This window comes from Hippopotamus amphibius, chromosome 7 (assembly GCF_030028045.1).
Source record: "Hippopotamus amphibius kiboko isolate mHipAmp2 chromosome 7, mHipAmp2.hap2, whole genome shotgun sequence".
In the NCBI taxonomy this organism is placed as follows: Eukaryota; Metazoa; Chordata; class Mammalia; order Artiodactyla; family Hippopotamidae; genus Hippopotamus; species Hippopotamus amphibius.
The window spans coordinates 74,586,338-74,726,571 of NC_080192.1; the positions used below are offsets into that span (position 1 = coordinate 74,586,338).

At 50.6% G+C, this 140,234-nt stretch overlaps 4 protein-coding genes across 12 annotated transcripts; 3 read left to right on the plus strand and 1 right to left on the minus strand.

Moving 5' to 3' along the window:
• The first annotated feature begins 9,595 nt into the window (after nt 1-9,595).
• On the plus strand, nt 9,596-98,304 carry KCNIP3 (potassium voltage-gated channel interacting protein 3). Of its 2 annotated transcripts, none has more exons than XM_057742669.1 (8): nt 9,596-9,892; nt 90,033-90,157; nt 90,599-90,668; nt 90,939-91,009; nt 95,866-95,973; nt 96,714-96,818; nt 97,487-97,549; nt 98,136-98,304. In XM_057742669.1, the coding sequence occupies exons 1-8, from the start codon at nt 9,739-9,741 to the stop codon at nt 98,181-98,183; spliced, it is 744 nt and encodes a 247-aa protein (XP_057598652.1). In that variant the 5' UTR covers nt 9,596-9,738; the 3' UTR covers nt 98,184-98,304. The 2 variants fall into 2 exon arrangements, with proteins under 2 accessions (XP_057598652.1, XP_057598654.1); XM_057742671.1 differs by lacking the exon at nt 9,596-9,892 and adding an exon at nt 59,901-60,025.
• Nucleotides 78,897-79,513, plus strand: LOC130857209 (60S ribosomal protein L17-like). The gene has a single exon (XM_057742672.1). The coding sequence runs from the start codon at nt 78,927-78,929 to the stop codon at nt 79,479-79,481; it is 555 nt and encodes a 184-aa protein (XP_057598655.1). The 5' UTR covers nt 78,897-78,926; the 3' UTR covers nt 79,482-79,513.
• A 19,565-nt stretch (nt 98,305-117,869) lies between the features above and the next one.
• LOC130857716 (fumarylacetoacetate hydrolase domain-containing protein 2A) lies at nt 117,870-127,852 on the plus strand. Of its 5 annotated transcripts, none has more exons than XM_057743429.1 (9): nt 117,878-118,028; nt 118,275-118,401; nt 120,364-120,635; nt 121,912-122,128; nt 125,725-125,784; nt 125,992-126,154; nt 127,212-127,320; nt 127,432-127,519; nt 127,641-127,852. In XM_057743429.1, exons 3-9 carry the CDS (start codon nt 120,391-120,393, stop codon nt 127,701-127,703), a joined length of 945 nt encoding a protein of 314 aa, XP_057599412.1. In that variant the 5' UTR covers nt 117,878-118,028; nt 118,275-118,401; nt 120,364-120,390; the 3' UTR covers nt 127,704-127,852. The 5 variants fall into 5 exon arrangements, with proteins under 5 accessions (XP_057599409.1, XP_057599410.1, XP_057599412.1 ...); XM_057743428.1 differs by having other exon boundaries at nt 118,324-118,401; XM_057743426.1 differs by lacking the exon at nt 118,275-118,401 and having other exon boundaries at nt 117,870-118,028.
• Nucleotides 127,853-128,159: 307 nt separating this feature from the next.
• Nucleotides 128,160-138,310, minus strand: GPAT2 (glycerol-3-phosphate acyltransferase 2, mitochondrial). Of its 4 annotated transcripts, none has more exons than XM_057741985.1 (21): nt 138,248-138,310; nt 138,000-138,113; nt 137,216-137,289; nt 136,705-136,809; nt 136,338-136,466; nt 133,822-133,921; nt 133,289-133,422; nt 132,885-132,984; nt 132,569-132,781; nt 132,108-132,227; nt 131,865-131,947; nt 131,408-131,526; nt 130,728-130,798; nt 130,392-130,632; nt 130,155-130,303; nt 129,902-129,979; nt 129,271-129,402; nt 129,068-129,188; nt 128,902-128,967; nt 128,619-128,674; nt 128,160-128,276 (listed from the first exon to the last, which is right to left on the minus strand). In XM_057741985.1, the coding sequence occupies exons 1-21, from the start codon at nt 138,308-138,310 to the stop codon at nt 128,160-128,162; spliced, it is 2,385 nt and encodes a 794-aa protein (XP_057597968.1). The 4 variants fall into 4 exon arrangements, with proteins under 4 accessions (XP_057597968.1, XP_057597969.1, XP_057597970.1 ...); XM_057741986.1 differs by having other exon boundaries at nt 130,392-130,650; XM_057741987.1 differs by lacking the exon at nt 132,569-132,781.
• Nucleotides 138,311-140,234: the final 1,924 nt, after the last annotated feature.

Genomic DNA, 140,234 nt, shown 5'->3' on the forward strand with positions numbered 1-140,234 from the left:
CCCGTCCCCAGCTGACTGATGCTTCCCTGCAACAGGTGCCTCCGTCAGCTGTGATCAGGCCCACATCCTGGAGTGCCCCAGAGCAGCCATGGGACAGGCAGGGAACCAAGGGGACCTGCAGGCGCCAGAGTGGGGTGGGGGTGCGCCAAGCCGAGCTGAGCGGGACAGCGGAGGGGGGCCTGTCCCACCTCCCAGTTGGCCCAGCCTCCCACTCTGGTCTGTTGCCTGAGGGCTCGGCCCTCCCTCCGCGCCCAGGCTGGCACCTGTGCCGTGCTCAGCCAGGCAGAGCAGCTGCTGGCCTTTGCCCACCTCATCTCCAGCTCTGAGGCCCCCCACTGCCCTCCCCGCCTCCAGCACATGCCTCCGGAGCAGGCAAGGGGTGAATCCGAGTCCCCGCTGCTGGTTCTATGCCCTGTGCCCAGCCCACCCTGGTCTTGTTTCAATCCTCTCTCGGAACTTCCCTGGTGGTCCAGGGGTTAAGACTCCAGGCTTCCATTGCAGGGGGTGCCGTTTCGATCCCTGGTTGGGGAACTAAGATCCCGCGTGCCCCAAGATGCAGCCGAAAAAAAAAAAAATCCTCTCTCAAGATGGGCACTCTAGGCAGTGACCCCAGAGAGCCAAGTTCTAGCCCCGACTCTGGCCAGGTGACTCTGTGAGCTTGGGCAGGTCTTCCCTGGGCCTCAGCCTCCCCATCTGGGCCTCACAGCCTCTGCTGGGCCCCCATCTGAGGCTGGGCCCTGTGCTGAGCAGTGGGGGTGGGGGTCGAGGTGGGGGCCCCCACCAAAAGCGCCGTGATGCTGGGATGCCGGTCATCCGCCCCACGTATGTGCCCCCGGCCTATCGCAGAGCCCACCCCCGCCATTCGAAATTGACTAGCTGGGCCAGGAGCAAAGGTGGCTGCATCTCGTCGGCTGTTAGCCTAGCCCTGCACCTGCCCACCTGGGCTCAGTCCCGGTCCCCTCACGCTACAGCTGTGTGTCCTCAGACAAGTTATGTAGCGCCTCTGCTCCATGGTCTCCTCGTTTTCCTGGAGGAAATATCATCCACCTCCTAGAAAAATAAGATCCTACACCAACTCGCTTAGCGCAGCCCCTGGCGCATAGCGAGAGCTCCTTACATGGTGGGAGTGTCGATGTTATGGTTTTTTGGCTTACTGAGTAGAGCCTGGGAAGGGCACCCCAGCGGGAGAATGTTGTCAGGGAGCAGCTCGGGTCCACCCCTGGGTGGACTGCCAGGACAGGTGAGGAGCTGGTGTGCTGGCCAAGGTGACAGCGCCAGAGGCAGGGCAGGGACAACCCAGTTCTCTCCTCCCTGCCCCAGTGCTCTGGGAGGGGCAGCACCCAGGCGTGCCTGCGTGCGTGCGTGCATGTGTGTGTGTACACGTGCGCACACCTGTGAGTTCTGCAGGGACTCATGACAGTCTCAGCACCCCCTCAGGAGGCAGCCTCCCTGGCCTGCATCTGTCAGTTCCCGGGGGTGGGAGGAGAATTGAGGCTCCCCAAAGCATCCCCATCCCAAATCCTCAGAGCCCGCACGACGCGACGCCCACTGCCACTTCCTGCCATCTGTCCCAAGTGATGGAAATAGAGTGAGCGAAGACGCGTGGGCGCTCGGTGAGCTTGCCTGCGGCAGTGCCTGTGGACGGGGTCAGGGTGCCAGGCGGCCCCACCGCGGAGGCCTGCACATCCCCGCTGGCCCAGGCTCTGGCCTTGAGGCAGCCCCCCACCTCCCCACCGTCCCCGGGAAGGAGGGAGATTGGGAACCGGAGACCCCTGCCTCCCACAGACGAGGCCCAGAATTTCCTATCTGGTGGAATACGTACTCTAAACCTTATCTGCACTTTCAGATGGACTGAGAAGCTCTATAAAAATAGAGCAACACAGGCCGCACGGAATTAGCCATGCAGCCCCCGGGGCCGGCAGAGGTGGGGAGATCCCCCAGGTGATTCTGGTGCCGCCCGCTGAGCAGGGCGAGCTGGGTGTCCCTGCTGAGGTCACTGGGCTGTGGGCTTGGCCCTGTCCCTTGTGCTGAGCAGCCAGACCCCCACTCAGCATCCGAAGGGTGAGGAATAGTGCCGATCACGCCTGCTTGGGGTGGGGGGAGGTGTATATGTCGCCTCGTTTAACCTTCCGCATAGTCCTGTGAAGGCCTGTTATGATCCCCATTTTACAGATGACCAAACGGAGGCTAAGGGTGGTCAAGTACTTTGTCCAAGTTCACCCAGCCAGGAGGTGAAGGCCCGGGCTTCAAGTCCCTGTCTGGCTGACCACAGACCTCGTCCCACTGTACTTGACTGACTGAAATAACATCAACGAGCTTGAAATTTCCCCTCCCCAGCTAGAGGTGTCTTCTGAACCAGCTTCCAGTGAGTCCTGGTGGCCCCTAGGAAGCTGTTCCTTCTGTTGCTCATGTATAAATGCCTGTAAACATTTGGGAGAAATTAGCTGTGCCTTTTGAATATGCATTAACTCAATAATATTACCTCGGGGGAAGGGAGCCTGGATGTTTTCACCCCAAAGCCTGCCACGTGCCCACAGGTCACCTCTGCCAAGCTTTCTCTGAGATGCTCTTTGGGGGTTCTCTGGAGCCCAGCTGATGGGAAGCACAGAGACTGAGCCAGCTGCTCAAAGGTCTGGCCTCGGTGTGCCCCTAACGGCCTGACCAGATGGGCCTCCACAGGATGGAGCTCTGCCCACTAGGCATGGGGCAGTGAGCGGTGTCAGGCGCCCTGTGGACGCCTGGCCTTTCTGGGGGCCTGTGGGGGGTGGGGAGCCACAAGATGGGATGTCCCGGTCCAGGTCCCAGTGGTTTATTTAAAATGATCTAGCCTCTTTCTATGGGGTAGCGAAAACTCTCAGATGATGGATGAGAATGGAGTGTCCTCGTAGAGAATCTGGACCACATTTGGGGGGGGGAGCTGGAAGGTATGAGGGGGTGTTCTGCTTCCTGTACCATCTCCATGGTGACGATGTCACCATTACTGAGAAGTCACCTTGACCCCTCCATCACTACCTACACCTACAGCGGATCCTAAATGCCCATCACACTAATATTTCCACCACCCATCCCACTGTCTGGGCTTGTGCAGCCCCCACCGTAGTCCCCTCAACTTGGATAGCCCCCCAAGTTGGCCTCCTGCCTCCTTGTCCCCCTCCACACTCCACCAGACACCTTTCTGAAACAACTCGGACTGACCCGAGCCTGGACTTGGGTGGGAGAGAGGAGTTGGGGTCAGGGTGTGCCCTGGCAGCAGGAGGCTGTCCCAGACCCCCCACCTGGCAGGTCTGAGAACCATCTAGAACAGTGCTGGCCAACAGAAATGCACTACGAGGCACAGGTGTCATTTTAAATGGTCAGGCAGCCACATTAAAGAAAGTGAAAAAAATTATTTTTAATAATATATTTAACCCAATGTAAAGATTGTTTCAATGTGTAATCAATATAAAATTATTCATGAGCTGTTTTACATTCTACTGAGAAGGATTCGCAATCCGGTGTGTATTTGTACTGTTGGCACATCTCGACTTGAACAAGGCCCGTTTCAAGCGTTCAGCAGTCACGTGCAAGCAGTGGCCGCTGTATGGGACACCTGGGTCCCAGAGGGTTCAGCTTTCTGAGCTGAGCGGAGGGGGCGGGGTGCTCAGACTCCAGATTTCCTAGCTGTTTGTACTCTGCCTTCACCGACTTCATCTGTCACAACCTGTGCTGTTGTTTCTTATTTTTCCTTTAAATGTAACTCACGTTATAGATTTCAATAAGTTCATTGAAAAGGGAATCTGTAAATCGTTATTGTAAAAGGGGAGCTGGTAGCAGGCACTGAGGTAACCATGACAACACCATGAAAACAAAACGACAGCATTACATTCCAGCCCCTCCCACCCTTCCCTGCTGTGTGGCCTGCTGAGGCTCAGAGCTGGAGCTAGAGGGATGCTATGGCAACCCAGAGTCTAAGTCATCCCCGGTACCAGGCACGACATTCTCCCAGGTGCCCCACTCCCTGGAGCTCATGACCTCCTACGAAAGCCCAGCAGGACACACCTGAAGTTGGGTTGCCTTGGGTGAGAGAGAACACACATCACAGGGAACGTGGTGAGCTTGGTGAGAGGGTGCAAGAAAGACCTGTTACAGAATCTTGGCTTCAGCTGGGTGATTTGGAGGAGGGCCTAAGGACCCTCAAGAGATTGGGTGAGTGTTAAATAAAGCACCTCTCCAGGCACCCAGCTCGGTGCTGGAAAGTCGGTGTGTCGCCAGTGCAATGCCCTTCCTTGCCCTCCCCTGCTCCCCACAGAGCTGGGGACTTGGAAGGAAGCTGAGACCTGCCCCTGGACCCCCACTGGCCGGGCTGGAGCTGCAAGTCTGGGGTGAGTGGCTGGAAATAGCTCAGCCCACCTGCAGCCCCTGCCCTTGAGGGAACCTCGTGAGCCTCCTCGGAGGAGGCTGCAGGTCCCCAGGGCCAGCCTAGGGCCACTTCTGGGACCTGGCCCAGAATGCTCACATGGCCACATGTGCCGCTGGGAACTCTGTGTGGCCTCCAGACCCAGATCTCTGGCTTCACTGGTCTCTGCCACCCAACTCTGGCCATTCCCTGAGGCCCATGGAGGATGGAGGGATGGCTCCAGCCCCTGTTAAAATGCATCAGGCTAGAGCAGGAGGGGAGAAGGGCTCAGGTGAATTAGGGAGAGAGCGATAGGGGGCTTTCACCGGGGCATTTTAGGGTATTTTTTTATTGAGGGTTTTGTGTGTGTTTGTATTTTTTAAATATTCTTTTTTTTTGTATATATGAGAGTATTTTTTAATGGAAACTTTGAGATCATTGTAGACTCATTTGCAGGTGTAAGATATAAAACAGACCCTGAGTATCCTTTACCTAGTTTCATAATGTATGCACTCGTATATGTGTGTGTGTGTGTGTGTGTAGCGCTGCTCACCTCTACCACTTGTGTCATTTTGTGTTTCCACCACTACAGTCAAGGCACAGAAAGTTCCATACAGACCCCTGGCCCACTAATCTGTTCCATTTCTAAAATGTTGTCATTTTGAAATGTTATATAAATAGAACCATATAGTATGTAAGCTTTGAGATTTTAACCATTCCAATGAAGTGATATCTCCTTGTGGTTTTATTTGCGTTTCCCTGGTGGCTAATGATATGGAACAATTTTCACAGGCTCATCTGCCACCTGTATGTCTCCCTCAGTGAAGTGTCTGTGCTTGTCTTTTGCCCATTTTCTACCTGGGTACTTTGTTCTTGTACTGTTGAGACTGGGAAGTGAGGGTCTCCTGGGTGTCAGGTGCTGTGATGGGGAGGAGCGGTTTACACACCAGGCCAGCGCGGGCTCTCAGGGCTGACATTCCGGGAGAAATGCACCAGGGTAAGCAAATAACTAGTGTAAGTTCAAAAGCAGTGTGTGCTGGGAAGCACAGCAGGTGCTGATATGAACGGCAAATGGCAGCCTGCGGGGGGGAGGGGTGGGTCTCCCAGCACTTGATCTCAACGGGGCCTGACAGGGAGGAGTCAGCCTTGAGTGCACAAGAGAAGTGAGCAGGGGGAAGGGGGAGGAGTGGGGAGGGGGAGGAGGGTGCAGGGGGAGGGGGAGGAGTGGGGAGGGGGAGGAGGGTGCAGGGGGATGGGGAGGAGTGGGGAGGGGGAGGAGGGTGCAGGTGTGGCGGGGAGGAGTGTGTGGTGGGGGAGCGGCAGGTGCAAAGCTGTAAGGTGGGTCCAGCCGGGCACGCGCAGAGCAGATGAGGCGGGTGGTGGAGGTGAGGTGGGCTCACAGAGTCAGGCAGGATGACTGAGGGCGTTGCAGGCCCACACGGGGCCCTGGGTTTTACTGACGTGGAGCAGAAGCCACTGGGGCCTCAGAGCAGGCTGGCCGGGGGTTTCATTTGTACCACAGTCTCCTCACTGACTGGGCCCTCCTCCGCTCTCACCTCCCTGCACGGAGCATCAGGGAGTGAGGTGGTGTCTCCTCCTGGGGCTCCCTCCTTGGATGCCCCAGAGGCCCCCTAGTCAGGAGGAGGCAGCCCGGAGTGGCCGTTAACGTTCCCTGACAGCCCCGGCAGACCCTCGCCCAGACAGACGAGTGGCAGCTAGTCACGAGGATGACCCGGTGGTCACTCTTCCCCCTCCCCCTTCCCCCCGTCTGATGGGCCAAGTACACGGCCCCGCCTGGCACTCGCGTGGCCCTGCTCGGGCCCAGCCACTGTGGGCCCTTCCTCTTCTCGCTGTCAGGACACCCTCACCCGTTTCAGAGGGGAGCCATCCCAGTCCCCGCCTGAGAGGCTTACAGCGGGGTCCTGGCCCTCAGTCAGCTGAAGGACCTGGCCCAGGGCTCCTGCCACTCCCCCCCCACCCCATCCAGGTCCAACTCTCACCCCCAGGAGAGGTGCTCCTTAGCCCAGGAGGGCAGCAGGACGTTAGCAAGCCACCACTCTGACACGGCCGGGGGGCTTGGGAGCCCCTCCCCGTCTTCCACCGCCTCTCAGGGGCCTGGCCCGGGAACGCCAAGCAGCACAGCCCGTGGCCAAGACCGCCTGAACTTCGGAACCGGGAGGCTATGGGTACACGGTGGCCCTGGCACGTCCCCAAGCTTCTCTGAGACTTGTTTTCCTCATCTTTAAAATAGCCGTGGTGGTGTTGACCTCCTGGGGTTGTCGTGACAACGAGGTGACCTTAAGGCCCCAAATAGACATGGCTGAGGGGGGCTCTCAGCCCCACCTGCCCCAGGGGGACAGAACCCCAGGCCCCCGGCTGGGTCTCCCCGCCTCGGCCCGCGCCTGGCTGCAAGACGAACCCCCGGGGCCAGCCGTGGGCTCCGTGAGGGTGGCCCCTGCCGGCGGCGCCAGCACTGTGCTGAGGGGGGGGCTGGGGGGTCCCCCACAGACAGCTGCTTCCCGGCTCCTGTCTGCGGCCCGCCTCAGTGTCCCCCTCCGACATTTTCCGCGAACCCCACGCGCACAGCCTACAGCAAAGAATTCGTGAAAGAATGAAGCAGCAGCTGCCCATCGTCCCCCTACCCGCCCCCTGGACCAAAATAGACTTTATTCATTGAGGCCGTTTCTCCCCTGAACAAGATCATTAATAATGGAGAAGGTCTCTCTCTGACAGGCTGGGCAGGGCCTGCGCGCACGTGTGAGTGTGTATGGGGGGGTGTGTGTGTCGGGCACCTCCCCCTCGGCCTCCCTGGCGCACCGGCCACCCCTGCTCACCCCCTCTTTCTGCCCCATCGGGATGGTGAGTGCCCACCCTATAGCGGCAGCTCCGGGCACCACGGACCCCGCCCCCACTGCCAAGCTGAGCCTTGGAGGAGGGGAGGAACACAGCGAGGGCTGCTGAGGGCGCGTCGGGGAGGGGGCCTGGAGGGGTGAGGGCTACAGGAGGGGGAACCGGCAGCTGGGACCTGGCCTGGAAGGTCCTGAAAGTCAGGATAAGGGGTTTGGATGTTGTCCTGTCTAGGCGGCCCCTGCACCAAAAGCTGACCGGGAGGCCAACCGCCCAGCCCCAAGTGTGCACCGCCCTCATGGGGCCATGACCCAGCTCAGCGCCTGGAGGCTTCTCTCGCCTAACCAGAGCCTGCGGAAGGCAACGCACCAGCCTCCCCTCACCGGGGCGTTAGCACAAACTCCATGATTTAGGGGACATTTGCAGGGTTTTCCTTACTCCCCATGTTCAGGAAGGCCCCCACAGAGGGCATGAAAGAACCTAAAAGGCCAGAAGCGTGCTTTCCCAGCTCTACTTGCAGTCAGAGATGAGGCATATCACCTGGGCTGGGACAATCTGACTCCTCTGCTCTTGACCTTGAACCTGGAGCTAGTGGTTCAAGCAAGACGCCCTCAGCAGCAGCCTCCAGGTTCCAGCGGCAGCGGGGCCGTGACGCCAGTGGGGGTCCCAGGCCCAGTGCCCCTGGGATGGGACGGCAGCTCCAGCGGCAGGGCCGTGTTCTTCAGCAGCGGCAGAGGTGCCCTTGCTGGCCCCGCTCTGGGTGACCATGGCTGAAGTCTGGCTGTCCAGCCGCCTGCTCTTCGCTCTGGTCTGTCTTCCAAGCTGGGCTCTCTGTCCTGGGGAGGCCGTGACTGGCGTGGGCTCCCCACTGCTGATGCCTTTCCAGTTACCATCAGCCTGGGTCCATCTCTCTGCTCCTCGCACCCGAGAACCTGACCAGCGCAGGGCCTGCAGAACCCCTGGCTGCTCAAGTGTACAGCCATTTGTGACTTATTTTGGACATGCATATACTCTTCAGGACCGGGCAAACGTAGCACACGTGAAACCCCACAACCCTGGAAGGACATCATCAACCCATCAGCCCATGGGCCATCATCCTGGCCAGTCAACCCACCCACTCAGAACCGGGCCCGTGTGGGGGCACGGCTTCCTCTCATGCCTGGAACTCAGGCATCCCGGGTGCAATGAACCTGGCGGCTGCCCGTGGCAGTGACCCAGCCGGCCAGCCCACACCTATGGCACAGCCGTGCTGAGCAGGAGGCGTGGTACAAGGGCAGCAAACCAGACTCAGCAGATGCCCAGAGGGGCCACCCTGCTGCCAGGCTGGGCACTAAGGGCGGTGGGCTGTTGGCGGGCCAGGTGAGGGTACTCAAAATACCGATGTAGGAAAACAGATCTCGCCACTCCGGGCCTCCTCTGTGACCCCGGGCTGACTTTTTCCTGTCTACGCTGAATGGGGCGCACAGCCCAGCATCTTAACAACCCACCCACAGCTCCTTTCTCCAAGATGCCTCTTGACAGTTGTTTGAGTTGTTTCTTCAGATGGTTGCACAGCCCAGAGTAGAGGGTTCCATCCGTGTGCCCCCTCCTGGGGAGGTCCTCAGGCCTTTGATGAGGCCTCGGTGGGGAGGTTCTCAGGCCTTTGATGAGGCCTCGGTTTGCCTCAAGGTGAAAAAAGATGAGGGCTCTGGGGTGAAGTGAGGAGGCCCAGCTTTGCTGTGTGACCCTGTGTGGATCTGCTTCCCTCTCCGGGCTTTCGTCAGTGAGCAATTTGGACTGTTTGGACTAAGGGACTGTCCAGCTCTGACAACCAGGCCTGTGCCAGGGTTGGGGGGTGGTTGACGAGCAAGTCTGAACCCTCACCTCCCTCCTTCCGGGGACCCCATCACGTGCCAGACCAGGGTGCCCAGTGGGGAAACCCAAAGTCCCTGCCCTCAACTGGGAGTTCCACCGCTGCCCAGTCCATGCTGTTGTGGAACTGTGGACACAAGGACAGACCCAACTCCCTCCGTTTTAGAGGCCAGGGGGCTTCATGGAGGAGGTGACTTGCTAGCTGGACCTTACAGCACAAGCAGGGCTCGTGTGTGGAAGGGGTGTGTTCACAGAGCAGCCTGGTGTGACTGGCGGGGAGTGTGTGTGGGAGGCAAGGGTGCACAGCCCCACAGTGGCCTTGAATGTCATTCTCAGTCCACTCCTCCAGCTTGGATCACTGGTGCTGCTTTCTCTAGCAGACACTGTCTGCCTGCAAGGTGGCCTTGCCACGCAGTGACCGAGGGCTCTTGCAGAGAGAGCTGGGCTGCTGAGAAACCGGGCAGGAGATGACCGATGGCAGGGACAGCAGAGCCCTGGGGGTTCTCCAGCGGGACTGGGGGCTCCTGGCACGCACCCTTGAAAGGCAAGACCCCGGGTGGAGTGAAGGATGGCCCTGGGGCCTGCCTGCGGACAATCTGGAGGGCCCCTCGGGCAGCACGGGCTCAGGGCCGCTCCGCCTGTTCCTGCTGCAGGAGGTGACGAAGATGTCGGACGGCAGCCTCCTGGGGGACCCTGGGCGCACGCCGCTGAGCAGGAAGGAGGGTGTCAAGTGGCAGCGGCCAAGGCTCACCCGCCAGGCCCTCATGCGGTGCTGCCTGGTCAAGTGGATCCTGTCCAGCGCGGCCCCTCAGGGCTCAGGTAGGGGTTGGGCTGGCTGGGAAGAGGGCGGGGGTCCGTTCTGAGCTCAGAGACCCACTCTGGCTGGGCCACACCACCTCTGCCTCTGCAGGGAGATGTTTCTGTTCATTCACACCTGTCCCCCATTCATCGGTACCTGCTCCAGGCAGGGCACTGACCTCAAGGCGGGACTCAGAGAGGTGGGGACAGGGCATTAGGGCCGCACTGGAGTTTTCCCAGCTGGCAGAATGGAGCGGAGCTTCAGAGCCTTCAGAGCTGGGTGACCTTGGGTGGCACAATCTTCCTTTCTAAGTCTCCTGTGAAAGGGGGGCGGATACCTGCAGGGCGCTAACGTGTGCAGGGGCCTGGTGAGGAGAAGGCCGGGCCTTCAGCGCCTCCCTGGTCCTGCCTGGTGCAGCCCCAGGGGCCGGTGCTGGCTCTTTACCCCGGGCTGCGTTCTGGGAGCTGGTGGCAGATGGATGCCCAGCGCTTGCTGTTGGCAGTATTTGGTGTCTGTGATGCAGTGAGGTGCAGAGGGGACCTCATGCAACCCACATGTGCACATACCACACACTCACCTGTGCACACCCACCAAGCACATGTGGGCACACACACGTCACACACAGGCCTGCGTAACACAAGCAGGTGTACACACCATGCACACTCCTGTGACCACACACACTAGGCGTGCACGCGCGTCTGCCTCTTTGACTTTAAGGAAGAAGTACAGACTTGGACCCCGAGAGCTGTGTCTTGTTTGTTGTCTTAGACACTGTGATCTCCAGGGAACCTCAGTCCCCTGGACTGGAGAATGGGGATATTCACCGCCCCAGCCTCTCAGGCTTGACGGGGGTGGGGCCAGCAGTGTGTGCCGGCCAGGCCCCCCCTCCTTTACCTGCACCCCCACGCCAGGGCGCTCCCAGCAGGATTCCAGTCCCCTCCCTTCTGCTTCCTGGAGCCCCTGCCATCTGTGCTGCCCCACCCCCCTTCTCTGGCCCTTCCCTTCCCCACGGCAGTCTCCGTGGAGGTGCTGGTGCCTGTGAGTACACACGTGGCGTCCACGCGTGCTCTCTCTCCGGCTTCTCAGGACAGCGCAGAAACATGAAGTCACTAAAAGTTCATGCAAACAGCTGAACTGGCAAGCTCACATCCTCACAGGGCTGTTTTTCTGCAGTGGAGTAAAAGCAATTTAGTTTCCCGTCAGGGGAGGAACAGGGAGGGGAGGGGAGCAGTGGCGCCCTCGTGTGGCCGGCTCTGAGTGCCGGGTGGGCTGCGGTCTGCCCTGGCGGACGCAGCCTTGCCTGGACGGAGGCTCAAATTCTTTTCTTTTCTTTTTTTCCCCTTAATTTTATTGAAATATAGTTGATTTACAGTGTTGTGTTAATTTCTGCTGTACAGCAAAGCGACTCAGTTATGCATATATATATATTCTTTTTCTTATTCTTTTCCATGATGGTTTATCACAGGAAATTGAATGTAATTTCCTGTGCTATACAGGAGGACCTTGTTGTTTATCCATCCTATATATAATAGTTTGCATCTGCTAATCCAAACTCCCAGTTGGATTAACTTCCCCCTGCCTCCACCTTGGCAACCACAAGTCTGTTCCCTATGCCTGTGAGTCTGTTTCTGTTTCATAGATATATTCGTGTCGTATTTTAGGTTTCACATATAAGTGATATCATAAGGTATTTGTCTTTCTCCTTTTGACTTACTTCACTCAGTATGATCATCTCTAGGTCCCTCCATATTGCTGCAAATGACATTATTTCGTTCTTTTTAATAGCTGAGTAGCATTCCATTGTATATACATACAACATGTCTTCTTTACCCACTTGAGGCTCAAATTCTTACCAGTCTGCATCTCCAGGGTCTTGTTGGCAGCAGCACAGCCTCCTGCTTTTCCTCCCGTGGATCTTGCAGCCCCTCAGTGACCCCAGTGTCTGTCTCTCCCTCTCTGGTCCTCTGCAGCCAGCACCCTGCCCACCCCCCCCCCCCCCCCCCCACACACACACACACTCCCAGGCCTCTCTCCTGCTGAGCCCCGGCTCCAGCTTCCAACTTCCTGGAGAAACATCTGGCACACAGTGGTCTTCAGGTTGGGGCCGGGATGTGGTGTGCCCCCTTGCTGAGGCCTTTTGCACACCTGAGTGTGCATGGACACGGGGAAGAGCAAGCCAGGGAGTGGGGAAGAGGGGACAGGCAGGTTTGGTGTGTCCAGGGTCACAGTGTAAGGGAGCTGAGGGGACCACGCCCACGGGTCCACCTTTAGCTCAGGTGGGCTCCTAGATGGCAGGGTCTATGCCCTTCAGCTCCTTCTAGAGCTGTGTGGAAACCTTTGCTGGATGGCTGGTCACAGCCATGCAGCAGCGGGGACAGGGAAGGGGTACAGCTCCCAGCACAAGACCCAGTGCTTTGCCCAGCCCTGCCTGTTCCCCTGGTGATATGTTTACCAGACACCCTGCCAGGCCCCGAGGGGACATGTGGGACACGGAAAACGAGATCCTTAGTTGCGTGGGCCGGGCACGGAGGGTCACTCTGTTTTACTAAAACTAAAGAGCAGCCTGATAGGGAGGTCACGTGAGTCAGCGGGTCCCTTGGGTCAGGGGCTGAGCAGGGACTCTGACCTGGAGCATCTTCCTGAGCTGCGGGCAGGGCACCCACCCTCGTGTGTGTCTTCCCTGTCTTTTCTCTCGGGACCTGCGGAAAGAGGGTGCTTGGGGTCTGCAGAGGCAGCAGCCAGCCTCCCGGGCAGAGGAGCCGAGACCCCAGTGCACCCGTCTCGACTGGGCACCTCTCCAGAGCCTCGGCTCCGCAGCCCGAACACGTCCCTTGTGTGTCCCTCCAGGATGTGCTGCTGGCATGGTTATACCAAGGGCTCCATGTACTCCTGACACACTCAGCTGTGTGCAGACGACGTGCCTCTGCTCCTTCAGGAGCCTCCTGGGGCTCTGGGTGCAGAAGACAATTGGGCCATTCAGTGTGGCTCTGTCCCCGCACTTGGCCTGGCTCAGCCAGGTGTCCTGGGCCGGCGCCTGCAGAAGGTGGGTGGGTGGCCGGGACACTGCACCCTTGTTGGGCGTGGGGGTGGTTTCCATCCAGCAGAAGCAGCCTGAGACACGGGTCTCTGGGAGATTCTGGAGCAGGAGCCAAGGCCCAGTGGAACACACGGGTGTCCTGAGCCTCGGCAACTTGGCAAGGAGTGGGTGGGACTCAGGCACCGGGACGCAAGAGAACAGGGGGCCAGGCCAGAGGCTGCTGGGCCCGGGGGTCACCCCTGGGCTGTGAAAGCTCCAACATGGGGTTGGGAGCCAGTCAGCAGAAGTGGCCTCTGACCACCTGGGTGGGCCCGGGACCGGGCAGCTCAGAGCAGGTGGCATGGCCCCACCTCACCAAGGAGGAGCGCCTGTCCTTGGCACAGAAGTGCATCCCTCCCCTCCACTCGGGGGCCATCCTCAGTGACCCAGAGGCTGGCACTCTGAGCTGCTCTGCTTATCTCCCCAGCATCTGAAAGTCCTTCCTTTTAGTCCCTCAGGATGCCAGGGCGCCTCTCCAGGGGCACGGCTGAGCCACCAACCGGACAGACCTGCTTCTTAAGTCTGGCTCCCACGAGGACGGTGGGACTGGGTACCTTTCACTGTAAACCTGGAATAATAGTGTCACCCACAGAGTAACCTGGGCTGTTGGTGGCAGACGACTGAATCCAGGCTGGCTGGTTTAAGCAGAGAAGCATTTCCTCTAGGCTGTTGGGCAGTTTGCAGAAAGTAGAGGACCAGAGAAGGAGGCTGGGATGTGACAAGGCCGGGGTCGTGCCTGCCGCTATGGGAAACACCCCACGTCCCAGTCCATTCTGGTAGGGATGCTGGAGCCACAGCCACATGCTCCTGCGTGATGACACACTGTGACCATTCCTCACACACAGGAACACAGTCCTGCCCCCACCCCCAAAGTGGAGACCCAAATTCTCAGCCACTGCATCCCTCTCTGGGAGATACTCACTTCTCCTGGGGTTGGCATTCTTGAGGGATCTGAGGCCTTGGTCATCCTACCTACAAACCTCCCCCCTCCCCCACCACTAACTTTCATCCCTGTATTTGGCAATAGGAATAGGTTCCCTGGAGAATTCACTAGATTTGACACATAGTACCCATCCCGCACCCCCGTAGCTACAACACCTTCTCCCCTGAATAATCAGGGTCACTCATCCCAGCCAACACCCTTTTGTGTCAGTTGGTCTAAGTAAGGCGCCCCAAATGGCCAGGTGACAGTCTCAGCTTCTAAAAGTTCAGCAGATGCGCTGGTGTCTCACCTTTGAGGAAGCATTCTTCTTTAGGGATCTAAAACCTCTTATCCAGAGCCCAAAGCATTGGAGGTGTGAAACAGAAATACTGCAGCTGTGTGGTTGGGGGCTGGTGTGAGGGCCCATGGCCATTGCTTCCCTTGGTTCTGGACCCATTCTTCTGGTGGGAGGCAGAGCAGCACCCACGGTGGCATGTCCAGGACAGCACCTGAATCTCATGACTGCCGCTGGAACTAGTGTATAGTGGGCCCTGCCACTGTTCTGTAAGTCCAGCTGCTTCTGGGCTTGGGGAATAAGGGAGGCCAGTGGGTCGTTTTTATTGTTGTTGTTGTTTGTTTTTGTTTAAATAATCAATTATTTACTTTATTTATTTATTGGAGTATAATTGCTTTACAATGTTGTGTTAGTTTCTGCTGTGTAATGGAGTGAATCAGCTATATGTATACATATGTCCCCTCCCTCTTGGACCTCCCTCCCATCCCCCCCACCCCCCGCATCCTGCCCATCTAGGTCATCACAGAACACTGAACTGAGCTCCCTGTGCTATACCAAAGGTTCCCACTAGCTATCTATTTTACACGTGGTAGTGTATTTATGAGGGTGAATCAAAAATTATCTGCACTCTGGCTGTAGAATTTATTTTAAGTAACTTTTAGAAAAGACAAATACATCATTTTTTGACATAATCTCCTTGCTTTTCAAAACACTTTGTCCATCTGTCAACAAGCTTTCATATTCCCTCATTAAAAAATGTTTTAGGCTGAGCTTTGAGCCACAAATGCACTGCTGTCTTCACTTCTTCATCAGAAGTGAATCTTCATCCTCGTAGGGCTGCTTTCAGGGCACCAAACAGGTGAAAGTCCGATGGAGCAAGATCAAGACTCTAGGGAGGATGCTTTAACACCTCACAACGAAGTTTTTGCAGAGTGTCGACAGTGTGGGCAGAAGTGTGTGGACGTGCATTGTCATGCAAGATCACAACGCCCTTGGATAGCAGTCCTCTGCATTTAATCCGAAGTTTAGGCTTCAGCTCTTCAATAAGCATCTCACTGTAACGAGCACTGTTGATTGTTGAACGTTTTTCCTGATAATGTTCCAATACTGGCCCTTGAGAATCCCAGAAAACTGTAAGCATCAATTTTCCAGCTGATGGTTGACTTTTGAACTTTTTCTTGGTCAGCAGTTGAGGATGCTTCCATTCCATACTCTACCATTCACTCTCAGGCTCATAGTGATGAATCCATGTCTCATCACCAGTAATGATTCTCTTTAAGAACCTTTCACCTTCCTTAGAGAGTTGGTCCAAATTTTGTTTGCAGATATCCAAACACCTCTGTTTATGCTCTTCCATGAGTTGTTTTGGTATCCATCTCACACAAACTTTTGGAAACCTAAGTCTGTCATGGATTACTTCGTTTTGAGGTGTTAGAGCGTCCCCCCTATAGTCCTGATCTTGCTCCATTGGATTTTCACCTTTTTGGTCCCTGGAAAGCAGCCCTACGAGGACAAAAAATCACTTCTGATGAAGAGATGAAGACAGCGGTGCATTTGTGGCCCACAGCTCAGCCTGAAACATTTTTTAATGAGGGAATAGGAAAGCTTGTTGACAGATGGACAAAGTGTTTTGAAAAGCAAAGAGATTATGTTGTAAAATGATGTTTGTCTTTTCTAAAAGTTACTTAAAATAAATTCTACAGCCAGAGTGTGGAACATTTTTGACTCACCCTCGTATGTAAGCATTGGCCTTTGGCCACAATTCTTTGCTGTAAGATGAGTTTTCGGTCAGTGACAAGGATACATGGGACACTGTGATGGGTGGCGTTGGTGGTGGAAGCAAGGTGGCCAGAAAGCGAGGTCTGTATTCCGAATGAATGTCAATTCCAGCAAGAATAAATGACGGTCCCTGCCAGCGTGGAGGGGATACAGTGTAGCTGACCTGCCACCTGGTGGCTGGCTTGTCACCCTGCTGGCAGGCCGAGCACCCGACAATAGCTGTAGCCCAATCAGCCGGGTGAGGGGAAGTTCTTTTCTTGAACCCATGAGTAATCTCAGTCCACCATGGCCTCCAGTTCATGGACAGTGCACGCAGCGGCCAGGAATACAGGATGACTGACCTTCAAAGGCAGGCCATCTTGTCCACCAGACTCTGAGCGCCTCCTCGGGGCTGGTTGCCCTTTGGACAACATCCACAGGGGACTGTGACATCGTCACAGCTCCTAGTCACCACTCCTCCAATCTTCTTCCCTCCACCTCCCTGAGCCCTCAACACATGGATAGTAACCACCCCTGAGTCAATGTCAATCTGTACCTCAGGCCACCCCTCCTTCCAGGCGTCACAGGCCAGCAAACGGACTTGATGTCTTGCCCACCAGGAAGGTTTCTCTTCTCCACCGCCCTTGCTCTCTTAGTGGGCTGCCGTGTCAGCTTAGAGCTGGAGCCAGTCTTTCTTGCAGCTCTGTCTATAAAGTATGTACCTGTGCTTTTCCTCTTCAGATGGTCTTAGGGACTCCCCCTGGGGCCACAGGTGTGGGTTGAGAGGGAGGTGGCAATGCAGCTGTTACCGTGGGGGTCTGAGCCCCATGTACAAGCAGGCACCTACCTACGCCTTCTGGACCCCCGACCTGAGCTCATACACAGCATCTGTGGGTGGTGGTGGCGTGCTGTGCACACACGCACCTTTAGAGCTGGGGGAGAGGTGGACACTCAGTTCCTGGTGGACAGCTCAGGTCTCAGGGCCACCTGGTGTCCCACACTCAGGCGTTCCATCTCCCTGAGGGCCCAGGAGTGAGCCAAAAGTAGTATCAAAAGAAGAGACTTTTGCCAAAGAAAGCCTGGCTTTGCTCACAACCAGAGGTTCCTATCAGGGCCTGCTCCAGACCCTGCAGAGCAACCTAACTTTGCTTAAACACACTGTGGGGCGTTGAATGTGCTGGGTCATCAGGCCCAAGGCGAGAGCAGCTTGACACAGTCTGGAGCAGCACGCTTACCTGTGGTACACAAGAAGCCCCATCAAACGCTGCACTTCCTTTCACTGGCTGGGAGTGCAAGGTGCAACAGTTCTTCTTTCATTTTAGCGGGAATGCTTTTACTTGCCTGACCTTGCAGGTAACAGAACCCCCAAACAACAGTGGCTTAATTTAGACAGAGGTATATGTCTCCTATCTGAGAAATCTGGGCTAGGCAGTGGCTGGCACTGGTTTAGCAGCTTCAGGGATATGAGAGTCAAGGTCTCTGGGGTTTTTTGCACTTTTCCTCATAGCTACAAAGTTGTTGCTCTGGCTCCAGCCATCATGGCTTTGTTCCTGACAAGAGAAAGGAGAAATCAGTGGGAGTAAAGGAGGAAGTGGTAGTGCCTGCGTCAGGAAAGCAACACTCTCGCAGAAATCTCTGGAAGATTTATGTTTACATTTTACTGGCCAGAACTGAGCCACCCTGACTGCAAGGAAGGCAGGGGATGGCATTTTTTTTAAGCTGGGCACATTTCCACCTCCAATGAAATCTGAATTCTGTAGGTGAAAAGGCAGAGGAGAATGCTGACGTGATGTTCTCTGCCACGCATACCTCATGGGGCTGTTTTGATGCCCAGAAGGGCCTTAGCGAGCTGCCCGTGCACACCGGGTACTCTGAGGATGTGGAGGTGGGGGGCACTCCAGTCACATCCTTGGTTTCCCCTATCCCCCTCATCACAGGGATCCCTTCCCATCTCCTCTTTTCCCACTCTGCAGAGGCACCAGCAGGGCTGGGGGCTGGGGTCAGTGAGCAGAGGTCAGAGGTGAAGAGCTAGCCAAAGGCCAGGGCCCCACCCATCCCCCAGTTCTACCCAGGGTCCCTGGCCCCTGAACCTCCAGGGCCGGGGCTGGGTGGGAGCAGGGCTGTTCCCTTCCTGGCTGCACAGAAGCCCTGGCACCTGGATGAGGCTCCTTTGCAGTGAGATCACACCCTCCACCAAAAGTCACAGCAGTGGCACCTCCCCCACTGGTGCTGGGAGCTCGGGAGCAGTGCTCACCCCGCCCCACGTCCTCCCAGTCCAGGATGCTGCAGGAGCCCTTCCGCCTCCAGGGAGAGTGAGCACCAGGGTCCTGAGGGGCCAGGGCCAGGGGCCAGGGGAGGGGCTGGCCCTGGGGCCGGAGTGGGGCTGACCCCGGCAGGGCACTGGCCAGCCCTGGGGGCTCTGGGCTGGGCTGAAGGGCAGGCAGCCCTGGGAAAGGCCGGGAGAGAGCAGGAGGCGGGGACAGAGCACAGAGGAGGGAAGGACAGGCCAGAGAGGCCCAGACACAGAGGGACAGGCTGAGAACTACAGGACCGGCACTGGGATTGAGAGACAGACCAGAGGTGGCAGAGAGAGAGCGTTCTGGAAGAAAGGCTCTGAGGGCCAGGCTGGGGAGAGGCAGGCAGAGGAGGGACAGAGCAGGCCGGGGGTCCTGTACCGTGGCTGGTTGGGCAGAACGAGGGTGGGAGAAGGGCCTCTGGGACAGGCCTGGGGATGGCGGGGCGCAGCGAGGCCCCTGGTCCAGCCCGGGGGGCAGCCCTGAGGCTGCAAGAGTGCCAGCACGGCTGCAAGAGGCACCTGGGCGACATCATCAGCTTCTTCTTCCGCTTCATCTCTGGGAACCTGGCTCGAGGTGAGGACGGCTCTGGCAAGACTGGGGACCAGGAAGCAGGAAGGGGCAGGCGTGGGGTTTAAAACTGTGCCCACCTTGAACGGGGCAGGGGTGACAGGGGGCAGTGGTCCTGAGAGCGACTGGAAGGGACCCCCAGCCTTAGAGTCCTGCCCTGTGACCTGTGGACAGTGAGTACCGAGCTGGGGCTCCCCCACCCATGGGCCTGGGGAGGGACGGGAGGTGGGGAGGCGGCTTCCTTCTCCAGGGCGCACAGACTCAGGCACAGCGCAGGCTGGTAGGGAACCGGCAGCTCTCGGGTCTGCCTACCTGCCTTGCACATACAGCTCTCATTGCCTGGGCCCTCTCCGTCTTCCCTCCCTCCCTGGGGACCCCTCTGCTCCCTCGTCAAAGACACATATGACATCTGCAGTGAGGACTGAAGAAAACGAGTAGAAAGACCTGTGTCTAGAAAGTGCTCAATCAGTGATAGCCATCTTTCAAAATCTACAAAACCCACCAACGCGGAATTTCTAGCAGGGACACAAGAGAGGCTTCCCTGGAGACCGTGTGCTCAGACTCAGGCCTGGGGAGGAGCCCTGAGTGGGAGTGACTCCAAGCAGGCCGGGTCCCACTGCCCCTCTACCTCCCCTGCCTCCCACCCACCCTGAGGCAGGTGCTCAAGGGCTGAGCAGGACAACGTCTGAGGCTGGGCTGTGCGGACCAGGAGGCAGGCCCAGGGAGAGGGACTCCTGCATGTGGGGAGCTGGAGTTTCCTTGGCAGGATGCCCAAGGAAGGGGTGCTATCAGGAGCTTCCGACCCTGAAAAGAGAGACCCTCGGCATCTTGGGGCTCGTGGGCCCTTTTGTTCTATCCTGTTATTGGAACGATGCGAAGGAAAGTAGGCTAAAGGAATCATATGATTCCTTAAAGAGAAACAGATTAAATCTCTAAAACATAAAGATGAGTCAGTATAGACATGTGGCCTGTTGGCTTTTTAGGCAAAGCTAAAAGCCGCTTATGCTGCTCGAAGATGCTCATGGATGCTGTGGAACAAAGTGCCAAGGCTGAGCGGGGCTGGGCTGGAAAGCCTGACCTTTGTCCCCTTATCAGGGGCAGGTCCCGCATCTTGTACCTGCCCTGTCCCGAGTGCCTAGCACAGAGCCTGATGCACCAAATATTTGTCAAACCAATGAAAGAAGTTTCAGAAGGATCAAAATTTAAAACTGAGCGTACAATTAATCATCTCAAAATCGGTCAAATAATAATGGTTTAAAACACTCAAAAGCAGCAGTAATTCTCTAGGAATCAGAAGACAGGATTCTGATACAGTGAAGGTGTGCAGAGGGAGCTCAGATGGGAATGTGAGTCTAAGGCAGGGGGGCAACCTCAGGGGCCTCCAGGGGGCACTCGGGCCACTGCTGCTGTCGGGAATGAGAGCCCAGGGTCACCCCCAGCTTTTCAAAAGAAGGGAGATCCCCGCTCTGCTCATGAAAACCCTGAGGCCTGCCTCTCAGCTGCTGAGAGTCCCCTCTCCAGGCCGTCATTTTGGGGGAGGATGGTTTGAAGATGGTGGCCCTTTAAGAGAGACATCTAGGGGATGGGCCCAGGGGCGGAGGGAGGTGCCTTGGCTGTGACCCTACTAGCTGCTCCTGCTGCCTAGTGATGTGGAGCCTCTCTCCTGCCCCCACTGAGCCGCCTCCTCATGGGTCCAACCAGGGCTGTAGGGAACAGCACCTGCTCCGCAGGGCGGCTGGAAGGGTCAGGGAGCGCCCTTCCTTAGTGGAGTCTTTATACCTGGGCGTCTTTATTGCTGGTAACGTTATGCACTTTTTCTAAACCTTTTTACCTGCCTGATACCCCTGCAGGCTCATGGGTGCTTTCTCTCATTCCCTCTGTCTCAGTCTTTCTAGAAAGGAAAGGAGGATACTGCAGGTCTGTGTCACCTAAGGGTGCAGGCTTCCTCCCAAGCCTCAGGTCCCTCATCTGACAACAGTCAGAAAGGCCTGGGCTTGCTGGTCTCCCTCTGGGCCCCTCCAGCTCTGGGGGATGCTGGTTCCGGAATTCACAGGAGAGCCGGGGTGGGAGGAGCCGCCTGGGAGTGCGAGGGGAGGGGACGTGAGCAGCTGCTAAAGACACAAATAGTTGACATTAGGGTATGAAAAAAGCTGGAGGAAGTGTGGCTCTGTCACCTCTGACCCTTTCAGTTTGCTCTGTGGAGTTGCTCTTCCCGGCTCTTTGGATGAAAGTTTGTGCACGTCCTGTGGTCATCTTTCAGTTGTTACCAGGTACTCAGGGAAGACTTAGACCTTCATTCACCCTGGAATCCCCTCCCGCTGACTCATCTCAGGCTTAAGACTGGAGCAGGAGGGCAGGACGTGGGCATCTCTGAGCATCTCTGATCTTTCTCCACTCTGCTCCCACTGGGCGCCGGGGCCAGGCCAGTGCCACTGCCCAACTGTTGAGACTCCCCCTCTCCAGGCAGTCTTTCTCGTAGGAGGATGGACCCCCAGCTCTCTCCCACAGGATCTGAGAGAGTCCTGCAGAAACGCACCCTCTGCTTCCCTGATGGTTTCTGTGGGGGTGTCCAGGTCCCTCCCATCACCCTGGCTACCTCTGGCCATTGTAGCCACAACTGTCACCCTGAACTCCTCCAGGTGTGGGGCAGACCCACCTGGCCCAGCATCCCCCAGACTCCAGGAACACACGCCCAGATCCCCACAGGCTTCCCAGAAGCCCCTCACTTGGACAGAGGACCGAAGCTCCCTGAGTGGGGGAAGGAGGGAAGACACCTCAGCACACTAACCAGCCTTTCCAAAGACGTTCCCTTCCTTTGCCTCACCAAACTTTCTCTTCTCTGGGTGAGGAGGGGTGAGTCACAGAGTCAGTTTCCCAGTCCCCTAGAGTGACCTGCAGAGCTGGTCTTAGCCCTTGGACCTCTGCTCAAACCCAACAGGTTAAAGTCATATTTAATACCTGGATCGGAGACATGGAGTCCATACCAAGGCGGGGCGAGCCCTGTCTTCTGGGCTTCTCACCGCACCCTGCAGCAAGTGCCCAGGCCTGGGGCTCCCAGGGACAAGGTAGGTATGGGGCAGAGGCCAGGAGGGGCCAGGAGAGAGGGCTCAGGCTCCAGACTGAGGCAGCAGAGACCCAAGGTTACAAAGTTGGGCACGGCTGGCTTCAATTGTCAAAGCATCATTCTGGATATGTTAAAAATACCATTCTCCTACAAATAGACAGTGAGTGTGTGTCAGCTTCTATTGAAGTCCTTAATGAGGGAACCAGCAGATGATAAAGCACAAGAGAAAGAAACACAGGGATTTTTAGATAGGAAGGAAATAAAAGGAACATGGAGATGTTACTGCTCAGGTATGAAACTAAGAAAGATCCAGGGCAGTGAAACCACCACCTGTGGGGTTATCTTCCCTGCCAGAGAGAAGAGGAAATCATCACATCTTATCAGCTTCACAGGCTTGTCAAACATCTGGGCCCTAATCAATTGCACTGCTGATTCTGCTCCCTGGCCGGTCTGATACCCCGCGCAGGCATTGGACAATGCCCCCAGTGGGACCTGGAAGATCACGCAATGCTCTTGGGCTTTATTTCCATATTTTAAAAACAATTTTTAAACAACAAAGAATCTTAACTCTGCCACTCATAGCTGTTAAAGGATAAAAGGTAAAGACATATTAAACATTTCAAGGGAGTTCCCCAGGGGCCTAGTGGTTAGGATTCTGGGTTTTCACTGCCGTGGCCCGAGTTCGATCCCTGGTCAGGGAACTGAGATCCCGCAAGCCAAGCGGCACAGCCAAAGGAAATTTTTTCCCCTGAGTTTATTTGAATTTGGTAGCACCAAACCAAAGGTGGTTAGGAGTGTTCCACTGACAGGAGCTAATGGGAAGGTTTTTATAGAGAAGAGGAAGAAGCAAAGCAAGGAAATTGGTCATAGCTTAAGCAGCTGTCTCATTTGGGAAAGCCTGTCTCTGATGGGTTGTTGGTAAGTTGTATTTTCTCAGTGTGCTGCGTTGACTCTGGCTTAGGTTTCGGTTTGTTTACATAAGCTACCAAGGCATTAGCGCCCCCTCAGCCCAAGGGTCTCTTCTTTAACTACTTTAACAATTCCTCCCTTTTGGTCATCCTCTCATGCGTGACAGATTGACCAACAATTTGGTATTATTGCCTTTCTCTGTCACCCTCGGGGGACTTATCGTGAAACTCATAGGTTATGATGTCGGGCTGTGGAAGAATTGCTTTTGTTCTTCATGTCTTGTCCATCTTCTTCGCGTTTCTCCAAGCACAGTGAACTATCTGATGTACTGCTGATGGCTTCAAACTTGTATTTAAGACCTCTAAGAGAACACAGCCCACCAGGGAGACTACAGTGGTGACTGCCAGGGAGGTAATACCAAGAGACTGAGTTCCTTAGCCAGGGTCCCCATGAACCAAACCAGTTGGTATCAAATAAATCAAAGAATGCACCTGAAGAAGCATCAACGTTTTTTTAGCCAAGTGGCTTGTTTGTTAATTTCTTGTATTTGAGTTTCTACGGGGATGAGTCAAAAATTATCCGCACTCTGGTTATATTAAAACCTCTGTTGGCTGCACTGTCTTATCAGTGCTTTCCATTCAAGACTACTATCTCCCCAGTCACTGCTGTGCAGGTGTGAACGTGTTACATCCGTTCATTTGTAACTGTGGTGTGAGCAAAAATGGATGCCCCACTTGTGATTTGCACAAAAGAAGAGCAGTGTGCAGTGATTCGTTTTTTGTGGTCTGAGGGTGTACCTGGTGCTGTTATTTACCAAAGGCTTTGTGCACAGTATGGAGAAAGTGTTTTGTCACGAAGAAGTGTGTATGAATGGATAGAGAAGTGCAAGGAAGGTTGCACAAGTGTTAGCCATCAAGAACGAGCCGGATTCACTTCTGATGAAGAAGTGAAGACAGCGGTGCATTCGTGGCTCGCAGTTCAGCCTAAAACATCGTGTTAAATTAATTATTTATTGGCTGCGTTGGGTCTTAGTTGCTGCATGCAGGCTTTCTCTAGTTGCAGCAAGAGGGTCTTCTCTTCGTTGTGGTGCGCAGGCTTCTCACTGCAGCGTATTCTCTTGCTGCGGAGCACGGGCTCTAGGCACACGGGCTTTAGCAGTTGTGGCTCGCGGGCTCTAGAGCTCAGGCTCAGTAGTTGTGGCACACAGGCTTAGTTGCTCCTCGGCATGAGGGATCTTCCCAGATCAGGGATCGAACCCCTGTCCCCTACATTGGCCACTGTGCCACCAGGGAAGTCCCTAAAACATTTTTTAATGAGGGAATACGAAAGCTTGTTGACAGATGGATAAAGTGTATTGAAAAGCGAGATTATGTTGAAAAATGATGTATTTGTCTTTTCTAAAGGTTAATGAAAATAAATTCTACAGCCAGAGTGCAGATAATTTTTGACTCACCCTCGTACTGTACCAGAGATGTTGACCCAGGTACAGCAGGAGGTCATTGCTGTGGTAGAGACTTCTTGTTCAGCCAGCAAGTAATCTATCACAATTCTATTATCTGAAACCACTTTATGAGTTCAAATAATCCATGAACAGGACTTCCTAGGTGGTGCAGTGGTTAAGAATCTGCCTGCCAATGCAGGGGACACAGGTTCGATCCCTGCCCCAGGAAAATACCATATGCCGCGGAGCAGCTAAGCCCGTGCATCACAGCTATTGAGCCCATGTGCCGCAACCACTGAAGCCCACATGCCTAGAGCCTGTGCTCTGCAACAAGAGAGGCCACCACAATGAGGAGCCCGTGCACCACAACAAAGAGCGGTCCCCACTCACCGCAGCTAGAGAAAGCCTGTGTGCAGCAACGAAGACCCAACACAGCCAATAAAATAAATAAATTGGTTAATTAAAAAAAAAGATTTCAAAATAATCCATAAGCCAAAGAGGCATATTTTGGGGTGGCACAGTTTGCTACCCTGTGTTCCTCACTTTTGAAATTTCTCCAAGAAGTCTCAGAGTCTGGACTCTGAGTGGTAGTTGGTTCCATCTCACTGAACTAGTCTCTTAGTCCTGAGAACAGGTCAGTTCAGTTAAACAGTTGAGTCTCATTTCAGGAAGAGGTGTTGCTGGTGGGTTCCCAAAATTAAGCCTATATGGTACAAGCAATCATGTATTTAATGAGACGTGTTTTTGTATGGAAACAAAAGAAAGACAAAGGATAATGGTTGAAATAGATTGGAAGTCAGTTTCTGAGTCCAGAGGACAGCCAGTTGAGAAGATTTCTAGATGTTGGGTTCCTAGATGTTGGGCTTGAAGCATTGCTTGTAGTTTGAACGTCTCCAGGGATGTCATCGGATGCTCTAGTGGACTTTCTGAGTGGACCACACAGCAACAGGCACAAAGCTTATCCACCCATGAGCAGGTGAGGTGATTTCTCTGAAGTTCATATCAAGTCCTCCAGCTGCAGTTTGCAGGGCTTGGGGAAAAGGAAAGTTTTTGTTCTCAGCGATTCCAAGTCAGAAGGGTGGAAGAAAATTGGAAACATTATTTTGGAGAGTTGTCGTCAAATATTGGAGGAAACTAGAACTTGGGATCCAGTGCAGTTTACAGGTAGATAACAAAACCTCAAGACAATGAATCTGATCTCCACAAGAGGGCGTCATAGTTTTCTACAGAAATGTAATTTTTTTTCTCTACAATTCCCCTGATAATCACGGTGAGATGAATTTGTTTACAAAATAAGTCTAGTCTCATTAAACTTGGCCTGATTATTTGCATAAGAGCCGCAAGAGTAGTGATTTTATGCCTATTCTTAAATATGATATTCCATTTAAAGCTTGATACCTTGGGGCTTTATTGGCTCAACCCTAGTTTATTAAATTTTTAAAAGCCTCTTTAGTCTAAGAAGCCAAGTCAAGGACTTGCCCAATTTTGTCCTCTTACAAGGATTCTTATTGAACTTATGAAAGTACCTACATTGTCATTAAAAAAATAAGAATATTCAATAAGAGTTTCTGAATTCTGGAGAGATCAGGTAGAGAGGAAAAGATATAGTCCATTTTGGGGACTTCCCTGGTGGTGTAGTGGTTAAGAATCCGCCTGCCAATGCAGGGGACATCGGTTCAACCTCTGACCTGGGAAGATCCCACATGCCACGGAGCAAGTAGGCCCATGCATCACAACTGCTGAGCCTGCATGCTGCAACTACTGAAGCCCATGTGCCTAGAGCCCATGCTCTACAAGAGAAGCCACTGCAATGAGAAGCCCACGCACCACAACGAAGAGTAGCCCCCACTCGACACAACTAGAGAAAGCCCACGTGAAGCAACGAAGACGCAATGCAGCCAATAAAAAAATTACTTAATTAAAAATATATATATATTCCATTTTTGTTTACGAAAGTATACTTTACCAAATTGCTGTGATATAGGTTACTTAAAAGAAAGGAAAAAGGGGGTTCTTTAAATCCAGGAAACAAACCATTGAAAAATCGGCAAATGTTTCAAAGTCATGAAGTTTGTAATTATCCTCTTCAGTTCATTCATTCTCACATAATGAACTCCTTTCTTTTTCTTTTCCATTATGGTTTATCATAGGATATCGATTACAGTTCCCTGTGCTCCACGGTAGGAACTTGTTGTCCATCCATCCTATATATAATAGTTTGCATCTGCTAACCCCAAACTCCCAGTCCATCCCTCCTCCACCCCACCTCCTCCTTGGCAACCACAAATCTGTTCTCTATGTCTGTGGGTCTGTTTGTTTCGTAGATAAGTTCATTTGTGTCATATTTTAGATTCCACCTATAGATAATATATATCTTTCTCTTTCTGACTTACTTAGTATGATAATCTCTAGGGCCATCCATGTTGCTGCAAATGGCATTATTTCATTCTTTTTTATGGCTGAGTAGCATTCTATTATACTGTAGTATTATATAGTAGTATTCTATTATATATATACACCAATCCTCTTTATCTATTTATCTGTCAATGGACATTTAGGTTGTTTCCATATCTTGGCTATTGCAAATAGTGCTGCTGTGAACATTGGGGTGCATGCATCTTTTTGAATTAGAGTTTTCTTCAGATATATGCGCAGGAGTGGGATTGCTGGATCTATTTTTGGTTTTTTGAGGAAACTCCATACTGTTTTCCATAGTGACTGTGCCAATTTACATTCCCACAAACACCATGCAATTAATTCTTGATTAATACTTGACCCTGGATCAGTAGTTTCATGAATTCATCAGTTGCTCCATTCAGAGTTCTGAAAATTCTGATTCAGTTCAGTGGTATGATCTTAAAGTTACAGTAATCTGTAAGAATTCTTTCCATGAATCTCTTTGAAGAGGAAGCACTATTGCAAAAGCATTAGAGTAAAACCATAACTGTCTGTAAATGTCAAAAGACTTAAAAGTGTCCATGGCTAAATATCTGATGAGAGTTCATTATAATCCAGTTAACAAGGAATTTTTCTTATTTCTGTGACATACAACATTTTAGAATAATAACTAGAATTATGATTACATTATGCCAGGACATATCAGATCTCTGGGAATTTTATACAATTTCTCATTCTAAAACAATCAGTTATTCTGCTTTAAAACAAAATAACTCTTTTTTTCCCTTAAAAATGCATTTCCACATTCTATACCTTTTCTTACCCAAAACATCCTACTTTTATTGTATACAGTCATTTTTCTTATTATTTATTGTAGTTTTGATTATATGAATTGATTAGAACTCTTAACCCTTAGAAACCTTAATTTCTAGTGAAACTAAAAGATGAGCAATTGCAGACTGTTACATCAGCATTTTGTACTTTGGCAAACTTATCAATACATTTCATAATTTCTAGAAGCATATTCTTCCTCATAGTGAGATAAAACAATGAAACATTAATTACTGAACATAGGTTTATCTACTTTTGGCTTCTTATTACAGAGGAACTAAAAATATTTGGGTCTGTTAATAACTATTTTTTTGTGTTTTGTGTTTCAGTACTCTATTTTATTTGAAAATTGTTGGGAAGGCAGTCTTATATATGCAGGCTTTTGACCCCTTCACTCAGCCACATGAGAATGGGCCTTGGGCCCAGAACAACTTTTTACTGGGAGATAAAGAGCCCACACAGCTTCTGCTGGCCTTTTCACCTTGTATGGGAATATCCCTCCTCGTTTTACTTTCTGAGTATCTTTTGTCTCTAAAGTGTGTGCATCCTATGGTAGCTATTGTATCTCTCCTCTGCGGGGAGGGGACAAGATTCTTCCATTGTGGCACAAGAGGAGTGCTCATAGGTCAGTCACCCTGCGTAAGCTGCCAGGAGAGACCTGCTGGCCATGGGGGACCAGTCTTCAATTATCTGAATCGATCTTGCTCGGTCTGTTCTCTAAGTAAAGCATTCCATTCAGTGCTTGACTGTATTGTTTTCCTTGGAGACACCAGTAGAAGAAGATGCAATAGGCAGAAGTGTTTTAGAGTCTTTCCCTGGGATTGGTAACCCCACCCTGTGAAATTCAAAGGTGGGCTTTGCATTGCTTCTATAGCTGCTTTTTCTGTGCTTGTAAAGACTCAATTTGAAAGGCAAGAGCAGTTGTTTTCAGTTCCTCAAAGAATTGGGTTGTAGCCTGAGTGATATCAAGGGCTGGACCCACCCATCCAATTTGCTTCTTTATATCAGGGAGATTTCCAACTAAGATGGAAATCTGAAGATTTCTATGTTCTAGTTTTAGAGCTGTGTATCTTTGGAACATTTTAATACACTGTTCCACAAAGACTTCAGAATGTTGTCTTTCCCTCTGGATACATTGTTCTCTTTTAGCTTAGGAAAGAAAGCTTCAAAAAAGTTCCTATGGGTTCTGAATATCAGTCTCCAAATCAGCCAAATTCTGACCATAGAGCTCCCCTTAAAGAAAAAATCCTTTCCAATATCTTATCATCAGATTTTAGCTGGGACAAACAGTAAATATTCCTGGCAGTATTGAACTCTTTAAAAGACATACTTTTGATTCCTTTAGTCGCAGAAGCTTCTGCCTACCAATCAAAAATGCATCCCCTTGTTTTTGGAAAGTTTGGGGCTCCTTTAATTTCTAGGGTATCTCATAAATGGATAAGCTTATCTAATTAAAAGTTCCCCCCTGCAGCCACCATAATTCAAGATTATCTTTGGTTAGGTTAATGCACTTGTTCAGACACAGGTTCTGGGCCTGTAATTGTTATACACATAGTTAGCCCAGATGGAGGAGTCCCAGACTCTTTGGACTCAGAGGGACCCATTTTCTCCTTCCTCTTCTTTCCTTAAAACAAATTTTTACTTACCTGAGCCCTTAGTCCAGTTTAAGTTTGACCCATTCCAGTTGGGTCAGAGAAATATAATGTTTAATTTGGACCATGTCCAACTCTGGACCCAGTCTGGTAAAAGAAATGCTCAAAGTAAGAGAGCTCATGATGCAAAAACTGTGGAGCTCAGTTATTCAAGGACTTACCCATGACCTTCAGGTGCAGTGAGAAAGCAGTGAGTGCAAAGGGCTCAGAAGGTGCCTATGCCTGGTTGCATGTTGCTCCAGGGAGTCACTAGCAGGGAGGTTGCCTTCACATCCCACTTCTGACACCTGATCTGTGAAAATGTAAACATAGACACACTAAAATTTTCAAGAGTTTATTTGAGCACACATTGATTTGAATCAGGCAGTGCCAAACCAAAGATCGTTGGGAGCACTCCACCAGCAGGAGCTAGGGGAGGGGTTTCATAAAGAAGATGCAGAAGCAAGGCAAGGAAATTATTTGATTGGCTATAGCTTAAGTGATTGTCTTATTTGGGAAAGGCTAATTAGCTGTTTGCTATTGGTTGTCCTTAAATTTTATTTTCTCGAGTTTGAGTGCATTGACTCTGGCTAAGGTTTTGGCTTGCTTCCATAGGCTACCAAGGCATTAGAGGCACCTCAGTCCAATGGCTTCCTTGTTTAAATATTTAACACAGCTGTGCATGGAACAAATTGCTTCTCACCTCTCTGAGCCTGTTTCTTCCCTCATCTGTAAAATGATCACAAAAATAAAGAGGTCATTGAGAAGGCTGTCATATCCACATGAAAATCTCTGCACCTGTGGCATGGCTGTTTACCTTCTCTACCTTGATACCATGGTGGTCTCCTGTACTGGCTTACATTATGTTGGTGTATTATGACTTTGGGCAAGTTTCTTCATCTCTCTGAGCCTCAATTTCCTCACCCATTGAACAGGTACAATAAAGGGTGGTTTTGAGGATTCTACCAGAGTCTGTAAAGGGCTAAGGGAATGCTCTCCCTTGTGGGGGGAGCTGGTGATCATGGGGATTTACTGTGTGACTCTGAGCTGGAGTTTCCCCCTTTCTGGGCCTCAGTTTCCTTATCTGTGAAATTAGAGCTGGAGAGGGCAATTTTCAGGGCCAAGGACCAGCTCTAAAATCTACAATTTCTCCCCATCCCCTTTACCCAGGCACAGGGGCCTGGGAGCTTGGGATGTATTTGTGACTCCTGCCTCTAGAGCCACTGCCCGCTCCTGCCTCTTCCTGGCTCCTCTTTAGATGCTTTTTCTGGGTCCTGAGAGACTCTGTGCTCTACCGCTATTCAGAGTGCTGCCCAAACCTCTCTCCAGGGCCTTGCTAATGAGGTAAAGTTCATTAAAAGTCAACCTTGAGCACCTTGATGCTCTTCCTTACCATTAGCAGGGAGACTGGGGTTCTCCAGATGGATACAGTAGGCTGCTGTGGTCCTCACCTCTGCTCTGGCCTCTGCCCATCTGGCCTCCCCCACTGTCTGCCTCCAACTGGCCATATCAGAATAGGTAGGAAGAGGGTCAATAAGGATGCAGAGGAAGGGGTCACTGGGCACTGACTGGCAAGGTAGGCAGGGGGACCCCCAGAACAGTGTTTAGGAGGCACCCGCCCAGACACGGGGGCCCCTTGGTCCTGTGCCAGGCCCCTACCCCAGCAAGGTGTGTGTGTGTGGAGGGGTTCCTGGCCCCGGTCCCTGCCATCTGGGGTGGAGGAGGATTGCAGATTAGTTGGGGTAGTAGGAAGGGAAAAAAGAGGAGCTTCCAGAAGCTCCAGGATGGGAGGAAATGTCTGTGCTGCACTTGGGGTGGCTCAGGAAAAAGCCAGAACCCCGATGACTGGGTGACTTGGACTCCTGGGCAGATGCACACAGGCTGGCCAGCCCGGTGCCCATTGGCCTAGCCACCCACCGCCTGCCTCCCTCCTTGCCTGTCAGTCGCTCTTGACAGGCATGCCCCCATCTGTCCACCAGGGGGCAGCAGGGACCAACCTGTCCACCATGAGGGACTATCTTAATTTTAAATCATCAGCTCTGCATTTTCTAACACCAACCCACCCCACCCACCCTGCATCTTCACACCTTTGGGGCATGGGGACACAGGGATCTGGGGTTCCTAGGCTGTCACCTCTCTTCCAGGACACCTGTCTTCTGATGCCCTGAGCTAAGTCCAGGACAGGCCGGAATCCTCTCCCCAGTAGCCCTCCCCTCCCCGGTGCTGTCCATGAGGTGCCTGCCCCAATCACTTGGGCTCGGCGTGCCTGGGTGGCAGTGCTGCCTTCTCGAGTCACCTCCAGAGGCCCCGGGAGGGCAGGGTGAATCACAGGTGTCACAAACCAGACCTTCTTTAGCGTTCTCTGCCTGTGGATAAGGGACCAGGCTCACACAGGAGCCATGTCCACATGGCTTGTGCCAGACAGGGCTTGTGCCAGACATGGGGTGGCGGGAGCCTATAATAATATATTTCTTTAAATATTGATTTATTTATCTCTAATTTATTTGGCTGCGCTCTGTCTTTAGTTGCAGCTCACGGGATCTTTGTTGCGGCGTATGGGATTTAGTTCCTCGACCAGGGATTGAACCCGGGGTCCCCTGCATTGGGAGAGTGGAGTCTTAACCACTGGACCACCAGGGAAGTCCCTAGAATGATCTGTTAGGAATGCTTCTCAAGATGGACAGACCAAGCTCCTGACCGCCAGTCCACAGTCTGGTGTGGGTCTCCAAGGTGAAATCGGAAAGATGGGCAGCGAACTGTCAGTAAACTAAACGATTTCCCTTCCGATGGTTCACACCTTCGTTCTCTTTTGAAATAATGCTGAAGGTAGAGAATAGTTAGGGTTTTTTAAAAAAATATGTTTGTTTTTAATGCCCTTGCACTGCAAAATGGAAGACGACACTGTTATGGCCTCTTCCCAATTTGGAGGGAAATATGAGGGGTCAGTAAAAGCCTGGGGACCACAGTCGCAGATCTCTGCCTGGCTGAGGCTAGGCTGGGAGGTTGAAAAGGGGCTCCAGTGATAGGAATGACAGGCAGAGGCCAGAGACAAGGTGGGGAGGGCGGATGGGGTCCCTGCAGAGCAACGTATAGCCATGTTGGTGGGTCCGCAGGCCTGGACACCCCACTCGGGTGACCAAGAGCTGTGCCTCCCAGAGAAGGACAAGCTGAGGACTGGGCCTGAGCAGTGACTGGAATCCTGGGACTGGAGTGGGGAGTGAGAGACCACACTGGCCTTAGAATAGAGCACAACCAAGAGTAGGTGAAAGAGGGAGGGAGGGAGTGAAAGGAAGAGAGGAGAAACCAAGGAAGCATCCTCAGGAGTGCTGACCCAGCCCAGCCCAGCAGGAGGGCAAAGCCAGTGGAAGCCTAGCACCACCTCCAAGTTTCCAAAAGAGAAGAGAAAAAGAGCAGTGAGAGGGTTAGTAGAAACTTGTAAGCCATGGGCAGCCCTGGGGTCTGGCTGAGAGCGGGGTGATTGCATGTGGGGACCCCCTGCCAGAGGGCAGGCTCACAGGGCAAGGCCACCACGTCCCCCCACCCAAACAGAGGGGCTGCCCCCAGAGACGAGGGAGGAGCCAGGGCGGGGGCAGATCAGGGGTGGATGGAGAGGCCGGGAGCCTTGGACTGGAGTATGAGAGTTTGGGGAGGGCAGGTCCCCGCCAGCTCTGCCCCATGAGCCAGTAACCCCTGCAGGTCAGTTCACCTCTGTGAGCCTCTGGCTGCATTTGTAAAGGTGGGGAAAGCACCTGAGGATAGCTGCTCTTTACAGCTCATTCCTTTCTTCCTTTTCTCAGTCCTGCCTCTCCTGCCAGAGGTCTGTCCCGGGAGGTGGCCCCTGCAGGCATGCTCTACCCAGCAAGCAGCCAGAGGCAGCTTTGCAAACTGAAATAAGTCACTCTCTTGCCAAAACCCCCTGGTGTTTTCCCTTGAACCTTGAGTAAGTTCTGGCCCCGCCGTGATGCTCTTCCCCGGGAGGATGTGAGCCTGTACCATCCTCTTGGTCTTTCTCCCCCTTCAAATGTCAGCTCCTGTGAGGACCTGCCCTGTCACATCACCACCATGCCTGGCACATACCAGGTGCCTGATCAAGTGGCCTTTGCAAAGATCACTCTCTTGAGGCTTCAAGCCAGACTCTGTCCACTAGATCTAGAGCTAAGCTGCACACCTAAGAGGCTGCTCATCCAGCTCAGTTTTGGGGACCCCAGAGTAACTAGCCAAGGCCAGAGGTCCTGCTGGTCAGACTCCGCTGCGGCCTGGGCATGACGCTAGCCACACGCACCTCGTCTCTGGCCGTCATTTGCCACCGCCTGGCTCTGCCACTCAGGATCCCAGTAGCCCCATTGCATTCAGGGATCCCAGCTCAATGGCTGTGACGGGCGCGCCCCCTGCTGGCTCTTCCAGGAAACGCGTCTGCACACTCACGGACACGCTCACACCTCCTGGTATGCCTGGAAACAGGGCCATTGTTTCATTTACAGCCACGATGTATGTGGCTTCTGAGCACCTGCTGGGGCCTGAGCAAGGGGCTGTCTGAGTGGAGCGGGGACTGGAGCAGGCAGGGGCTGGTGCCCACGCCTTCGCCCTCAGCTCATCCTCTCGCTGACACTGAACAAGGTCACCATCACCCCCACCTTCCAGGAGGACCTGAGGGTGACAGAGGGAAAGATTTGTTGGTCTGTCCAATACACAGCTATGAAGCCCCTACTGCACCTGGCACAGAGCAGGGCCTGAGGCCAGCTGGAGGGGAAGAGGAGCCCGGGGCGGGGGGGGGGGGGGGGGGGGGGGAGGGGGGGGCTTCCCCTCTGCTCTCCTCCCAACACACAGGGCCCCACCTGACCTCTCCCCCCAAACACACCTGGGAACCTGCTGTGGTTGGGCTGTCAGGGCCAGGCTGAGTTGGGGATATTTGAAGACCTGCTGCCTGCCTGTACTGGACAGATCTGGAGCTCCAGGTGCCCTGCACCCTCTGGGGGGGATAGTGGGGGCAAAGGCAAGGGTAGGTCCTCGTCCCCCACCAGGATCTCAAAATCACCCCTCCCCCATCTTCTGCAGGCCTGGAAGATACATCCAATACAATGGCAGGCTCCACCCCTCCCCCAGCCCCTGTGGTCTGCCTTCCTCTCGGACCTGCTGAGTTCTGGTATGCGTGGGGAAACAGGCCTGGAAAGAGAAGGTGAGCTGTGCGAGGTCTAGGTCTGGGAACTCCCAGGACTGTGCTCTGTCCTCTACTCCATGCAGCTGTCTTAGCCTCAGTGTCCCTGCTCGGGAAACACAAGGGACCCAGACAGGGAGGCTAGGGCTCTGTCTCAGGTGCTTCAAGGAGGGCAGTGGGGTACGCGCTGGGCGGCTGAGCTCTTTCCAAGCACATAGCTCATAGGGGAGGAGGTTGAGGTGAGTCTGTGGGACGAGTGGAAACCACTACATGCTGTCTTACCTGCATGTGTGTGTGCACGTGTGTTGCCAAGAAAAACCTGGCTTCTGTTCACCGATGCCGGATAGAAATACGGAGACAGAGCTTTGGAGGAGTAGAAAGGAATCGCTGTATTCCTTTGCCAGGAAAAGGGGGAACAGTGGCTAGCACCTGAAGACCTGTGTCCCCCTCTCTAGGGAATGGGGAGAGGTCTTACAGTCGGGGTTTGTGGTCAGGGGTAGGCCATAAGGATGAAGGCAATAACAGTCCTGCATTCTTCTGATAGGCTGGTGGTGAGGTAAGTAGGAGTCAGCATCACAACCTTCAGGTCCAACTGGTCTGGGGTCTGCATGCTTGTGGGCCGCGTACCATCGTTTTTGTTTGTTTGTTTGTTTTATACATTTATTTTATTTATTTATTTATTTTATTGGCCCTGTTCAGTCTTCGTTGCTGCACACGGGCTTTCTCTAGTTGCAGTGAGCGGGGGCTACTCTTCGTGGGCTTCTCATTGTGGTGGCCTCTTGTTGCAAAGCATGGGCTCTAGGCGTGTGAGCTTCAGTAGTTGCAGCACATGGGCTCAAAAGTTGTGGCTCATGGGCCCTAGAGCGCAGGCTCAATAGTTGTGGCGCACGGGCTTAGTTGCTCCGCAGCATGTGGGATCTTCCTGGGGCAGGGGTCGAACCCGTGTCCCTTGCATTGGCAGGCGGATTCTTACCCACTGCGCCACATAGGAAGTCCCAGCATACCATTGTTAATCATTTACTTCTCGCACCTGGAGGGGGTTTCAACTTCTGCAAAATAGCTCAAAGATACTGTTGTGTGTATTGTTGCTGGGGAAACAGGACCTGCCCCAAGGCTGCTCTGGACTCTTTCTCCCAGGTCTCGTGCAACCCCTCCCTTCCCTAATTAACAACTGCTTGAATCTGCCCACTGGAACTCTGGAAAGGTCATGGAGGCTGAATGAAGGCTGTTTTTCCTATAATCAAAGAAATAGGGGACACAGAAAGGCTTTGTGCCCAGGAGCCCCACAGGGCCCTGCTCGGTATCAGGTGTATGTGTGTAACAGTGTGTAAGAGTGTGTGTGTGTGTGTGTGCGCGCGCGCGCACGTCAACACGTCCTCTGTGATCCATGTGGGCTTCACTGGGGAAGAGAGCAGGCGCTACGCTATTCCTGCAGCGACATCCTCAGTCCACGATGAGGAGGTCCTTTTTCTTTGGCCACGCTGAGCCGCATTGTGGAATCTTAGTTCCCCCATCAGGAATCGAACCTGTGCCTCCTGCAGTGGCAGAGTGGAGTCCTAACCACTGGACCACCAGGGAAGTCCCAAGAGGGTCCTTAGAGATCAGCTGAGTGCCACCTGGGACAGCCTGGCCCATGCAGGCCCCCTTCCAGCACGGATCTCAGGGTGCAGGGGCTGCTGTGCAGAACACGTCTGGCAGAGGAGGAAACAGAAGCCGAGCTCCCTTTGGACTGTGGCCTTTAGATATGCCCTCAGGCATGTGGGCTGCTGGCTGGGGCTGGGGCACCTCTTGGTGTCCTATGGAAGGAAGAGGGGGTGCCACGGAGCAGGAGGAGAGAGCAGAGAATGGGTAGGTCTCAGCATAGCCCAGGGGTTCCTAGAAAGGGTGGGAGGGACCCGGACTCTAGTCCTGGCTCCGCCACTTACCAGCTGTGTGACCTTGGGCAAGTCACTCCACCTCTCTGAGCCTCAGTTTCCTCATCTATAAGATGGAGAATAAAGATAGGAGAACTCTCCTTTCTGGGCTGCCGTGAAGATTAAATAAGACAGCACTTAGCCCAGGAGTGCCCAGAACACAGTGAGACAGTAAATGCTCTGGCTTCCGGCTTAAGGCCAAGCCTCAGGGCACCCCACGCCAGCCATCTCACACTTATGGGGCTCCTATTGATAGCACCCCACTTCTGAGACTGAAGCTGATCCTGTATTTTAACTAAGCAAGGCTCCGGGGTAAGACCGGAGTCCTGAGCATCTGCTCCTAGATGGGGCCTCCACCTCCTGACCCACCGGCCCAGGCCAAAAGGACTTGCATTTACCAAGTGCCAACCACCCAGGTGCTGCAGTGGGAGGGCTCACATGCACTGAGGTGGATTTCATCAACCCATTTCACAGATGAGTCCAGAAGTCCCTGGAGGTTGAGCAGCCCATGAGATGTGACTAAGCTAGGAGGGCACTTCAGGGCCCGTGCCCCTGGGGAGCCTGTGGCATGGGGGCCCTCACACAGAGCTGGCCCGGCTCCAGGGGGTAGGGCTGAAGCTGTGTCCCTCTGGGCGGCCTGATGGGGGTCTGTCGGGCAGGGCCCCCTGTGTTAAGGACGCGGCTGACGCACACATTCACAATTAAGCCGAGTAAATATTTACAACCATTATGGCAATTGATTGCGTTCGATCCTGTGCCCTGCTGTGAGAGAGTCCTGCTTACTCATGCTTTCTTAAAACCGGCCTCTTCTCTCACACTTCTTTAATAATTCAGCTCCTAATTGTCTCCCAACGCAAACCCGAAAATGCCAACTCAGGGCCTTCCTCCCCACTCTGGTCCTCCTCTCGTCCTCCCTGCAGGGGCCCCTCACCCCATGTCTGCTGCAGACCCTGCCCGGCCTGTGATCACTTCCGGGAGGGGCCCAGGCCCGCTGGGTTCCGGTGTTTCCCGCTCTGGCTGCTGTGGCCACAGGGAGGAGCGGCTGGAGCCGCTGAGCTGCAGGGCTGAGCGGGGAGGAGGCAGGAGCAAGAGGTGCGGCCGCGGCCCCATATCGCTGAGGAGTGGGAGGGAGGGATGAGGATGCAGGGAATCTGGAGGTGACGGGGAGGCCATCCTGCATGGGTCCCTGGACAGGCCTCAGGCCAGAAACAGCTCTTCCCCGGGGCTGCGCTGTGGGAGGGGTTGGGGGGGGCGTGGAGCCAGGTCGATATGACACAGCATCTCCTGGGGGCCAGGTCTTCTGCGTTGGGCTTCCCGGCTGGCGGTGCTCCCCAGCGCCCTCTGGGGGCCATCTCCATAAAGGGGAGACTGGGGGGGCTGCACGGGGTCCCACCCCTACCTGGCTGGGTGACCAGGGGCTACTAGTAGCAAAACTCTGAGCTCCACTTCCCTTCTTCCTCGAGGTCCAGCCAGGTTGACACAGGGATGCTAGGGAAGAGTCGCCTGACCCTTCAAGCAGAGCACCTGCCCAGTGAGGCCCCCATGGGCACACAGGCTAGGCCCAGCTGGGCTGGACACCATGCAGCAAGGCGGGAACCAGTGGTGGCAGCCTGTCCTAGGCCAGCACCCGCGGCTGCAGAGGAAACACTGGCCCAGGGCTCCCCATCCCGGCGAGGTCTCTGGGCTGGTGCTGGTCCTGTGTAAACGTCCCCTGTCCTCCAGCCCCGAGTCAGACTGAGAGCATCCAGTTGTGTTAACACTCTGAAGTCCTTGAGTTTGTCCACCAGGTACTGTTCTGGGTCCTGGGGACACAACAAGGAACTAGACAGATCGAAATCCCCCTAGAGTTTATAGGATATAAAATGAGATTGATAAATAAATGATAGTTAAAAAGAAGTAGGGCTACAGAAATTACACAGGACAGGGAAGACAGATGGGGGCCCCCAGGGAAGAGCTTGGAGGGAACATGACATTTGAATACAGACCTGAGGAGGCGAGAGAAGAGCCAAAGGGGAAACTTTCCAGGCAGAGGGATGCCAGGGCCAAAGCCCCAGTGTGGGGGCGAGCTGGCATGCCTGTGGAACAGGGAGGTGGCCCCTGTGGAGACGCTCAGAGAGCCTGGGGGCGGATAGAGAAGGGCCTGTGCACCCCTGTTCGTAGGAGTGAGGTGGAACCCAGGGATTTGAGCAGGTAGTGCCGGGAGCTGCCTTCTGCTCTGAGCTGACCCTCCAGCTAATGGAGGAGAATAAGCCTCAGGGGTTGGGAGGGTGACCGGGCGGGCGGTGTGGTCACCAGGCGCCTCGGGCTGGGACAAGGTGGAACCAACAGAAGTGTGAGAAGCAGGTGGGTCCTGGAGGCATTTTGAAGGTGAAGCTGATTTACTGATGGGCAGCTTGTAGGATGTCAGAGAAAGAGGGGAGTCCAGGATGACGGATGGGTCAAAGTTTTTGTCCTGAGCATCTGGGGATTTGAGCGGTTATTTACTGTGGTGGGAAAACCTCCCATTTCCCCTCCAGCAGGCCTGGCATTGGGGCTGGGGCGCAGTAGCTTGGCTCTAACGTGTTCGGTTTGAAACATCTAAAAACACCTTACTGGAAGTATTGAGGAGGCATTTGGCAATTGGCATATGAGAGAGGTTGGGACTGGAGAGAGAAAATTGGGAGTCATTAGCACAAAGATGGGATTTAAAGTCGAAAGACTGGATGGAAGTTGTCCAGGGAGAGCCAGGCACGGATGCCAATGTTTAAAGGTCTCCGGCTCCTGTGCCCACCCCTGAGCTTGGCCCCTGGCATCTGCAGAAGGGTTCTATTGTTCATTCTATCCAGAAAAGCACTTACTTGTGTTCCAGACCTTCATTTTGTTCTACACATTGGTTGGGATGAGGACCCCTAGCTTTTCATATGCTTATCAGTCTAGAGATGGAGCCCCGACCCAGCCGGCCAATCATGGTGGGAAAATCCCACCGGCAGGGCAGGCACCAGGCCCAGGCTGGGCCAACGACAGCCTTTCACAGATCTTTTGACAGCGAGGGTCCTCAGGTCTGGAGCAGAGAGGCTGTGACATACAGGCCTGGTGGCTTCGAGTAGCCGAGTATCAATGCCACATGGAAGAAGCCATTTGGGGAGAGTGAGGCTGACGTGCAGAGTTGGAAGGGGAGACCCAGTTTGAGCCTAAGTGTCTGGTCATTCTTGTCCTTTCTCTTCCTGCGGTTTGGTGTAAGGGCCATTACATCCCTTTGCTGAGCAAATTTAAACCAGGGAGCCCCAGTACAGCATCTCAGCAGCCAGATGGAGAGAGGAGGCATGGACAGGGGAACCGGGGAGGCCCAGAGCGCAAGGGGAAGACCGACTCTCCTGAGCTCTGGACAGACTGCCCGGAGCCAAGCCCATGAGGAGTACGCGACACACCAGTGGTCACTGAGGCCGAGGCAGCATTCACTGGAAGAACGTAGTGGCGGTCCATGTCTCCTCGGAGTCCACTGTTCATCTGGGTTCCCGATGGAGGTCTGACTGTTTTCTTGTTTGTTAATTTCCTCCACTAAGAATCAGAGAAACAATGAATATATGGGTTAACTTCATTTGTAGCCAATGAGGGTCATTTTGGGGTTGAAGGCTTAGGGACTCTCCCTTCCCATTGTATTTTGGGCTCAGGTCTTTACAAGGTCCCTTGTTTGGTGCATCCCTAGCAATGGATAAACCAGACTGCGCGCAACTGGAGAACTGAACCAAGGTAGGCATCTCCGCTCGGGGCCCAGCACACATCAGGGCTCGGCAAGGGTCACTTTCATGAGTATTTCTCACAAACCTCAGAGAGGAGGGAGTTACTGAGATCAAGCTCCTGTTGGTTTACACGTTAGGAGACTGGGTCAAATCAGTGCACTGCTTATCTGCTTCCAGCTCTCCTAGGAAGGCAGAAAAGATAACCAGAAAAGCATGAAGAAGGGGTGCCCTCAGTGGGCCAGAAATTATGAGGAATCCCCAAAAGGCAGAAGGCAGGTGGGATGACGCTAAAGAAGGAAACCACCGAGCAAAGGGGCATAGAGTGTCGCAGCCTCTGGACTTGGGTGGGGCCGCAGAGCAGAAGGGATATGGAAGTAGCAGCCCCCGGCCGAGGGACCACCCCCATCACTTGTCGGCGTGGAGACAAGACCAGACCAGAGCTCAGTGTGGGCGTGTGGACCTGAGAAGCAGCGCAGCTCCCCAGGGTGACTGGCAGTGCCCAAGAAGCACAGGGATCCTCGTCCCGGAAGACCAGCCAGGTGGGTACACCCCCCGCCCTGCCCACCCCACCCGCCGCACCCTCTCTGCAGAGATGGTCCACGTGCATTTCACAAGCAGAGGTGGACACAGGCATGAGAGCCACCCAACATTTGAGGAAAACCACATCAAAGAGAGGCGTTACGCTCGATGAAATGAAGACAACACAGAGCTACTAAGACCAACAAAAGAAAAAGTATAGAACAGAATGAGTATAATTAATATTCTCAGAGATCCAAGAAGGCATTATCTGCATACAAAAGAATCAACAATCTTGGAAGTGAAACTATAATTGCCGAAATGTAGAAAATTTCGTAGATGGGTTGAAGAGAAGAATGATTACCCTAAAAGGCAAGGCACTATATCCTAGAATTTCTATCAAGTTATATATACTAAAAGATAAAGAGATGAAAATAGGAAACAGAATTAAAGGTCATAGTTCAGTAGTTCCAAGTTTCATCTAACAGCAGTTCCAGAAAGCAGGTATTGGAAGAACAGAGAGAGGGAAGTATTAATAGAAAAATTGTGAGTGTCATTTCATTTAATCTTCCCAACAATGCAGTGAGGAGCCCAGAGGAGATGGGAAAGGGGTTTTTCCAGGGCCCCACATCTAGGACAATGGTCTGCTCCTGGTCTTCCTGACTCCAGAGCTGGGCTCACACTAAGGCATGCTGGTTACTCCCTAGAAGCTTACAGGGGAGAAGAGTTTCTCCAAGTGTGGGCCATGGTATATTAATAAGTGTTCCGTGAATTCTGTTGCAAGCACATTTTTTAAAATTATTTATTTATTTTTGGCTGTGCCAGGTCTTGGTTGCGGCCTGCGGGATCTAGTTCCCTGACCAGGGATTGAATCCAGGCCCCCTGCATTGGGAGCACGGAGTCTTACCCACTGGACCACCAGGGAAGTCCCACAAACCCATTTGAGAAGTGCTAATTAGAGGAGGTTTAATGAATTGATGCACTCTTTATATTTTGAAGGCAATGTGGTGGCTGAGAGCCCTGGCTGGCTTTGGAATCAGTCAGACTTAGGTTCTCAATGTTTCTCTGCCTCTTTTTTTTTTGGTGACATTTGGGAAGACATTTTGTGCCACCACCCTACCCTCCCGGCCCGGCAGGCCTCAGTTTTCCCATCTGTTACATGGGAATCGTAATTACATCTCTGACATCCCAGGCCGTCTTCCAGGCTTTAGGGGCCAGAGGAAATGATAGCCGTGAAACTGCTCCTGGCGTGTAAGATGGTACAAGTACGGAACATCCTGTCTCCCGTGAGTTCTGTCACTAAATGCTCCATCTCCTTGCTGCTCCAGGCTATGGTGGGCAGCTGTACAGACTCAATGTTTCACACACAATTTAAATAGAAATTTGGACTCCAGCGTCTGTTCTTTTGGTAAACATGTGAGTGACGAGAAGGGGCCAGGATGCTCGCTTCAGGGAAGACCTGGGCAGCATGGTGCCCTTGTGCTTGTGCCCTGCACACCAGGGTACAGCACGGGGCAGCCAGAGGCCCCGTCCCTCCTGCTGCTGGGGTGGCAATGGGCTATGCGTGCTCCTCCCACCCCCTCAAGCTGCTGCCAGGTTTTTTTTTTAATTTACAGTAAATCCCCTACATACAAACCTTCAAGTTGTGAGCTTTCAAAGATGCAAACGTGTGTTTGCATGTCCAATCACATGTTAGTTCACATGTCTGGCGTACATTGTCACCTGTGTGCATCCTCTACCAGTGGTTTGCCTTTGTGTACTTTACTGCACAGTACTGTATAGAGTACAGTAGTACAGTATCTTTATTTCAAGCCCAGGAGCAAGCGTAAAAGCAACGATGATATAGCGGGTACTATACTCTACTTTTCAGGGTACTGTACTGTAAGATTAAAAATGTTTCCTTTATTCTTTGTGCTTGTTTTTATGTATTATTTGTGTGAAACTATTACGGACCTATTACAGTACAATAGTATATACCTGATTGTGTTAGCTGGGTACCTAGGCTAACTTTATTGGACTTATGAGCAAATTGGACTTATGAATGCACTCTTGAAATGGAACTCATTCGTATGTAAGGGACTTACTGTATTTAGTTAGTTAATTGAAGTACAGTTGCCGTACAATTTTATGTAAATTACAGGTGTACAATTCAGTGATTCACAATTTTTAAAGGTTATACTCCATTTTTAGTTACTGTAAAATGTTAGCTATATTCCCTGTGTTGTACAATGTGTCCTTGTAGCTTATGTCATACCTAAGAGTTTGTACCTCTTACTCCCCTAGCCCTGCATTGCCCCTCCCCGCTTCCCTCTCCCCACCGGCAGTTTGTCCTCTACATCTGTGCGTCTGCGGCTTTTCTGTTGTACTCGCTAGTTTGTTGTGTTTTTGAGATTCCACCGTAAGTGATATCACATACTTGCAGTGAGTGGTCGCTATAAAGAAAACACACCGAAACATACCAAACGCTCCACTGCTCCCAACTCAAGCCTGACCTTGGGCCCTTGCCTCCCCCACCTCTGCTCCCTACAGCACGCTCATCTTCAGTCCCACACCCCCGCCCACCCCTGCCCGTGCCATGGGGCACTCTCCTGCCCTGGAGCTCCACAGCCAGGTCCATCTGCCCCAAATCCTCCTCTCATCCTTCCTTGCCTTCAGACCTCAGCCTGGACACATCCAGCCTCCCTCTGGGAAAACTACTCTGGGCCTCAAGTCTGGGATAGGAGCTCCTCTGATGTATTTCTCCCATCACACCCTCTGCCAGGTTGATTATAACTGTTTCATTGTCTGTCTCCCCTGGAGAATGTAAGTTCCTAGAGGCCAGTGGCTCTGTCTGCCACACTTAATACTGTATCTGCCAGGCACAAAGTAGACACTCAGTAAAATATATGTTGAATGGGTAAATGCATAAATGAACCTAGACCTCTTCTAAATCTGAACTCTCCAGATTGAAGGAAGAATCGAAACCCATTTTTCCTTCTCTGGGTCTATCTAACAGACTCCTCTGGGCCCTGACCTCTCCTCCACGATGGCCTCTCAAGTACTTGCCCTCAACCAGTCCAGCCCTCTGAGAAGGGGGAAGTCTTCGGTGTTTCCAAGGCTTCTCAGAGCACGTGTTCAGGTTAGAACCATGATGCTTCTGGAGAGTGGCATGCAGGGCAAGTCCTGCAGCCTCTGTTATTTGCAGTTGTGACTGGGGATACTAATGGGGGTGTTGTGAGGATTAAATGCTATGATGTATGTCAGTGCCTAGGAGATGCCTGGCGCATAGTAAGCACTCAATAGATGAAGCTGCCTCTATTATTATTACTACTGAGTTCCCTCACGTCTCTGGGCTCAGAGAGGAAGATGGACAGGTTGAGGCCATAGCCTGGAGGCAAAGGTCAGACTCAGATCCCGGACTTCTAGCTCCCAGTGTGGAGCTCTGGCTTCTCCCCTGCTGTTTTCCATCTCTGATCCCAAGTCATTCATCTGCATCCAGCTGACGCAGGGCATCTGTAATAAACACACCTCCCTGAGCCACCAGAGGCCACCGCAGAAGCCGAGAAACCGGCACCGAGCATCCCAGATGGAAATTCCCCAGGACACCCTTGGGCCCTCGGCTCGAGTTCAAACAAAGAAATGCTTATGTCCAGACATCTTCACAGATCAGTAGCAAGGATGTGACTTCAGAGCACTTAGCTTCAGTGTCATAAAACATGAGGATTGATGACCCCTGTGACTGGGGCAAATGCCAGGGGGAATAAGCAGACTCTGAGTTGGCCAGCAATACTTCCCGTGTACCTTTTGCACACAAGGCCCCAGCCTTGATTCAGCGCAGCGTTAAAATACCACAGTATTAGTTAATATGTCCATATGAGCGCACATGCATGGGCGCACCTGAATCTCATGACAACACATGAGGAGGTGTCCCTGGGATTAAAGTATGTTTCCGCCCCTTTGGAGATAAAGAACTGAGGCCCAAGGAGGTGAGAAGCAACGTAACTCAGGTTACACAGCCCTAGATCTCCTGACTCACCATTATCCAGTCTTCTTGCCAACACAGAGAGATGGAAAAGCCAAGTTCAGCCAAGAAATATAAATTTACCCAAAGAAACTCACAAATCAACATGGTGGATATTGTATAAACTCTAAGGGTCTGAAGTGACGTTGCTGAGAAGAGCCACAGCTGGCCTTATCCAGTCCTGTCATTCTGGAGCTGGCTGGATCCCCTGGGCTGGAGCTGGGTAAGGTTAAGAAAAGACACAAGAGGGACTTCCCTGGTGGTGCAGTGGTTAAGAATCCGCCTGCCAATGCAGGGGACACGGGTTTGATCCCTGGTGTGGGAAGATCCCACGTGCCACATGCACGGGCTTAGTTGCTCTGCGCTCCGCAACTACTGAGCCTGCACTCTACAGCCTGTGAGCCACAACTATTAAGCCTGCATGCCACAACTACTGAAGCCCATGAGCCTAGAGCCTGTGCTCCACAACAAGAGATGCCACCACAGCAAGCCTGCACACCGCAATGAAGAGTAGACCCCGCTCAACACAGCTAGAGAAAGCCTGCACACAACAACAAAGACCCAACGTAGCCAATAAATAAATAAATGAATTTTAAAAAAAGAAAGAAAAGAAAAGACACAAGAAGAGATGAGAAGTCCTCCAAATGACAGAGGGAATAGGAATTGTCCATCACAGTGGACCAGGGAAAGGATGAGGGACCCTGAGAACATGGTGCCTTCAAGCATCCCTCCTTCTGTCACTCGTTCAGTATTACTAGACTCTTGTAAATCCCTGGGACAATAGATGGGGATTTGGATATGCCTTGTATGGGAATGGAGGCATGAAGAGAGATCTTCTCCTTCTGACCAAAGGTGAATCAAACAGGTCACTGGGCAATCAAAAGAGAGTTTCCCCATAAGTAGGCAGTGAGGGGTCCACCACCACAGTGACACTTGGAGATGTGTGCACATGGTCAAGTAGCTCAGTTCTCTCATCCCTTCTAAGTCTTTCCAGACGATGAGAACCATGGGACCTAGAACTGCTTAATTAAGGAACAGGAAGTTTCTTTCCTTCCAGGGACCACTGGCCCTGATTCTGGTCCAAGATGCTGAGAGATCCCATGATTCCTATAGAAGCTGGTTCCAACGTGGGGACCTTCATCTCTTCAGTGCTTCTTGTGGAACCTGTTTACTAACAACAAATTCTCTCAGTTTTAAACTCTGAATGTCTTAATTTTTGCTGGGTATAGAATTATAGGTTGGCCAGTTATTCCTCTTTGAGTACTTTGAAAAAATGTTATTCTATTGTATTCTGGCTTCTGTGGTTTTTGTTGCAAACCATCATCATTTGTACTGTTATTCCCTTGGATGTCTTTCTTCCTCTGGATTCCCTTAAAGTTTTCCCTTTACCTTTGGTTTTCAGCAGCTTGACCATGACATGCCTAACTGTGCTTTTCTTTGTATTTATTCTGGCTCGGTTTTGTTGAGCATGTTGAAACTGTGTTTTGATCTCTCTCATCAGTTTTGGAAATTTTTCTGCCATTATTTCTTCAGATTTTAATTCTGTCCCTTTCTCTCTCTCCTCTTCTTCTGGGACTCTAATTACACATTTGTTAAGCTTTTTAAACTTTGTCCTTTGTCCCACATCTTCCTTACATTCTTTTCTGTTTTTTTTTTCCTTCCATTCATTTTTAGTCCATTCACACTTACTGTAATTATTGTTATGGTTGGATTTACATCCACCATTTACTACTTGTTTTCTAATTGTCTCTTTTTTGTTCTTTCTTTCTTTATTTATTGGCTGCATTGGGTCTTCGTTGCTGCACCCGGGCTTTCTCTAGCTGCAGCGAGCGCAGACTACTCTTCTTTGCGGTGCACGGGCTTCTCATTGTGGCAGCTTCTCTTGTTACAGAGCACAGGGCACATGGGCTCAGTACTTGTGGTGCATGGGCTTAGTTGCTCTGTGGCATGTGGGATCTTCCCAGACCAGGGCTCGTACCCGTGTCCCCTGCATTGACAGGCAGATTCTTAACCACTGCGCCACCAGGGAAGTCCCTCCTGTTAATTTTTAAAACTATTATTTTGAGTTATTTGCTTAGTGGATCTTCTAGGGATTACAGTATATATTTTAATTTATCACAGTTTACTTCAGAGTAATATTATTAATTCCAGTAAAATGTAAAAACTTTCCTCCAATATATTTTTCTTTCTCTCTCCCCCTTTTATCATCATGTATATTATATCTATATATGTTATAAGCCAGCATTATAAGTATTGGTTTAGGCAAACTTATGTCTTTTAAAGAACTTAAGAGTAGAAATTAAAAATATATATATTTATGTAGTCTTTTACACTTATCCACACATTCACAATTTCTGGCACCCTTCATTTTTTCCTGTGGAGTTGAATTATTTTCTTTCAGCCTGAAGGACTTCCTTCAGTATTTCTCATCAGACAGGTATGATAGCAATGAACTCTCTCAGTCTTTGTCTATCTGGGGATCTCTTTTTCTTCATTTTTGAAGGATAGTTTTTGCTGAATAAGGAACTATTGGATGATAGTTTATCTTTTCTTTCAGCACCTTAATTATGTCTTCCCACTGCTTTCCAGCCTCCATAATCTCTGATGGGAAATCAGCTTAAATTCATATTGTTGTTTGTGTATGATGTGTCAATTTCTCTTGCTGCTTGTGAGATTTTCTCTTTGTCTTTCTATTTTAACTATTTGACTGTGATGTGTATTGGTGTGGATATCTTCATTATTATATTTTGATTTATTTGAGCTTCTTGGATCTGTAGATTTATGTTTTTCATCAAACTGGGGAATTTGGGGCTATTATTTCTTCAAATATTTTTTTTCTGCTCCTTTCTCCTATTCTTCTGGGACTCTCATCACATATATGTTGGTATGTTTAATATTTGCCCACAAGTATCTGAGATTCTTTTCATCTTTCTTCATTGTTTCTCTCTCTGTTCTTTAGGTTTGATAATTCCTATTAATCTGTCTTCAAGTTTACTGATTCTTTCTTCTGCCAGTTCAAATCTGCTATTGAACCCCTCTAATGAATTCTTAACTTTTGGTTAGTTCAGTTTTCATCTCCAGAATTTCCATTTGGTTCTTTTATATTTTCTATCACTTTATTGAGATTCTCCATCCACTAAGTCATGGGTCATATTTTCCTTTAATTTTAAAAATTTCCTTAAGTTCTTTGAATATATTTTAATAGCTACTTTGTTTCCTTAAGTTCTTTGAATATATTTTAATAGCTACTTTGAGGTCTTTGTCTGCTAATTTCAGCATCTTGTGATTCTCAGAGACAGTTTCTTTTCACTGCTTTTTTTTCCTGAGCATGAGCTATATTTTCTTGTTTCTTGGCATGACTTTTAATTTTCTGTTGAATACTGGGCCAGGCACATGTGTGGCCCTGTGCGGCAGATGGGATCTGCTTCTGTGGGTCACCTGTGTTGTCAGGGTTGGAGGCAGTGGGAGACAGATGTGGGTTCCAATTTGTTCTTACCTTCACTTCATGTCCTTGTTTTTGTTTTTTCCTATCTTCTGGTGCTACTGACCTACAGCAACTTCAGGAATATGTAGAGGGAACAGCCTTCTGTAGACTTCTTCCTGTGCTGCCACAATTGTGTAAGGACTCATTCTCATAATAAAGCCCTTATTCCATATCAGTCACAGTGGTTCTGCTTCCCTTACCAAACCCTAACTGACACAAAACCCCAATTCTCTGTTAAAATTTCATCTTTTCATTCATTTCTTTTTCCATTTTAAAAAACATATTAATTAGAGTTATTTTGAAGTCCTTATCTGCTAACTCCAACATCTGGGTGATTTCTGGGTTCTGTTCCTGTTAACTTTATGATCAGCTGCTTTTTCCTTCTTATGTTTAGCAATTTTTTATTACAAGCTGAAAATTGTAAATGATATGTTGTAGATCTTGCGGATTAGTTGCTCTCCCTGTAAAGAGTGTTAAGCTTTGTTTTGGCAAGCAGTTAAATTCCTGGCAAATCACGCTAATTCTGTCAAAGCTTGCTTTTAGGCTTTGTTAAGGCACGTCTGTTTCAGCTTTTTTCCTTATTTATAGAGTGTAGCTCTTTTCTTAAGGCATGGTCTTAATCCCAAAGTGTGGCCTTTCTGGAATCTCAAAAGAAAGCACAGGGGTTCACTAGTGTCCTCCATTTTGGCTGGGCCTGAACGTCAGTATTTCCTTGGAGCCATATGACCTGTGAATTCTCTGCTCAGCAGTCAGCTTCCCCAGCAGTTATTCTCTGCAAGCCCTCTTGGAGTCTCTCCCTGTTCATGCACAGCCTAAGAACTGACCAAGGATACAGGGGATAGTTTCATGTAGATTTGGGGGGCTGATCTTTCTCTGTGGCTTCTTCCTTTGCAGACGCCTGCCCCCTCAAATCATGGCCACTTTAGCAGTTCTGAACTCTGATCTCTTTTTCCTCCACTCAGTGTGACCAGCAGTGCTGGGAGGTTTTACTGCCTAGCATTTGGAAAATATGCTCACGGATAAAGATAAAATGAACGTGAGAATCATTTAATGTGATTCCTTCTCTCAAGGACCATTACTCTGTGTTAATTGCTGTCCAATGCTGTCCAATAGAGTTGTTTTACATATTTTGTCCAGTTGTTTTCAGTGGTAAGATAAGGCTGATGCCAGCTATTCCATTATGATTGGAACTTCCTTTTCCATACTAAAGGGAGCTGAGAGAGGTAGTGGCATTTGTATGATTAAAAACACAGATGTATTCAAACTCACCCATGTTCCTGCTTGGTCTCTGAGTGTCATTAGGATATGCAATAAACCCTTTCTCTGTAATAACAACAGAAGCTACAGCCCTCAAATGGGCAAAGGACACTGTTCTAAGTGTTTTATATGTATAATACTAATTTATTTTACCCTCATACTCACTCTGTGATATAGGTATTACCATTCCTGTTTATAGTTACAGAAACTGAGTCATATTGAGGTTAAGTTACTTGCCTAAGATGGCATGGCTAATAAGTGGAAAAGCCAAGATTTCAACCCATGCAGCCTGACTACAAAGCCTACATTGGTAACCACTACACATCACTGCCATTTAAAACAATCTCAATTTTTTTTACAATTTTGTTATAAATATATATTATGAAAAATCACTGTGTCACTGTATCAGCAGCAGAGACTTAAAAGCTACAGCTTTTCCTCCACAGCTGCATTTGAGATGTATAGGATCTGTCGGCTTCATTCATTATCTCAGTGAGGTTCCCTCCTGTCCAGACCTTCTACCTCTCTCTCAATCTAGGCCAACCTTACCCCTCACCCATGCTCTCCTCTATCCTCATCATGGGCCTCTCTGCCTCAGGGTTGTTCTTGGAGCAGCAGGGTCAGAGAGAAAAGGCAGGAAGCTAGGCTGGGGAGTGCTGGTAAGGACTGGGGCCAGGAAAACCAGCTCAACCGCTGGGCTAGAGGGTAGGGCAACCTGGAGTTGGTGAGGAGCAGCAGGACACACAGCTGGAGACCTCAGGTGGGGACTGTACCTTAAGAAGGAAGTTCCCAACCCTAAGACTGGCAACTGGCAAGGAGGAGGCCTCAAGGACAGGATAGAGAGGAAGGGTTATGGGGCACTCAGCCATCTCTCTGTGGCACTGCCTTCAGAGTGAATTCAAACCCTGGCTCTGCCTCTTACCAGCTGTGAGCACTTGGGGCACATCTCTTAAGCCTCAGTTTCTCCTCAGCTTCATGGAACAGAAAACCTAAGTAATGATGACTTAAATGAGATTGGGGTTTATTTTTCTCAAATAATGGGAAATCTGGAGGTAGGTAATTGTTAGGTTTAGTTTAGCAGCTCAAGTCATCAGAATCCAGGAACCTGTATTCTTCTCTCGTGGCTCCAGGTACAGCCGTCATAACTCCATTCCAGAAAGGATTGGGAAAAAATGCCAAAAAAGCATAAGTCTATCCCACTCCTTTAGGGTTGGTTTCCTAGGAGCCCCACCCAATGCCTTCTGTTTATATCTCATTGGCCCAAACTGTGTCACGTGGCCATCTAGCCACAAAGGAAGCTGGGAAGTGTAGTTTTTTTTTTTTTTTTTTTTTCTCAGCAGGACACATTGTTGTCCACAACAAAATTAGGACTCTGTTAGAGAGAAAGAAGGTAAGAACAGATACTAAGTCAGTGTAACCAGAAGTCTCTGCCACAGGGGTAAATGGTGTTATTCCCTCCATTGTTAGGGTTGATGTGAGGATGAAACCAGGTAATTCTTGTAAAGCACTTAGCAGATACCTGGCTCAGTAAATGGCAGTGAGTATTCTTGAACGTGAACTTTTCTAATGACCCATCTAAGAAATGTCTTCACGAGAGGCTGACTCCTTTGCAGAGTGCTCCTCAGGACCACCCACGCAGTGAGGGCACAATAGATACTTGTGGCATTGACTTGTCTAAGCCCCATCCAAGGAGAGGCCTATCAGTAGGGGCTGGTGAGACACAGCCCTTTTCAAAGCTCTTCACTGGAGGAAATTGACTCTCTCTACTTAATACCTCTTTACTCAGCTGGTAGGGGGTGAGCACTTGGGCCTAGACACTGTAAGGAGAGGGGTATTCGTGCAGACACTGTTGCTTGTCGGCCCCAATCTACCCCTTACCTTCTCCCTCTTTGGAGAGCTCTGGTTTCAGCCCCAGATTCAACCACCAGAAGAGCTGAGCCTTCTTCCTCTGCCCAGCGGATGATCCTGATTGATCTGAGCCATCACATTTGTATTAATTAGGGTAGATCAGGTGCTGTAACAATGAGATGCCCAAAACCCAGTGACTTAAGAACAATGACGTTTATTTCTCTCTCTGTGACCATGTTGAGCTGTGTGTTCAGGTTGGTCGGAGGCTCTGCTCTACGCAGATTTTCGGGTGCCTTCCACCTTGTGGCTCTGCCAACCCCTAGAGCTGTGTCACTGTTACAAGGTTAGGGCTGGTCACTGCCATATCGGGGCTCTAGCTGTAGGGTTGAGGAGGGGAAGCAATGCCCAGTGCAGTAAGGGCCCCACCCAGAAGGGACACACTTCACCTCTGCTCACATTCTGCTGGAGGGAACTTAATCACGTTCCCAGGCTGTGGAGGTTTTGGAAATGTAGTCCCAAGCTACATGTGTTCAGGAAAAACTCTTTGTCACCATGGAAGGGTAGAATGGATTTTGGTGGGGTACTGGCGGGCTCTGTCCCTGTTCACCAGCAAACACCTTTGCCCATCCTTCTTCCGTGTATATAACACACTTCCTCCCACCCTAAGGGAGATAAGGTAAGAACAGGAAACACACAGCACACAGTGTTCCATTGCAAGTATTAAATCCTGCTAGACAGAAATCACAAATTCAGGTATCATTGCCGTCAGGACTCGCCCTATGCAAACTCAGGAACTGCACAGATTCAGACACATTTTTGAGCTGTCTCACCTTCATGGACTCTCGTGTTTGTTATCCAAAACTCAGGAATCTGATAGATTTGGATAACACATTACTCATGACCTGAACTTGTTGCAGGAAGGGGGACCCCTTCCAGGGCCTGAAAATGGGCTCTTATCTAACACTTGGAAATGAATTGTCCGAGGAGACACACGTGCTGACAAAGCAAGAGACTTTTATTGGGAAAGGGCACCCGGGCGGAAAGCAGGAAGGTGAGGCAACCCTGGAGAACTGCTCTGCCGCGCGGCTCGCAGTCTCAGGGTTTATGGTGGTGGGGTTAGCTTCCGGGTCGTCTCTGGCCAATCATCTTGCTTGTGCCCATAGTTGGTCTGACTCAGCGTCCTTCCTGGTGGCACGCGCATCTCTAGTGTGAGGGCTTCTGGGAGGTTAGCGGGACATAGTATGAGCTGGCATCTCCTCCCTCCTTTAGGCCCCTCCCAAATTCTCCCAGCTGGCAGTAGCTTGTTAGTTCCGTGTTCCTTATTGGGACCCCATGTTGTGAGATACATCGTGCAAGCTGTCATTATCATGACTAGCGTGGGTGGGCGGTTTCAGTCAATGGTTCCCTAAGAAACTCGCTAAAAATAACCCACTATCTGAATTCAGGAAACGTGGATTTCAGTAGTGAGGATTCCTGGGCTACCTGCCCTAGTACTGAAATGAGAAATCTCAATCAACCACCTCAGTTCTGCTCTCTGAGACCACCCACCATGTTCCCTCCTCCATGGTCCCAGACTTGCCCTCCAGGAGGACCTTCTCTGTCCATTTCCCTCTTGGCCACATTGTAAGTAGGTTTTGGGAGGTGTGCCCTCCTTTGGGGCCATAGAGCTGCCCACGTTTTCTGCTAGTGCAAGTTGGGAGGCCCAAGAGTTACTGTAAGTCTTAATTAGTCACAGGCTTTTGGGGACTAGGCTTCTGACCACAATATAATTCCCTCAAAGACTTGGTCAGTTTCTGGTCCATTTGCTTCCAGTCAGTTCCTTGGTCAGTAAACATTACCAAGGTTCTTTTCTAAGTATAGTTCTGATAGCTATTTCTTGACTTCCTTGTCCTACCCATCACTCTCCCTTCCTTGAGGCCACCTTTGTTTGGCTGAATGTTCAGCTGACAAATCTTAAAAGACCTTTGAAAGATGCTTTTTGCATTTTTTTCTTCTGTTTGGTCCAAAAGAATTGCGAAGCTGTCAGTGTCTGGTATCTCCCTCTTCCCTTCTACCTCTACTTTCAAAATAGCCAGCTCTCACCTGATCTCATCTTGCTCCTTAAGGAATTTTTTTAAACTCTATTTCTTTCTCCCTTAACAGCTCACAGTCAGTGGTCCATACTGGTGGGAGGCTCTGCTCCAGGGAGCCAGGGCTCTTCCACCTTGTGGCTCCATCCCCCCACTCCCCACCCTTCCCAGGTTTATCATGATCTGCATGGCTGAGGCTGGTCATCAACATGTCTGAGTTCCAGGGAATTCCTTGGTGAGCTGGTGATTAGGACTCTGCACTTTCACTGCTGAGGGCGCAGGTTCAATTCCAGATTAGGGATCCTGCAAGCCATGTGGTATGGGCAAAAAAAAAAAAAAAAAAAAATCAGAAAAAAAAACCCCAGTGGGAAAAGAGAAGAGACAATGAGTAGGAGACTCACTCACTGTCTTAAGGCCTCTGTGCCCAAAGCAGCCCATCACTTCCACTGGTAAGAACTTAGTCACATGGCCACCCCTAACTGCAAAGGGAGAAATGCTGACACCATCAGGCAGCCATGTGCCTAGTTAAGACACTTATTTTTTTACCTGTAGAAGAGAAGAGAATGAGTTTTGATGGAAGGCTAGCAGTCTCTGCTACAGTGGTGGTCTCCCTCCTCTTGCCAGCAACTGATTTAGAGATGGCATGTGGAACAGTTCCATCCAATGAAACATTAGGGGTTGTTCATAAGAAGCTTAAGGAAAAGTATTCCTTGCTATAAGAAAGAGACATAGGAAGAGATGGTCCCTTCTTTCTTAGGACATTGTCACATCAGGGTGTGATGTCTGGAATGAGGCATCCATCTTGTGATCTTGAGGTCAACATGCTGTGCATAAGGTAGACACTCTGTGGCTGGCAGTGTAGGTAGACACAAGAACCCAGATTCTTAAGTATAATGCTGGATCTGAGCTGACTTCCCCTGGAGCCAGCCTCCTGCTGAACTTCCTGTATGTGACATGCTGTAGTTCCTTATGGTTTAAGCTAATGAATGGAGGTTTTCTGTTACCTATGGCCATAAATCTCTCACATTTAATCTGAAGTTGGGCTGGAACAGAGATTGTGTGAATGGGTTTTGTGTGGCCCCATGGGTCTGTTTGATTGGAGGGCTTGGGTGATACCACAAGGCAAAGAGAACTGGACTCCCTTGTTGCCACTCCCTAGGTGGTCCTGGCTCCAAGGAAGCAGGCTTCTCCAGGAACAAGGTCCCTCATGTGTGTTTTCAGATTTTTTCACATCTATCATCTTATCAGATGCTCATAGCTCACAGTGTGACAGGCAGGTAAATGTCACTAAGTGACCCCATTTTGCAAGAAGGAAAGGGAGTCTCAGAGAGGTGGTATCCCTTGGCCAAGTCCGCCAACAGGCTAGGGTTGGAACTAGGGACTTGGCCCTGGTTCTCCTGGACTCCCAATCCAGTGCACTTGCTAGGGACAGAGGACACCCTCTGCTGTAATAACTGGAGAAAAGGCATCATCTGATGTTTCATAAATACTCACACGAGGCAGGTGATACCCGTATCTTCAGGAAGCTTATAATCTAGTGGGAGAGCAGAAACAAATAAATGAACACACAAATAAATATCTAAGTTCACATTGTGATACTGCAAAAAGGCAACGGGATGGGGGCCACATAGAGGATAATAAGGGGGAGGAGGTCACAGAAGTCACCTCTGCAGATGTGACATTAAGCTGAGACCCAAAGGATGAGTAGGATGTGAGAAAAGGAGGAGGAAGGGCGCTGGGGATGGGAGAGCTGGGAGTGGGAGAGTCCTGGTAGCTGCAAGTGTCCTGGGGTCACATGAGCAAAGGAGAGGAGGTGGAGCCTGACCACATGGGTCTAGAGGGACAGGGTGGCATTGAATTAAAATCACAGGCTCTGGAGCTGGACTGCTTGGGTTCAAATCCTCACTCTGTGCTTTAGCAGCTGTGAGTGCTTAAACAAAGCATTAACCAGTCTGTGCTTCAGTGTCTTCCTTTTATCAAGTCCCTGCCTTATCAGGATCTGTGAGGAATGAGGGAGATGAGCTGTGTTGAAGTGCCTGGTACACCATAAATGCTCAGAAGATGTCAGCTGCTCTTATGGGGCTTGTTATGGGTTTTGGTCTTTGTTTTATGAGTAGTGGAAAATGTATTCGTCAGGACCATCTTGGTTGCAAGGGATAGCAACCCAACTCCTACTGGTTTAAGCAACAATAGGGACATTTATTGGCTCCTCTAACTGAAAGGTATAGGTTTGGATGTGCCATCAGGCACAGCTGGATCCGGGCACACAGCATTGTCAACTGGACTCCAGTCTCTTTCTCTCCACCCTTTGCTCTGCTTTCTCATGAGGTGACTACATTCTTAGGCTCACTGTCCTCACACGGTGGCAGGGTGGCCGCTTAGCTGCCATGGTGAAAAAGAGTGCCTCTCTCCTGCTTGTTCTGCGGCCAGTCTCATGGCAGTCTTTCATCACCCTGGCTCCCATCTGGTGCCTGAGCCTATCACATGGCAGTGGAGGGGTGCTGTGGAGTGAGAAAGAGAAATTGATGCTGATGGACCAGTCATATCCCCAAACCTCTGAAATTGCTGGCCTGAGGCTGGCAAGGGCAGGGGGTTCAACAAAGGAAATCAGGATGCTGTTACCAAATCAGGGGGTAGAATACCAAACAGGTAAACACAACCAGTGTTGAGTCAGAGAGCCACTGGAGGTTCCAAGCAAGGGAAGGACAGGACCTGCTGTTCACCTGGAGATGACCACACTGGCTGCTGAATGGAGAAGAGATAGGCCAGAGTGGAGGTGGGGAGAGGCATTGGGGGATGATGTCGAGAGTCCAAGAGAGAGGGACGATGGTGTGGCCAGGCTGGTTACCACCAGGAGCAGAGATGGATGAGAAAGAGGCACAGTGCCAGGGCTGGGTGACAGACCGGGCAGGAGTGGGGACAGGCAGAGCCCACTCTAAGAGCCAGAGTTTTGACCTGAGCAGCTGAGACAGGAAGCTTGAGGAGGGGCTGGTTTGGGGCGAGGTTGAGTGTTCAGCTTTGGCTGCGCTGCATTTGAGGAGCCCTGGGACGTCCCAGGGAGGAGTCCTACAGGCATCTCATTGGTCTGTGGAATTCCACTCCTGGGCATTCTTGCCTGGTTGTTATGAAATATGAGAAGGATGAATAAGTTGTATGATGCCGGCTCTGCCCAGCAGAATGCACTAGAACTAAGGGAAGCCTGCCCTCCAGAGAGTTGGGACAGGAGCAACTTGCTGGGCTGTTTGCAGGCAATGTGTCCCTTAAACAGCATGTGTCCGTCCCCATTCCTCCCTTAAGAGTCAAAAGATCTCTTGAAATCCTTGGACAGCTAGGTGGTCCAGGACAGTAGGCAGGAGGCATCCAATGAATGTGGGTCAAACTGACAGGGTCCCTGCCCACAGGAGCGGGTGGGGCAACCGTGGTGAGAAAAGAAGAGCACGGATGACACAGAAGATGTCTTGGCCGACAGCTGACACACAGCGCAGCAGGTGTGGCCCACGCAGCAGAGGCTGTGGGGGTTCAGAGGAGAGAAGGTTAATGCAAGGGGTTGGTGATGTAATCTGGGCTGGCTTCCTGGTGGCAGAACTGGAGTGGCATCAGAAATATTCCAAGCCAAAGGGAGACCATAACCTCAGATGGGGGGCGCGAGGCTGTTCAGAGTGTGCAGCACCCAGCCCCAAAGCAGCTGGGTCTCTAAAACATTCTAAACTAGACCAGGACACCAGTGCCTCGGGCGCCTGCCACACCACCTCCTGAGGTTTCCAGCGAGGGCTCAGGGCCCCCCAGCCTTCCCCTGTCAACTGAGGAAGAGCCAGCCGTCCTTCCACATTGCCTCTCCTGTACCTGCCTCTGTGGCAGCCCTCAGCCCCCTGCCCTGCAGAGATTCCTCTGTCTGTGCCCCTCCCCTGAGCCTGCCCCTCCCCCAGGGAGCTGGTGGGGAGTGCTGCCAACACCCAGCTTGCTCCCTGCCCCGTGAGGCCTTTGGGAGTTGGGGTGGGTGAACGCATGCCAGGGCAAATGCCCCCCTGGGAGGGGAGTTAGAGGCAGCTGGGAAAGGCCTGGCCTGGCCCTTCCTGGGTGGGGGGAGGATGTATGGGACTTGGGGGATTGCCTGCCAGCTCCCGTCTCCAGGTCCTGGGCAAGAGAGGGTGTGACAGGGCTGCCAGCGCAGCCTCCGTGGACCTGGGTTGGCCCCAGAGCTGGCAGGCCCCAGGCTAGTGAGCGAGCAGGGGAGTCAGCTTCCCATCCATTAGGCCCCTGGCCCGGACTGCTAATGCCGAGCGGACATTCTGCTCTCAGCCGTGGTATCCACTTAGGCGTCGTTAATATTTTACGCTGCACAGCCAGGGATCGATGTCTCGTTTCTAGCTCAGTGTTTATAGGCAGTCATTGAAGCTTTCACGGTGGGGGGGGGGGGGATGCTCGGGAGTACCAGGGGAAACTGAGGCAGAGAGCAGTGCTGGGGCAGCTCAGGAGGACCCCCCTCCCCAAGATGGCTTGCTTTGTTTGCTGTCTTCTCTGCCCCCAGATCTATCTTAGGTCCGGCACAGTGTACACATCCTACTCCGGGAACAGGGGCCGTCAGAGGCTGTGACACATGCCAGTCCTTGTCCTAGTCAATTCTTTACAACCCCTGGAGAGAGCTGGATTATCACCGCCATTTGTCGGATGAGGAACAGGCTTAGGGATGTGTCGCACCACTGGGCTCTTAACCAGGCTATCGAGTGAGGATTGGTAGGAACTAGCAGGGACGCAGGCTAGATTTCACTCAGCACTTAAACGTGTAAATTAGATGGCAGGAGGCTTTTTAACCTTTCTAGACTTTTACACACAAGCAACGCATAGGCTCTAACAGAACCACGTTCTCCCACAATCGTTAGCATCTCTACTTAGCCCTCTTGACTTTGGCCGGTGCCCACTTAAAGGGAATTGAAAGCTGTGCATTTACAGTTCTTTAAAAATATCTCCCATAACTCAGTTTTTTAACCAGGTGTGTTAAATAGTGAGGTTGAACTGCACAGGCGGAAAGAGATGCCACCGCCTCTCTCTGCTTCAGTTTCCACGAGGAGCAGTGGGGGGCGGAGGGGGGGTTCCTGGGAGAGCGTCTTCTCTGGAATGCAGCAGGCCTGACCCGCAGCTGTATCCGCTTCCATAATCCACCCTGTAGGCCTCGGTTTTCTCACCTGTAAAATGGGGGAAGGGGAATGCCCACTGGGGGAGCCCTTAAGGATTACGAGTAAACCTAAAGGCTTGGCTCACTTGCAGCTCCGGCAGGGCCCTCGGCTGCGCGTGCTGCGGTTTCCCGCCTCGCCCCGGAACGGTCTGTCCCCTGCGCGTGGGGCTCACTACGCGCTCAGTATTTGTTGAATGAATGAGAGAGCGGGTAGCAGAGGCTCCATAAACGGAAGGTGCTATTGTTCAGGCCCCAGGCCCAAACAGGGCTCACGCTCACAAGCGTGGTGAGGGGCTGGATATTCCCCTCCACGAAGACACCAAGGAGCAGGAGAACTTGGCGTTCACTGCAGCGCACTCTTCCAGCGCCGTGAGTCTTGAGCGGGTGAGGACAGCACGGTGCGCAGCGCCCGCCGGAGGGCAGCAGAGAGTCACGGCTCCCGCTCTCAGGTCCCTGAGTTTGGGGGCTTGGAGGATTCCGGGCTCCGCCCTGCCACGCCCCCTCCTCTCCCCTTCCTTTCTCCTTCCTCTCCGCGGCTTTCCTTTCCTACTCAGTGTCCCCGGGCAGGAAGAAAGCGATCCACAAACGATTTAGCACTCCCTTGCACTGCCCGCGCGTAGCACTTGGCATCCGCTCAGCTCTTTCCCACAGCCGGAAAGGCGGGCACCAGCCCCTCTTTGTGGAGGAGGAGGAGGACGAGGAGGCTGCAAGTCCGTGACTCGACCAAGGTCACGCAGCAAAGTCAGGACTTGAACTCAGCTCCGTAGACTCTGATGCCAAAGCCCAACTCGCTCCTAAAGTCTCGAGCGCATGCGGGTTTCCAGAACTGGAGAACTTTGGATACCAACTTTTCCATTTTCAACGGGGGCCAGACCAGGGCCAAGTTCAATCTCCGGCCGTGGGCTGATGATTGTGGGAAACACCCTGGACGAGAGGGCTTCCCGGATCTTCCGAAGGCCAGCTCTGCGCTGGCTCGCCGGGCGGAGAGCGGCGGTGGCCAAGCTCAGTGCCCCTCCGCCAGGAGCGTGGAACCCCGGCTCCCTTCCTCTCCGGCCCCCTCCCAGCCTCTCGGCCCCACCCTGCACGGGCGGTTCGGTGAAACCGCCGACCGCGCGGCCTCCCGGGGGCTGGTCGGGTAGCTGTGGCTCTGCGCCAGGCTCTGTCCCGGGGCTGGCCCGTGCGGGGCGGGGCCACCTCCCTCCGCCCCTTCCCGGGCTGGCGCGGGGGGGCCCTCAGGGGACTCCTCCCCGGGTGGTCGCCGCGCCTAGGCCAATGAGCGCGCGGGGAGCCGCGATGGAGGCTGGGGCGACCGGGAGCGCCCGGGACCCCCGCCGCCGCCGCCGCGCCCCCGCGCCCCGGAGCCCGTGGGGCTGGAGAGGAGGCGAAAGAGGCGCGGCGCCCGGGCCGGGCATGGAGGCGCCTCTGGCCCGCGCTGGCCACCCGAGCCGCGCTCCGCGCCGCCGCCGCGCCTCGAAGTTTGCCGGCTGACTCGGAAAGTTGCGTTCCGCTCGGCCGCGGCGCCGCGTCCCACCTCCTGGCCGGTCCCGGCTCGCCGCCGCCGCCGCCCTCCGCGGGGCCCCGGCCCCGCCGACACCCGCAGCCCCGCCTGCCGGGGGCATGTGAGCCGCGGTCTGCCCTAGAGGCCGGGCGGGCTGCACCGGCCCGGGTGCCTCCGGAGGCAGCGCGCGGGCGAGGGGCACGCCCCGGCCCCTGGCAGCCCGGGCCGCCATGGGCATCCAGGGCATGGAGCTGTGCGCCATGGCCGTGGTGGTGCTGCTGTTCATCGCCGTCCTCAAGCAGTTCGGCATCCTGGAGCCCATGTCCATGGAAGGTAACGCACGGCCACCCGCCCCTCCGCTGCCCGGCGCCGAGGGCCAGCGGGCAGAAGGGAGGGAGCAGCACTTGCGCTCTGGGGTGCGGGTTCCCGAGTACGGCGAGGAGAGGCCCTCGGGGACGCTGCGCTCCGCGGCCCTGCCTGCTTCGGCCGCCGCCCCCTCCCGGCTCTGGAGGGCTGGTCTGGGACTAAGAGGGCAGAGGGCTCGGCCTCTGAAGAGCCGCCGCGCTTGGGGTGGGTGTGAGCGAGATGCCGAGTGACACCTTGAGCCGGCATCCCTGGCTGTCCTAGGCCCGCTGGTCTGAGCCGCCCCCGGTGATCACAGCCGGCTTGGCCTCCCGGCGATGGGAGGTGGCACAGGGTGAAGATAACAGGAAGGACCCTCAGCCCAGGGCGTCTGGCTGCAGCAGCGAGTAACATAAAACCTCTGCCGCGTGATGGGCCGGCCCTTCGCCCCTTAGCCCACATCCAGCCCCCTTCCCCAGGCAAGGCTCAGGGATGGTAACCAAACCCTCAGGCGCCACGTTTCTGTCCCAATAAAATATTAACTGAGGAGACAGACCTACTCTTAAATAGACACTGATGGCCTCCCTGGGACCCCTGACAGGGACTCTTAGAGTTGCTTCCCAACTAGGTACCTCCCTCCGACTTCTGGGCAGGTTAGAAGAAGGAGCCCTTCCAGGGCACACCCATTGTGAAGGGGACCTTGACCCACCAGGGCTGTAACTTATCCTCTGTGCCCTGGACCTCTGGATGTGGGGAAAGGGTGAGCCTGTCCTGTTCCTGTCACCTGTGCGCCCCTGCTGTCCTCTCAGAGGAGGATGGCATCCTGCCTGCCTCAGCACTCTGCTGACCTTGCCAGGCTCCAGCTCCTGGGACTGAAACCCAGAGGCCCAGAGAGGGGAGGAGGGAGAACCTGCCTTTGCCTCTGAACTGCCCCGCAGCCCCTCTGGCCTAAGGATGTGCTCCAACCCCTGCAAAGGGCTGCTGAGGGCAGGAAGGGACACAGGGCCAGGAAGCAAGGCCCAGCTCCATTCAGAGCCCAGGGCTGGCTCTTTACCTGAAGTCCATGGCCATGTGCCCTTCAGAAGCCATTTGGCTGCACCACACCGTTTCTAGGTGAGTTCAGGAGGCCCAGAGAGAAGGGACTTGCTCATGGTGGTTCTATGAGGTGCCACCTTGAACTTTACATTTTGGTTGGGGAAGAAAATTGCCCAAACTGGGCCTGCACTTGCCTGATGGAAACTGACCCATCGCAGGAGGAATCTATGACAGGCAACGCCACAGGAGGTGGGCATCCCACACTGCTGTGCCCTGAGGACCCATGCCTCCTGTGGGGGACTAGCCCACCCCCATCCCCTATCCTTTCCCCACCTGGAGCCTATGATGGGCATGGGGGCGGTTGGTACTCGGGAAACCAAGGCCTCTATGTTGCTCTTTCCCCATTTCCTGGGCCCTCCTGGGACCACCAGGGGCCAGGAGCACCAGCCAGCCTCACTCTACTTAGTACTGATACTGCAAATCCTTCTTAATGGAGCCCAACATGCTCATAGTTCTGGCAGCCCGAAGTTTACCTTTGTGATTTCTAAGGAGAAGGGATTTCTTTACAAGGTGGATCGGATGCACAAGATTACAGATGGTTTATTCAACTTGCTAAAAACCCCACTTCAGGCTCTAATGAGTTTGTCTTTTCTGGGATATTTGCCCACTTGTGCCCCCTTGGAGTTCCGGGGTCTCTATGCGGTGGGAGGAGTGCGGAGCCTCAGTCAGCCAGGTCTGGGATCCCGTCACCCACACACACTGGCCGTAAAACTCCTTACCCTTTTTGAGCCTCAGCGGGACTATCTGTAAAGTAGGGCCAATAACAATTCCTGCCCCTTAGTCAGTAGGGCTTTAACGGCCCCCAGGATCGTTCTTGGTGTGTAAAAAATACACAAACGTGAACCATCACTATCACCAATAATTAGCGCTAGAATGATTACCCGTACCAGCAGCACTGATTCATGAATGAAAACAATCTCTCACTCAGACCTCCCCTGCCTGTGTCAGAGGGAGGAAGCTACAAGTACCAGATGTTCCGTGCTGATGGGGAGTGGTGCCCACTAAGTGCCTGGAGGGACCCATGGACCAGGCATTGTCTAAGGGCCTGTCATGGGCTGTGAGGAGCCCAGACCCTTTTGGTCCCAGCCTGGAGGTGGGCTGGCACTGAGGTATGAGTACTGGTGCCCAGCTCCCCTCCAAGCATACGTGCGTGCAGTTGGATGTGTCTCTTGTCTCCTCTGAGCCTCCGTAGTTCTCGTCTGTAAGAGACCAGAGTTATGGTGCCCCTGGGGATTGTTAGGAACTAATGGATTTGAGTCCTAGGGACACAAGCTTCCAGAAGAAGAGGCAGAAGTTGAAAGACCTTTCTCTCTCTGCCCTGTCAGTCTCTACCTCGGAGCGACTCCATCTGGGGGAGTTCCAGTCTGGGTTGGCCACTAGGTCACTGGGTGACTTTGGTGCCTCTAACCTTCTGGAGCCTCAATTGCCTCCTCTGTAGACTGAGGATAATAATAGAATATCCCCCTCGAGGCATCTCACAGGGGTGTGGTGAGCTGAAGCACTTTGAAAAAGGTATAGGCAGGACTCACGTCTAAAGGATCTCACAAGTGCGGGCACACTGGAAAAAAGTGAGCCTCGGCTAAGCCTGCTGCTTGTTTGCAAGGCTAGCCCAGCCCTGAAACCAGACTTTTTTGTCCACATCTGTGGCCCAGGGCTTGACTTTGGCTTCTGCCTTTCTTATCTCAGTTCAGATTTCCCAAGTTCTAGACTAGTAGCTCTTGACTGAGGGCAGTTTTGCTGCTCAGTGGACGTTTGGAAATGTCTACAGGCATTGCATTGTCACAGGTGATGGGGAGGGTGCCACTGGCATTGAATGGGTAGAGGCCAGGGATACTGCTAAACATCCTACAAGGCACAGGCAGCCCCTCACCACAAAGAATGCTCAGGCCCACATGTCAGTGGTGAGGCTGAGAATCCTTGTTCTAGAAGGAACACTGGCCAGGGACTAGGAAAACTGTGTTTCACCTCTGATGTGGTCCCTGACCTGCGGTCATTAACTTGGGAAACGCACTTTTCCTATCCGAGCTCTGCCTCCTTGTCTGTAAGTGGGCGGTTGGATTAGAGGCCCCATCTCCCCTCGGAACTTTCCCTGGATCCCTGCCCCTTGCATTGTATTAGATGACGCTGTCCTGAAATTTTCTATGTCCCCGTCCCCACCTAATGGGAGCTCTCCAAGGGCAGCAAAGACTTGTGTCTGTACACTTATGGCCCCAGAGCGTGCCCGGTGCTGCCTGGCCAACAGCAGGTGTTGAGTCTGTGTCAACCATATGCCCTTTTCAGCTATGCTTGTTGGGCACCCATTGTATGCCAGGCAGTGTGAGGCTGCTGGGAACACCACCAATGCAGGATCTTGACCCTCCCTTTAGGGCAGCCCTGGGAGATGCCCTCTGAGGGCAGGGTCTCTCTGGCTGGGGTTGGGGCAAGGAGGCTGGATTTTGAGGGCCTGGGTACAGGTGGCTAAGAGAACAGAGCGGGAGGGGGAGAGTGGGGAGTGCCCATGGCGGAGACCTGCACAGCCTGGCCCTCCACCCTGTTCCTCCCTCTGAGCGGCAGCCCCAGCCCTCTGCAGCCACCCAAGGGGGCCTGGCCTTGCACAAGTGACCTGGGAGCCTGGTGGGTCCACAGCTGACTCTTGGCTGGGAGCAGGCCCACAGGTCAGCTGTTACTCCTCCTCCTGCTCTTCTTGCCCCCAGCACCTCGCCTACCTTTGCCAGGGGCCTGGCGATGTTCTGAGCATCTTGGATTCCCTTCTCCCTGGCAGGGCCCACCATTCTTGGTAAATTGCAAGGCCCTCAGGACTCCTGCAGCCCCTGGGCAGAGTTTCCAGATCTAGGGTACTGGTGACGATGACAGTAGCCGGCATCTAGTGAGCACTCTCTGTGCTCGGCACTTTATACACATCATAATTTTGTCCTCAACAAGCAGGCCCACTTTACAGATGAGGAAACGGAGGCTCGGGGAGTGGCAGAGCCAGGACCTTTTCGAACTCTGGCACACGTGTCCTGGCTGCATCTCTAACTCTGCACCACTAAGGTGGCTTTGGACGCAGCTGTGCATCCCAGCCTCCTATAGTCAGGAGCCCAAAGTGGAGGAAGCTGTTAGGTTCAGATCCCAAGTGGGAAAAGTCTCCCTCATAGAGCTGCAGGCATGTGTGCAAAGCTCATAAAGTAGGGCCCAGCATGAAGTAAGTGCTGTATGTTAGCTCTTGTCATTTCTTACCAAAAAATGTCCCAGCCCAAACTTCCCCCAGGGTCACACGTCACTAACTGTGGGCTAGCGGTTAGTGGGAGAGGAGGATGCACTTGACAGGCACTTCACCACAGTGGGTGCCCGGCACTATGTGCGCCGTCAGGTCAGAGCTCCTGGGCCCCAGCTGGCTGGAGGCTGCTCCCCACAGGCCCTCTGGGCTGGGCCTGGGAAAGGGAAGGAGAGAGGTGGGCTCTGTGTGGGTGGCTTCTGCAGGATGGGGGGAGGTGGGCTGGAGCCCAGGCCTGAGGTTGCTGTGAGCTAGAGGACTTGGGCAAGGCCCCCTCCCCCCTCCCCAAGTCAGTGCCTCGACAGTTGCACATCTAGATACAGTCAGCGGTTTCAGAGCAGCTTAATGGAACCTCAAAAGAAGCCTTACTTAGAAGCCCACACCCCTGATACGTAGAAGGGGCGCTGCTCAGATTGAGAAGGGAGTCTTGCCCCACAGGCCTCCCCTTACCCCACAGCAGTCCTTGGGGCTCCCCTGTGGGGTCCCAAGGTCTAGATGTCACTTGACCAGCAAAGAGTAAGTGAGGGATGAGATCTACCAGTTGAGTTCAAGAGGGGCTGGAGCCAAGGAGTGTGAACCAAGATGGCCATGGCTGGAAGCGTCAAGAGAAGATCCTGCAGGGCTTCCCTGGTAGTGCAGTGGTTAGGAATCTGCCTGCCAATGCAGGGGACACGGGTTCGAACCCTGGTCCGGGCAGATCCCACATGCCACAGAGCAACAAAGCCCATGCACCACAGCTACTGAGCCTGTGCTCTAGAGCCCGCAAGCCACAACTACTGAGCCCACGTGCCACAACTACTGAAACCTGTGTGCCTAGAGCCCATGCTTGGCAACAAGAGAAGTCACAGCAATAAGAAGCCCACGCACCACAAGGAAGAGGAGCCTCTGCTCTCTGCAACTAGACCAGCCCACGTGCAGCAACGAAAACCCAATGCAGCCAATAAAAATAAATAAATAAATAAATTTTTTTTAAAAAGAGAGAGCGAAGATCCTGCAGCCTCAGGGGAGCCTTACAATGGTGTCTGGAACCGCCCAGGGAGTCCACGCCAGGCCCATGCATTGGGGCAGGCCAAAAAGCGCCCCTCACCCACAGTAGGGCAGGGGCGGGGGGGCCCATTTCACTCTGTGCTCTAGGCCCAGCCGCCTCTTCTCCGAGCCCCCGTGAACCACCAGCCAGAGGCACCTGTGGGCAATTTCATGTTCAACTGTGTCTCTCAGGAACTGAGCTCTCATATCCCTAAGAGGCCAATTCCTGGGGTGGGGGGGGGGCAGTGTTAGGACCAACGTCTCTCCTGGTCCCCAGAGACCTAATTTGGATAACGCGATTCACAGCAACCTTCCTCCTCAAAACATACTCACTAAGGAGGGGTATGATGTTAGGTCACTAGTGTGAGGACCATACGGAGGACCCAAACCCCAAGAATGCAGGGATTATAGAGCCTCCCATCGGTAAATCAAATTAAGCTTCATGTCGAAACCCAGCCTTGGGGTAAGGAAGTCTCTGAGCTTTCCCCTTGGTAACCTCACGGATGCCTTTTGAATGATCAAATTCAATCGCACCCAAGCCCAGTGTCCACATCCCCGTCGCCGGCACCCCGATCCGGGGCTGGTCTGCCTGTTGGCTGTGCCCGTGCCCCCACCCCTGGTTCCTACATGTGCCAAGCGCTCTGCTGGATATGTCCGTTCACTGCAGGCTGCGGGAATGCAATGCAGCCCACGGAGGGCACGCTGACCAGCAGCTGAGTTCAGGAGGGATTGGAACCAGCAAGTGTGGACAGCAGCTTGGAGTCTTGCTGCAAAGGGAAGCAAAGCTGGGTGCTGGCTGGAAGGGGAAGCAGCCTAGTGGGGAACCTTGCAGAGGTGTCGGGGCAGCCCAGGGGGGCTTCACTGGGCTCCTGCATTGGGGCAGGCAAAATGCACCCCTCACCCAGTACCTGGTGCCCCTCAGCTCAGAGGATTAAATGGCCACCCTTCCCAAGCCCCTGCAGGTGGATCCTGTGCAGAGAGGGCTGCAGAGAGTGGGGGACTGGAATGGGGACTGACACTTTTACCCAACGGGAAGAAAGCCTGGTTTATAACCTATCAGGCTATGGTACGACTTGGGGACATTCAGCCTTAAAACAATTTTTTTAAAGCCCTGTGCTTTCACTCCTTTGACAAAGTGATTGTTTGATAGAGAGGTGAAATCTGTATTTCTGATCCCCTGGTTATCAACAAATACTTGATGGGGAGGGGATGGTCCCGGACTAGCCCCTAGAGAGGGGAAGGGAGGGGTGAGCGCAGAGAGACGGTAGAGGGAGGTTGACGTCACAGTTTTGCCAAACAAGGCTCCTCAGCGTGTTGAAGAGAGCCGTGCAGGTGGCTGTTTAGGTCCATTCGTCACCAGTGCTCCTGTGATTGCGGGAGGAGGGTGTGATGCCTTGAGCAGCTCCTAAGAGATCTGGCTGCGTCTCCACTGAAACTAACCAAAGAGGGAGGAACTTGCAGGTTTCTCCTGTGCAAGACCCGGGAGAGGCCTCCAGCGCCCCTGGCAGCAGGTGGGGTCCCCAGCACTAGGCCTGATGCTGTGGGTGTCAGGAAGGAGCCAGGCTCCCTGTTCCTGAGACAGCCCCATACAGACTAGGGTGAGGCCAACGGGCTGGGCCGGATGCTGTGAAATTGGGCTCCCTGAGGAAGGGGCAGCCAGCTCCTCAGGAAGGAGGGTGAGGAAAGGTCCACAGACCTCGGGAATCGGGTGGGCATAGAAAACTGGTAGCTGTTTCCTAAGCCAAGAAACAGGAGAGATTTCCTCTGCCACTGGTATTCTGCCTGCCCAAGGCCAAGTGTCAAAGTTAAAAACTTGACTTTCATTGTTTAGGGAGCAAGCAGGAGAGATACCAAAGCTGTTTCAGAAGTTGAAGCTACATAGGAATCAAAACTGGTTAATGTTCCAAAGGGTAATTAATAGCCAGTAAATATTTATTTCTTTATTTCTTTATTTATTTTTGGCTGCGTTGGGTCTTTGTTGCTGCGTGCAGGCTTTCTCTAGTTGCAACAAGCAGGGGCTTCTCTTTGTTGCGGTGCACAGGCTCTAGGCACGCGGGCTCCAGTTGTTGTCCCAGACCAGGGATCGAACCCATGTCCCCTGCATTGGCAGAGGGATTCTTTTTTTTTTTAATTTGTTTTATTTTTACTTATTGGCTGCGTTGGGTCTTCATTACTGCATGCGGGCTTTCTCTAGTTGCGGCAAGCAGGGGCTACTCTTCATTGCAGTGTGTGGGCTTCTCATTATGGTGGCTTCTCTTGCTGCGGAGCACAGGCTCTAGGTGCGTGGGCTTCAGTAGTTGTGGCATGTGGGCTCATTAGTTGTGGCTCATGGGCTCTAGAGCGCAGGCTCAGTAGTTGTGGCACAAGGGCTTAGTTGCTCCGAGGCATGTGGGATCTTCCTGGACCAGGGCTCCAACCCATGACCCCTGCCTTGGCAGGTGGATTCTGAACCACTGCACCACCTAGCCAGTAACTTTAAGGGCCATGTTTTCCAAGGACAGAAATCATTCACATCCCTAGTGGACACGAGTCAGTTGCAACCTGTTAGTCTAGTTGACATCTAGCTTCACAGCACCTGGACTCTGATAGATAGAAAATAATAAGTCAAGCAGAGTTTCCTAAACCCAGTGCTCTAGCATGACATTGAAAAGCCCTCGGCGATCTTCCTGCCTTATCTTCCAATTCTGGGTAATTAATGCTCCCATCTTGGTGGATGGCACTAGTAGTCACTCAGTTTCCCAGGCCAGAAACATGGGGTCATCCTGGGCTCTGCCCACCCTGCCCTGGTCCACTTGGTAGCCAGGGACAGTGGCTTCTTCCTTCTTGACACCTTCTGCCAGTCTGTCCTCTCTGTGTCACTTCATTTGACACCCAAGGCCAGAGTGGCCATTCTGGAGTGGAGATCAGACAAGCCCTTCCCCTGCTTTGGCCCTTTGGTGCTCCCATGCCCACATAACCCTCGGCTCACCTGAGACCCCCTGCCCAGGGTGCCCTTTGACATTGCTGTCATTGCACCTGAGTCTTGGAATATCACCTCTCTCTGATTCCTCACCCACTCCCTGCCCAGGAGGTGTAAGCAGCAGGGAATGTTGCTTCAGGAGATAGGCCTGGCCTGGAGACATTAAAATTGACACCTAAGGCAATAACCCACAAACCCACCCAAGGAAACAGAGCTGTGGGGGACCCGCCCACCCAGCGTGTGTTACAGAGCACCTCCTGCAGGCCCTGTTCCAGGGTTGGGCGCAGCAGTGAGAGGACAGGAGGGCCGGTTGTCTTGTTCTGCTAGGGCTGCCATAACAAAATAGCATGGACTGGGGCCTTAAACAACAGAAATTTATTTTCTCACAATTCTGAAGGCTGGAAGGCCCCCATCAAGGTGCCAGCAGGGTTGGTTTCCGGTGAGGCCTCTTTTTTTTGGCGTGCAGACGGCTACCTTCTTGCTGTGTCCTCACATGGCCTTTCCGCCCCCTCGTGTTGGAAGCGGAAATCACTCTTCCCCTTCTTATAAGGTCACCAATCCTGCTGGGTTAGGACCCCACCTTTATGACCTCATTTAACCTTAATTACTTCCTAAAGACCTTATCACGTTGGGGGTTAGTGCTTAAACATGAGTTGGGGAGAGAGGGACACAATTCTGTCCATTGCTCCAGTAAACAGAGAAATATGCATATGCTGGGAGTCATGACAAAATGAGGAAAGTAAAACAGAGACAAGGGATAGATAGGAATGGGGCAGTGGCCCCCCTGAGGAGGTTACAATTGATCAGAGGCCTGAAGGAAGTGTGGGTTCCAAAGGAAGAGTATTTGAGCCAGAGTGAACAGCAAGGGACTGTGCCTGGTGGGCTTGAGGGGCCAGAGGCACCAGCATGACTGAAGGGGGTGGGGTGAAGGGAAGGACCTGGGAGATGAGGGCAGAGCTGGGGGTGGGAGAGCACATTTATTGGGCTTTGATATTTACACTCAGAGCTTGCGGGGAGGTTGTTGCACAGAGGGGCACATGAGGATATGTTTTCAGCAACTTTGGGAGACAAGCCAGGAGGGATGATGGAGCCCTGCACCCGGTGGGGGCAGTGGAGGTGGGAGAGGGGCTCAGAGACAGGTGCAGGTTGAGGGCAGCGCTGTCAGGGTTTGCATGGGGATGGAGTGTTGGGAGGAAGGTCTGTGCCCAGGGTCTTAGCATGAGTGCCCACAGGATGGAGTTGCCATCAACTGAGCTGGGGAAGGCTGTGGGTGGAGCGGGTTTGTGGGGGAGAAATCAGGAGCCCAGTTTTGACTTGTTCCATCTGAGAACCTCCTAGATCTCCAAGTGCAGGTGGTAAGCAGGCAGGTGAGTCTGGAGCTTGGGGAGAAGTTAGTTCACATCCCCCAACTAAGGCTTGACTCTGTAAGGAACTTCCTGACTTTGCAGAGTCAATGGGTGTAACTTCTTTTCCTCATTGTTCTCATATGCATTCTTCACACTAATGATTTTGAACATCTATATGTGTATTTATTAGCTTTTTCTGTTTCCTCATCTATAAATTTCTTGTGTATATCCTTTAACCATTTCTCCTAGGATTGCTCTCCTTTTCTTATATTCCAAGTGTCCGATGTTTAATCCAGACCAAAGGTGTTCTCTCTCTCCCTCGCTCTCTCTCTCTCTCCCCCCCTCTCTCTCTCTCTCCCCCTCTCTCTCTCTCTCTCCCCCTCTCTCTCTCTCTCTCTCCCTCGCTCTCTCTCTCTCTCCCCCTCTCTCTCTCTCTCTCCCCACCCCCTCTTGCTCGGGGGACTGTAATTACTTTCAAACATTTCAATTAACCTCTAATAAGTCCATATGTATCTATGCATATATATGTTTGATATGTGAGTTACAAAGAATAATGTAATGATCACCAGTGAACCTGTCCTCACCCCAGAACTAGAGCATCACCAGCCTGCCTCTCTGAGTTCCTTTCCTCTCTCACCTGTAGAGGTTGTTACCTGTCAGATTTACGCTTGTAATTCCTGATTTATTTGTTTGTTTGTTTGTTTGGCAGCACTGGGTCTTCATTGCTGTGCACGGGCTTTCTCTAGTTGTGACGAGCAGGGGCCTCTTCATTGCAGTGCGCAGGCTTCTCTTGTTGAAGAGCACTGGCTCTAGGTGCATGGGCCTCTGTAGTTGCAGCATGCGGGCTCACTAGTTATGGCACACAGACTTAGTTGCTCCGTGGCATGTGGGATCTTCCCAGACCAGGGATCAAACCTGTGTCTCCTGAATCAGCAGGCAGATTCTTTCAACTATAATCTCTTCCAATATTTTCTCAAGTCCTTTCTCTCTTCTCCTTCTGTGACCCCTATAATGCAAATGTTGGTGCATTTAACATTGTCCCAGAGATCTCTTAGGCTGTCTTCAGTTCTTCATTCTTTTTTCTTTATTCTTTTCCACATCGGTGATTTTCACCATTCTGTCTTCCAGGTCACTTATTTGTCCTTCTGCCTCAGTTAATGTGCTATTGGTTCTTTCTAGTGTATTTTTCACTTCAGTTATTGTGTTGCATATCTCTGTTTGTTTGTTCTTTGATTCTTCTTGGTCTTTGGTAAACTTTTCTTGCAACTTTTTGATCTTTGCACCCAGTCTTTTTTCCAAGTCCTGGATCATCTTCGCCATCATTATTCTGAATTCTTTTTCCGGAAGGGTGCCTATCTCCTCTTCATTTAGTTGTTTTTCTGGTGTTTTATCTTGTCCCTTCATCTGGTACAAAGTCCTCTGCCTTTTCATTTTCTCTGTCTTTCTGTGGCTGTGGTTTTCAGTTCCACAGAATGAAATATTGCTGATACTGCTTAATACTGCTGTCTGCCCTCTTGTGGAGGAAGCTATCTAGGAGACTCGTGGGTGCTTCCTGATGGGAGGGACTGATGGTGGGTAGGGCTGGGTGGGTGGAGCTCAGTAAAACTTTAATTTGCCTGTCTTCTAATGGGTGGGACTGTGTTCCCACCTTGTTGGTTGTTTGGCCTGAGGCTACCCAGCACTGAAGCTTACAGGCTCTTTGCCAGGGCTAATGGTGGACTCTGGGAGGGCTCATGCCAATGAGCACTTCCCAGAACCCCTACTGCCAATGTCCCTGTCCCCTCGGTGAGCCACAGCTGCCCCCCACCTCTGCAGGCAACCCTCCAACACCAGCAGGTAGGTCTGGTTCAGTCTCCCATGGGGTCACTGCTTCCCCCTGGGCCCTGGTGCACACAATACTTTTTTGTGTGCCCTCCAAGAGTGGAATCTCCATTTCCCCCAGTCCTGTGGAGGTCCTGCAATCAAATCCCGCTGGCTTTCAAAGTCTGATTCTCTGGGGATTCCTCCTCCCGTTGCTGGACCCCCAGGTTAGGAAGCCTGACATGGGGCTTAGAACCCTCACTTTAGTGGGTGGATTTCTGTGGTATAACTGTTCTCCAGTTTGTGAGTCACCCACCCAGCATTTATGGGATTTGATTTTTATGCGATTGTGCCCCTCCCACCATCTCATTGTGGCTTCTCCTTTGTCTCTGGTTGTGGAGTGTCTTTTTTAGTGAGTTCCAGTGTCTTTCTGTCGATGCTTGTTCAGCAGTTAGTTGTAATTCTGATGCTCTTGCAAGAGGGAGTGAGTGCACATCCTCCTACTCTACCATCTTGAATCCCCCAGCAGGCAGATTCTTAACCACTGTGCCACCAGGGAAGTCCCTGATTTTTTTTCTTATTTATAATGTTATCTCTTATGTCTCCCTGTAAATATATTGTTTGGTTATTCTTGGTTTTGAATTTTATTTAAAAAATGGAATCAGACTGGTCTCCTAGGGCTGTTTTTTCAGGCAACAGTGTTTCTGAGACTCCCCCACATTGCTGTGTGTTATTACAGGTCACTCATTTTTCACTGCTGTGTAACATTTGCTCCAGTGGATGCCCCACAATCTATTTATCTGCTCTGTTGTCAGAAGACATTTGGTTGATTCAAGCTATCAGTACCGTGGAGTCCTCTGGGGACTCCTGGGCATTGAGTTTCTCTGGTATGTATACCTGGGGAGGATTCCTGTGCCCTAGGGTACGCAAATGTATACACCATTAGTATGAAAATGCAAGTGGTTTTCCACAGTGCTTCTACCAGTTTGCACACTCACCAGCATGTTTAAAAATGACCATTGATCAACGCCCTCTCCAGCCCCCTGCATTGTCAGCCTTCTTGTTTCATTATTATTTCTTGTCAATCTAAGAGGTGTGGACTTCTCATCATCATTTGCATTTTTCTTTTTTTTAATGAAGATGAGCCATCTTTCATGTATTTATTCATCTTTCTTGTTTCCTTTTCTGATGATTATCAGTTCTAGACATTCTTCTTTCATCAATTGTAAATACCACTTGCTGTCTCCTCCCTTTCTGTTCAGTGTCCCTCACTGGCTGTGGTGCCCTTTGTTGAATAGAAATGCTTAATTTTGATGTAACGGTATTTATCAGTTTTTGTCCTTTCTGGTTTGAAGTTTTAAGAAATCTTCCTCCACCCTTAGGTTAGCAAGATACCCTTTTACATCTTATTTTAACTCTACAGCTCACCTTTCATATTGGGGTCTTTAGTTCACCTGGAGCCTGCTTTGGCATATGATGCAATGAAGGGATCCAGATTTCTTTCTTTCTGTGACGGGCCAGTTTTCTTAACACCATCTACTAAACAACCTGGTCTTTCCCCAAAGCTTCTGGGAAGTCCTATACCTCAGCCTCTTTTTGAGCTCTCCAGTCTGTTTGTTGGTGTGTTTGTCCATTTTTATACCAACCACACAATTTTTATTACAGTGATTAGAAATATGTGTTAGTATCTAATAGGGAAAACTCCCTCTTTGCTCTTCCTTTCCAGATTTTTATGGATTTCTTAATTCCTCATTACACATTTCAGAGTAAATTTATCGGGGTCCTCCAAAAATCCAGCTAGATTTATGGTTGAGATGGTGTTGAATTTACAATTTATTACAGGAGAAATAACATCTTTATAATGTTATTATGGTCCTAACTAAAATAGAATGTCTCATTTATTCAGATTGTCTTTCTATATAGCAGTCCTTTGAATCTTGGTTAATACTTAAATACTTTTTAGTTTTTATATCTATTATGAATGTTGTCTTTTATTATATTTTCTAGGTGGTTATTACTGGTGTAGAAAATTGCTATTGATTTTCATAAATTAATCTTGCATCTGGCAACCTTACTGAGCTCTCATGTATATTGATTCTTTTGGTCACTGTAGGGACCATATCATCTATAAATAGTGTTAGTTTTATCTTTTATACTTCCCAACTCTTACACTGTTTAGGGGCTTTTTTGGTTTTTTTATTTTTTCCTTTTTCAAAATTTCCGTAGAGCATTGGCCGGACATCAATTAGTGGTGACTGTGGCCAACCTTGGCTTGTCCCAAATCTTAAAGAAAATGTGTCTGAGCCTTTGCCATTAAACCTACTATTTTCTGTAAATAAATATTTGATTTGCAAATATAAGCTGCATCAAGTTAATAAAATTCCCTTCGATTCCTAGTTTGCTAAGAGTTTCTGTTTGTTTATTTTAATTATAAATACACGTGGATGTTTATCAAATGCCTTTTCTGTATGAGGATTTTCATATGATTTCCTCTTATATACTCTTACAAAGAAAAGCTTTGATCCTGGTGTACTTTTTTTTTTAAATACAGTTGGATTCAGTTACCTAACATTTGGTTTAAGATTTTGCATCTATGTTCAAAAGTGAAATGGGCACATAATTTTCTTTTTGTTTGTTTGTCTTTCCAGTTGTATTGAGATATAATTAACCTTTAACATTATGTGAGTTTATGAAATGATCACCCCAATAAAGTTAGTTGATACATCCATCACCTCACATAATTACCTTTTTTGTTGTTGTTACTGTGTTGGTGGTGAGAACATTTACAATCTACTCACTTAGCAACTTTTGAGTGTACAGTACAGTATTACTAACTGTACTCATCATGCTGGACATTAGATCCCCAGAATTTATTCATCTTATAGTTGGAAGCTTGTACCCTTTGACCAGCACCTCCCCCACCCCACCCCACCCCATCTCCTGGCAACCACTAATCTACTCTCTGTTTCTATGAGTTTGGCTTTTTTTAGATTCCACATATAAGTGAGATCATACAGTATTTGTGTTTCTATGACTTCACTTAGCATAACATCCTCAAAGTTCACCCATGTTGTCACTACTTTTCTTGTTAAATAACTTTGTTTATTTATTTATTGGTTGCATTGGGTCTTCATTGCTGCGTGTGGGCTTTCTCTAGTTGTGGGGAGCGGGGGCTACTGTTCATTGTGGTTCTTGGGCTTCTCATTGTGGTGGCTGCTCTTGTTGTGGAGCATGGGCTCTAGACGCTTGGGCTTCAGTAGTTGCAGCACGTGGGCTCAGTGGTTATGACACATGGCCTTAGTTGCTCCGCCACATGTGGGATCTTCCTGGACCCGGGATCGAACCCGTGTCCCCTGCATTGGCAGGCGGATCCTTAACCACTGCGCCACCAGGGAAGGCCCAGTTGCTACTTTTCATGCTTGTGTTGTCCTTGTATGATTTAGGAATCAAGAAGACTGTACTGATCACTGGACTAGCAATATGGAGATCACCGGTGATCTTAGAAAAAGCAGTTTGCATGGAGTGGTGGGGCAGAGGCCCTATAGAAGTAAGATCAAGGGAGAATAGGAGGAGAAGAAGTAAAGACAGTGAGTTAAAGGAGAGAAAAAGGCACTAGCTTGAGTGGAAAGTAGGGTCAACGGAATTTTGTTTTCTGATTTTTCAATGAAAGGAATAGCAGCTGGTTTGGGATTTTTGTCTTATTTTTTTGTCCCAGGGACAAAGATTAAATTAATTAATTCTTTATTGACTTCATGGGACACTATCAGTCTTGACCCACTTAAAACCCCTCTCTTGTTTATTTTTTTCCCTTTTATCCCCTCATTTCCCTCCTTCATATAGACAATTATTCTGTTTCATTTTATTTTTGTTTTTTCTAATTTATATACAGTACACTTTGCCTTTTTTGGTGTCCAGTTCTGTGAATTTTGGCAAATAGACAGTCGTGTCACCACTACCACAGTCAAGATATAGAACAATTCTGTTACCACAAAAAATTTCCTGTCCTGCCCCACTTGAAGCCAGCCCCTCCCTTGCCCCCCAGCCTCTGGCAGCCACTGATATAGCCTCCTTCCCTGTGATATTCTATAATTTGATCTTTTCCAGAATGACATATAATTGGAGTCACACATTATGTGGCCTCATGAGTCTGGATTCTTTCACTTCCCGAATGCTCTTGAGAATCACTCATGCTGTTGTGTGTATCGATGCTTTATTCACTTTGACTGCTGTGTAGCATTCAACTCTGTGGAAGTACCAGAGTTTATCCATGCACTAGTTGAAGGACATTGGGTTATTTCCAGCTTCTGGCAATTGTGAGTAAAGTTGCTCTAAACATTTGCATAAAAGTTGTTGTGTGAATATAATAGGTTTCATTTCATTTGGGTAAATAACCGGGAGTGGGATTTCTGGGTCATGTGGAAAGTGTATGCTTGTAAAAGACTGCCAAGCTGATTTACAGAGTGGCAGTACCATTTTCTTTCCTGCCAACAGAGTATAACAGTTCCCATTACTCCAGATCCTTACCAGCACTTCATATTGACAGTATTATTTGCTATGTAAGCGATTCTGATAGGTGTGCAGTAGTACTTCATTGTGGTTTTAATTTGTATTTCCCTGATTGAAAGCGGTGTTAAACATCTTTGTATGTGCTTATTTGCCAGCTGTATATCCTCTATGGTGAAGTGTTTGTTCAGGTTTTTCACTCACTTATTAATTTGCATTGTTCGTTTTCTTGCTGCTAAACTTTGAGAGTTCTTTATATATTCTGGACATCCCTTGTTGGATATGTGATTTGCAAAGATTTTCTCCCAGTCTGCAGTTTACCTTTTTATTTAGCAGTATCTCTTACAAAGCAAAACATTAAATTTTTTGTTAAAAAGTACAGTTTTTCAAAGTTTTCTTTTCTGGATCACGCTATTGGTATCATGTCTAAGAACTCTTTGCCTAAATACAAGCCATAAAGACTTTCTTCTATTTTTTTCTAGAAGTTTTATAGTTTTACATCTTACATTTAAATCTGTGCTCCCTTTTTAAGTTAATTTTTGTATGAGAAATAAGGTTTAGGTCAAAGTTCATTTTTTGAGTAGCTGGATATCCAATTTTTCCAGCACCATTTGTTAAAAAAATTAACCTTTATCCATTGAATTGCTTTTGCACATTTGTCAAAAATCAGCTCATCATATTTACGTGGATCTATTTCTGGGTTCTCTGTTTTTCTCCATTGATCTGTGTGTTAATCTTTTCTTCAATATCACACATTCTTGATTATTATAGCTATATAATAAGTCTTCAAATCAGGTAGACTGATTTCTCCCACTTTATTATTTTTATTTATTAATATATTTACTTATTGGCTGCATTGTGTCTTCGTTGCTGCACACGGGCTTTCTCTAGTTGCAGAAAGCGGGGGCTACTCTTCGTTGCAATGCCCAGGCTCCTCATTATGGTGGCTTCTCTTGTTGCAGAGCACGGGCTCTAGGCGTGCAGGCTTCAGTAGTTGTGGCACATGGGCTCAGTAGTTGTGGCTCGTGGGCTCTAGAGCGCAGGCTCAGTAGTTGTGGCACACAGGCTTAGTTGCTTCACAGCACATGGGATCTTCCCAGGCCAGGGATGGAATCGGTGTCCCCTGCATTGGCAGGTGGATTCTTAATCGCTGTGCCCCCAGGGAAGTCCCTCCTACTTTATTCTTTTATGTAATCTATTTCCCTTGCCTTTCCAGATAAGTTCCAGAATCAGCGTGTCTATATCTACAAAAAAAATTGTCCTGGGATTATGTTAAATCTGTAAATCATTTTAAAGATAATTGACATCTTTATGATGTTGAGTTTTCCAATCCATGAACACAGTGTGTCTCGTCACTTATTTACATCTTCTGTGATTTCTTTCATTGGCATTTTGTAGTTTTCAGTATACAGATTATGTGCATGTTTTGTTAGATTTTTTTACCTACTTATTTTTATACTTTTATATTATCACTATTATATTTATTTTGTATTTTAATATTTTTAACCTATTCCCCTGTTTCATTTATGGGGTGAGTGATTGTAATTAGTATTGTTTTTAAAATTTTGGTTTCCAATTGTACATTGCTGGTCTATAGAAATGTGATTTAGTTTTGTGTGTTGACTTGGTATCCTGTGGCCTTGCAAAGCTCACTTATTAGAGGATTTTTTGTATATTCTTTGAAATTATATACATGGATAATAATGTCATCTGAAAATGGGGTAGTTTGGTTTTTTTTCTTTCTAATCTAACTGGTATGCTCTTTCTTGCTTTCTTTTTTTCTTTTTTTCCCCCTCTTTTTGTGCTGGCTAGGACTTTGTTATGATGTTTATAGGAGAAGAGAGAACAGATATTCTTGTCTTGTTCTCAATCTTAGGGGAAGGCATTCAGTCTTTTTGCCATTATGATATCAACTGTAGGCTTTTTTGTAGATGTCTTTTATCAAGTTGAGGAAGTTCCCTCAAATTCCTAATTTTCTGAGAGTTTTTATCATGAATGGACATTGAATTTTGTCGAATGCTTTTTCTGTATCAATTGATATGATCACATATTTTTTCTTCTTTAGAATGTTAGTAGAGTAGATTTTGTTCATTTATTTTCAAATATTGAATCAACCTTGCATTCTTGGAAAATCCATTTGGTATGGTATATCGTTCATTTTATACGAATTTCTAAAGCTCTGTTGAGATTTCTTGCATTTATGTTAATGAGAAATATCGGGACTATCCAGGTTATCTCTTTCATCTTGGGTGAATTTGGGTAGTTCGTGATTTTTTAGGAATTGGTTCATTTTATCAAAATTATTAAATTTGTGAGCAGAGACTTGTTCATGATATTTCATTTTTAACCTTTTAATGTCTGGAGAGCATAGACTTATTTCCCTGTTTCATTCCTCATAGCAGTTTTTTGTGTCTTCTCTCTCTTTTTTCCTTTTTCATTTTTGCTAGAGCTTGATCACTTTTATTGATGTTTTGAAAGAACCATCTTTTGATTTCATTGATATTCTCTATTGGGTTTTTTGTTTTCAGTTTCATTGATTTTTGCTCTTTTCCTGTTTCCTTTCTTCTGCTTGCTTTGAGTTTATTTTAGTCTTCTATTTCTAGTTTCTTTAGGTGGAAGCTTATTTATTTAAAATCTTTTCTCTTTTCTAAAATAGGCATTTATGTCTTTAAATTTACCTCTGAGCACTGTTTTATCTTCACTCTACAAATTCTGATATATCTTTTCATATGCCTCCAGTTCAGAATATTTCTGTTGGCTGCCAGTTATTTTCCTGCAGAACTTGATTTCCATTTGATGTCATTTCTTTTTATCCGGAAGTTCTTCTTTTAGCACTTCTTGTAGTCTGATTCTGCTAGCAACAAATTCTTGCCTTTTCCGGCAAGCGACCTGAGGTGACCTCTAAAAATGGTTCGCTATTCACTTGACCCAGAAAACCCCACAAAGTCATGCAAGTCAAGAGGTTCAAATCTTCGCGTTCACTTTAAGAACATTCGTGAAACTGCCCAGGCCATTAAGGGTATGCATATCCGAAAAGCCACCAAGTATCTGAAGGGTGTCACTTTAAAGAAACAATGTGTGCCATTCCGTCGTTACAATGGTGGAGTTGGTAGGTGTGCCCAGGCCAAACAGTGGGGCTGGACACAGGGTCGGTGGCCCAAAAAGAGTGCTGAATTTTTACTGCACATGCTCAAAAATGCAGAGAGTAATGCTGAACTTAAGGGCTTAGATGTAGATTCTCTGGTCATTGAGCACATCCAGGTGAACAAAGCCCCCAAGATGCGGCGAAGGACTTACAGAGCTCATGGTCGGATTAACCCATACATGAGCTCTCCCTGCCACATTGAGATGATTTTTACTGAGAAAGAACAGATTGTTCCTAAACCAGAAGAGGAAGTTGCACAGAAGAAAAAGATATCCCAGAAGAAACTGAAGAAACAGAAACTTATGGCCCGGGAATAAATGCCACAAAAAAATAAATGCAAATGTAAAAGCAAAAAACCAAAACAAAACAAAAGCAAATTCTTTAGCCTTCACTTATCTGAAAATGGCTTTATCTCACCCTCCTTTTTTGAAAGATCACTGAATATAGAATTGTAGGTTAATAGATTTTTTCTTTAAGCAATTAAAGTGTTGTTCCATTGTCATTTATTTATTTATTTATTTATTTATTTATTTATTTATTTATTTAATTTTATTGGCTGTGTTGGGTCTTTTTTGCCGTGTGCAGACTTTCTTTAGTTGTGGTGAGTGGGGGCTACTCTTCATTGTGGTGCGAGGGCTCCTCATTGCCATTGCTTCTCTTGTTGCAGAGCATGGGCTGTAGGTGCATGGGCTTCAGTAGTTGCAGCACATGGGCTCACATGGGCTTAGTTGCTCCGCGTCATGTGGGATCTTCCTGGAGCAGGGATCGAACCTGTGTCTCCTGCATTGGCAGGTGGGTTCTTAACCATTCCTCCACCAGGGAAGCCCTTTCCCATTGTCTTTTGATCTCCATTATTTCACAGGAGAAATTAGCTGTCTTTCTTATTGCTGTTCTCTTGCAGGGCCTCCCCTTCTCCACTGGCTACTTTTTTTTTTTTTAATTATTATTTTTTTATTTTTTACAATAAGCTGCATACATTTAGAGTGTACAATTTGGTATCCCAATCTCCCAATTCATTCCCCCCCAACCCTCCCCACTTTCCCCACTTGGTGTCCATATGTTTGTTCTCTACATCTGGGTCTCTATTTCTGCCTTGAAAACTGGTTGATTTGTACCAGTTTTCTATAGTCCACATATATGTGTTAATATACAATATTTGTTTTTCTCTTTCTGACTCATTTCACTCTGTATGACAGTCTCTAGGTCCATCCATGTCTCTAAAAATGTCCCAGTTTCATTGCTTTTTACAGCTGAGTAATATTCCATTGTATGTATGTACCACATCTTCTTTATCCATTCATCTGTTGATGGACATTTAGGTTGCTTCCATGTCCTGTCTATTGTAAACAGTGCTGCCATGAACATTGGAGTGCATGTGTCTTTTTGAATTATGGTGTTCTCTGGGTATATGCCCAGTAGTGGGATTGCTGGGTCATATGGTAGTTCTATTTTTAGTTTTGCAAGGACTCTCCATACTGTTCTCCATAGTGGCTGTATCAGTTTACATTCCCACCAGCAATGCAAGAGCATTCCTTTTTCTCCACACCCTCTCTAGCATTTACTGTTTGTAGATTTTCTGATGATGCCCATTCTAATAACCAGTGTGAGGTGATACCTTGTTGTAGTTTTGATTTGCATTTCTCTAATAATGAGTGATGTTGAGCAGCTTTTCATGTGCCTCTTGGCCATCCGTATGTCTTCTTTGGAGAAATGCCTATTTAGGTCTTCTGCCCATTTTTTGATTGGGTTGTTTGTTTTTTTGATATTGTGATGGATAAACTGTTTCTATATTTTGGACATTAATCCTTTGTTGATTCGTTTGCAAATATTTTCTCCCATTCTGAGGGTTGTCTTTTCGTCTTGCTTATCGTTTCCTTTGCTGTGCAGAAGCTTTGAAGTTTCATTAGGTCCCACTTATTTTTGTTTTTATTTCCATTATTCTAAGGGGTGGATCAAAAAAGGTCTTGCTGTTATTTATGTTGAAGAGTGTTCTTCCTATGTTTTCCTCTAGGAGTTTTATAGTGTCTGGCCTTACATGTAGGCCTTTAATCCATTTTGAGTTTATTTTTGTGTATGGTGTTAGGAGGTGTTCTAATTTCATTCTTTTCCTTGTAGCTGTCCAGTTTTCCCATCACCACTTATTGAAGAGGCTGCCTTTTCTCCATTGTATATCCTTGCCTCCTTTGTCATAGATTAGTTGACCGTAGCTTATCTCTGGGCTTTCTATCCTGTTCCATTGGTCTATATTTCTGTTTTTGTGCCAGTACCTTACTGTCTTGATCACTGTAGCCTTGTAGTATAGCCTGAAGGCAGGAAGCCTGATTCCACAAACTCTGTTTTTCTTTCTCAAGATTGCTTTGGCTATTTGGGGTCTTTTGCATTTCCATACAAATTGTAAAATTTCTTGTTCTAGTTCTGTGAAAGATGCCATTGGTAATTTGATCAGAATTGCATTGAATCTGTAAATTGCTTTCGGTAATATAGTCATTTTCACAATGTTGATTCTTCCAATCCAAGAACATGGTATGTCCCTCCAGCTGTTTGTGTCTTCTTTGATTTCTTTCATTAGTGTCTTATAGTTTTCTGAGTACAGGTCTTTTACCTCCTTGGTTAGGTTTATTCCTAGGTATTTTATTCTTTTTGTTGCAATGGTGAATGTGATTGTTTCCTTAATTTCTCTTTCTGATCTTTCATTGTTGGTGTTAATTTTGTATCCTGCAACTTTACCGAATTCATTGATTAGCTCAAGTAGTTTTCTGGTGGCATCTTTAGGATTTTCTATGTATAGTATCATGTTATCTGCGAACAGTGACAGTTTTACTTCTTCTTTTCCAATTTGGATTCCTTTTATTTCTTTTTCTTCTCTGATGGCTGTGGCAAGGACTTCCAAAACTATGTTGAATAGTAGTGGCGAGAGTGGACATCCTTGTCTTGTTCCTGATCTTAGAGGGAATGCTTGCAGTTTTTCACCATTGAGAATGATGTTTGCTGTGGGTTTGTCATATATGGCCTTTATTAGGTTGAGGTAGGTTCCCTCTATGCCCACTTTCTGGAGAGTTTTTATCATAAATGGGTGTTGAAGTTTGTCAAAAGCTTTTTCTGCATCTATTGAGATGATCATGTGGTTTTTCTTCTTCAATTTGTTAATATGGTGTATCATATTGATTCATTTGCGTATATTGGAGAATCCTTGCATTCCAGGGATAAACCCCACTTGATCATGGTGTATGATCCTTTTAATGTGTTGTTGGATTCTGTTGGCTAGTATTTTGTTGAGGATTTTTGCATCTAAATTCATCAGTGATATTGGTCTGTAGTTTTCTTTTTTTCTAGTATCTTTGTCTGGTTTTGATATCAGGGTGATGGTGGCTTCATAAAATGAGTTTGGGAGTGTTCCTTCCTCTGTAATGTTTTGGAAGAGTTTGAGAAGGATGGGTGTTAGCTCTTCTCTAAATGTTTGATAAAATTCACCTGTGAATGCATCTGGTCCTGGACTTTTGTTTGTTGGGAGATTTTTAATCACAGTTTCAATTTCATTACTTGTGATTGGTCTGTTCATATTTTCTGTGTCTCCCTGATTCAGTCTTGGAAGGTTATACCTTTCTAAGAATCTGTCCATTTCCTCCAGGTTGTCCATTTTATTGGCATATAGTTGCTTGTAGTAGTCTCTTATGGTGCTTTTTATTTCTGTGATGTCCATTGTAACTTCTCCTGTTTCATTTCTAATTTTATTGATTTGAGTCCTCTCCCTCTTTTTCTTGATGAGTCTTGCTAGAGGTTTATCAATTTTATTTATCTTCTCAAAGAACCAACTTTTAGTTTTATTGATTTTTGCTATTGTTTTCTTTGTCTCTATTTCATTTATTTCTGCTCTGATCTTTATGATTTCTCTCCATCCACTCACTTTGGGTTTTGTTAGCTCTTCTTTCTCTAGTTTCTTTAGGTGTAAGGTTAGATTGTTTATTTGGGATTTTTCTTGTTTCTTGAGGTAGGATTGTATCGCTATAAACTTCCTTCTTAGAACTGCCTTTGCTGCATCCCATAGGTTTTGGATCGTTGTGTTTTCATTGTCATTTGTTTCTAGGTATTTTTTGATTTCCTCTATGATTTCTTCAGTGATCTGTTGGTTATTTAGTAGTGTATTGTTTAGCCTCCATGTGTTTGTGTTTTTTACAGTTTTTTTCCTGTAATTGATTTCTAATCTCATAGCGTTGTGGTCAGAAAAGATGCTTGATATGATTTCAATTTTCTTAAATTTACCAAGGCTTTATTTATGACCCCAAATGTGATCTATCCTGGAGAATGTTCCATGTGCACTTGAGAAGAATGTGTAATCTGCTGTTTTGGGATGTAATGTCCTATAGATATCTGTTAAATCCAGCTGATTTATTGTGTCATTTAAAGCTTGTGTTTCCTTATTAATTTTCTGTGTGGATGATCTGTCCATTGGTGTAAGTGGGGTGTTAAGTCCCCCACTATGATTGTGTTACTGTCGATTTCCTCTTTCATAGTTGTTAGCATTTGCCTTATGTATTGAGGTGTTCCTATATTGGGTGCATATATATTTATAATTGTTATCTCTTCTTCTTGGATTGATCCCTCGATCTTTATGTAGTGTCCTTTCTTGTCTCTTGTAACATTTTTTATTTTAAAGTCTATTTTATCTGATATGAGTATTGCTACTCCAGCTTTCTTCTGATTTTCATTTGCATGGAATATCTTTTTCCATCCCCTCACTTTCCGTCTGTATGTGTCCCTAGGTCTGAAGTGGATCTCTTGTAGACAGTATATATATGGGTCTTGTTTCTGTATCCATCCAGCCAGTCTGTGTCTTTTGGTTGGTGCATTTAGTCCATTTACATTCAAGGTAATTATCGATATGTATGTTCCTATTACCATTTTCTTAATTGTTTTGTTTTTGTTTCTGTAGGTCCTTTTCTTCTGTTTCCCACTTAGATAAGTTCCTTTAGCATTTGTTGTAAGGCTGGTTTGGTTGTGGTGAATTCTCTTAGCTGTTGCTTATCTGTAAAGCTTTTGATTTCTCTGTCAAATCTGAATGAGATCCTTGCTGGGTAGAGTATTCTTGGTTGTAGGTTCTTCCTGTCATCACTTGAAATATTTCGTGCCACTCCCTTCTGCCTTGTAGAGTTTCTGCTGAGAAATCAGCTGTTAACCTGATGGGAGTTCCCTTGTATGTTATTTGTCATTTTTCCCTTGTTGCTTTGAATAACTTTTCTCTGTCTTTAATTTTTGTCAATTTGACTACTATATGTCTTGGCGTGTTTCTCCTTGGGTTTATCCTGCCTGGGACTCTCTGCACTTCCTGGACTTGGGTAGCTATTTCCTTTCCCATGTTAGGGAAGTTTTCAACTATAATCTCTTCCAGTATTTTCTCAGGTCCTTTCTCTCTCTCTTCTCCTTCTGGGACCCCTATAATGTGAATGTTGGTGCATTTAACATTGTCCCAGAGGTCGCTTAGGCTGTCTTCAGTTCTTTTCATTCTTTTTTCTTTATTCTTTTCTGCATCAGTGATTATCACCATTCTGTCTTCCAGGTCACTTATTCGTCCTTCTGCCTCAGTTAATCTGCTATTGGTTCCTTCTAGTGTATTTTCCATTTCAGTTATTGTGTTGCACATCTCTGATTGTTTGTTCTTTAATTCTTCTAGGTCTTTGGTAAACTTTTCTTGCAACTTTTCGATGTTTGCATCCAGTCTTTTTTCAAAGTCCTGGATCATCTTCACCATCATTATTCTGAATTCTTTTTCTGGAAGGGTGCCTATCTCCTCTTCATTTAGTTGTTTTACTGGTGTTTTATCTTGTCCCTTCATCTGTTACAAAGTCTTTTGCCTTTTCATTTTCTCTGTCTTTCTGTGGCTGTGGTTTTCAGTTCCACGAGATGAAATACTGCTGTTACTGCTTGATTCTGCTGTCTGCCCTCTTGTGGAGGAAGCTGTCTAGGAGGCTCATGGGTGCTTCCTGATGGGAGGGACTGATGGTGGGTAGGGCTGGGTGGGTGGAGCTCAGTAAAACTTTAATCTGCTTGTCTGCCAGTGGGTGGGGCTGTGTTCCCACCCTGGTGGTCGTTTGGCCTGAGGCGACCCAGCACTGAAGCTTACAGACTCTGTGGTGGAGCTAATGGTGGACTCTGGAAGGGCTCACGCCAATGAGCACTTGTCAGAACCCCTGCTGCCAGTGCCCCTGTCTCCTCAGTGAGCCACAGCTGCCCCCCACCTCTGCAGGCAACCCTCCAACACCAGCAGGTAGGTCTGGTTCAGTCTCCCATGGGGTCACTGCTCCTTCCCCCTGGGTCCTGGTGAGCACAATTTTTTGTTTGCCCTCCAAGAGTGGAATCTCCATTTCCCCCAGTCCTGTGGAGGTCCTGTAATCAAATCCTGCTGGCTTTCAAAGTCTGATTCTCTGGGGATTCCTCCTCTCGTTGCTGGACCCCCAGGTTAGGAAGCCTGACGTGGGGCTCAGAACCCTCAGGACTTCTGCGGTATAACTGTTCTCCAGCTGGTGAATCACCCACCCAGCATTTATGGGATTTGATTTTAATGCGATTGCGCCCCTCCTACTGTCTCATTGCGGCTTCTCCTTTGTCTCTGGATGTGGGGTGGTTTTTTTTTGGTGAGTTCCAGTGTCTTTCTGTCGATGGTTGTTCAGCAGTTAGTTGTAATTCTGGTGCTCTTGCAAGAGGGAGTGAGCGCACATCCTCCTACTCCGCCATCTTGATTCCTTCTCCACTGGCTACTTTTAAGATTGCCTCTTTATCTTTGGTTTCCATCCTTTTAATCATGACGTTCCTACTGTGGTTTTCTCTTTATCTTTTTGGGGGTTCACTGAATTTTTTGAATCTGTGTATTGATATTTTTCAACAAATTTGGGGAAATTTTGGCCATTATTTTTTCAAATATTGTGTGCCACTTTCTATTTCCTCTATTTCTGGTATTTTAATTACATATATATTAGGCTGCTCAATATTGTCATTAAGACTCTATCCATGGTTTTATTAGCATTTTTTTCTCTTTGTTTTCAGTTTGGTTAATTCCTATTGACCTGTCTTTAAGGTCACTGACCTGTTTTTCTGTAGTGTCTAAACTTAAGTTCATCAAGTGAACTTTTTTTTAGATATTGAGATTTTTTTTTCAGGTTTAGAAGTTCCATTTGTTTGTTTCTTTCTCTTTTTTTTAATAATTTTTATTTCTCTGCTAAGATTCCCATCTATTCACTCTTCTCTCCCTTGATACTTTCAACATATTGGTAGTAATTGTTTTAAACTTAAAAAAATAATAATTCTAATAATTAAAAAAATCTATTAATTCTGATGACTGCTTCATCTCTTGATTATTGGGTTACATTTTCCTGCTTCTCATGTCTTTTCATTTTTTATTATATGATGGTTTTATTATGGGTGGTATATTGTAGGGAATCTTGACTATGTTATCTTCATATAAAGCCAATGAATTTTAGTTTGACAGGAAGTTAAAATTACTGGCAGATCCCTTCATCTGCACAGACTTTATTTTAGACTTTGTTAGAATGGTTTTTTGTTTTTATTTTTAACTTTGTTCTTAGTTCTAGCATATGGCACTTACCCTAAGGCATGGTCCTTTCTCCTAAAGTATGGCCTTTCTGGGGTTTCAGTTGAATGGCCGAGGTTCATAGGGAGGTATCTCAATTCTAGATGGGCCAGAACTCCAAATTCTTTCATCGTTGCATGAACTACCAACCCCCCCCAACAGCTGCTCACAGCTGGGCCTTACAGAGTCTCATCCAAAACATGTGTAGCCCAGCCCTTGGCCAAAACCCCAAGAGAAACCGCACACAGACTTCTGGTGCCCCACCTCTGTGCAGTTCCCTCTTCTCCAGGATGCTGCTCTGCAAATCCATCTGTCTCAGCAGCTCCAGACTCTGATCTCTGCCTCATCAGCACCTCCCCATATCACAGAAAGTGTCCCCAGCCGATATCCAAGGTGAATGTGGAGCTCACTTCATGTGTTTCCCTTCTCCCAAAGATTGTAGTTCTGTGCTGTATTCCAAAGCCTGCTAACACTTGCTTCACATATTTCTTCCAGTTTTCAAGTTGTTTGTGGTGGGAAGGTAAGTCTGACACTCACTACCCCATCATGACCAAAGGCAAAAGTCTAAGCAGTATGTTTTTCTTAATTGAGGTATAACTTACATACAACACAATGCACAGATGTTAAATGTTCAGTTCAGTGAGATTTGATGATTGTATACACCATTTTAACTACTACCTGCTGTACTGCTTTCTATTGCCATGCATTAGTGTTGCCTGTCCTATAATTTCAAATAAATGGAATCATAAAGTATGAACTCTTTTATGTCTGCTTTTTTTCTGAGCATAATTTTCGAGATGCATCCATGTTATTGCATATATCGGTAGTTCATCCTTTTTTAAAATGGAGTATACTATTCTGCTATGTGAATGTGTCACAGGTCCATTCTTCTGTTGATTGAGTAGTTCCAGTTTGGGACTGTTATGAATAAAGCCAATATGAATATTTTTGTACAGGTCTGTTTCATATGTCTTCATCTGTTCTAAGTAAATAGGTTATAAGGTTGATGTATGTTTGACTTTATAAGAAACTGCCAGGCAGTTCTCCAAAGTGGTTACACCATTTTACACTTCCACCAACAATACAGTATATGAGAGTTCCAGTTGCTCCACTTCTTCACCAACATTTGGTGTTGTCAGTGTTTTTGAAATGATAGATCATTGGGTTTCTTGAATTTTTCTTTGGGATATTTGCATTTCTTTAATGATGAATGCTGTCAAGCATCTTTTCCTATGCTTATTGACCATTTGTAAATCTTCTTTTGTGAAGTGGTCTAGTCTTTTGCCTATTTAAAAAAAATGAGTTATTAGTTTTATTTGTGTTGATTTGCAGGAGTGCCTTCTATATTCTGGAAATGAGTTTTTGTCAGCTCTGTGTACTGCAGATATGTCTTCCAGTCTATGACTTGCCTATTGCGTTTCTTAATGACTTGATTGCTTTTTCTCTATGTTTGCTTGTTTTCTTTTTCACTGATTTCTACTCTTATTTTTATTATGTCCTTTCTTATAATAACTTTGGGTTTAATTTGCTCTTATTTTTAGATTCTAGAAGCTTATATCACTGGCTTTACACCTCTCTTCTTTTCTAATAAAGGAATTTAAAGCTAAAAATTTCACTCTAAGCACAGATTTACCTGCATCCAAAATTTTTTGATATGTTGTATTTCATTATCATTTAATTCAAAATATTTCAGAATTCTCCTTGTGATTTTTCTTCTTTAAGCTATGGGCTAATTAGAAGTGTGTTGTGTAGGAAATTCCCTGGTGGCCCAGTGGATAGGACTTCACGCTCTCACTGCCAGGGGCCCAGGTTCAATCCCTAGACAGGAAATTAAGATCCCACAAGCCATGCAGCGTGGCCAAAAAAAAAAAAAAAAAAAAAGCGTGTTGTTTAATTTCCAAATATTTGGGATTTTAAAGATCTCATATTGTTTTAGATTCTAATTTAATATCACTGTGGTCAAAGTCTAACATGCTGCAGGGTGAGCCCTGTGAAGCAGCCTCCCTACACGACCCACCCTGTGCCTGCAGAGCCTTACATGCCTAACCCAATCCGGCCAAAACCTGTGCTGCACCTGCTCCATACCCGGGCCTCTGCCATGTGCACTGCCTGTTGTCACTAACCTCAGGAGCTCCCTGCAAGTTACCCAGCAATCAGGCTCTGTTGCCTTGTTCCATGCATGCACCCATTCTGCAAGAGAGCTATTTCCTACCTTCCTTCTCTCAAATTTCCAGTACCTCCTCCCCCATCCTTGCCCTCAAGTTGCCTCCTACTTCACTGAAGAAAATTTCCCCAAGCTCCTACCATCACAGAGCCCTGACTGCTGAGCCTGCGATGCAGGGCTCACCCTGTAGTGGGAGTGAGCAAATAGCTGTGCAGATAACCATGAACTCACAGTTCCTCGGGGCACAGGGGAGGCTGGGTGGTGACAGAGCAGTGAGGATGGCACCGCCCATGTCAGTGGGAAGTTCTATAATATGTGAGTCTGCTGCTCAGCAAGGGGTAGGTACTCAATGCCGTTTTGTTTATAGCTTTGTTTTATATTATAAACTTGATGTGTGCCGTACCAAAATAAATTAGGAAGATGTAAAAAAAAAAAAAAAACACTGAAAAACCATAAGTAAAAAATTAAAGATCACCTGAAATCTACCTCCCCCACAAAAGGCAGCCATGGTTAGCTAACATTTGGATGTGTTTTATTAAAGAAAAGATCTGGTCCCTGCCCTACAGGCCCTTGAAATCTGACCTCCTACTCAAATGTGAACAAAGCCCCCACACCAACTGCAGCTGGGTAGCAGCATGGTAGGCGGGATTGGCCAAGACGGATACCCTCCCCACTCCTGGGGGAAAACAGGGAGGGCCGCATGGAAGAGGTGGTCCGGGAATTGGGTCTTGAAGGGCTTGTCTTCTGTCATTTGTGCTTGTCTTCTGTCATTTTTCCCTCCCAACTCCCCATGTTCGGTGTCTCTCTAGGACAAGACCAGCTCCCACCCCCACCCCCATCCCACAGTGTGGCTGAGAGGGTGGGCATGCTCAAGGTGAGGCCAGCGGGGAGGACCCACTCTGTGTGAGGAGCAGGGCAGCAGAGAGACCAGGAGGCGCAACTCCTGAGTGTGCTGTTCTGCTACACCCCATCAATTTATGCAATGCGCCATCTGGGTAGCCACACATGGTAGTCAAGCAAGGAGAGTCCCCTTACTTCCGCCCATGGTCTGGCACCCACAGTGGAGCGAGATGTGGGGTGGGGCCAAATGTTCCACCCTCCTGGGTCTGTGTCCCCCTCCAGACAGCAGCGACAGTGAGCTGGAGCTGTCCACGGTGCGCCACCAGCCGGAGGGGCTGGACCAGCTGCAGGCACAGACCAAGTTCACCAAGAAGGAGCTGCAGTCCCTCTACAGGGGCTTTAAGAACGTGAGTGCCCCCCATCCCCCCCGGGGAGAGGCCCTGATCCCCCAGCCCTCCTGTCCCTGGCTCCAGGGTGCAAGCAGACCTTCCGGAAATTTCCCATGGCACAGTGACTATCCCAAGGCATTTCTGGGGCTCATATTTTGTGGGAGAGCTGTCTTGGGGGTGGGCCAGGTCCCAGAATCCGTGTTCTGAAGACACCATGCCCCTTTCTCTGTCTCGATGCTCGTTTAGGGGAGGAACATGTGGAGAAACCAACCTGGCAAGAGGGGACCCACCACCCCCTCCCGCCATGCGCACCCCACCAGGCTTTCCCCAGCCTGAGGCTGGTGGAGCCCAGTGGTGCCCTGCGCAGCAGGTGGCTCTCAGAGGGCGGAGAGAGTCCAGGCCCTGTGGAGTGGGGCGGCAGTGGCTGGGGTCACTGAGAGGGGTGTCTTCCTGCTGCAGGAGTGCCCCACAGGCCTGGTGGATGAAGACACGTTCAAACTCATTTACTCGCAGTTCTTCCCTCAGGGAGGTGAGTCTGAGGCCAGGCCCCCGGTTCCTCCCAAAGTTCCAGCTTCCCTGTGGCAACCCTGCAGAGAGTGGGCATCTCTTTTATGGGGAGGGGACACTCATCCCCCCCACACACCCTCCCCACCATCCCTTGCCTGTGCTGCCGCTGTCGGGCAGGTAGGAGGGACTCCTGCCCAGGACGCAGCGGAAATGCCCAGGGGGGCTGCTTGGGGTGGGGGCTTGGGCGGCCAGGCAGCCCTGACACCCCCACCCTCGCCCTTGATCTCCTCAGATGCTACCACCTACGCGCACTTCCTCTTCAACGCCTTCGACGCAGAAGGGAACGGGGCCATCCGCTTTGAGGTAGGTCCCTGTTGACCTCTCCCATGTCCCCTGGTCCTACATCCCTCTGCTGCATTGCCACCCTCTCGGGGCCATCCAGAGGCTCAGACATGACCCTGGTATAAACGGTCCAGTGTGTCACCCAGGGGATGAGTGGACTCTGCTTGGCTGGCCCTGGGCCTGACTGTGAAGTCAGTGAAATTTGATTTCACTGTCTGGCCACCCTATTCTCAGGCTTTCCTTCCATTCCAGTCCTGCTGAGCCAAGGAAGCTATTCAGGGACACTGATGGTCGTGACCCAACTTGAATTTGCATTTGAAAAGGAGGTGAGGTTTAACTAGAGGTCTTTGCTAATGGGATCTAGGCACCCTGCCCCAGAACTTACCCCCTTGCTCGAAAACAGGCAGAGCACCACAACCTGAACAGGCTCGGGGGTGGTCCCAGCAGCACTGAGGGAGCCTGGTGCTCCCCGCCTTCAGGAAAGAGAAGCCTGTCCCCCCACCCCCAGCCACCTGCCCCCGGGAGGGCCCTGCCTAGGCCCTGTGTGGGCAGCACATGGGCTCCACCGAGGCCCGGCCCCATGGGATCATTTGAGAGAGGCCCCAGCTGTGGAGCCCAGGCCCCTAAAAATAGCTGCAGGCGAAAAGCTGAAACCTCTTCGGAGAGGAAAACCTTGCTGAGAGCCGGGCTTGATCGATAACGGCCTAGCTCCGCTTCCAAGGCCAAGGGCGGCTGACAGGAAAGTGAGAGAGAAAGCCCCTGGACCAGCCTGGGTAAGGATGATGCTCAGCTTCATTTCTGCCACCAGCGGCCTGACTCACGGGCACACGGCCAGGCTCCCGGACACGCGGCCGGGGCGGGGCGGGGCGGCCCGAGGCCACCGCACTCTGCCTGGGCCACACCCAGTGTGTGTGTGAACTTAGAGTGTTTTCAGCGTTTCTGTTTTCAGTTCTGCCTGCACATGGTAAAAATCCAGTCAGTACAAAGGAGTAAAAGGAAAATTCATTGTCCTTCTCTGGTCCCACCCTGTGGCCAGTTTCTTGTATGTCCTTTAAGAGGTGCCTGAGGCTTCTGGGAATGAAGTATGAGAAGCTGTCGTGGGATGGACCCGACCAGGGCTTTGATGATGGTTTCTCTTGTTCAGAAATCAGATGATTGGACAGCTTAGCAGGGCCCCCCGCATGGTGGCGCGTGTCAGGAAGGTCTCCATCACCCTCCTATAGTCACCGCTCTCACTGTGGTCCCTTTAAGGTGGTCCATGGTGGGTCTTTGTCAGGGGAGGTGCCGTCAGTGGCTGATGGGGGGGTCAGGGGGCGTGATGGCACTGACGCCCTTCTGCTAGGCGCCTTCTCAGAAGGTTGTGCGTCTCTGGCGTACTTCTCTGTCATGAAATTAATTCCTCTGGTTTCTTACAGGGAGGTTTGTTTACCTTGGGGACCTTCTTGTTTGTTTATCTTCAGCATCTTGATAGCAATACTCTGCTCTAGGAGGCCTTTTTCAGGAAGGGAGGAGGGCGTGTATCTCCCAGGGACCTTCCAAGGGGCAGGGCCTAATCCTGGGTGCACCACGGCTGGGGATCCCTGTGGTCAGGAAGGATCCAAAGGGGTTAGGGGGTGGGGTGAGGACTCTCAGCCCTCCTTGCTGCCTCAGACCCAGCCCCTCAACGTGCCCTTAAAACAGAAAGTCAGGTCAGCTTATCAATATTTACAATCATCCCAATCCTTTGTGTATATTCTCTAGAGGAGAGAGATATTAATTAGAGTTTATTGATATGGTGAAATCCTGTAACATCCCTGCCCTCACCTGAAAGAGTAAGTAAATGGTAGAACAAGCAAACCTCAGTACTGGCGGCTGCCGCGTCCACTACCTGCCCCTGGAGTAACTCACTCCCTGTACCGCTGGCCAAGCGGTGACTGTGGTCAGTACCCTCGGGAAGGGCTGCAGTCCCGTGATCTTATCACCCTGCCGCACGCTGAGCGCCTGCTCTGGACTCCGGTGTGTCCCAGCCTGTGTCACGGAGGAGCCCCTCAGGGACAGCACAGAGCAGTAGCTGTGGGTGTGACAGGTTCGTGCACCTCGGCGTTGAGAGCGAGGAGCTCCAACAAGTGACGGTCCCAGGTGAAGCTGGGCCACGTGCGGCTGGAAATTTAGAACAAGCAAGCACCCAGACGTGGGCTGGCTGGACGTGGGGTGATCTGTGTGTGCGTGGGGACAGGCCAGTGGCCTCGCAGGGGACATTCCCGCCCAGCTCTCTCCTGGCACCATCCTCATTACACCACACACCCACTAAGGGACTCAGAGTAGGGACCGTCCTCAGTTGTGGCTGACCACGAGGGCTTCTACACAGTATCTGAGGAAACTAGATGGGAGGACACTGGTGCCGGGGTCCCCCCACGTCCACATGGGAAGGGTGGGTCCTGTACGGGACCCGCTTGTTTCCTGCTGCGCTGCTTGCGAGTCTGCACCTCTGCTTCCCCCTGGGAAAGGCCCCCAAGGGAGAGGGCGTAAGGTGACTTTGGCAATGCTCAGACTTCACTACTTTATAAATCATAGATGAGCTCAGCTTCAGTGGTTAGTGTTCCGCAAACTCAGGCACCTAAGAAATATCACACTGTTTCTCCTTTCGTGTATCTTGTCTTCGCTTATACACACACAGGACTTTCAGGCTCCAGTAGACTTACAGGGTGTGGAAAAACAGCAATTACCGCCCCTCAGACACACCCGAGGAGGCATCTCTTTTCTTTTAGCGGATTGTCACTCTTTGTCTCCTCGTCACGTAATAGCATCCTTTTACTGCTCCTTCCCGACTGCCCAGCTTCAGATGCTGCCTGTTGACTCTCTGCACGGGTGAGGAGTTGGGTCTCCCGCACACACACCTTTCCCATCCCCTGGCCTTCCAGAACTATACAATTCAGATTGGATAAGCATTCTCGGTTTACTCATGATGTGAATTTGTTCCCCAGCTGAGCCTTGCAGTGACCTATGATTACATTTCCCTTTCCTGCACACATTTTTATTTTGCATATTGTTAGCAGTGGTCCTGATTTGTCATTTGCCTGCTGTCTGTGACCTCATCAGTAATTCAACCTGTCCTTCTCCGGTCGTCTGAATGGTCATCTCCCTAGCCTTTGACCAGCTCCATCGTCCTGGTGCTGGGTGCCCTCTGGGGACCTCTTCCCCGCCCGCCTGGGTTGGGTCTCCTGGTTCTTCCTTGCTTTACTCTCTCTTTTCAAAAGCACATCTTCCAGGAGTTTCCCGCAAAAGAGTATGTGGGAGGTAATTTCTGAGCCTTTGGATGCCCGGAAGTGCCTTTGTTGTGTTCTCACTCTTGCCTGATCTGTTGTGTGGGACCAGACCTACGGCGCAAGTTGTCCTGCTGATTCCTGCCCCTGTGGACAGGACCTGATCTTGTTATCATTGTTATTGTTTCCGTTTGGTTTTGTTTTTCTCTCTGGAAGCTGCTAGGATCCTGTCCTTGCATCCATTTTCTGAAACATCTCGTGATATGTGCCCGCAGTGTGACCTGTTTCCCCACTTTGTTAGGTCCTCAGGAGGAGCTGGACATTCACAGCCTTCCCCTTCATTCCCTCTTGCTTCCTTTCATTTCCTCCTGCTCTTCCTGGAACTCCTGCTGGCCAAGTTTCGGTCCCTCTGGAGCAGACCTCTCATTATCTGCTTTTCTCTCCCATTTTCCAGCTCTGCCTTTTCATGCTGCTTTATGGAAGATTCCATGTGCTCTTCCAATCCTTCTGAGTCTGTCATTTTGCTTTCTCATTTTTAATTACCAAGAGCTCTTTCTTGTTCTCAAATATTCCTTATTTATAGCATCCTATTCTTATTGTAGGGATGCCAGACTTTTAATCTCTGAATCTAATAGTTTTTGTGAAGTTTTTTTTTCTCCTGGAATAATTTTTATTTCTTTCAAAGTGCTTTTCTCTGTTTCCCTTTGTCTTTTGCTCTCAGGATACAGGCTTCCTCTGATCCAGAAAAATCTAAAATTTGAGTTGGGGGAATTCCCTGGCCGGCCAGTGGTTAGTGCTCAGCACTTTCACTGCCAGGGCCTGGGTTTGATCCCTGGTCAGGGAGCTAAGATCCCACAAGCCTCGCAGTACGGCCAAAAAATAAAAAAATAAAAAATAAAATTTGAGTGGGGACCAAGCCCCTTGGTGCAAAGCCCTGTCCCTCCACAGTCTGCCGTGCTCCACCCGTCCCCAACCCAGACAGCCCTTCTCTGTTCCCCTTATTTTGGAGCAGCCTGGGAGGACCCCATGGAGTAGGGAGGGCTAAACCTGCAAACCTTCTGGAAGTGGCAGGAAAGACTTGCTTTCCACCAACTGTTGTAACAAAACAGTTGAAGTTTTCACACAGAAGCCATCTGAACATTCATTTCTGGTCACATTGGTAATAAACTGTCCCACCGCAGAGGTGACTGCACACAGGTACGGCATGACCCCAGAGCTGAGCACTGTTAGTTTAGTTTTTAAGCTATAAATTTTCAAGCACCTTGACACACAGACACCTGGTAAAGTGAACATAGAGCACCCCCTTCATTAAAGGAGCACCCCGGGCCCTCTCTGTCGGTGGCAATGCACTAAATGGGTCTAAGCCACCATACATTTGAATGTCCTTATTTGACCATCAGTACGAGCCGCCGTGCCATCCCCACCACACACACACACTCTGACACACGCGCGCACACATGCGCACACGTGTGTGCACACACACACACTGTATTGACCTGATGGACTCCAGCTGCCCGCTCTGTGATGGAGGAGCCTCACCTATAAAGGTGTGAATTTCAGTGGAAGCCACACCGTGAACTGGAAATAGAATGTGGGCGCTGGGTTGTCACTCCTCCCCCTCCCCTTCCTCTATAGGATTTTGTGGTCGGTCTCTCCATCCTCCTGCGAGGAACAGTCCACGAGAAACTCAAGTGGGCCTTTAACCTCTACGATATTAACAAGGACGGCTACATCACCAAAGAGGTACGGGGGTGGCTGGAGAGGATGGGGGTGGCCCGTCTGCTCCCCCACCCCACTGCTTTACACCCCCAACCTCTCTTCTCCTCCCTCCTGCTGCCGGGGCTTCCGGTCTCCCCTCCCTGTCCAGAGGCACAGCTCCCAGCCCAGCCTCGGAGCGGACAGCAGCCAGGAACTCTCCTCCTCTCCCGGGCTCTCAGGCCTGGATCCCTGGGTACAGGCAGCATGGAGCTTGTGTGCCCCTCACCACACGTCTCGATCCCATTCAAGAAGTGTCCTGGGTCATCCTTTCTTACGGGGAGGTCCTGATGGAGACACAAGGAGAGAAACTGGGAGCAGGGGTTGGGGAGCTGGCCTTGGCTCCCACCAATTGAGTGGGGGCAGTGTGGTCCCTTAAAGGCAAGGTGCAAACCCCGGGGATCCCTCACCACACAGGCCCACAGTCCGGTTCTGTTTGGCCCAAACATTTTTTTGTATCTTAAATAGTTGCTACCGTTTCAAATTCTGAAGATCGCATTAACAATCTGTCTTCTGCTGCTCTTGGAGAGTCAGAGGCTTGCACTGGGCGGATGGGGTGGGGGTGAGCTCGCCTCTCTCCAGCGCACACAGCTCCGCCCGCTCACCCCCAGCCCCGCCCCGGAGGCGCCCTCCACCCTCTGATGCAGCCACCTCCCCTCAGTCCCTCGAACCCCCTACCCCACCTTCTTGCAGCCAGGCTCATGCCAGCCCCTCCGGCCCCCCTGCAGGAGATGCTGGCCATCATGAAGTCCATCTATGACATGATGGGCCGCCACACCTACCCCATCCTGCGGGAGGACGCGCCCCTGGAGCACGTGGAGAGATTCTTCCAGGTGAGCACTCCAGCCCCAGGCTGCGGAAGAGGAAGAGGCCTCTGCTCTTAGGGCAACCCTGGGCCTGCCACTCCCCTCTGTGAGCCTCCCCACTCCCACGAGGAGGTTCAACTTGCCTCCCTTCACCCCCCAATTGGCTGAACTGCATCTCGGGCTCCTGGATTCCAAGGCAGCTGACACCCCGGGCCAGTGTTCCCATGCCTTCCAAGAGCTCCCCCGACTCTGCCAGGGACCTCCCTGCAAGAGGAGGGGCTGGGGTGACTGCTCTGTGTCCATGGGGACCCACGGGGCTGAGGCGCCACCTCCCACTTGCTGGGAGTCCTCTAGACATGCGGCCGTTCTGGCCTCGGCTGCTCCACCTGCCTGGCTGCCTGTCAGCGAGGTGAGGGGTCCCATGCGTGTGGGAGTGCACTCTGGGAAGTGTGAGCCCAGGGAGGTGGCTGGGGGGGGAGGCAAACTGGGGAGACACCAGAGAGGTCAGCTGTGCAGTGGAGGTTGCTGGGAGGGCACTTTAAGTGGTCTGGGTCTCGGGGTGGGGGTGGGGGTTAGAGGGGACGGGTCGGGGTGGAAGGAGCCCACCCACCCACGCACTGCCATGTCCTCAGGCCTGGGGCGGGGGCCGGCCCTGGTGGGACACAGACTCACTGAGGGCATGGCTTGAGTTGCAGAAAATGGACCGGAATCAAGACGGGGTGGTGACCATTGACGAGTTCCTGGAGACCTGTCAGAAGGTAGGCGGCACCAGGGCCCGGGGACCCTCATGTCCCACCCCTGCCCGTCCCCTCCTCACCTCCGACCTTCCCTTTCACTGTTTCAACGGAGCCCACCCCCGCCCCAGCCGCTCCTGCCAGCCCACTGCCCAGCCGGGCACACCTCCCTCAGCCCTGCCCTCACGGCTCCCATCGGAGGGGACAGACGTGGGGCCTCCAGGACGGGGTCACGCTGTGGGAAGGAGCCTGGAGCCCCCCGGCATTGCTGCGGACCTTCCTCTGCAGAGCACCTTCGGGGCTGGGCCGCTGGGCCTCCACGGGCCTCGGCCACCTGCCTCACTGCCCGAGGGGCCCCCGGCCTCCGTCTGGGTGTGCAGCGGGGGCTGGGGGGCTTTGTCCATCAGCGAGTTAACAGCTCCCAGACGGCCTGGCCGTCAGGCCGTGGGGCTGGAGACAGGCTGTGCCTGGCAGCTCCCGCCGCGCCCAGTGAAACAGGCAGAGTCACTGGAGGGTTCCGAGTCCCTGACAAGAGTGTATTCACCGCGAGGTTGGACTTGGGCCCTGCCAGCCCAGGGCTGACCAGGCCTCTCGGGCTCTCTCCATGCAGGACGAGAACATCATGAGCTCCATGCAGCTGTTCGAGAACGTCATCTAGGACACGTGGGGGGAGGGGTGTCCCTGAGTGGCCGTTGCCACCTCTGCCCCAAAGAAACCTCAATCCTGCCAGGAGCAGCCTCCATGAGAAACTTTTTTCTAATATATTTGCACAAAGTGAATAGTTTGCTCCAGACTCCCACACAAACACACACACACGCGTGCGCACACACACACGTCCTTCCTCTGGGCTGGCAGGTGGGGGGGACAGAGGTTGGGGAGGGGCTGAGTCTGGCTGGGAGCTGGGCCCAGGGGACAGCCACACAGCCCTGGTCAGGCCCCTCCCAGGCCTCCGGGTGGGCAGCTGAAAGAGCGGTGTCTTCAGGCCACGAGCCGCCGGGCGTCGCCTCCCCTGCAGAGGAGGGTCCAGTCCCCAACACAAAGGCCCCTCCCATGTGAGCCAACTCAGCCCTCCCTCCTGCCACCCTCCTTTCCCACCACACATGGGCCAGGCTCCGGGGGCTGCTCTGGCCTTGTCGTGCCACCCTTGCCCACTGATGACACTTCCAGCATGGCCCTCACCACAAGACCCCAGGGGGCAGCTGGGGGTCAGGGGAGTTCGGACTAGGAGGGAGGCGGTGCTTCCTGGAGACGCTTGCCTGGCTCCCAGGACGCCTGCCAATCCACTGAGCTGGTGTGAGCCCCGGTAGTGAGGGACCAGTGGGCTCTGTCCTCCTCCACCCCAGAAAGGGGGCTTTCAGACTGGGGATTGGGTGTCTTGGTGGAGAATCTGAGGGGAACTGTCTGCCAACTCTGCCTTCCCTCGCTCCGGCTGGCTCAGTGCCCACACCCTTCAGGCAGCCAGGTCATCGTGGGTCCGGAGAAGAGGTCACAGGGCTCAGGGCCTGGCAGCCAGGGAGCCCCGGGGTTGGGCAGAGCAGGTCTGGGAAGGGTCTCGTCTCTCCCTCTTTCCTGTTGGCCCCTGTCTCCCTCGGCCCAGCCGCCCGAATGAGCCCCTCTTCCTGATTAAGGTCCTGGAGCCGTGTGGCCGCCCCTCCACACAGGCTCACCCCAACCCCATACCAAAAGCACAAGCGCCCCCAGCAGCTCAGGCCGCAGCCCATGAGGGGAGCCCAGGACACTCCGTTGTGCAAGGCAAGGCCCTCCGGGTGGGCTGAGGCTGGGTCCCGCCAGCCCCCACCGGGTGGCCCTGGGCTTCTGCGGAGAGTCAGTTCCGTGCCTCAGAGCAGCGGGCAGCTTGATGCCCACGCCCCGCCCAGCCCAGCTCACCAACCTTCAAAAGCACAAACCCGGGGATTCTGCCTGGCTGGGGTCTGCTCTGAGGGTGGAGGCCGGCGTCTGCCTGAAGCCGACGCCAGCGCTGAGGGCAGAGGCACCAGGGTCCAGGCGGCAGGTCAGCAGAGACTTCCAGGAGAGAGGCAGAGAGGCTGCTCCCGCCTGCCCAGGCCACCCCGGGAAGGAACCCAGTCCCAGGCAGCACCGGCCGTGCCGGGAACATCCCCGAAGCATACATTCCATCGCTGCCACCCCATCGCCGCTCAGGCCTGGCCCGGGGCGGGCAGGGGCCTCAGGAAGGGCGGGGCGGCGGAGGCCGTGGAGACTGGCCTGGCTCGGCCGCGAGGACCCCTCGGCACCCACACACAGGCGGTCCTCCCCCTCGGAGTCGCACTGACACCCATCTCCAGGCTGCCTGGGGGCTCCCTCTCCCCTCCTCCGGGAGGGCATCAGCTTTCCCTGGCTCAGGGATCCTCTCCCCCGTCCCCAGCCCCACCCCTCAGCCCAGCCCTTCCAGCTGGTGTGGCTTTGCTTCTCAGGGGCCAAGGCCAAAGGAGAGGGTCACCACCATGCCCTGCCCCCACCCTTGGCCTTGGGCCAGACTGGCTGCACGTCCAACCAGGAGGGGTCTGTCTCCCACGCTGGGACGCGGACTGGCCGCATGTCTGCATGGCGGAAGTGTCTCCCTTGGGCACGGCCTGGGAGGGTGGTTCCTGTTCTCAGCGCCCACCAATATTCAGTCCTGTATATTTTAATAAAATAAACTTGACAAAGGAGAGGGACTCTCGTTGGCTTTATCCTGACTCTGAATTTCGGTCCAGCCCCTCCCATCCCTACCATTAGCCATGGCTTCTGCCCAGTGCTGTCCTGGTAAATGTTTAACACTCCCCAGATTGTAGTATTTGCTGATTCCCACACTCGAGTTCAAGTTCCCAGTGTGCCCACTGAAGGCGGAGTCAGGAAGAGATTGGGAAGCCTCTGTGAGAAGCTCCAGACCTGCAGCCTGTATACGGAGCCGCCAGGCAGGGTAACTCCTTGAGGCGCCATTTGTATTTCATTCTCAGGTCATTTTTCTCTGCCAGTTCCAGGAAGTCATTTCTGTGTGTCCCCTTGGCCGGAGGGTGCAGGTCACAGGGCAGAAGCAGAATTTGCCTGAAGGCACCTTCCGTTCCTGGGTTTATTTTCAAAAGTCTAAACTCAGCAAGGGTTATGCCAGGGGAGGAGCAAGAAGTAAGAAGCAGGGGAGGAGAGAAAGGGGGTCCCCCAACTCAGGGATGGGGAGATGGAGGTTCTGGGGGGGTCTGGCGGTGCTTCAAGGGCCAGACCCCAGGCCATGTGTTGTCACCTGCACTGTGAGCACAGACCTAAACCTCCAGGAGTCACCAGGTTTGGTTGATGGGCATCTCATCAGTAACCAGGAGGAGAGGCAGCGGGAGCCCCTTTCTACTACCAAACACACCGAAGGCTCCAGGGCCTTGGGCACACTCCAGGCAAGGGAGCCCTGACCTTGCTGCCTGGGATGGGATGCCCTGCATTTATTTGCATGGGCTGGCCCTGCACTGAGCACATTTGCCCTGCCACATCCGGTTGGGCACAGGTGGGGAAACGGGGCTCAAAGCCGTTAGAATCCCCAGCCATTCAAGAGTGGAGCCAGGACTTGGACTGAGGCAGGAGGCTCCAGGCCAGGTGTCGGCACTGAACTGTCCACTTCACGATGGGCCGCCGAGCTCAGCACGGTGTGCCGTGCCCTCTAAGCCCTGTGACATTTAGGGCATAGGGCCCATGCTTTGGTTCTGGAGCTTTCTGTTTCATCTTAAGCAGGTCAGTTTAGCTGGCTGAGCCTCAGCTGCCTTATTTGTAAAATGAGCAGAAAAACAGCCCTCTGATAGGATTGTTCTGATGATTAGTTAATTATGATTATTTACTAGCTGCTTCGTAAATATGAGCATCCTTCCTTCATATCCCACTGAAGTTTTCACACATTTTTTTTTCCCTTTCTATAGAAGAGCAGCTCATACCCATAAGCCACCAGAGAAAGGACAGACCTTTCAGGAGGGGTTTCCGGGTGTTGCAAATGAATCTGTGATGGTCCCCAGTTTCCCTGGTAACCCCAAGGCGCATTTAGGGGTCAGTGGCTGAGGAAGAGCAGGCAGGTTACAGCCATCAATGTGCTCCAGCTTCCTGCCACCACTCACTGCAAGGCCACCTGACCTGCCCAGGGTCCTGAGCAAGCCCTGAGCATCCCATGGGCCTGGCTTGACTCCATTGTTCTCACAAAGACCTACGGAGGAGGTCTTGTTACAACCTTTGCAGTACAGGATAGGAAAAGTGAGGGCCAGAGACATTGGGTAAGGCAACTGTACTGTTCCCCTGCCTGCTCTGCAGCACCGTTTCCAGAACAATGGCCAGTCTACCGTTCAGAAGGTCCACGGCTCGTCTTCCTCCTCCACCTGAGGTTTTACTGGAAACAAAACCTCTGGTTCCAAGTGCTGTGCTCCCTGTTGACCACCAGAGGACGACTGCACCACACACCAGTTTCCTCACGGATTTCCTACCCTTGGGTCACCCAGGAAGAGCCTTGGAAGAGAAGCTACTTGTCATTTCTTTCAGGCCTCAAAGACATTTTCCACTTGGTTTTCCCTCAGAAAATTGTATCAAGGAACAATTCCCCCGGCACACGCTGAGCCCACTGAGCTGGGTGCTGGGAGCAGGGACACACTGTCCAGCTCTACTTTATTCACTAGGGCATATATAACCCTCATTAGACGGCATAACTACTGTTACCACACGGAGCTGATTCATTCCAGCCCAAAGCATGTAAAGCGCATGTTTGAATTAGCCGGCCTAGCCTTACCTATTAGGCTTTCTCTCTCTCTCTCTCTCTCTCTCTTTTTTTCTTTTCTTTTTCTTTGGGGGGGGGGGCGGGGGGGCCCTGCACAAAGGCATGTGGGATCTTAGTTCCCTAACTGGGGATTGAATTCATGCCCACTGCAATGGAAGCACAAAGTCTTAACCACTGGACCACCAGGGAAGCCCCAAGCCTTTTGAAAATCCTGAAAAGAAGCTTGAAAACCTCACTTACCCCCTTCCCAGGCCCCTGTAGGGTCTAGAAGGCCAGACAGGAGGAGGCAGTGCTCTGGGCTGTGCAGGAGAAACATCTGGGCTGGACACCGAGACCCCATGGGAAGGAGGCATGCATTGCGTGTCTGTTTGGATGAGTTTCCTGCCTCCTCCTGCCCACCAGGCGGTGATGCCCCAGGGACCCTCTTCCCTGCTCCTTCTGAGTTCTGAGTTCCCACATCCACACGCAGGGAGACATCATTCCTCATTTGGTAAACAACATCCACACACCGGGCGTGGGCTGCGTCGTGAGGAGACCACGGTGGGTAAGCCACGGGCTCTGCCTTTGGAATATTCAAGTCATTGGGGACGCTGAAGGCAAAATGTCCAAGGCAGAGATTCGGGCCATGAGGGAAGCGACCATCTGGGGGACCAAGCTGGCCGGGGAGGACTGCAGGGGAACTGGGACATCCCATAGAATTTTGAATAAAGCAAGAGGAAATAGGCTCAGAGCAAGGAGCTGAGGAGCCTCCAGCAGTATAGTATTTGGGATATCTGTGTACGGTGCTCGGAGGCCTTTTCTCCATTGTCTGTCCCTTGTGGACACAGTCCAGACAGGAGCTGCACCGCCAAGTCAGAGGGGCTCTGAGACCTCGCACAGGGCCCTCCCTGAGCCAGGTTTTGTCCTCCTAACATGGTCCTTTGTTCTTTTCACTGCCCCCATCAACCTTCTCCATCCCAAACAAGCCCCCAAGGCCAAGGACATGGTTGCCAGCCCAAAGTGGATCCTGGGCCCCGCTTCCAGCCCTCTCGCTAATTCACAGGGGCCCTGGCCCTTCCGGGTAGGGGAGCACCAGAGGCCAGCCAGCTCTGGTTTCACGTGATCAGCTATAATCGGGTGGACTTTGTCTGAACTTCCTGGGTGTACAGAGAATGTGCAGACTGCAGCTGCCTACAGAGTGAGCTCTGCAGGCCTCAGAGGTGGGAGATGAGAGTGCAGTACAGTCGGGGCCCAGTCTGCACGGGGTATGGTACTTGTGGGCCAGAACCAGAGTCAGCACAGCCCAGATGAGGGCATCTGGAAGAAACTATTGATGCTTAGCCACTGGCCGAGCTGAGAGGTCCTGGAGAAGGGGCAGTGAAACGGGAGTTGGCCTGGAGGAAGGCCGAGCGCAGCCCAGGAAGAGATTCAGGGCCTCCCGAGCAGGCGCCGGAGCACGGGCCTCTCTTGGGTGGGGGAAGCACCCGTCAAGGGACCATCCGACCCACAACCCTCCCCCTGACAGCTGCCCCGACTGCCAAGGGCTGCCAGTCTTAGAACCAGGCTTCCTGCCAACCACTATGTGCCTTTTTGTTCTATCTGTCCCTCCAGCAGGAAAGCCCAGCTTCTCTTCAACTCATCTGCCCCAGCCCTACCTGTCTTCGCTCTTACACCTTGACCCGGGCACAGGGCTGCCTCTGCTCAGCTCTCTTGTCTGGCTTTGAACATTACTGAACCCCTGCGGATGCAGGATTTATGTCTGCCCGTCTTCCTGCCTGGCATGGCCCCTCTGTTCCCCTGGTAAGAAAATGCCTTCAGGAACTTCTCTCCCACCGATGTGGACACCATGGGGGCAGTGAGGAAGGTCAGCTGATTAGACATCAGTCTTCTGCCTCTCCAGCATCCTCCCTCTTCTCCTGGCAGTGCCCTTCAGTCTTGCCTGGGGAATCCCTCCTCCCCTCTCTATCAGTGCAGTCCTGGGGTCCACCCGACCTCCAAGGCCAGGCCCAAGCCAACTGGTGCCTTACTTTTCCCATCCCCATTGCAGCCGATGAAGCCCAGGGAGACCTGTGCTGGGAATTCTGGGGAAGGACGCTGCTCCCTCACTATCTGAAGCTGGGGGGGTGAGTCCTGGAGCTGTTGCTGCCATTTTGCCACCATGAGGAGCCATGGGAATGAAGCCAGTGCAGAAGGTGGCCTGACTGAGGGGTGAAGAGAAAGAAAACAAGATTGGGGGCTTAGGGGAGGGGGTCAGCCCTGGAGCTCAAAATCAAACTGCACCTTAAGCAACACCCCCTCAAGTATCTCTAGACCCTTCACTCATAAGGGTCACTAATAGGAGCCACCCTCCCCTCAAAGCCAGTTAAAAATGGGTTGACTGGCACTTTCAGCTGAAGAATTCGCAACTGCTATAGCCTCTCACGTCAGGCTCAGCTATGGGTGGTGAATGGGCTTTCCAGACTCCAGTGGGCCCTGAAAGAAGGGGCACCAGGGGCCAACATGCCCACTGCTGTCTCCTCTGCCAGGCTGTGGGCATCTTGCAAGCATTCACCCCGGGAGACCCACCCAGGACTGGCACTGCCGTGCCACGGGAGGAGGAGAATCAGTCAGTAAGACTGCTGCACTGAAGGTCATAGGGAAGGAGGCCATGGCAGACAAGCTGGGGGGGTGGAGGGGGGAGTGGGGGTGGGGGGGTGTCTCAGGCCCTGAGCCTGCAGGGTCAAGGGCCAGCTCTCAGAGGCGCCAGGGTCAAAGTCCTTTGAAACACCTCCGCTGGCCGGCAGCATAGGGCACCTCGGCCGCCCGAGCAGCAGTCTCCTAGCACCGACAGGACAACTCCCTGAAAGATAGCATTCCTTCTTGATCTTGTAAGGGGCCACGATGATGCTGAGGTCCGGACTGTGTATACTGTCAATGATACGTCATTTAATGTCCAGCCCTCTGTCTCAAAAAACTTACATAACTGTGCCTTGACTTCTAATGGGTGGAAGAGTTCTCAGAGCTTTCCGAGATGCTATTCCCAGGTTATAATCCTCCATTTTGCTCAAATAAAATTTTCCACTTCTTTCTTAGATTGACTGATTCATGTTTTCATTGACATGCATGACGTAGCTAGCAGGATATCAGAGACACCTGCCAGAGGGCACCTGGAGTTTACCCGGAACGGGAACCAGCATGGCCCATTGAGCCCCACAGGCTTCTCGGTACTCCGTGGGGGTGCCGGGGAGTCCTCCTGACACCCGGATCTCAGTGAGTGATGATCCTCAAAATTTTGGGCTGTTTCGCTTAAGACTTGGAGTCTTAAGGGGCAACCGTGCATTTCTTAGTCAGGACCTAGGGGGTTTGGGCAAGAGGCCCGGGGAAACACAGGTGGCTGGGTTTTTGTTAAAATTGGCTTAAACTGAAAAAAAATGAGTTGATATATGGTCTGAACAAAACTTTACTTGTGAGGTGAGAGACGGACTTATTCATCTCTGAAGAATACGGGAGACCTAGTACAACCATTAAGTAATACTGCTGGTCGGGGGGTGAATCAGAGGCTGATAGCTAGCACTCTGAGCACCCCTGATGGCTTTCAGCCGTCACGTGTTACGCGGTTAAGTCGTAGGGAGCCCGCTCAGGCGGGAGCTTCTCTGCCTCTGCGGGGGAGGGTTCTTTTCCCCTCAGGGTTCAAGCAGGCAAATAACGAAACCTAAGCTGAGGTCGACACAGCACAAGCTGCATTCAGTGGCCAAAAACTGAAGAAACAGGAACTAAGTTCACAGATCAACTTCTCTCCCACCTGGTGAGATGGATTTACTTTTAAAAACTAAAGACAACGGGAGGAGGAATGAGGCTAACGACAGGGAGGCACGTGCATTCATCTACCGGAAAACGTGGGGCTTTTTGCGAAGGAGCGGGGAGCCATCCCCTTGTTACCGTTTTTTTGGTCCTTCACGCCTGGTCGTGGCCACCATTTAATATGCTAATGTAGTAAAATAAACACATAATGAGACTCAGGGTCTGTTGGAAGTCAGATTCAGCGCCCTGTGGGTCCCAGCTGGTTCCATCTGGGTTTTTTGTTTGTTCGCATCTTTCTTTCTTGTCTCTGGACCCTCTAACTTAAAGATTTACATTAATTCCTGCTAATGGTGGGGGTTGGTAGGTTTGAGCAAAGACCTGGAGCAGCTCTGGCGACGTCAGGGAGAAACCAAGACACATAAAAGAGTCGAACTGACCCAAGGGTTACTCCATGGGGAGCTGAACTCAGAAGTAGCACAGGTGCAACCCGCCACACTGTCCTCAGAAAGTTGTTCACATCATAACTCACATCTGAATTCGGCTATGGAATTAATACTGGAAATTGTGCCTCAAAGGCCAGGCGGCTCCCGTGAAAACAGACACCCAGGGAATACCAGCTGGATTTATGTATACTTGCAAGTACTTAATTGGGAACTAAAGGAAATCGGGCCCTCACGTGGCCAAGGTGGGGTTCTCTGGGCACTCCAAAACAACTCTGTGTGCACAGTTAAAGCCGGCAGCCTTCTGGATCTGTGCCTGCAGGATCCACTGGAAACAACAGTGGTAAGTGTTTTTCGCTTTTCTAAAATCAGGATAGCAAGGAAAAATATTTGTAGGGCTAGCTCCTCGGATCCTTTGAAGTGGAGAAATATCTAAATTGCTAACCTTTTATAGAGAGCGCTCATCTTAAACTATTGTACCTTTTAAAATTGGTATTCAGAAGCCCCCAAAGGCTTCAAAATTCCAAAAAAAAGCCTCATTGAAAGATTTGTTGCAGAAGGCTAATGAAAGATTAATGATATAAAAGGTACCTGAAACTTTACTGCGCCCCTCTGTCTTCCTTTATTGGAGTGCTCGTCCTAGTAATCTGTCTGAATTGCCTTTCCACTCAGAAGACACTATTCAATGATTACCTTTAGAAATAGAACCACCTGAGGCTGTAGGCAAACGTCTTCACATCTAAGGCTGAACCAGGGGCCATAGTTAAAGAACTTAAGCCCGGGGAGGCTCCTCAAAAGTGTTTGTAAGTGGATTACCAAAATGGGAGGACACCTGTCTGACTAAACTGACCATATCCAATGTTCAGAGCCTGATAGGTTTTTTTTTTTTTTTTTTTTTTTTGAGCAGGGGAAGAGGCTTTTCCCTTAAGCTAAATGACGGAAAATAAAACATTCCAGCAGAGGGGAATGGGCATGTCAGTCCTTTGCTATCATTGAGGAGGCCACCCAAATTCTTTGACTAATTAAAAACAACTGTCCTTATTTTATAAATCTAGTCTTTACAGAGGTCTGGTTTCAGAAATAATCCAAAGCCCCCAACCCTTGTACTACATTGAAGAGAAATTCTATGAGAAGGTGTATGTTTCTAGAGGTTATGAAATATATTCATGTGTCAATCAGGAAATCCCCATATGACAGTTCACAATTACTTCTTGGTTTTTGCTAGAGGTTAAGAATTTAAGGTTAAGAATTATAATATATGTAACTAAAGCTACTAAAATAATCAGGGAAACACTTCAATATGCAAGGAAAATGGGAGACGCGTTTTCCGTGGAAGGTGGGTATCAGGAATGGCGATGCATTTTGTTCTGAGATGCTCTTCCCAGGTTGTAATCCTCAATTTGGCTCAAATACAATTTTCCATTTCTTTCTTAGATCGACTGATTGTTTTTTTGTTGATAGATGAGTAGGAGTGAGCCAGGTAAAGGGCTGTGGGGTTGGGGGTGGGGGCTGGGGGTGGAGACAGCCCTGCCCAGAATCAGGCGCTGGGTTGATGTGGTCAGACCCTGGAATCACGGGTGCAAAAGCCGGTAAAATGGGGAGGGTAGCAGGACGGAGCCACAGACAGGGGGCGAGGTTCCCCAACGTCTTTGGCCTCATCCTGAGAGCAGCAGGAAGCCACTGACAAGGGTACCATCACATCCATCAGTGTTTTGAAAATCCTCCTCTTAGTGACATCGGACACCAGACTGGAGGAGGCAGAGTGGAGGCAGGGACCAGCGAGGGGGCTGATGAGGTGGGTTAACGCTGCAGAGCCGTAGTGGATTATCATGATATCTCATAGTGATTCTGGTTCAAGGTCTCTTGTGCACCTGCAATCAGACAGTGGCTGGGAAAGGGCTCATCTGATAGCTGTCATGTTTATGGCAAATCAGGGTGCTATGTGGAGCCTCTGGAAGCACCGGTAGGAGAGTTACCACATCAGACTCTAGGACTGTGGAGCTTGTCCATATCCTCTTCTGAGATAACTACTCTCCTTTCGAGAAACAGCTCTGCCTTGCTGTTGGACTTTGGTAGAGACTGAACACCTAGCCATGGGCTACCAAATGGCCATGCGGCCTGAGCTTTCCAGAGCAATCTAGGTGTTGTCAGACCCCCTACTCAGAAGGTCGGAGGTGACGCAGCAATCTGTCATCAGTGGAGACAATAGAGAAGAGGCTGAGCTCCAGCAGGTGTGGGAGGTACAATTAAGTTGCAGGAGCTGGTGGCTCAGGTTCCTTTGAACCCACTTCAGTCGCGCTGCCTCCTCTTCCTCAACCCATGACTACGGCTTCCTGGGATATTCTTTAGGATCAGTTTACTGAGGATGAAAAGACTAAGCACAGTTTAAAGATGGGTCTGCATGATATGATGCTGATACCTCCCAAAAGTTACAAGCTGCAGCATGACCATCTCATTCAAGGATGACCCAGAAGGTCAATGGTAAGGAAGCATCGTCCCTGTGGGGAGAACTTGCGCAGTCTATTTGATTTTCTGCAGCAGTAGCTTACCAGCAGTTTGAATCTACTGGTCACTGATTCATGATTAGTTGCTAATAGTTTGGCTTCATAGTCAAGGACTTGGATGGAACAGGAATGGAAGACTGGAAAATTAGTCAGTGTTCACCAGAGAATAGAACCAACATAGATAGATACATAGATGATAGATAGATAGATAGATGATAGATAGAAGATAGATAGATGATAGATGACAGATAAATAGATGATAGATGATAGATAGAGAGATGATAGATAGATGATAGATGAAAGATAGATAGATAATAGATAGGTAGATGATAGATGATAGATAGATAGATAGATATATGATAGATAGATAGATAATTTTAAGAAATTAGCTTATATGATTGTGAAGGCTTTGCATGTCCAAAATCTCATGGGGTAGGTTAGCAGGCTGGAGACTCTGGGAGGAGTTGCAGCTTGAGTTGAAAGGCCATCTGCCAGCAAAATTCCTTTTTGCTTGGGGGAGGTGAGTCTTTGTTCCATTGAGGCATTCAACTGATTGGGCGAGACCCACCCACATTATGGAGGGCAAAGTGCTTCACTCAAAGTCCACTGATTTAAATGTTAATTTCATCCCCACAACACTCTCACAGAAACATCCAGAATAATGTTTGACCAGATTTCTGGGCACCATGGCCAAGCCAAGTTGACACATAAAGTTAATCAGTAACAAGAAATCGGTAACAAGAAAGTCTGGAGAATTATGTGGATGGGCCTGTCTGAATGGGCATGGACTGTGAAGACATTGATGTCCATGTGAATGCCCACCAAAAGGCATCCACTGCAGAGGATACATTTAGTCATCAGGTGGACAAAGTGAGGTACCCTGTTGCTCTTCCCAGCCACCCCAGTGCTTGCTCAGTGGGCCCATGAACTAAGTGACCAGGATGGCAGGAGTGGAGCCCGTGCATGGTCTCAGCAGCATGGACTTCTCCTCACCAAGCCTGACCTGGCTAATGCCACTGCTAAGTGCCTCACTTGCCAACAGAAGAGACCAGTGTTGATCCCTGTTAGGTACTGTTCCCCCTGGGCACCAGCCAGCCCTCTGGTGGCAGGTTGATTACATGGACCTTCTCCATCATGGGAGGGGCAGAGATTTGCCCTCACAGGACATATGTTAGCAGTAAAGTTTAATGAAAAATACAGCCATAGTAAAGGTTAATGGAAACCTATAGCAACCAAAAAAGGCAGGGTGCTTGTGGGCTCAAACCTTTGAGGAATGAAAGTTTAGGTCACTCCTCTAGGTAAAGAACCCCAACCAGCTGAGGTTCTTGTTGAGGGCAGGGGAAATGCAGAATGTTCAGTGATAGAAAAAGTCATCAGTAGCATTTATGACCTTGTGACAAAATACCGGAGAACTGCAGTAGCTTTGTGTATTTTCTATTTGATTGTTACATTTGGATATGCTACCCATTTGCTTCTTCTCTCTCCTTCTTCCCAATTTTACTTTACACACAAGTGTCAGACCTTAATTTTACATTTTAGGTAATAGAATTTTCAGGGGGGCTGTTACTAGATTTGAATAGCAATTAATAACAGCCAGTGGATACGACTCCTGGGGAAAGGGTAAGAACTTCTTCATTCCTAAGAAGATGAGCCTCACATTGAGTTATTTTGTTGCTGTACAGAGTTCAAATGTGTGTAAAAGGGTATACAGGCACACCTTGGAGATATTGGGGGTTTGGTTCCAGACCACTGCAATATAGTAAATATTGTGATAAAGTCAGTCACATGAATTTTTAATTTTCCCAGTGCCTATAACAGTTATGTTACATTATACTGTAGTCTAGTAAGTGTGCGATAGCATTATTTCTAAAAAAAAATGTACATACATTAATTAACAAATACTTCCTTTTTATTGACAAGTAGTATTCCACGGTATGGATGTACCACGTTGTGTTTAACCTATCGTAAAACATTTTGTTTGTTTCCATGTTTTTAGCTATTGCAAATAACACTTCCATGAACCATCACATACAGGGATAAATGCCCAGGAGCACAATTGCTGGGCCATATGATAAGTGCATTTAAAATTTTTTTTTAATTTTTAAAAATATTTATTTATTTATTTATTTATTTATTTATTGGCTGCTTTGGGTCTTCGTTGCTGCTCACAGGCTTTCTCTATGGGTAGGGGCTGTTCTTCATTGTGGTGTGTGGGCTTCTCATTGCGGTGGCTTCTCTTGTTATGGAGCACGGGCTCTAGGTACATGGGCTTCAGTAGTTGCGGCGCATGGGCTCAGTATTTGTGGCTTGTGGGCTCTAGAGCACAGGCTCAGTAGCTGAGGTGCACAGGCTTAGTTGCTCCGAGGCACGTGGGATCTTCCTGGACCAGGGATTGAACCTGGCGGGCAGATTCTTAACCCCTGTGCCACAAGGAAAGCCCCGCACGTTTAGTGTTTTAAGAAACAGCCAAACAATTTTCTAGAATAGCTATAGCATTTTACATTCCCACCAACAATGTATAAGAGGTCCAGTTATCAACATCCTTTCCATCATTTGGGATTGTCACTATTTTTTATTTTAGCTGTTCTAACAATTGTGCAGTGAAAGCGCATCCTGGTCGCAATGTGCATCCTCCCAATTGCTAGTGATGCTGACCCTTTTTCCATGGGATCATGCGCCATCTGAATAGCTTCTTCATTGAAACATCCCTTCATGTCATTTACCCATTTTCTAATTAGATTGGTTTTTCTCTCTGTTGAGTTTTGAGGGTCCTTTATGTATCCTAGACATGAGTTCTTTGTCAGATATGTACGAACGTGAGTCAAAAATTATCCACACTCCAGTTATATTAAAACTTCTATAAATTCTACAGCCACCGTGCGGATAATTTTTGACTCACCCTTGTAGTTTGCAAATCTTTTCTCCCAGTTTGTTGCTTGTTCTTTCATATTCTTAGCATCCTTTTGCAGAGCCGAAGCTTTTAAGTCCACTTCATTCATCTTTTATTATATTTTTGGTGAATGTCTATGAAACTTTCACCAAGATTATTGAACTAGCCTTGCATTCTTGGGATAAAGCCCATTTAGTCATGGCACAGAATTATTTTTATATATTGCTGAATTTATTTGCTAATGCTTTGTTAAGGCTTTGAATCTATATTTATAAGAGATAGTGTTCTGTAGTTGTCTTTTTTTAAATACTGTATTTGTCTGTTTTGGGTATCAGGGTAATACTAGCTTCATAAAATGAATTAAAATATTGTTCCTACCTCGTCTATTTTCTGAAATAGATTATGTAGAATTGGTGTTTATCCTTTAAATATTTGGTAAGATTTTCCAGTGAAATCATCTGAGACTGGATATTTCTTTTTCAGGAGTTTTTAAACTACAATTTAAATTTCCTGGGCTTCCCTGGTGGCTCAGAGGTTAAGAACCCACCTGCTGATGCAGGGGACATGGGTTTGATCCCTGGTCCAGGAGGATCCCACATGCCATGGAGCAACTAAGCCCATGTGCCACAACTACTGAGCACACCTGCTACAACTGCTGAGGCCTGTGTGCCTAGAGCCCATGCTCTGCAACAAGAGAAGCCACTGCACTGAGATGCCCATGCACCACAATGAGGAGTAGCCCCCACTCACCACAACTGGAGAAAGCCTGTGCACAGCAACAAACACCCAACACAGACATAAATAAATAAATACATACATACATACTTTAAAAAAATAAATAAATTTCCTTTATAGATATTGTGTTATTCAAATAATCTATTTCATATTGGGTGAATTCTGATAGTCTATATTTCGAGGAATTTATCCATTTCACTGAGGTTATCAAATTTACGTGTGTATAATTGTTTGTAGTAGCCTCATATTATCTTTTTGATGCCTTCAGGGTCTGCAGTGCTATCACCTATTTCATTCCTGATATTGGTAATTGGTGTGTTTTTTTTTCCTTTGTCATTCTTGGTAGAAGTTTGTCATTTCACTGATCTTTTCAAGAAACATCTTTTCTTTCATTGATTTCCTCTACTATATTTCTGGTTTCTATTTCATTGATTTTGTCTCTATTCTTTCCTTCTTTCTGCTTGCTTTGGGTTAATTTTGCACTTCTTTTTCTAGGAGCTAGGAGGAGCTAAGCTTATTTTGAGAATTTTCCTCTTTTCTAAAATAAGAATTTAGAGCTATAAATTTCCTTCTGAGTACTGTCTTAGCTGTGCCCCACAAATTTTGATATGTTATCTTTCATTTTCATTAAGTTAGCCTTTATGACACCCAGGGAGAAGAAGATCCTTGTTACTCCTGAGCAGGGTGGGAGCTCCAGCTGACCACATGGCCCCCACTGTGGAGGGTGACCTTGTTACTACCCTGCAGGGAAGACAGTGCAGGCTCCCCTACCTGCCCTTCTCTGACCCACCCTGCACACCGCTCTGACATGGGGGAAGGGTTGAGGCACCACATTACAGCCTGGCAAGGGTGAAAATTTAGGCTTCCCACTCCACATTTGCTGGTGGGCATAGGGCCACAATTTTTTCTGGGAGTACAACAGTTATTTTCTAGACTTTTTGTTTTGCAAGGCTGTCCCTTTTCCTGGCCCTTTGACTCAAGAGAGCAGGATTTTCTTGGGGCTTTTTGTGCCTGCACCCATTGGCATTTCCAAGCTGCCAGCTTTTTCAGCACCAACTCTGGATATATGAGAAAAAAGAAACCAGAGAACTCACTGCTGTGTCACCTCACTGCTGTGCAGACCCCACGCCAGTCTGCCTTCTCATCTCCTTTCAGCGTCTTATGTTTGTTTCGTATAGGCTTTTAGCCGTACTTAGCAGGAGAAATAGAAACAAGTGCTTCTCCATTTTTCTGGACACAGAAGTCCTCTGGCTTATTTTAAGATTTTCTCTTTATCACTAGTATTGAACCACTTGATTATGCTATGCCATGGTGTAGTTTTCCTCATGTGTTTTGTGCTTGGCAGTTGTTGAGATTCTTGGATAGTGGGTTTATAGTTTTCATCAAGTTTAGAAAAGTCTTGGCCATTATTTCTTTTTTTTTTTTTCTATTCCCCCTTCCCCCTCCTCTACTTTAGGGATATAATTACACATATATTGTTTTTCCTCACAGCTCATTGACGGGCTTTTCATCATGTTTAAATCATATTTTACTCTGTATTTCATTTTGGATAGTTCCTAGTGCTATGTTTTCCCCTTTTCAAGAAAAAAGTTTGGGACTTCCCTGGTGGTGAGGTGGTTAAGAATCCACCTGCCAATGCAGTGGACACCGGTTCCCTGGTTCGGGAAGATCCCACAGGCCGCGGAGCAACCAAACCTGTGCTACACAAATACTGAGCCTGCACTCTAGAGCCTGCAAGCTACAACTACTGAGCCCACACACTACAACTACTGAAGCCCACATGCCTAGAGCCCATAGTCTGCAACAAGAGAAGCCACAGCAATGAGAAGCCCACACACCACAAGGAAGAGTGGCCCCCACTCATTGCAACTAAAGAAGGCCCGTGCACAGCAACAAAGACCCAATGCAGTCCAAAATAAAATAAATAAATAAATAAATATTTTAAAAAATAAAAAGAAAGAAAAAAGTTTGCTGGAAACACCTCTTTGAGGGAGGGAACACCACACTTCTACTCAGTTAAGAGAAACATTTTTACAGTCCAGAGGTCTTTTTTTAAAAATACCAATTATGCCATGAATATATAGGGAATGAGTTCCAACAGCTCAGGCCCCTTTCCACCAGTTCTCAAAGGTGGTGAACCAATATCTCCATTTCTCCCAGTGGATCCACCTGGGCTTCAGTTGAGCCCAAGTACCTTTTGCTCTGGCTTCCTTCTCTTTTCTGATCACTTTCCTTCACATGTTTCAGGAAGCTATCTCAGCTCTTAGAGTGCTTAACATGCTCAATATGTACATTAATTTTCTCAGCAAGACTCTTGCCCTTGTTTGTTTACAACAATGCCAGCAGCATGCAGGGACACACTGTAGACTCTTCCAGTTTTGCCATGGGAACAGTGGTGGGGCAGTTCTTTTTGAACAGTGTCAGTTCCCTTGATGTCGACATCACCTTTCTTATAGATTCGCACATATGTGGCCAAAGGAACAATTCCATGTCTTCTAAAAGGTCTAGAGAATATTTATCGATTGGGAGCCTCTCCTCTTTCCCTTTGTGTTGGTTATTTTGGCAAATTACCAGAAGATGGAGGCACCAGCCCAAAAGCTAGTGCTATGTTTTCAAATTCACTAATCTTCTCTTCTGCAGTGTTGAATCTGCCATTAATCCATCTAGTGTATTTTTCATCTCAGATACTGCAGTTTACATCAATAGAAGTTGGTTTGGGTCTTTTTTTTCTTTAATCTTCCCTTTTTTAATCTTAACTTTTTCTTTTTTAAAATATTTATTTGGCTGTGCTGGGTCTTAGTTGCACATGCAGGATCTTCGCGGAGGTGTGTGGGATCTTCAGTTTTTGCATGCAGGATCTTTAGTTGCAACATGTGGGATCTTTTAGTCACAGCATGTGTGCTCTTAGTTGCAGCATGTGGGATCTAGTTCCCTGATCAGGGATAAACCTGGGCACCCTGCATTAGGAACATGGAGTTTTAACCCACTGGACCACCAGGGAAGTCCCTCTACTTAACTTTTGAACATACAGAGTACAGTTATAAAAAAACTGTTATTATGTCCTTGTCAGTTAATTCTAAGATCTGTCAGTTCTGAGTTGGATTCAATTGTTTTACTATTCTGAGTCATGTTTTCCTGCTTCTTTCCAAGCTGGGTAATCTTTGATTAGATACCAGATCTTGTGACGTTTACCTTGTTGGATACTAGATATATATATTTTTTAATTTCTATAAACATGATTGAGCTTGGTCTGTGATGTAGTTAAGTTACTTGGAGACAGTTTGATCCTCTTGTGTCTTGATTTTATGATTTGTCAGGCAGGACTGGAGCATTCCTTAGTCTAAGCTTCATTATTCCCCACTATGGAGGTAAGGCCTTTATGAGTACTCAATGTCCAATGAATTCTGTGTCTTTCCAGTCAGACTAGAAGAGGCACTGTTCCTGGCCCTGTCAATCTCTTAACACTGTTCCCTCTAATTCTTTCTGATAAATCTTTCCCTGGTCTCAGGTTGTTGCCTCACAGGCATGCACTGTTCAGCACTCTGCTGAATGTTCGAGGGGGAGCATCTGCAGATCTGAGTTCTCTTTCTGACCAGGTCTCCTCTCTAGCACTCCGTCCAGTAAACTCTAGTTTCCTTGGTCTCACCAGGCCCTCAGCTCCACTGCTGCAACTTATGGGGGTATGCTGGCTTCACCTCAGTTCCCCGTCTCTGTGCTGTGGGAGAAGAAACTCTCTTAAAGCATTAAGCTGGGCAACCACAGGGCTTGTCTCATTTGTTTCCCGTCTATCTGAGATCGCTGTTCTTCATTGCCTGAGGTCCAATTTCTTGAAAACCATTGGTTTGCATATGTTGTCTGAGTTTTTTGTTGTTTCATGAAGGAGGGTAAATCCTGTCCACTACTCCATCCTGTCCAGGATGGAAGTCCTCCTCTCCTTGGCATTCAGAAAGCATAGTCCCCAGACCTCTGCCTAAGTTATGTGTTCTTCTGTCTCACTGTTTCCCTCCAGTCTCTCTGGCTGATCCTTACATGATGGGTCTCCTGACTGGGGGTTATGCCAGGCTCTCTTTAGCACATTCCCCTGATGACACTCACCCCCAGTTTCCATTTATATCTCTATGCTGACCTGACCTCTATCTTCAAGCCAGACAAGAGCTGACGCTCCAGACCCACGCAAAGCCCCTAGAATGCCCCACAGGCACATTAGACACAACCACCCAAACTGAGCTCCCCATCCTCTCTCCAGACATGCTGCTTCTCCAGAACCTCTGTCTCCACGAGTGGCACTGCCATCTACCAGGCCAGAGACCTGAGTCAGCCTCGCACCTCCTTCCCCCTTACACCCACCTCCTATTATCACTGAGGCCATCAGTTCTGCCTTCTAAACATCTCTGGACTTTCACCCTCTCTGCCGCACACCAAGCCATCACTGCTCTCAGCTAGACCACTCTTACCCAGACACCTTACCTTGAGCAAAACTTCTCAAATGCAAGTCTAATCACAGCACCCACCCCCTGTGAGGACCTTCCAGTCACCTCCTGTGTGCTTAGGTAAGGCTCAAACTCCTTTCTGGGGCAAATAAAGCCCTGAAGATCTGCTCCTTGATCAAGTCTTGGGCTTCTTGTCCAGAGCCCCGGTGAGCTGGATTGTAACAGCTTGTTTTAATTAAACCACCTCTCCACTAGAATGCATATTTTCTAACAATGGATGCTATGCCTCCCACTACCCTGCGCACAGTACCACATAGTACGTATGAAAACAGGGCTGTAAAAGGTGTAAAAGGCTGCGCTTGGGTCAAGAATGCCATCTAGAGCAAAGCACTTCCGGCCTCAGTTTCCTCATATGTAAAATGGGTGCAACCATCACTCCTCTCTTCACTGATATGGCACAATCAGAAGGCAAAAAGATTTGTCTTTGAAAACCAGCGCGCCAGAATTTGGTCTCCACCGCACGTCGCTCAACCATCAGAGCAGGGCCTGGCCCAGATGCAGAGACCGACGCGGGCGAGGCCAGCGAGGCGCCCAGGGCGCAAAATTTCAGGAAGCACCCACTTTCAGGTTCGTGCAAGCGCAGGCCGCCTGCGGGAGCGCCTCCGGGAACATGACGCCCGGGGTATACGGCTGGCTTCGCCAGCGTCGGGTCCTCGCCCACATGCCTGCAGGACCAAGAGAAACACAACCCACCCTCCAGCGCTAAGCCCGCCCCCTCCGCGGCTTGGCTTCCGGCACCGAGCTGGACGCTCTGCTCTTGGTCGTTGTCCTGTGACGTCAGCAGGGAGCGCCCGCCTCTGCTGACGCCTTATTTAGAGGAGCCGCGCGGTAAGCTGCAGCGTTAGAACTCCACGGGGGTTGCGGTCTTTGGAACGTCGTACGTGCGCTCAGGCGCCTGGTGACCTTGGCCTCGGGCCCGCGAGTCCTGTCCTGACAGCACAGGGCACCAGGTAGGTTAGGTTTGGGCCAGACTGCGGGCTCAACGGGCCTCAGCCTTCCTCCCGGCCTCCCGCCGAGGGCAGGACTGGACGCAGGTGCGCGGCCCTCCACCACACGGACAGGGCGGGCGAGCCCTCCTGAGCGCCCACTGAGTGCAGGGGACGGAGCTGGGCATACAGGGAAACGGGGGAGCCGGCCAGGGGCCCAGGTGAGTGGAGGGTGGGACGCGGTCCCAGGTGCATACCCTTGGCTCGCAGACTTGACGCCTGCGCCGTTGGCGCCCCGTGTTCCTGCCTCTTTGCTCAGGGACCCTTTTCCGGAGTTGGATTGAGCTTGGGCTCTGGGGCACAGTGGTTCCCACAGGAGCAGCGAGGCCACTTTCAGGTACCTTGACAGGTGACTTTACCTCCTTAAGCCTCAGTGCCCCTTATGTACAATGAGGCGTTCAGCCTGAGGGGATTGTTATAGGGTGGAATGAGACCCTGCAAGGGCCTGTCATGTGGGAAAGGGAGTCAGTGGGGCCTGCGGCTGTCTGGGAGGGCAGGTGACCAGCCTTATCCGTGAGGCAGTAGCCAGCAGGAGGTCAAGTTTCCCGGGGCATACCAGGTGTCCCTGGGCTTCCAGAAGATCTCCTGTTGGAGGTTCCTACTTCTCATCACAACCTCTGGGCTAAAGTGTCCAACTCCTAAAACCCCTAGAACACTTTAGCCCAAACCTTCAGTGTCACCTGGACTTGGATTGGTTTACCAGTCCCATCTCTTTGATTGCCAGTCCCAGCTCTTTCCTGTCCTTGGGAATTTGGGCAAATCCCTTAAGCTCTTCCAGCCTTAGTTTTTTCATCTGTGGAATGAGACCAACAGCCCCTATCTTACACAGTTGTCAAGAGAATTAAATCAGCCATTGTAGGTAAAGCACTTAAAGTAAGACCTGGCATCCAGTGGGAGCAATTACACTAAGATAATTGTCTTAGTGTGTGGAGTGTCTGAGTGCATACACTTTAGCTTGAACAGCACCTGACAGTGGCACGGTTGGTGCTTGTGTAAGACAGTTCAAAACTTCTCGTTTTCTGGTTAAACTCATCGGTCAGCACAGCGATCGGATCAGTGACCTGGATCTAATGAATCTTTAACTTAACAAGGCAGATCGAATCATCCGAGAACCAGGAGTCTGGGATTACCTCCACATGCCTAATCACAAAGGACTACTTTTAAAAGCAAGGAACCACGAAGAGGAGGGACAGCTGGAATGGAAACCAGACTTAGAAACAAAGGAAGAGAATGGGATTTGTCTTTGAGTGGAGCCTAGGACTCGAAATGGGACCTGACTCTTTGTTGATACTTTCTAAGTGATTTGAGGAGGGAAGGCAGAACCACCCCTCCTGAGGTTGACAATCACCAAACTTTCCCAATTAGTGAAAAGTCAAGCCCCTGCATCTGGCATTTGATCATTCAGCAGAGAGTAGCTGGGAGCCCTTTGTGTGGCAGGCACAGTGCTAGGCACTATGTACTCGGCAGCGAAAGCGGCAGTCGTGGCCCCAGATCCCAGAGAGGAGACAGCCCCATGATGCCTGTCAGGCCTCAACCCCACCTTCTGTCTGCAGCCTCTCTCCTCAGGCAGCATGTGCTCCAGCACAGGAGCAACTAAATAATTACTGCCTGCAGAGGCAGGTGGGGGCTGCTCTGAAAAGGCTGGGACAGCTTGGAAGGGGTTCTGGCTTGGTCATGTGAGCAATGGAAAGCATTTTCAGTAGGAGGGTAACAGCGTCAAATTGGCATTTAAAAAAGTACTTGGGGCAACTGTGAAGCCAGTTTCACCTGTGGTCTCTTGGTCATGCTGGGCTCCGCTCTTAACTAGTTCCTAGTCCTGCTCATTTTAGCCCAGTCCACACTTCCTCAAGAGATGAGACCAAGACAGGGCCCTTGATCTTCACAGCAATAGTCCCAATTGCTGAATCGTACTTAACGGCATCCATTGTTAACATCAGTTCCCTCTGCAGGCAGGGTGGCAGGGCTGAGTGTGTCTGACCTACATTGTTTGCCCAGTGCCTCAGTGGTGCCAGGTATAGTCTAGGTGTTCAGAAAGCGCTGGTTGAAGGAAGGCTGGAATCCCTGGGACCTAGCTTAGTGGCTGGCATGAATTAGTTGCTTCTCTAGAAATGTTTCATTATGGGCACTGAATTGAGCAAAAAAAAATCACCTTATAAAGTGTACAGAGTAAAATAAGTTAAAATCTGGACCACTTCCCATGTGGTGTGCCAAGAATGGCTCACAGGGTGAAAGGACTGGGCTGCAGCACAAGGAACTTTAGGAACCCTGATGATGGTTTTGGCCTCTCTCTGTCCCCTAGGACCCGCTTTTTCCTCCATAGGCTCTGATGCTGGTCTCTGGTAGAAGAAGGTTGCTCACGGCTCTGCTGCAGGCTCAGAGGTGGCCCTTTCAACCGTCCAGAGACATGAGATTGGTGCAGTTCCAGGCACCCCACCTAATGGGACCTCATCTGGGCCTGGAGTCAGGGAATGGCAGGGGTGTCATCAACCTCAACGCCTTTGACCCCACACTGCCCAAGACGATGATAGAGTTCCTGGAGCAGGGAGAGGCCACGCTCTCAGTGGCAAGAAGGTAAATCAGCAGGCAGCATTGCCTTGCTGCTGCTGCCCTAGTCCCACTCCCTTCTCCCACCCACATCCCTGCCCTGGGAAACAGAACCAGTGGGAGCTCTTTTGCAAGGGATCACAGTAACACAGCCTTCCCTTCTCACCTGTTCTCTTAGTGAAGAGCCTTAGAAATCTTATATGACAACATCCTCAGTTTACAGAGGGGGAAACCAAGGCCCAGGGAGGGTGGTTGACTATCCGAAGGCCGGACACTTGGTAGTAGAACCAGAATTCCACTTTGTCACACTGCCTTCCCTGGGGGATTAAGTTCCTGCTTGCCTGAAGGGCTGGAACCTGGGGTCCTTCCCTTCTTGGGAAGCTGGGGGAGTGGTTGGACTTGGCTCATTAGAGGAGAGAGAACTGCAAGAAGATTCTTAAAGATGGTTCTTGGGTTTGGGCTGGATTATGTAAGGGCCTCCCTGAAGCCAGGCGCCCTATGGAACCTGGTCTAAAGGTGTGGATGAACAGTAAATTAGAAACCACTTTGAGGGGACTTCCCTAGCAGTCCAGCGATTAAGACTGTGCTTCCACTGCAGGGGGCGCAAGTTCTGTATCTGGAGGGGGAATTATCCTGCATGCTGCATTGTGCAGCAGAAAAACAAAAACAAAAAACCACTTTGAAATGTCATTTTCATCTATTTAACTGACAAAAATACAAGTGTTTGACAGCACAGTGTTGGTAACAGTATTTTCCCCCACTTGCCTATTCTCGCAAGATTAGAAACTACCTCCATGTCCTCATTAGAGAATTGAGTGTCTCTACTGTGCAATAACATGCAGCCATATGAAAAAGAGGAAGCTATTTATTGTTTTGGTGAGATCTCTAAAATACATATTTTTAAAAGATATGTATAATGTGCTATCATTTGCATAAAAAAGGTGGGAGAAGAGTATACATAGAGTGGCTGTGAGGAGCTATGCAGGACACAGTGGTTGTCTCCAGGGTTGGAGCGGGGTGACTAGGAGAAGGGGTGGAAGAGAGACCTTTCCATTATTCCCATTTGCACCTTTTGAATTCTCTTACGTGGACATGTATCACCTAGTGGGGGAGAGGAAATCAACACTGGATAAACATGAACAGGATAAATGTAAACAGTGCTCTGATATCAAAGGACAAAAGCTGGGCTTGATTTTCATGCTGACTCTGATGGTTGATCTAGAAAATACGTTTTAAAAAGTAAAACTTGTAGCTGCTGCCGGATCTCCCCAGTGTGCCCTTTTTCCTGCTCTGGTCTCTACAGAGCCCTGGCTGCCCAGTTGCCAGTCCTGCCGCGTTCAGAGGTGACATTCCTGGCCCCAGTCACACGGCCAGACAAGGTGGTATGCGTGGGCATGAACTATGCGGACCACTGCAAAGAGCAGAACGTGCCCATGCCCAAGGAGCCCATCATCTTCAGCAAGTTTGCCAGCTCCATTGTGGGGCCCTACGATGAGATCGTCCTCCCGCCTGAGAGCCAGGTTGGTGCCTCCCCACTGTCCCCCCAACTCTTCCAGCCTAAAGGAACCAGCTGTTGCTCAGTAGTGCATTAAACAGAAACTCCAGGGGATTATATAGCAATAGGACTGCTTGCGCGGGGCAGGGAACAGGACATTAATTTATATCTTTTCCTGATTACAAAAGTAATATACTTGCATTAAAGACAATTAATAAAATACAGATGAACATAAATTAAAAGTCACTCATGTTCCCACTGCCCAGGACTTGCAACATTTATGTTTTGCTGTATATCTTCCCAATGTTTTTCTATTCCTGTTTCTATTTATACTGTGCATATGCCTATCATTTACTTAAGTCTCCATCAAGAACATTTTTCATGCCATTAAATATTCTCCCCTGACATTTTGTAGATTACTGCTTAGTTTTCTGTTGTATCGATGGCCGTGATTTATTCAGGAGTCCTCATATTGCTAGATAGGTTGTTTGCAGTTTTTAGCTTTTATAAATAATGTTGCAGTGAACATCCTTATAGAAAAGACTGCTCATCCATGACTGATTATTTCCTTTGAATAAACTCTTAGAATTTGAATGTCTTTGTCAGAGTATAGGCAGAGTTTCAAAAATCAGCCCAAAGTGACCCTCAGAAAAGTTGCAAAAGCAATTTACATGTCCACCAGCAGTGTATGTACCCTTACTAATACTTTCAAATTTTTAGTGTAGAAATATTTTGGAAATTATAGGAAAGTTGAAAAAAAGTGCAGTGACTACCCACAGACTCTTCTCTTGGATTCACTGTGAACATCTTGCTGTATTTGTGTTTCCTGCCTCTTCCTCTCCTTCCCTCATGTCCCACAGGCTCACACCCACTTTTTTTAGAGGCAAAATGGGAAGAACCTTTGAAAGTAAGTTACAGACATTAAGACAGTTGACTCATAGAAACTTCAACATGCATCCTGTAAGAATAAGGACCATGTCCTACGTGACTATAATACAATTATCACAACTAAGAAAGTTAACATGAATAATATCTGATATATAGTCCAATTGGGATTATTCCCAGTTGCCCCCAAAGATGACTTTTAATTTGGGCCCTGTTTTGTTTTTTGGTTTTGGTCCAGGATCAATCAAGGTCACACATTATATTTGGTTATTTCTCTTTAGTGCCTTTTATCTAGAGCAGGGAACCACAGACTTTTTCTCAAAGGGCCAGTTAGTAACTATTAGGCTTTGAGTGCCAAACAGTGTCTGTTGCAACAGTTCAGCTTTGCCATTGTAGTGTGAAAGCGGCATGGCTACTACATGAATGAATCAACATGGCCGTGTTCCAGGAAAAATTTATTTACATTAACAGACAGCAAACAAGCAAGAATTTGGTCTGTGGCCCATAGCTTCCTAACCCCAATCTCAAGCAGTTTTTCCCCCTGCTCTTTTTTTTATCTTTCATGACACTTTTTGGTTTTTTGTTTTAATATTTATTTGGTTGTGCTGGGTCTTAGTTGCAGCAGGTGGGCTCCTTAGTTGTGGCATGCGAACTCTTAGTTGCAGCATGCATGTGGGATCTAGTTCCCTGACCAGGGATCGAACCCAGGCCCCCTGCATTGGGAGCACGGAGTCTTAACCACTGCATCACCAGGGAAGACCCTGTATGACACTTTTTGAAGAAACCAGGCAAGCTGTCTCATAGTGTGTCTCACACTCTGGATTTGTGTGGTTGATTCCTTATGATTAGATTCAGGTTAAACATTTTTGTCGAGTTCTACACAGGTGTCTTAATCTATTCGGGCTGATATAACAAAACACCATAGAATGGATGGCTTATAAACAAGACATTCAGTTCTCGCAGTTCTGGAGGCAGGGAAGTCCAAGATCAAGGAGCCAGCAGATTTGGTGCCTGGTGAGGGCCCACTTCCTGGTCCATAGATGGCAGTCTCTTCACTGTGTGCTCACGTGGTAGAAGGGAGCTCTCTGGGATCTCTTTTTATAAGGGCAGTAATCCTCTTCATGGGGGCTCTGCCCTCATGACCTGATCACCTCTCAGAGGCCTCACCTCCTAATACCATCACACTGGGGGTTAGGTTTCAATATATGAATTGGGGGGTGGGACACAAACATTCAGTCTACAGCAACAGGTGTGTACTTGTATTGCATCCCATTGGGAGACTCATGTTGGGTGGTCCTAAAGTTTGATCACTTAGTTTACTTGACACTCATGTGACCTCTCCACTGTAAAGTTACATTTCACTGTGGCAATTAGTAAACAGTCTGCAGGGCAGTCATTGAAACCATGTGACTGTCTTATTGCCCCACAGTTTTTCATCCAGGGATCATCTGGTCATCCTTACCTGAATCCACTATTACAGTAAGGGTTAGAAAAAGGTGATTTTTCCATCATGCCTTCTTTTATTAGCTGGTATTCTGTGAAGAAATACAGCTTCTCTCCCTTTTTCACCCCGTGCCTTTAGTAGCACTGTAAATTCTTGATTTTTAATTTTATCCAGTATGTCATAGTGCACTTACTTACACTGGGGCGGGGGGCCTGTGTTGGGTCTTTGTTGCTGTGCGAGGGCTTTCTCTAGTTGTGGCGAGCAGGGGCTACTCTTCTTTGCAGTGCACAGGCTTCTTGTGGTGGTGGCTTCTCGTTGCAGAACACAGGCTCTAGGTGCATGGGCTTCAGTAGTTACAGCACACAGCCTCAGTAGTTGCGGCATGCAGGCCCTAGAGCTCTGGGGCACAGTCTTCAGTAGTTGTGGCTCGGGCTCTAGAGCACAGGCTCAGTAGTTGTGGCTTAGCTGCTCCTCAGCCTGTGGGATCTTCCCAGACCAGGGATTGAACCGTGACCCCTCCATTGGCAGGTGGATTCTCAACCACTGCGCCACCAGGGAAGTCCTACATTCTTTTTGATAATCAGAGGGTCTCAATTTGGCCAGTAGGGGGCTTCAAGATGGCATCGCTTTCTGAGCACTTCCTTGCTATGGCCAAGCTATTCCAGGCTCATCTTGTATCCTCTGTCTCAGACTTGGAATAAGCCATTTCCCCAAGAAGCCCAGTTCTTTTTTTGTTTTTGGTTGTTACTGTTAGAACAGTTAGTTTGAAAAGCTAAATTGTATCTATTTGATACTTCCCTGATTATGGGAAGGGCTGAGCATGTTTTCCTTTTTGTGGCCATGTGTATGTATTTCTTTTTATGAATTGCTTATTCAAGCCTTTGGCCCACATTTATTTTGGTGATCCTTTTCTTATTATTTGAGTTAGTACATTAAAGCACTTAGAATAGTGGCTGGCACACAGTAGGGTTAGCTGTTGTTACTTGCTATTCATTCTTTTTTGGAAGTATCCAGAATGACTCTTAAACTCCCTGCCCAGACAAATGTTGCTCTTCTGCAGTCACATGGGGAGTTCTGCCTCCCTCCAGTGGTGCCGCCTGCCACTGCCCAAAGTTTATGGGTCTGCACAGGATCCCTCCCCTGCTGTTCACTCTGGTTCCTGGTCTTACAAACGTGTGCCTGCAGCCAGCCCCCACGGTTAAGAGGCCCCGGCCCTGAGGCAGTGTGTAGCCCCTCAGCAGAAGAACGCTGCCCAGAGCCAGGCAGCTCACTGCTCCTTTCCTGCTCTACAGGAGGTGGACTGGGAGGTGGAGCTGGCCGTGGTCATTGGAAAGAGAGGCAAGCACATCAAGGTGAGGTGGAAAGGGTGGTGCCAGCTGTCCCTGGCATTGGGAAGTGGTTGGCATCTGTCTGCTCCTGATGCTGCCTTGCCCCTCACGTGCCACCTCTGGCTAGCTCTGGCCACTAACATGGGATTGAGGCTTTGAGATCGTTTGTTATAGGGGTTGGTGTCACTATGATTTAACCTCCAATCTGGCCAAATCCCCTGCCCCCCACAGGCCACAGATGCCATGGCCCATGTGGCTGGCTTCACTGTGGCACATGACGTGAGTGCTCGTGACTGGCAAATAAAACGCAATGGAAAGCAGTGGCTGCTGGGGAAAACCTTTGACACATTCTGCCCCCTGGGCCCTGCCTTGGTGACCAAGGACAGTGTCGCAGGTAGGTCTCTGACTCCTCTTCTTGCTCTTAGATAGATGCATCAGTAAAGAAAAAGCAGCTTCCCAGGAAGTGGGAGTGAGGGGTATGGCTCTATGTGGGCGTCCGATCCCCAGCTGCCCTTTTGTTGATTGCTGATATTAGAGCAAATCTCTCAACCTGGGCCATGAGTTCTCCAGTGGGCCTCACCCTGTCCCCTAACCCCATAGAGAACTACAATTGCAGAAGTGGATTACAAAGAGCAGTACTCTTCTGATGGGTGGGTTAGGCTTCCTCTGGCTGCCACCATCTGGGAGAGTCTTTAAGTTGGAAGGAAGCAAAGCTGGCCTTTGAGCATCACAGAGAATGGCTGTTCCAGAGCCCCCTACATCTTCTACAATAAGGGAGATGTGAGACCACCCACAGGGCCTCACCCAGCCACTGTGTAGCCAGGCAGCAGCAGCTACAAGCAGCGAGGGCACAGCGAGAGCCAGAAAGAAAGACGGTGGTTAAGAGGACAGAGTACCGCCATCTGGGTGGGGCTGTGTCCGTGCAGTTCAGCCTCACACCATGCAGTCAGTCATCAGCGAAGTTAAATTGTGTTCCCCAGGGTGGTGGTTGTGAATGTGTAAAACACCAAAAAGTTAAAAGTGCTGTTTACGCAGGACACTATTACAGGTAAGCTGTCAGGTGCAGGAGTCTTCACTACTCCTGCTCGTGCTGCTACCCTGTCACTTTATAGATGCCAGGTCAGCCTCTGCTGTGGATAAACACCTGTTTCTTAAGGCAAAAACATCCATTTTTCTCTCCCTCTTGAGAGTCTGGAACATCCCCTCTGTAACCCACCCAAGAGACCACTGGCAGGCGCTCTGCAAGGTGGTGGATACAGGGAGGCCTGAGGAGGCCAGTGTCCACACAGAGTTCCAGGGTCAGGGGTGTCAGGAGCACGCACAGGGAGCTCGGCAGACACCCCTCTCACCTGGCGAGTCACAAGGCCTCCCCGTGCTTTCATTTTCTAGCTGATTATCAAGAGGGGTTTGCAAGAAAGAAGGGAGTACCCCAAAGTGCTTTTGCATTTCAGATCCACACAACTTAAAGATCTGCTGCCGAGTGAATGGGGAGGTGGTCCAGAGTAGCAACACCAACCAGATGGTGTTTAAGACAGAAGAGCTGATAGCCTGGGTCTCCAAGTAAGTGGGATGGAGCCCCACCCCAAACACCCACCTGGAGGATAAACTGAGCCCTCCATGCCAGGCTGTGGCCACCTCAGCCCCTGGTCTCACCTGGTCCTTTTGCCCTAGGTTCGTCACTTTTTACCCAGGGGACGTCATCCTGACTGGGACCCCCCCAGGTGTTGGTGCATTCAGGAAACCTCCTGTCTTTCTCAAGGTAGGCTGGCTAAACAAGGAAAGGAAGAAGGCCTGGCAGGGTTGGCTCAGGCTTGAGAAACCCAGGCCTGTGTATGTGCCACTCCAAAGGACTGACAGCCTCTCGGCCCCCTCTGTTGCAGAAGGGCGATGAAGTCCAGTGTGAGATCGAAGAACTAGGTGTCATCATCAACAAGGTGGTGTGACAGCCTCTGCTGCAGGCCCTGGACTTTTAAGACGAGGTGGGGACATCCATTCCCATTGAGCGCAGCACAGGGAGAAGCCCTTGAGGCTCCTCCTCCAGGTAGACAGGGAGGATATGGCACGCTCCTCTTCAATAAACTTCTTTTTGTCTTCCTTTAGGATTTATTTCAAGGAATGAGATAGGGCATTCTCACACAGTGGGGAAGGAGAGAGCAGATAAATACACATAATCACACCAAAAAGACACTGCTGAGCTTGGGAAAAGAGGATTCACCCAGTCCTCTCATTTATTGCCCCGAAGGATGCAGGAAGTAACAGACAGCAAGGGACAATCAGACCTCAAAAGACTTTATAGTCTAGCTAAGGATTTGTAGCTCCTCCCAGTCCAGTCTTCTGGCTCCAGGGCACAGCTCTGTTCTGGGGCCCGGAAGTCTCAACGTGGGCTCCTCCCCCCAGTTCTAGCTACAGATGAACTGCCGGATGAACTGCTGCAGCTTTTCCTGGTTGTCCCGGCTGGCAAAGGTAGGGGACATGTGGAGCATGGGGCCTGCAGAGCTGGGCATCTGCTGCAACACCTGGGCCATAGAGAGGGCCTCTGAGAGCTCACCATGGAGGCTCTGCCCCTCCCCTGGAAAACTGCGGTGAGACCTGTGGCCCCTTGTCTCAGTGTTTGGGGGCAAATGCTGCCTCTCAAAACACCCCCAGTGCCCCACCTGGGAGCAGGAAGAGCCAGTGGTTTGGGAGACCGAGGGGCAGGAAAACTATCCTGCTTTCTCCAACTAGTCACCACGCCTGTTCTTGGGAGACCCTGGGTAAGTTCCAGGGTGGGTACAGCTGGGCTCCCCTGAGCAGCTCTTTCAGGGTATAGGAGTGGGAGGTGGGGCAGGAGGATGAAGAAAAAGACCAGCCCCTCTCACCCCCAAGTCTCTGAAGGTCCAGATGGCACAGATGGCAAGGTTTGGGTCCACACACTCTGCAGGAAAGAGAAGTGAAGGCTGTAGAAAGGTTGGGGGAGGGGCAGGGAGCCCCAGGGCACAACTTCTCTCCTTTAAGGAAGGAACAACCCAAGGGTAGGGCTCAAAGGCCTTCTCTGTAACCAGCCTTCCTGGAATTGGGCTTTCAATGCCCACTAGGGGGCAACAGCCACCAGGAAAACCTCCCCCCGCTTCCCAGGACCTGGGCTGGCTGCTTGGGACTCACCAAAGGACCCTTCCTCCTGGGCAGTGGCCTGTAAGAACTGGAACAGCTGCTCTGCGTAGCCTGACTCTGTGGGAGAGACAAGTCCAAGACCTGGGGCCCCATGCAGGCAGAGCTACCCTAAGCTCTCAGCCTCTCCTGAGGACAGCCACAGTAGCGCAGGCCTCACCAGTATCCGGCAGCAGTCCCTGGTGGAGGAAAGTGGCAGCGTGCGCAAAAGCCTTCAGCACCGGGCTGAGCAGGCGGCAGAGGAAGAGGAAGAAGTCAGGGCAGCGTGACTGCTGGCTGAGCTGGAGGGGGACAGGCCAGGATGAGGGCAGCTCCCACTTTCTCCCTATGGCCTCCCTCCCCTGATGGCTTCTCCCAACACACCCTGAAGTACCGGCCCTCAGCCTCCTCGAAGTCATCACTGTCACTGTCAGTAAAGTCCCCACTTGGTTTCCACAGTAGTTTTGCACTCAAACGTTGCCGCCCTGTGTCACATGCTGGCCGGGAGCCTGGGGTCTGAGGGCCATGGGAGACATTGGTCCCTGTCAGGCTGGCCAAGGCACAGCCCTGAGGCTCCCAGACTGGGTACATGGCCAACCAGGCACAGGGAAGTGAAACCAGCAAATGCAGACCTGGGGAGCCCCAGGCCACACTAGACTGTGACAACTGCTGAGCCAACTTGCGGGGTGAGAAGTGAGCACCCACCCTCAAGGGCCACAGCCCTGTAGACAAGAAATGTGGAGGGCAGAGGGTATGCAGAAACCCTCAGAGGTGCATTTGTCCAATCCTGTCACGACAGCTACACATGGGCCCAGGGCAGATGTGGTCTGACAAATCCCAAGGTGTAGAGTGGCAGAGGCACGACCCAGGCTTCTCTACCTGCTAGGCCACGGGCTGTCTGCCCTCACCACACACACGGGGCAGAGGAGGAGCTCAGACCACTGTCACTTGGGGGGGTGAGGCTGAAGGAGCCCAGGCCCCAGGCAGGGGCTTTGTCTCCAGCTGCCCTTCCTACCTCCTCAGCAACTAGGAGCCCACACTGGATGAGACGGTCCAGCACCTCCTGACAGTAGCAGTAGGAAGACTGGCAGGGCTGGGGAGAAAGGTATGCACGAGGCCTCAGGAGAGCCAGGCAGGGACCTGGCCAGAGACAAACACCAGACCTACTGCCACAGGACATCTTAGGGTCAGGGCTGGGGCAGGCATGGGCCCCCTCGTACAACAAGGGGAGGCCCAGGACTGAGCTGGGCTGCTGGGAGAGGCCTGACCTGCAGCAGCAGCAGGTCCTGCGGCAGCAAGTGCAACAGCAGCAGGATCTGGCGGTACAGCTCGTTCTGGCTCAGCAGCTCGATGCCCTGTAGCTCCCAGGGCCCCTCAGGTGGCACCCTGCCTGCCAGCAGCCCCCGCACAGCACAGGCTGGGGGAGGAGGGAGCCAGAAGTGAGGAAGGAAGCCATCCCCCTCACCCTACACACATCCCACCCACCCTAAGCCCTGGGGTCTTACCACCCACAGCCTCACTCAGGAAAGCGGGCAGCAGCTCGGCGCTCAGGCGAGCCAGGTGCGTGAGGCCTGGGCCAGGCAGCGGAACCACCAGCAGGTCCCCTTGGTGGACGCGCAGCAGAGCCACGTGTGGCCGCAGCAGGCTCAGTGTGTGCTGCACCAGGCACCGCAGCTGCCCTGAGAAGCCCACATCAAAGCCACGCAGCAGCGTCTCCTCTGTAAGCCAGGAGAACTCCCCCAGGAGCTGTGACAGGTACACGCCCTGGGTGGGCAGTGAGGGGCTGAGCAGGAGGGCCACGCCTCCTCCCCCAGGCGCCCACCACTCCGTGCCACCACTACCTTCCGGTGCTTGAACAGCAGCAGCGTCGCCATGATGGCCGTGCTCATCACCGCGGAGCTCGCCACGCTGGCTGGGGCCGGGGTTGGGAGATACTGGTCAGGGGCTGAGGCCCAGCAGTCCAGTCCCTCCAACACTGGGCAGGTTTTCCCAGCCAAGAACACACCTCCCTGGCAGCAGCCACACACACACACACACACCCACACCCACACACCTGCACCCCGGGAAGGGGAGAGCAGGCTTGGTCCTGGGGCACCACCCTCCCCAGTGGAGAACTGGCATTTATCAAAAATATGTTGAGAGCCAGGCTGGGAGCTCAGGGACCTTCCCTGCCTCTTGCAGGTCTACTACCCACCAACCCAAGTCTCTGCCACAGAAGGAGCACTTGAGAAGTTGGTAATAACAATGCTGTGAAGAGCCCCCTCCGTACCAGGCACTATGTGAAGTCCCTTACATCCGTTATTCAGTTAAGCTAACATCACTTCAGAGAGTGAAGTGATGCGCCTGAGGCCCCCTCCTTAGGGGCAGGGGAAGGTGTTCCACTCCTCTTCACATGGCCCAAGTGGGCCACACAGGAGGGGGCAGGTGCAGAAACCCACCTGGAACAGAGGCCCTGACGACCGGCCAACTCAGAACAGTGTTCAGGAGCCTCCCCCAAAGGCCGGACCAAGGACCCCCTCACCATTCAGGACGTGACGGCTCAGCCTCCTGACCAGTAGCTGGTCCTCTTCCTTGAGGGCCAGAAGGGGCCCAGTTACTGGGGTCCACTCCTGCTCCTTCTCAGTGTCAGGGATGACGGTACTGGGATAGAGACACAGATCATAGGATGAGGGGAGCAAACCTAAACACAATCATGGGGGAGTCTAGAGCTTTCTCAAAGGTGAGTGTGTTTCCCATCCCCGTAAGAGGTGTCTTGTGTAACCCTAGTCCTTTCCAGGCCTGTGTGCCATAACCCACACTCAACTTACAGGCAAGGAGGGGTGCCCAGCCTGGTTCGAGATGACCCAAGGTTATTTGGTGAGGGAAGGCTGGAGCTGGTGTTATGTTTGCAGTTATGGGAGGAGGGGGTGCCAGCTCACAAGCTGGGGCCTGAGAGCTGCCTGCCTTGCCCCAAGACCCTCAGACTCCTCTGCCCTTACCACTGGCCCAGTACGATGGGCTGCAGCAGCTGCTCCAGGGTCTGCCTGCTGCCCCAGCAGCTTCTGGCGTTGATGGTGTATTCCTGTCCAGGACAAGGCTCTTAGGTGGTCTGCCCTGGCCTACCAGAAACCTGCATACAGCCCATCTGAAGTAGGTAATGCTATCCCTTCAGGGGCTTTGAGGGCCAGGCTGCTAGAAGCCCTAGTCCAGGTACTCCCAGCCTTGCCCAAAGGGGTCCACACCTGTAGGGAGAAGGGCTGGGCCAGATGCACACGAGCACAGACTCGGCGGCTGCAGCCCCAGCCTCTCAGGCTCCGAAGAACAGCCAGAGCTCCTGTCCACAGCCCCAGTGGGGCCAAGGCCTGCAGGGAGGAAGGGGCTGAGGGAGCTGGCGTGCCTGGGGCACGCTTTCTGCTCAGCTTCATCTTGGGCCCAAACTGCTACATGACCATGACCTCTCCAAGCTCATTTTCTTATCTATGAAACAGGAGAAATCGCTCCCTAGCAAGGTCTTTTGAGAATGAAATGAAAGCATGACGGTAACAGCCTTGGCAGGTGTCACAGGATAATGACGGTAGGAGTGAAACTCCTTTGTAACCCCCCCTTAACCCCAGCCCTGAGGGCACTCAGCCACAGGACACAACATTGTGCCTCTTCCCTGGAGATGGTGTCCACTTGGGTACCCAGGGCAGGAGGGTCTCACGTGGTATGTGTCACGGGGTGCATCTGGAACCAGATCATAGGTGATGGCCACTGGCACCAGCATAGCATCTGGAACGATGCCCACCTGGACTCCCTGCACTACTAGCCCCAGCCAGGTCTGGCCCAGGGCTGACAGCCGAGGCCCCTGAGCCCCAGGGGGCTCCTCCAGGAAGATAAGCAGGGGCTGCCTGCTGACCAGCAGCTGTTCCACAGCCTGGAAGTGGGGGGGGGGGGGGGGCAGGTGTCAAAGCCACAACAGCAACAGGCCCCTGTACCCTGGCCTGGCCCCATAAATAACCACTGGGCACAGCACTCACCGCATGGGCCACAGCCCTTGCAAGGACCCCCTCAGAGCTGTCCAGGGAGAGGCTGGCCTCTGCGGGCAGGAAAATTCCCCCAAGTTTCTTCAGGAGAGCTCTGTGGGCCACAGGGCAGAAGGTGCTCAGGAGATGGGTCCAAGCAGGAGGCTAGTGAGAGCCCTGGCCCACACAAGGCCAGCCTGGGTCCTGCATGAAGACCCTGAGGCCAGATATGGTCCTAGGGCCTGTAGCTGACCTTCCCTCTGAGCCCCACAGGCTGGGCTGGCACAAAGTTGAGAGCAGAGGGGCCAGGAAGAGGGCCTCTGGGGAGCTGCTGCCAGAACACCGCCTTATATTCCCACACGCCCCTGTCCCAGCCTGGGGACTTCTCCCTGGTATGTCTAAGGGCACAAGACTTTTACCTGAGGATGGGGGAACAGGTACGGGGATCCCAAGCCACACGGAGCACGCCCAGGCCCTGGGAGAGCAGCACAAAGGGCAGCAGGATCCCATCCAGGAGTGACTTGTGAGTAGAGAGGAGGACGAGCGGCGAGCCCTGCTCCAGGGAGAGCCAGAGGGAAGTGCCAATCCACCTCCCACCCTGGAGGTGCAGGGAGCTGAAACCTAGCGCTTCCAGACCCAGGGCAGCCCCACAGGGAGGAGGGGAGGGTTCAGCTGAGCAGTTCTTCCTCTGAGCACATTTCCCAAAAGCAGAGGAGCTCTGTCAACAACTTTTAAGGTAATGCATTGACGTAATGTTTGTTAAGACCATGATGAAAAGCCGTTAGAGGAAGCCTCGTGGGAGCAGGACCGTGAGACACGAAGAGAAGGTCGTCAAAGAGCAGTGGATTTTTCCCACCAGCTGATGGGGCTGGTCCCGACTTAGGGCTCTGCCTAGCCTCTGCTCCCCTGTCCCCACCATCCCATCCCCATCCCAATAGAGGGCGGGCCTTACTGCCTGGGTGGCCTTGTGGACCATCTTCATCTGGCCCTTGTGCAGCTGCACATTCAGGAAGAGGCAGTTCAGGAACCGCAGCAGTGCCCAGCTGAACAGCCTGGAGAGTGATGCCCAGTCTGAGGTATGGCAGGGCTTGGTCCACGAGGGAGCCCACGGCAGCCCAGAGGGCCACCCAGAACTCCTCTACAATGGGTGCCACTGCTGTCCCCACTTTACAGAGGAGCAAAGTGAGGTTCAGAGAGGTTGTAGAAGCTGCTTGATAAAAGAGAAAGCTAAGAAGTGGGAGTGCTGGGACTAGAAGGCAGGCCTGACACCAGAGCCCACGCCTGCAAGGTGCTGACACTCTCCCAAGACCATCTCGTGGTGCAGCTGCCTCGCATCAGCCTCAGAGCATCTCCCTACCCACCATTTACCCCAAAGAAGATCAGAAAACCAAGACTCTCTCCAGGCACAACCCAGCCTTGTCTTTGCAAACTGCTGGGAAAAGTGAACTAAAAAGGGAGGAGCTAGTGATACGAGAAGGAAAGGGGACAACTGAAGGGGCACAATCTCTGGGGAGGGGTTGTCCGGAGGCCCAACGTGGGGACTGGCTTTAAATGAGGACGGAAGCATAGATGCAGGTAGCATGGAGATGTGGGAGACATGCAGCATGTCCTCATCTGATGGCTTCTATTTCCCCATGAAGCATGAGGTGGCTGGTCAACAGCGGGTAAGTCAGAGAAGGAGCAGTCTAGACGGAAGCCTTGGAGAGTGCTATGTGCCCCTCTGAGAACTGCGCTTATAAAGGAAACAGGTCCACCCAGTGTGTGTTTCTCTAATGACATTTGGCTGCTTAGGTGCAGAGAAGGCAGGTAGCTGGGTTCAAACACAACCAGCTGTGCCCAGTGACTCCTTCACTTCACAAGGGCACTTTTGTCACAAGGAGCCCTGGAATCGAAGCTAGGCCTGGAGGGCAGGAAAGACAGGAGGGGGGCTGATGGCTGGTGTAAAGGTGCTCAGGTCAAGGGACTGGAAGTCTCGACAAAGCCAAAGAATTGTCCCATGGAGGACTGGTCATAGGGCACCAACAACCCCTACTTCCTGTCCTTGCTCAGCACTCTCAAGACAGCTGAGTCCAACATGTGCAGCCCTGTGCCCTCTTTCCCTCAATGACTCACTCATCCCCTGGCTTTAAGCATCATCTATGTGCTAAAGCTCTGCAAATATATGTTCCTGGCCCCAACCTCTCTTCTGAGCTCCAGACCCCTGTATATAAGCAGCTGCCTCAGTGTTTCCAACCAGCATGTCAGGTAGCAGAAACTCTATATGTCCAAGACACATTTTGTGGGCCAAACTCACTCCTCCCCAAGCCTGCACCCTCTCCTCCATCCACACCACCAGGTGCTCAGCCAGAAACCCAGCTCTCCTGCAATTTCCCTTTCCCCATCACTGCTCCCACTGCAACCCTCCAATCCATCAGTGAGTCCTGTTCATTTCATATTGGTCTCTCGATCCATTTTCCCAAGTTCTACTGTCACCTCCATCCCCCATCATTATGTCTCACCTGGACTAACAAAACAGCCTCTGCAGAGCATCTGTACTCTACTCTTGACTTCAATTAATCTTGTCATCTTCTCTGCTTAAAACCTTTCCATTGGTTTTCACTGCACTTAGAAATCCAATCCAAACTTCCTGTACGGCCCTGCACATCTGGTGGCTTCTACCTCTCAATTTTGTCTCCAACAACTCTCTCCCTCACTTGCCAGTTTCCAACCACATCAGCTTCTTGAGTAAACCTGGTCTCTCCTGCAGCCATAGCTCATGCTATTCCCTCTGGTAGAACTGTTCTCCCACGTCCTCACCTCCCCAAGGCTGGCACCTTTCCCACTTTTGTCCCTGGCTTACAAGTCTCTTCCTCCCCTGCAGGTATCCTCAGTCCTAGCCTTTGTTCTGTCCTTCTTGCAGGCGTGTGTATCTCTCTTCATCTGACCATGCATCCCTCCATTTCCCCAAAAGAGTGCCCTGCATCTAAGAGGAGCTCAGACCTGTGCAGGACAGATGAGGAAGAAGCAGGTAGTGACAGCAGGATGAATGTGGGAGGAAACAGGAGGGCCTACAAGATGGGGGAACCAGCCACCTCCTCCATCTCTCCCCACAGAAACTTGACCTGGGGAACGGTGAAAGGATAGAGGAGGTGCTGGAGTCTAGGTCACAACCAGGGGTTCCTGGGGTGACCCCCAAATCCCCATCCCCAGGACACATACACAATACCATGCCAGCAGTGGTGAGAACCTGGGCTGCAATCTGGGGACTGGCTCAGATCAAAGCCCCTCCCCCTTATCCAACTGGTCCCACTAAGAAGGCAGCTGTCTTCAAAAGGTCTCACAGTGTCCAGATCAGGGGCTCCCTCAGGCTCTCTGGTAAATACACCACCCAGCTCCCCAGGAGGGGAGTCTAGTCTTTACCCAAGCCCAGCCAATGCTCTCTGCCACAAGGCAGAGGCCCCAGCCCAGAACACCCTTCAGCACAGTTACCTGAGCAGGATGTGGCGGGGTGGGGCCTGGATGTGGCTCAAGATGCGCTGTACCTCTTTCTTCACATGGCTGGGCACCTGGCCATCCCCAGACCCTCCTGGGGCCCTCCCTGAGATGACATTCTGCACCCTGTGGTGGGGGGTGGGGAGAGTGGTGTCAGGCTGGAGCAGGCCTAAGTCCACTTCCCTCAGCCCCACAGAATCCCCAGGGCACAGCCTTCAGTCTTCACCCTCCATCTTTGATGAAGGGCCCCAGCCCAAGCTGACACTCTAGAAACCAGCCCTTTCAATCAGCCCTGCCTAGAGCCTCTGTCTTCCCTTCAAGGATCCCAGAAGTACCAGCCAGACCCCAGTCCCTGCTTCCTCACCCAGTGCTTTCCATGATCTTCTGTGGGGCATCCTGGCAGGGGGGTATGTGCTGCTCCAGTGACCACAAGAAATAGCAGAGCCTCCGAACCAGCCAACCCCGAAACCTGGGCACAGCCCCCAGAGCAGGGGATAGATCTCTCAGAGGGCCCACCCCTGACTAGGGCCCACAGAGGGTATTCCAGTAGGAAGGGATCACACCCTAGTCCCATGGACTGGGAACACCTGAACTTGGCTTAACATGGAGCAGGAAGAGGAAGCTCCTGCCCATCTGTGGCCTATTCCTACCCTTCTCCCCAGTGAGAAGGGTACAGCTTCAGGGCCTGAAAGCTCACAGAAGGAACTGCAGGAAAGCTCCTAAGCATGCCTGTTCCTACCTGTGGATTTGGAGCAGAGGACAGGGGCTGTTCTTTTTCCATGGTAGAAAGAAAATGATACCACAAAGCAGGGGCCCAGCAGCCCTACACCCAAGGGCCCTGCCCACCACCCTGCCCCACCCCCAGCCCTGACTACCTGGTGTTCTCCTCCTTCACCAGGATCACATTGCAGAAGCCTAGATCCATTATGCTTCTGTGGAAGAGGGACTCCTGCCGGAGAGGGGCAAGGACAGCATGTCCTTGGGGGGGCCTTTGCAAACTGGCAAAGGAAAGCCCTTGCTCTGTCTCCTGTGGTCTTTGCCTGATGGACTATAGAGTATACCAGGAGACAGGACTGTAGCACAGCAGTTCCCAAAAGATGTTTGACGTCAGATCCTGAAGCTCACTTAGGAAAGCGGGTTCCATGGTCAAAATGGAAGGGCTGCATCCTCTATAGGATCACTCTCTTGGAGAATAGCATATTAAAGTCTCTGAGAAGTTCTCTCATCAACAGCAGAGAACACGTAGCCTAAATCCCCACCAGAACCCTGGGTCCCATTAGCACCAGCACATGGCATGGACACACAGAGGTCTTCAAGCATGTGCTGAGCGCTCACTGACTCTGAGTGGGCAGTGTCCCCAAAACTGGATAAGAGGATTAATGCAGGCATAGTCAGACCCCAACCCTCTGACCACGCTCTACCTCCTCTCAGGCCCCTTTGTACTTCCCCACCCAATTCTCCCAGGCCTGGGAGCCAGGAGCCAACCCCAGACCAATAACTAACCAACTAGTGTGCCCATTCCTGTGAAAGAAAGCAGAGGCAGGTGCAGGGGAGGGCTGAGCCTGGAAGACCTAAAGGAAGCTGGTTCCCAAGGCCATGGGAGCTGTAGCTCCCAGAACCAAGCTTCCCAAGGTGGGGCCTGGCTCTGCCATCACTCACCCAGCTCTTGGGGGTGCAAGTCTGGCAGCAGCGACCCACAAAGGGGCGGTATTTCCCCAAGAAAGGGGTGACAGCCTCCAGCTTCGTCCCAAAACCTGAGGACCACAGGCTGGTCTGGAAAAGGGCCACAGGGAGAGATGAGAGGACTCAAAGTCCTTGGCAGAGGGAGGGAGACTCCAGGAGTGAGGGGCACAGGAAGGGAGGTGGGAAGGCAGAGGGCGTTCTGGGAATGAGAACGGCTACGCTACCTCCCGACCATTCTGGCTGCTTCTCTGCTGGGTTTGGAGTCTGGCTTCCAACATTGCATCCATGGGGGTCTATAACATCTGGGAACCAGCCACTTCTGCTTCTCTCTCTCTCCAGAGGAAACTGACCTGGAGAGAGGAAGAAGGATACAGGAGGTACTGGAATCTGGGCCACAACCAGGGGTTCCTCCATTCTCCCACCCCAGGACAGACAGACAACACCCAGGCTGGCAATGGGGCTGGAATCTGGGAACTGGCTCAGATCAAAGCTTCTGCCCACCCCATCCCCACCCAATACCCAACTGGTCCCACCAAGGAGCCAACTATCCTCAAAAGGTCTCACAGTGTCCAGATCAGGGCTCCCTCAGGCTACCATGAAGAAGATGGGTTGTCTCACCATCAACATCCACCCTGCCATCTGACAACACAGATGGGCCTGTACTAGAGACTCAGACCCTTCCTGTGTGCAGAAAAGGAACAAGGCTGGACTGGCAGGTAGGAGGCGTGAGACTGCCAAAGAGGAACAGGACCATGTCACAAGGCCACCAGGTCCCGCTCAGCTGCTCTTCCCCTCGGCACCAGAAGACAGCTCTTTATCCACTTAATTATTACAGGAATGTGGACCTAGGGTACTAGATGGGGTGTGGGGGGATTCAGAACACAGAGAAATGCGACATAGACCTGTTCCCAAGGAATGGTCTTCTGGCTGGAGATAGACTTTTCCACAATTGGTATCCTCTTACATAGCACTCTCCACAGAAGACTCCACTTGGTATCTCCTCAGCCTCCTCCTTCCTACCACAATATAACATCTATCTTCCATAAGACAGCACTGAACCCCTCCCAGCCCAGAAATCAGGCCCTAAAAACCCTTCCACCCTGATCTCTCACTGTGTTCCTGATGGGTAGGCTGCTCCAGTTATTTACATTATCCCTACACCCACTACAGTGCACATGCCTACCTGGGAGTGCCTTCTCCCTTCCCCACCACCTCCCCAAATTCTGCCCACGATTCTATGTCCAAAATGCCTCGCATCACCCTATAGGTTTTTCCTCTCTTCCTTGGTTCCCCCAGCCCAAGGTTGCCAAGCAAGAAGCCTCCTCCAGGGCTGAGACTTCATTTCCCTACATTGCCTGAAAGTATCCTGAGGGCAAGGGCTGCAACTGACTCACCTCAGTCTGTCCAGCAGTCTGCCCTTCCCAGAGGAGGGACCCAGGAAATGCTACATGACCGACTGTAACTTCCTCTCCCAGAAGTCCTCTGGTTCTCTCCGCCTCTCCCCAGTTAGCAGTTTAGAAACATGCAGCCAAATGGTACCAGGATGACAATTCCCCAGTGCACAGCTCTGGTAGACTCATCCCAAATGCACTTCCTCCCTTGAAAATGTTCTCACAGCCCCATTCACAGACACTTGGCACAGGGAGTTCCCAAGCCCAGGCTGCAATCTGAGGCGTCCTGCCTGCTTTGCAAGGAGGATGTCTGCTCCCCAGCCTCAGAACACCCCCACTCTCTAACCTAACCCCACCTGTGCTACACCTAAAGGGGCAGAGTAAAAGACAAGGCCAGGGGTAACTCCCAGTCGCCAACCAAGTCAACTACTCAGTTCACAAAATCCAGAGATCAGTTCTGGGACAGATCTTTCTAGCACCCGAGCCCCCCAAATGGAGATCTCTCTATCAGTCTGTAGCTCCTGCCTGGATGCCCCTCCCCCCAGGACAACTACAGCAGAGGCAGCAAAGTGGCCACAGGAGGTCCAAATGCAATTCACAGATGTATTTTCTTTGGTCCTACAATATTCTAAAACTTGATGAATTAACCTCAACATTTAAAACTAGAGAGCTAGGGCTTCCCTGGTAGCATAGTGGTTAAGAATCCGCCTGCCAATGCAGGGGACATGGGTTCCAGCCCTGGTCCGGGAAGATCCCACATGCCACGGAGCAACTAAGCCAGTGCACCACAACTATTAAGCCTGTGCTGTAGAGCCCGGAA

What these genes read in the sequence shown, in the direction of transcription:
- KCNIP3 (XM_057742669.1), top strand. Translation starts at nt 9,739, where the DNA reads ATGTCGGACGGCAGCCTCCTGGGGGACCCTGGGCGCACGCCGCTGAGC. An exon ending in CGCGGCCCCTCAGGGCTCAG is followed by an intron (nt 9,893 to 90,032) that starts GTAGGGGTTGGG and finishes GTCCCCCTCCAG; the next exon opens with ACAGCAGCGACAGTGAGCTG. An exon ending in GCAGTTCTTCCCTCAGGGAG is followed by an intron (nt 90,669 to 90,938) that starts GTGAGTCTGAGG and finishes TGATCTCCTCAG; the next exon opens with ATGCTACCACCTACGCGCAC.
- LOC130857209 (XM_057742672.1), top strand. Translation starts at nt 78,927, where the DNA reads ATGGTTCGCTATTCACTTGACCCAGAAAACCCCACAAAGTCATGCAAG.
- LOC130857716 (XM_057743426.1), top strand. Translation starts at nt 120,391, where the DNA reads ATGCTGGTCTCTGGTAGAAGAAGGTTGCTCACGGCTCTGCTGCAGGCT. An exon ending in CTGATAGCCTGGGTCTCCAA is followed by an intron (nt 127,321 to 127,431) that starts GTAAGTGGGATG and finishes CTTTTGCCCTAG; the next exon opens with GTTCGTCACTTTTTACCCAG. An exon ending in AACCTCCTGTCTTTCTCAAG is followed by an intron (nt 127,520 to 127,640) that starts GTAGGCTGGCTA and finishes CCTCTGTTGCAG; the next exon opens with AAGGGCGATGAAGTCCAGTG.
- GPAT2 (XM_057741986.1), bottom strand. Translation starts at nt 138,310, where the DNA reads ATGGATGCAATGTTGGAAGCCAGACTCCAAACCCAGCAGAGAAGCAGC. An exon ending in CAAGGGCTGTGGCCCATGCG is followed by an intron (nt 132,782 to 132,884) that starts GTGAGTGCTGTG and finishes CCCCACTTCCAG; the next exon opens with GCTGTGGAACAGCTGCTGGT. An exon ending in TGCTGTTCAAGCACCGGAAG is followed by an intron (nt 130,651 to 130,727) that starts GTAGTGGTGGCA and finishes CTGCCCACCCAG; the next exon opens with GGCGTGTACCTGTCACAGCT.